The 111,616-nt window shown below is 47.5% G+C and overlaps 3 protein-coding genes, 1 non-coding gene and 1 pseudogene across 10 annotated transcripts; 2 read left to right on the top strand and 3 right to left on the bottom strand.

Moving 5' to 3' along the window:
* Positions 1-6,237: 6,237 nt before the first annotated feature.
* Positions 6,238-32,676, top strand: MYH7B (myosin heavy chain 7B). Of its 3 annotated transcripts, XM_090152351.1 has the most exons (39): positions 6,238-6,252; positions 6,991-7,146; positions 8,324-8,427; positions 9,853-9,996; positions 13,631-13,723; positions 14,468-14,531; positions 14,651-14,749; positions 15,725-15,828; positions 16,042-16,180; positions 16,756-16,874; positions 17,658-17,807; positions 18,141-18,311; positions 18,961-19,140; positions 19,224-19,356; positions 19,832-19,908; positions 21,548-21,635; positions 22,075-22,192; positions 22,784-22,907; positions 23,350-23,486; positions 24,260-24,515; positions 25,056-25,298; positions 25,683-25,859; positions 26,207-26,352; positions 26,904-26,994; positions 27,153-27,542; positions 27,943-28,069; positions 28,535-28,653; positions 28,875-29,071; positions 29,232-29,581; positions 29,969-30,093; positions 30,283-30,398; positions 30,538-30,730; positions 30,830-31,033; positions 31,134-31,259; positions 31,401-31,571; positions 31,788-31,892; positions 32,174-32,269; positions 32,349-32,486; positions 32,565-32,676. In XM_090152351.1, the coding sequence occupies exons 2-39, from the start codon at positions 7,050-7,052 to the stop codon at positions 32,571-32,573; spliced, it is 5,520 nt and encodes a 1,839-aa protein (XP_090008477.1). In that variant the 5' UTR covers positions 6,238-6,252; positions 6,991-7,049; the 3' UTR covers positions 32,574-32,676. The 3 variants fall into 3 exon arrangements, with proteins under 3 accessions (XP_090008477.1, XP_090008478.1, XP_090008479.1); XM_090152352.1 differs by lacking the exons at positions 6,238-6,252; positions 6,991-7,146; positions 8,324-8,427 and adding exons at positions 10,095-10,251; positions 10,353-10,380 and having other exon boundaries at positions 9,862-9,996; XM_090152353.1 differs by lacking the exons at positions 6,238-6,252; positions 6,991-7,146; positions 8,324-8,427; ... (4 more) ...; positions 15,725-15,828; positions 16,042-16,180 and adding an exon at positions 16,265-16,436.
* Positions 32,677-33,020: 344 nt separating this feature from the next.
* On the bottom strand, positions 33,021-64,584 carry TRPC4AP (transient receptor potential cation channel subfamily C member 4 associated protein). Its single transcript, XM_031603119.2, has 19 exons — positions 64,407-64,584; positions 56,236-56,364; positions 55,848-55,964; positions 54,463-54,520; positions 53,303-53,358; positions 51,911-52,039; positions 50,612-50,813; positions 48,372-48,560; positions 46,567-46,709; positions 43,796-43,927; positions 43,232-43,290; positions 40,863-40,964; positions 39,447-39,530; positions 39,012-39,102; positions 38,522-38,662; positions 37,305-37,413; positions 36,996-37,108; positions 36,586-36,792; positions 33,021-35,556 (listed from the first exon to the last, which is right to left on the bottom strand). Exons 1-19 carry the CDS (start codon positions 64,521-64,523, stop codon positions 35,419-35,421), a joined length of 2,316 nt encoding a protein of 771 aa, XP_031458979.1. The 5' UTR covers positions 64,524-64,584; the 3' UTR covers positions 33,021-35,418.
* A 2,525-nt stretch (positions 64,585-67,109) lies between these two features.
* On the bottom strand, positions 67,110-78,240 carry EDEM2 (ER degradation enhancing alpha-mannosidase like protein 2). 5 transcript variants are annotated; one of them, XM_031603117.2, is made up of 11 exons: positions 77,722-77,825; positions 77,536-77,646; positions 77,417-77,456; positions 77,116-77,221; positions 75,402-75,527; positions 74,558-74,769; positions 73,245-73,386; positions 72,800-72,924; positions 71,971-72,115; positions 70,718-70,839; positions 67,118-69,539 (listed from the first exon to the last, which is right to left on the bottom strand). In XM_031603117.2, the coding sequence occupies exons 1-11, from the start codon at positions 77,823-77,825 to the stop codon at positions 69,054-69,056; spliced, it is 1,719 nt and encodes a 572-aa protein (XP_031458977.2). In that variant the 3' UTR covers positions 67,118-69,053. The 5 variants fall into 5 exon arrangements, with proteins under 5 accessions (XP_090008183.1, XP_031458976.2, XP_031458978.2 ...); XM_090152058.1 differs by having other exon boundaries at positions 67,120-69,539; positions 77,728-77,748; XM_090152057.1 differs by lacking the exon at positions 77,417-77,456 and having other exon boundaries at positions 67,110-69,539; positions 77,728-78,240.
* Positions 78,241-104,815: 26,575 nt separating this feature from the next.
* TRNAE-UUC (transfer RNA glutamic acid (anticodon UUC)) lies at positions 104,816-104,887 on the top strand. The gene has a single exon. It is a non-coding gene; the product is annotated as a tRNA-Glu (tRNA).
* A 782-nt stretch (positions 104,888-105,669) lies between these two features.
* Positions 105,670-107,468, bottom strand: LOC149915585 (uncharacterized; annotated as a pseudogene).
* Between the last annotated feature and the right edge of the window lie 4,148 nt (positions 107,469-111,616).

Below are 111,616 nucleotides of genomic sequence, written 5' to 3'. Positions count from 1 at the left end.
CCTGCTCTGGTGGTTGGCAGCCCTGCCCGTGGCAGGAGGCTGGAACTAGATGATCTTTAAGGTCCACGCCAACCTAAGCCATCCTATGAAGAGCACATGCAGATAGCCCATAATCTCTGCTGCAGCGTGAGGGAGCCACAATGCAGCTTGGAGAAGGTTAAATGATAAAAAAAACATGGCAGACATGGTAAGTATTTGGCATGTTCCGTGCAACAAAAGATGAACAACAGCAACTGGGACGTTATCTTTATTTGCTAAAAATAGAGTCCTGCAAAGCTTAAAAGAAAAACGCTTTATGTTTGTAAACCTCTCTTCTGGCTTTATCAGGGCATTCCAAGATGAACTTTGTGGCTTTGGGGTGCTGTGTCTGCTCTCAAAGGCTGCCCAGGGATCAGACAAGTGAAACTCAATACAAATCAGCATCAGCAAGGAGGGTGTAAATGGCTCTGAGCCAATGCTGCTTTTCTTGTTCCCCTCAGTGGAAGGTCCATTCCCAGCAGCCCCACACCAAGCCTGCGATGCTTGCAGCGTGCCCAGGTGCTTGGGATGCAAGCACTGCAGGGTGGGCAGGGAGCGGGCGGCTGTGAGCCGGCCGTGCTGCCGAGGTATGCAGGCATTCGATACGATGCAGCTGCTGGTGCTCACCGACCTGCTGCCTTCCGAGCAGTGCTCGTCCTCTGTGCTCGCTTCCCCTGGTACCCTGTTAAAAAAAAAAATCGCCTTGTTCTGCCTTGCTGCTGTTCCAGCTGCAGAGAAACCAACTCGTGGGGTTTTGGCCGACGCTGTTGTATCTTGAGACGTTTGCATGCCGGTGCTGAAACACATTTTGCAATGGAGTAGTAAGAGGGCCACTGGTTTGACCCTGCAAGCGGGGAGGATGATGTGATGTTCCACACCAGCCAAAGGCAGAACAATAGGGCTATTTTTGTGGATGGAGCTTGCTCCCCAGGGAGCCCAGCCCCCTTGCTGGCCCATCCTGCTGGAAGAAAACAAGGCAGAGCTCCTGCACCCTGGCTTCTCCGTCATAGGAATACCAGCTTGAGCAAGGGCATGAAAGAAATCTATTGTCTCCGAGGCTGCATTTCAATGTGAAATGCTCTGCTAAGGCCAGCAATCTTAAACCCTCCACACGTGTGCCTATTGTTTGAAGTGCAGAACAATTGAGGGGTGCTCTCATGGGCTAAAGATAGCGAGGCAGCTGGTGCTGTCCTTTTCCCTGTAACTGAGAATAAAACAATACCCAAGTATTGTCTGCATGACTGGAGCGATGACATTGGACTCTCTGCCAAGGGAGCATCTAAAAGATCAATGAAACCCGAGTTATTTATAAATGAGTAGTGTCATTTCTTCCCCAAAGTAATTTCACTTCCTTAGCTCTTCCACCAGGCCTTTCTGTGCCATGCAGTGAGGTATAAATAGCACTGAACCGGGCTGCGAGTGATCCACTGGGACCCAGAAAACAAAACCATCACCTTCCACCTGAGGTTGGCTTTGCTGTCACTTTCCAGAGTGGAGCACAAGCTCCAGGATGGGGATGTGCACACGTGCCTCCCAGCAGCTTGCCCTGTACCATGGCCATGGATGCTCATCTCCTTCTTGACCCGCCAGCATGGCCATGTATAGGATCGTGGAATAGAATCACGGAATCACCAAGGTTGGAAATGACCACTAAGATCTAGTCTTACCAATCCACCACACCCTCTAAAGCATGTCCCCAAGTGCCACATCTACCCTTTTCTTGAAAACCTCCAGCTACAGTGACTCCAACACTTCCCTGGGCAGTCTGTTCCAATGCCTCTCAACTCCTTCTTAGTGGACCCACTGACCTATGGCCCCTGCAGCACCAGGATCTGCCCCCTTGGGGTGCTTTCTGGGAGGTTTATTTCACTCCGCAGCCAACAAACAGGTGACAGTTCAGGCTGTGTCCACCTCTGCTGCTGCACCAGGTTGCTCATGGTAGCCCTATAGCCCAAAAAGCCGTGGGACAGGACTTTCCTGGTCCCAGGGAATTTGTAAGGGAAAGCTGCTTTCTGCAAACTGCTGTCCTAGCAGGGTGCATCCAGACTGGAAAACTGGAATTGGGCATGCACATCGATCTGGAGAATTAAATGCTCAGCTTGGATCCCTGGATGGAGCAGCATGCACCAACTGTGGGGGACAGCAGCAGCCCCTCAAAGTGCTGTGGATGTTGAGCAGAAGCTGAGAGGTGTCACCAGACATTTCTGGGGCTTCTGTGACTCAGCCAATATCTGTGAGTGTGTGTTCTCAACGCAGGCCTGGGCAAGACCCTGCCACAGCCTTTTGTGTGGGTCTGGGGCACCAGCAGATGTGAAGAATCTGCTTCCCTAGTCAAGAAGAAGTCCTGCCTGGTCACCACAATCTCCTTCTGCCTTCACCAGGTCACAGCCTGCTTGGCAGCCTGGAGTGAGCCACTTTCTTGCTGTGAGCATCTGACGGGCCACAGTGATGTAGGGAGGTCTGCCACAGCATGGGGACATGCAGGAACATCGCTCCCTTCCAGATGGCAGCCAGTCTTAAGGAAGAGCCAAGCCTACCAGGTCCCGTGAAGAACTCCCATGGTTGTTGCCACTTTGTCTTGAAGTCGTCCCTTGTCATGAGACGAGCTGAGTTTGATCAAGCAAGAGGCTTGCTGACCATGCACAGTAAGGGGGGAAAGAATTAAGCAGTGCTTGAGCATGCAGCAAACAGGAAACTGGGCTGATGGGCTAGGAGAGCAGAGACACAGCTTTCGCGAAGCTAAGAAAACAAATGCTGAGGCCATGCAGCACATCCCAGTGCAGCACGCTCAGTTCTGTTAGCTGTCTTCTCAGCACGGCTCTGATGGAGCTTCCCATGGAACAGTGAGGATGTGTGAGGAGTGGAGCGAGCAGGGACTGAGCAGCTGGGTGCTGTGGGCTCAGCATATGTCCTGTCCCACACCGTGCAGAAATGTGTTGGAAATCACGACCAAGGCAGCTCATGGACCTGATTTCCAACAGCTGCTGTGTGCCAGGACCTGTCCTGCCAGCCAGCTGCAGTTGAGGTGTTACTAAATGTTCAGATGACTGGGGCAAGAGGCTCTTTTCTCTCTTTTTGAAATGCATTGCCAAAACCTCAAGCATCTTCACTGAAGTCAGTTCACACATTCCTGTGATGTTTGCAGCATTCAGTACAACTCTTGCTGCTAAATAGATGCTGGGTCTTTCAGTGGCCATCCATGTGGAGAAGAAAAAAGAACCTCAGAGCTGGGAAAATCAAAGTGAACAAATAAAACTCTCCAGTTCTCCCCATCTCCAGGTGATCTTGCTGTCCGTGCCTGAATGGGAGCTTCCCAGAACTCTGCTTGCAAATTCTGGCCTGATTTATCAAGTCATGTTTCTTCCAGGTACATTCACAGTCCTGATAGTCATTTTGGATATTCATTTCTTGCATGTACTGGAAGCACAGTGCTCAGGCCCTCTTGCTGCCCAAATCTTTTGCCACAGCAAGCAGCAGCAACTTCACATCTGTTCCCAAAGGCTTTTTGGTGAAAAAGTGCTTTGCAGAGCAGGCATTTGCTTTGGAGGGAGCCTTGCAACCCTAGGCTGACCGGAGGGATGCTGTCAGATGGCAGTGCTGGGCTGTCAGCCCCGCCTGTGCGCAGACATTCCCGCTGGATGGAAATATGCCCAAAATAGCCCTTCTGCAGATTGTCTTTATCTAAACAGCCGCCTTTGCACTCCTCTCCTGTGCATTTCAGGGAGCTGATAGTGGTGATATGTTAAGTGTGAAAACCTCTAACAAACTGCCCAACACGGAGAGTAATTCTCCTTCCTGCCTCTTATCAGAGACTGCTAATGGGAAGCATTCCTCCCATGGGGTCAGGGAGCAGCAGGGGGATCACCTGGGGGTGGCTGAGTCCCCCAGCACCCCATGGATCTCTGGGTCCAGAAAGGAGCTGATCTGACTGCAAAACAGTCAACAGTTGGGTGCTGGTGGTGTCCCAGCCCATGGGGAGACATTTATCCAGCCTTCAGGGGCACAGGTGAGGAGCCCCATCCTCATCCGTCATCTTACAGGATTCCAACATGTCAAGCTGAGAGCTACAGAAGGAAAAACAGGGGAGCCTCAATGGCTGGAGAGATGCCCACACTGCTGAAGATGGCTGTGGAGAGCTGTGGGCTGGCCAAGCAGGCTGATAGCCTAAAGCAAATCCTTTCTGCTCCAGATAAAGCTGGGGCTCCTCACTGTGCTGGTGGGGTTTCACCCTGCCGCCCTGCAGAGGATGCTGCTTTGCACCTGTCTCAGCAGGGCACAGCTCAGGCCTGGCCAGCAATGTGAGGATGAGCTTCCTACCACCCTGAAAACCACATCACAAAGGACAGCTCTGAAAACACCCAAACCCACAGGAAGTGCATTTCAGCAGCTGCCAGTGACCATTCCACATTTCCCTTTCTACAGATCTGCTTGGCCTTTGATGGACCCTGCTGGAACATCTTCAAAGAGGGAGAGAAACTAGGGCGAACAGAAGGAACTGCAGAAGGAATCTCCAAAAATAAAATCTCTTTAAAGATAAGGCAGGGAGGGGGTGAGCAGAGCACGGGATGGGTACGTGCCCTGAGAAGAATGTACAAGGCTTGGGCAGCTGGTAGGCCTGGGCCAAGAGCTCATCCCACTGTCGGGGCACTCATGGCAAAGGTACCAAAGGCCTCGGGCCCCTCCAGAGTGTGGGTGGAAACCTGACTCCGAGCCCAGGACAAAGCAGAAGACCACCAGGGTGACCTCAGAGGAACCCTGGTCTACAAACGCCTGCTGCTCTTCCTGACATGGCAACGCTGCCGTCTTGGCAAGGTTTAATGCCTCTTTGACACCGTGGCCAAATGGGATCTCAGGGTCGGTGTTTCCTCGATGGTTTCCACAAGGGAGGTGCAGTAGTCATATCATGGATTCCAGTTTTGCATCAGCTGCTCCCAAATCCTGAGAGAGTCATGGGCTTCTGGCCACCAGCCTGGTGGGAGGGTGCCCACACGGGACATGGTGGTGGGGGCTTGTAGGCAGCTCCACCCGATGGGCTCCAAGTCATCTCATTAGTGCCAAAAGAACATGCCTACAGACTCCTCTCCATTTTAATTCATGGGGAAGACTGGTACCGTGCAAAGCCTTTACATTATACTGTGCAGTCAATGAAAGCGATGCCAATCCCTCCCCTCTGCTGGGGCTCAAGCCACAGGGACAGGTCTGCAGTCCTCCTCCATCACTCCAGAGTCATTAAATGGGTTTGTTTGTCATTTCTGTATCTCCAGGACATGACCGCAGGAGTGGGGAGGCAAGGGACAGTTCAGCACTGATGCTCCCCCTGCTGAGGAGGGGGATAGCAATCAGCTGTCCCCAGCCAGACACCATTCCCATCACTTCTCTAGTTAGACTCACTTCTATCTTCAGAGACTGCCTGCTTCCATGGTGGCAAGGTGGTTTGAGCTAGAGTTCATGGTGGTGCTTTCAGGACAGAGCTGTGCTTTGGGTGGTGATCACAGCATTGCCTGTGGAGACTTTGGAACCAGCCTGGGTAAAATGATATGGAGGAAACTCAGCAGCCCCTCTGTACAGAAGGATTTTTAATCCTTCCTAGACAGGAACCAAGCTCCCTCACTGAGGTGAGTATGCTTTGGGAGCAGGGTTTGGGCATTTAATGATGGGCAGAATCTTCTCAGAATCAGTCCCTGGCAAAACCATTACATTTCACTTATCAGTAAAGCAAATTGTGACTTTTGGTGCTAAATGGGAAGGGTCTGGTGTGGCTGGGTGAGCCAGGCAAACCCTTGGGGAAGAAGGCAAGTGGGTAGGCAGTAGGGGCCAGTCCTGAGCCCCTTGTCCTGGTCCTCCACTCCTGGGCTGTTCAATGAGGAGCGACTGGACCAGTGCTCATCCAGAGGTTCGGGTGTGCTGACCCGGGGAGGCAGAAAGCAAAGCTTTCAGTGCTGCACTCCTTGCTGGTTTGCAGAGCTGCACCGCCTGCAGGGACTGCAGTCCCTCTCTCTGCCTTTGTGCTCGCCTGACAATACAGGAGTAAAAATAACCAGGCTGCATTTGCAGGGAGATAAAAGCGAAGTTTGCCTTTTGTGTCTCTCCGGGCAGTGGGACAGCAGCACCAATGGAGCTGTGTGGACATGACACATGGGAATTTCTGACATATCTTTTCCCACTCTGACCTTGACAGACACAATAAAAAGGGGCTTTGCGGCATGCACACAGCCACTCAGTCCTATCACTAAGGTTAGTAATAAAGAGCATGTCTGTGTGCGCGCTTCTCTTCCGCTACTAACCCTCCTCACCTCCGCAGGGTGGATGTTTCTGCAGGACTGGGACTGACTGTGGGCACAGGGTGGGATGAAGCTGAACCAAGAGCATTTTTCTATAATTTGTGTGCTTTGCCAACATGCCTGCTAGCAGCACTGGTTTTGCTCCTGACAGTGTTGGCATTTCGGCGTCCTGCTGCGGGACGTTGCATTAGATGGATGTTAGAAAGCAATGTTGTAAAAGTGCCTTTCCAAGCAGCTGTCAGCATGGTCCTCTAGAATAGGTCTTCCAAGGGAATCATGCCTCCATTCCTGCTTTTATCATCCTGCAAGATTACTCGGCAGCATGAACGTGGGTCTTTACAGAGGCTTTATGTAGAGCACCAAGGCTGCAGCAGGTCTGTAGAGCTGGAGTAGCTTTTAGCTGGCTTTGTCAAGAAAATGGGTGTCACTAACAACATCTCGCCAAGTCCTAAACACAAGTGTTGATTTTGACACCAATGTGATACAGGCTTGCACAGCAGGGCTGAGAGCAGCAGAATGGAAAACATTCAGTGATTGTGTTGTTATTACAGTTATTATTTGCTGCTATTGTTGCTGTCTTCTCTCACTCTCTAACATCAAGAGCATGTTTGGTGACTGCACGTTGCTGATAGCAGCCCAGCCGTAGGTGCCTTTTCTATGCACTGACTTCTTGCCCCTTCTCTCCTTTCAGCGTTCAGGTGTCTTTCATTCTTCTTTTGTTGTTGGCAAGTCCTCCTCCAGCCAGCCAAGATGTCTATGCTAGACATGAGCGAGTTTGGGGAGGCTGCTGAATACCTCCGGAAAAGCTACACAGAACAGCTGAAGCTTCAGACAATCCCATTTGATGGTAAGCCCCAAGCCCTTGGTCATAGCTCTCAGAGGAGATGTTCCCATCCCTTCCCTGGTTCTGCTCCCTGAGACAATTGCAGGTCCTGCAGAATTGCCCCCAGTACCCCAAAGAACAGGAGGATCTCAGAAGGTTTCCGAGTGTCTCCTTGCTGGCTGAGCAGTGGGAGGAGGTGGCCCATCATCTCCTGTGACCCTGAGGGGTAGGAGACTGGGGGAGATGGGCTGAAGGACTGGTGGTGGCAAACCTCCTCCATCTCTATTGGAAATGTGCAGAACTTGCTCTAAGCCATCCCACTCTGCTCTGTGCCTTCTGACACAGCAAACCAGGGGAGTTTCACTTCTTCTCGCCTTCCTTTTTTATTACAGTTTGCCTGCAAACACATGGAAAACAGCAGACTTCATTCATACACTTGACGCAGGCAAAATAAACAGCTGCCAAACATGGAAAAGGCAAAGAAATTCTCACTCCTATCTCCAAGAGTGTAGGAAGAAATAATCACTGTCCTTCCACATTATCACACTGCATTCACACAGCATTCAGTTGACACTTTAAAATAGTTTTCTACACATCAACATTCCCCTTCCCTTCCCTTCCCTTCCCTTCCCTTCCCTTCCCTTCCCTTCCCTTCCCTTCCCTTCCCTTCCCTTCCCTTCCCTTCCCTTCCCTTCCCTTCCCTTCCCTTCCCTTCCCTTCCCTTCCCTTCCCTTCCCTTCCCTTCCCTTCCCTTCCCTTCCCTTCCCTTCCCTTCCCTTCCCTTCCCTTCTCTTCCCTTCCCTTCCCTTCCCTTCCCTTCCCTTCCCTTCCCTTCCCTTCCCTTCCCTTCCCTTCCCTTCCCTTCCCTTCCCTTCCCTTCCCTTCCCTTCCCTTCCCTTCCCTTCCCTTCCCTTCCCTTCCCTTCCCTTCCCTTCCCTTCCCTTCCCTTCCCTTCCCTTCCCTTCCCTTCCCTTCCCTTCCCTTCCCTTCCCTTCCCTTCCCTTCCCTTCCCTTCCCTTCCCTTCCCTTCCCTTCCCTTCCCTTCCCTTCCCTTCCCTTCTCTTTCCCTCCATTCTTTTTTCTCTCTGCTATTCCCTTCCTTCTCTCTCCGCCCTTTCCCTTCCTTTTCTCTTATCTTCTTTTCTTGTTCCTTCTTCTATTCTTTCCCTTCTTTTCCCTTCCTTCCCTGCCCCCTCCCCAGGGAAGAAGCGTGCTTGGATCCCGGATGAGAAAGAAGCTTACATTGAAGTGGAAATCAAAGAAAGCACCGGTGGCAAAGTCACTGTGGAAACTAAAGATAAGCAAGTAAGCAAAATACCTTTCCTTTTCCAAGGGCCTGCAACTATGTGTGGAGGGGGGATATGTGTGACAGGATCACGTCTGAACCCAGCCAAGCTGTCCCTGAGAACCCATCCCCACTCGGCACTCAGTTGTCCCCCGAGGGCTGCCCATGGGTTTGTCCCTGCACAGTGTCAGCACACTGTAGGCCAAGGACTTCCTGAGCGTGCCAGCCGCTCAGCATCCCCCACCAAATGTTTGCTTTCAAACCTGGGGTACTGAGCCAGGAGGGAGAAGGGGACAGCGGTCAGCTCCAGCACAGCCCATTGCAATGCTGAACCTTGCTAATCTTGGAGGTAAAAATCAGAGGTAAGGACACAGGTCTTGCTTGTTTTAGCCTGGATTTGCAGTAGATTAAGCAGCACTGTTTGGGAAACAAAGAACAGGCAAAGAACAACATCCATTACAAATAGCTGCGAATGAGCTTAATTAATATCTCCTCAGCTATGCAAAGTGCATGGCAACACTGCTGCCATGCAGAGATCTCACTGGTATAAAATGGGGGAAAAGACCCAGGTGCTGACCTGGCAGTAACCGGTAGATGTGGTTGTGTTTGTTTCTCAGCTACATTTCATGGCACCAAGAACTGCTTGTGCCTGCCTAACTTAATTACATCTAATTGCCTTTGAAATGTGCCAAGGTTTTGAAAAGGTTTTTGTCTGAAATTGGAGAGAAAAAAATAATAATTAAAAATTCCTCCTCTGAAAGGTAACTTACTGTGGAGGGGAGCATCAATTTGAAATCTTACTTTGCCTTTTTAAATGCTTTGGTTCAAGATCTTCAGATTCTGCAAACAAAGCAGTTTCCAAACTCTCTTGAAACTGTTTGTGTTAAAATTTGTCATGGATTTGCAAAACCTGAAGCTGTACCTGCTGCCTCTGGATCTCACTTCCAACAGAAGCACTTTCAAGAGACAAACCCCACTCTTGTCCTTCCATCTATTTCCCCTCTTTTAACATCTAACACCTTTCAACACCCTGTGCTTAATGCTCACCTATTAAAAAAAATAATAATCTCGGAAAGATTTTGTTTCAGATGCATTAACAAGCCCATTTGCTAAATCCAGGTCCTTGCATCCAGATATGTAAGGTGATAGTTCCCCAAGGCTGGGATTTGCAGGATTAAATGGATCCAGCTCGAAGTGGTGGGGTATGCACTTCAGCTGCTTGCCCAAATAACCACAGACCTCTCTGATGGGACAGGGGGTGCTGAGCACTATACAGGGGCTGTGCCTGTTCCCCTGTCCCGAGGGTGGCACCTCCAGGAGGGCAGAAAGACCCCATGGGGCAGATGTAGCACCTGCAGGGAAATGTCTCCATAGTGGAGCTGAGACGATGTAGGGCTGGAGGCTGCACAGGGTCTGAGCCCAATGTCACCATGTCACTCTGGCAGACGCGGGTGGTGAAGGAGGAGGAGCTGCAGGCCATGAACCCCCCCAAGTTCGACATGATCGAAGACATGGCCATGCTGACGCATCTCAACGAGGCCTCCGTGCTCTACAACCTCAAGCGTCGCTACTCCCACTGGATGATCTACGTAAGCCTCTGGGGGGTCCCTGCCTTCCTCCCCCTGCCACGAAGGGGGAGGGCTGCCGGGGCTCCCCATCACCTCAGCCACCCCCTTCCCACCCACAGACCTACTCGGGGCTCTTCTGCGTCACCATCAACCCCTACAAATGGCTGCCGGTCTACACTGCGCCCGTGGTGGCGGCCTACAAGGGGAAGCGGCGCTCCGAGGCTCCGCCGCACATCTACTCCATCGCCGACAACGCCTACAACGACATGCTGCGCAGTACGGGCGGGGGCAATGGCGGTGTGTGCGGGGCACAGCCGCCAGCAATGGCGGAGGGCTGGGGGGCAAACCCCACTGACCGCTGCCTCCTTCCCTTGCAGACCGCGAGAACCAGTCCATGCTCATCACGTAAGTCTCTCCCCTCACTTCCCGCCTTTGTTTCGCCCCCCCCGCCGCCATCTTGCTGCCCTCATCCCACCCAGTTGTTGTCAGCCTGTCCCACAGTGCCGGGCTCCCTCACAGCGCAGATGGCGGCTGTGGCCAGAGGAAAATGGCGGCGGTGGCGGGCGGAGGGGCAGCGGGCGACGTGGGAGGGTGTAGGCCAGGTTGATTTCAAGTGACATATAGATAAGGGCTATATAAAGGACTCGAAAGGACCCCAGGCTTCTGCCAAGAGCCATGGACATTTTTAGCAGCGGCCATAGCCTAATTAGGTAATGCAGGGGCCGAGGAGAGATGCTTGGCTCTGGTCCTGCGTGCTGTGCTCCCCGGCTCCCCCCGCTCTTTGTCATCTGGGATTACAATAGGGAGCAACTATCTATAGGGATGAGCTCACTGGGGCCTTCGCAGCCTGCGAGCCACCCAAGCCCCTTGCTTACCCGGCCCTGTGTGGGCACAACCTGGGCAGGATCAGCCATGCCGTGCCGCCCTGGCCACCTCCAAGCAGCCAACAAAGCCGGCTGTGCTGAAACCAGCCAGCACTGAATCCCGGACAGCTGAAGCCCTGGGGCAGGGCTGTGTGCCCACCAGCACAGAGCTCAGCACCGCCTCAGTGTCTGCTGGCACCTCCTGACAGCTGTGCGCAGCCCCATAGCAGAGGGGCTATGATGGCAGGCTTGCTCCGAAGGACGCAGTACAGGTTTTGCTCCTTTCCACACCACATTTGCCCTCCCCTTGAGAACGGCTGCCTAGGATGGCAGGGTGATCGCCCCATCCTTCCCTCGCGCTTCGCCTTACCCTACCTGGCACAGTGAGTGGGGTGGTTGGGCAATGCCGGCAGGTTTGCAGAGTCTCTGTTTGAAGTTTTGCCTGTTCTTTGCCTCATATCCGTGATCTGTGTATTTCTGTTACCCTAAGCGGAGAATCTGGTGCTGGTAAGACTGTAAACACCAAGCGGGTCATTCAGTACTTTGCCATTGTCGCAGCCTTGGGCGACACACCGGGCAAGAAATTAGTAAGACCTTCTTTTGAAAGAAATTCTTGCTGTTTTCTTCCTTTCTTTTTTTATTTTTATTTTTCTCTTTCTTTTTTCTTTTTCTTTTTTTTTTTCCCTCCTTTCTCCCTTCCCCCTTTCTTCTTTTTACTTTTTTTTTTTTTAATTATTATTCTCTCAACTTTTTGCATTTGGAAACGTGTTTTGGTCTGACCCGCCCAGGGCTTGGCTTTTCCCTGACTTTTGAACAAGCAAGGCTTGAAACTATTTTGCTCAGGGGGGAATGGATTTTTTTAAGCATCTGCTCAGTCTGAGCAGCCTGGAACAGGCACTTCAGATGCCCTCTTTATCTTCTCTTCCTTCTTCAACACCCCACAGATCTTCTTAAGGAGCTCAAAAGAAATGGAGCAAAACTGCAATTTCCCACCTTGGCTCTTTTAAGCCTTGCTTTTCGTCCTTTTCTCCTCTTTTTTTTTTTTTCTTTTGTTCATGTTGACCCTTCTCTACCTTGTGCTTTTCTTGCTCTTGTTTTGATTCTTTGGTGCTGGTTATTTTTGAGCTGCTCTTGCAATTGCTTCTTTCTTCTTGATACATTGAGGCTCCAGCCTGCTTTCCCCTTATAGAAGCAAACTGGCTGCTTTAGGTATCAGACAAACAATACTTCAATATTTTCTTTACTCTTACTTGGTTTGGATTTAACTGTTCTTGCTTTTTGATGCATTTCTTCATTTTCTTGAGCTAATCTACTTAACAACTTTTTGGCATATCTTAAAAAGTTTAATCCTCCCATTTTTTCTTGGGCCGTTTTTGGCACTAAATGGCCATGTCCTGCTTTTCTGATCGTGCTTCTTGTGGTTCTTGCCTGGCTTCTTTTCTGGATTTTTAAAGACAATTTTCTTTCCTTTCTTTAGGCAGCTGTTGCCACTAAAACTGGGGTAAGTGTTACAGATTCTTAATCTTTAATGCTGAGGACTGGGTTCTGCTGCAGTGGAGCCATAGCAGTGTGATAGGAAATGCCAGTGCCAACAATCATGGCTCAGCCATTGTAGCAGCTCACATGTATGCCCTTAACTCCCAGCTCTTCTTTTGGAGCACCAAGGGGCTGCATTTAGCTTATACACATGGCCAACTGCATTCCTGCCCCTTTGGGTGGGAAATATTAAAAAGTGAAGCTCAGCCCATTCAGGAAAGCTGTTACTAAGAGTCAAACAGTTGGAGGGCTGAGTGTGTGAGTCTTGTTGTGGCCCATGAGCAGGCAGGGCAATTTTAGATTGGGCTAAACTTAAGAACAACAGATCAAAGGATATCCAAGGGAAAAATGCAGCTTGCTGCTAAAAACCATGATTCACAGCTGCTGCTCCCTGTCTCTTTTGCCCTTTACATGCCTGGAGCTGCAGAGGCAGGGTGCAGCCATGCCCCAGACGTGGTGGTTGGCACCCAGCAGCAGAGCAGTGGGAGCTGTTATGGTGTCAGGGTGTGGGCACTGAAAGGCTCTCATGGAAAGTGCCACTGTTGTCAGACTCCACTGTCCTTCGTGTGGCTTGGCACAAGTCTCTTGCATCTCTCTTCTAATTCTTGTCCTGCTTTGCCTGTGTTACGTGGTGCCTGTCTCTGTCTCTTTGAACTACATGTATGAAACATACTATGAAATATGTGTATGAAGCATGGTTATGGAGCTGTTAATCTTGAGGTTTGCTCCAAAGAGATGCAGAGAGGCCAACAGATCGTGCCAGCTGGGAACCATGACATGTCCCTGTCATGCTGTAGCCCTGCCATGCATTTGGTTGGTGCAGGGAGCTAAGCCTCTTTTCTGCATCTCTTCATTCACAATGCACTGACGCTTGAACTGTCCAAGACCCTGATTTAGTGGAAGGGGAAATGCCTGGCAGAACCTAAAATGTTTTGGACTGTTGTGACAGAGTGTGCTTGCTCTTGGTTTGCATGTTGTAGCAGCCTAGGAAGGGAGCAAAGGACTTCTGGGTGCAGTTTAGACAAGGGGAATCCCAGAGAGAGCATTGCTGCAAAATCCAACTCTTCAGACTCCAAACCCAGCTGCATCGCCTCGTGAGACAAGATGAGACTTCAGGAACAGCAGGCTCTAAACACATCTAATGAGTGCAGCAGGCAGCTGGGCATGGAGCCTCATGCCTCATTTCCCTGTGACACTGATGACAGACCCCCTCTGGCTGAGTGGGAGCTGATGCATTCTTTGGTTTTGTTTTCCAGGGCACCCTCGAAGATCAAATCATTGAGGCTAACCCAGCTATGGAAGCTTTTGGCAATGCCAAAACCATAAGAAATGACAACTCCTCACGTTTTGTAAGTACCTTAGAAAGACACTGCTAATGTGCAGGATATACATAAGCTAAATGCATCATCCATAGCATAATTGCTTTTGTATGGTGTGGGCACAGAAATAGCTCTTCTTCCTAGGAGGGCTGGATGGCCAGGGCCAAACTTCTGCTGGCTAAATTGGTGCAGTGGACACAATGTTGGTCAGAATGAATTGTCCCTATAATGACAGCCTGGAGCTGGAAGGTCTGTTCCAGGACCAGCACTGAGTGGCCAGCAATCAAAGCTCAGAGTTGATAAACATGTGTCTTTGAGGCAGCTGCATCCCTTTTGTAAGCCCAGCCTGGGTCTGCGTTGGGGAATTTTGAGTTGACTGACCACAGGTAGCTTTGATGTCTGTTCCTGTGCCTTGTGGGGGATGGAGGGGCTGAGATGCTCAGTACACGATGGCCAGGAGGCTGTGGGCAGACTCAGTGTCCTACTGCTCTACAGGAATGCTTAGCTTTCAGAGCAGACCTGAGGACAGGGATTTATTTGCTGTGAGCAGTGTTTCTGCTTACCAGTGTTTAAAGCCCCAGGTGATACCGCCTACCTTCTACCAGAGGACTTCACCCTCTTATCTCTCACAGAGCACAGTATCTTGCCTAACATCAGCAGAAACCTAAGAAGTGGGAAATTGCCAGTGATGCTTTAGCTGTATGAGTTTACTAGGAGCTGCCCAGAGTTGTGTGTAGACAAGCCTGGTGTTTACCTCCCTGTAAATGCTTTCAGGGCAAGTTCATCCGCATCCATTTTGGCCCCTCAGGGAAGCTGGCCTCTGCAGACATCGACATCTGTGAGTAACACGTGCCAGCTGCAGGGGGTGGATTTCTTTCTTACTGTTTATGCTGATGGTAGGTCAGCTCCAGGGAAAAGCAAGCCCTCTTGTAACCTCTCTGCCCTGTTTGCTTCTAGATCTCCTGGAAAAATCAAGAGTGATTTTCCAGCAACCCAAGGAGCGAAGCTACCACATCTACTACCAAATCCTCTCTGGGAAGAAACCAGAGCTGCAAGGTAAGGCAGCATAGTCTTTACAGTGTGACAGCTTGAAAATAGCCAGAAAGAGCTCTGTTTGTCCTGCTGTCCACAAGGGCTGAGCAAACCCAGCTCACCATTCAGGTCTGGACCTCAAATGCTTTGATGACTGTGCAGGATTGTAGGATTTTCAGATAATTCAGGGTGGAAAAACCAGTCACTTTGGTCTGAAAACTAAAGGGCTTTCTGCAGCTGCTGGGAGTGGGACAGTGGTCTCTGAGTCTGTCTGCAGGGAGTGCACCTTGCTAAGGTGCCTTGCACAGAAACTCCTTGTTGAGTGATTCTGCACTGACTTCAGCACATGCAGGTGGGACATATACTCATTTTGGAGTAGGGGAAAGTGTTTTGCAGTCCTCTCTGAGCTCCTCCTGCCACCCTAGAGGGATAATTTTCTTTCAGGTGAATTTGCAAACAGCTGCACAGCTCTATTGCTGCAGCAACCCAGGTATAGATATATCCTAAATGTGTTCCCCAATACAGTACCAGCTGACCCTGAATTTGCCCTGGAGCCACTCTTGTGTGCTGGACAGCCCTGCCCTCCAGATGCCAGGTTGCACAGGGTGCTCAAGGAAACCTTTCCACACTGCAGAAAGATGGGTGGCACTGGGGAGGTCAGCCACTTGGCTGCAGGCTCTTGAGCCCTCTGCTGGCTCCAGAACAATACCTTATTAGGCAGGTCTGGATTGCTGCACTGTGCAGTAATCTTATCTGGTGGTCACAAGGACATGGATGGCCACTTCTAAATCAGTCTGCAACAAAGCCATCTCCCTAGATAGCAAGCAGGAGAGGTGGACCCATGGGAAGGCCTGGCGGGGCTTGCAGAGATTGTCCTGCTGGTTGGTGCCATCTAGTTGAGACCAGTATGGCTTTGCCTCTTCATCCGTGTCCAGTGTTTGCCCTTTTGCACCAACTTTGTCACTCTGGCCTCACTGCGTATGTGTCTTCTCACAACAGATATGCTGCTGCTCTCCCTCAATCCCTACGATTACCACTTCTGCTCTCAGGGTGTAACAACTGTGGACAACTTGGATGACGGCGAGGAGCTCATGGCAACAGATGTATGTGCACTTCTTTCATGCCACAGAGCCAGAAGTGCGGGGGTCAGGGGGAGGGTATGGGCATCCTAGGGGAGCTGGACTCACAGTCAGACCAACTAGAACCCTGTCCCACTCAGCCCCAGAATAAGAAAAACACTGGGAGACAACGGGAGCACCCACCCTCACCTCAGGGTGCTGATTTTGTTCTGTCTATGCTACTTTGTCTCTCCTCAGCATGCCATGGACATCTTGGGCTTCAGCAATGATGAGAAATACGGCTCCTATAAAATAGTGGGCGCTATCATGCACTTTGGCAACATGAAGTTCAAGCAGAAGCAGCGGGAAGAGCAGGCAGAGGCTGATGGCACTGAAAGTGAGTTTTAATCTGTGCTGCCAGATTCACCCAACCTGAGCTTGGCATCCAAACTCCTTTGAGGACAGGCTGTGAAAACAGCCCTGGCCTGGTCTGTGAATGTCAAAGATTGTGATCCCGAGCAGCTGCAGTGTTAGGACCTGCTTTGGGTACACAGAGGAATGTTCACCTGGAGGCAGGCCTTGTTGTGGTAACACTCGTGATGGAAGAGTTTGTCTTCATGAGGAATGTCAGTACAGGCTTCAGCTGCTACATGGTAATTAAAAAGACTGTGATCTCGTAGAAATGATTTCTTACAGAGGTGATTTCCTTGCTACAGTCTACTGTAAAGAGACAAAAATTACCTCATCAGTCCAGATTTACTGCATGAGAATCTAAGATCCCAGCCCTCTAAGCTGTAACTTCTGAGACAGGAGGTCCAGCCTGTAAGAACAGCAGAAATTGGAAATCACAATTCAGCCACTGGAGCAGACTCTGAAGCAGTCTAGTTAGCATTGATCAGCAGAATAGCTAGTGATTTTTTCTTTCCCATGGCTTACTTTCTTGTTTCCTAATGTCTTGTTACGGTTTTACAGGTGCTGACAAAGCTGCCTACCTCATGGGGATCAGCTCAGCTGACCTCATCAAGGGATTGCTCCATCCTCGTGTGAAAGTGGGCAATGAATATGTGACCAAAGGTCAGAATGTGGAGCAGGTGGGTGTTTCAGGACACAGGCTTCTATACTCATGCTGGTATGTGACTCCTCTGCAGTCAGACCCTTTGTGCTGTGTTACTTGCTCAGGATGCCTGGTGCTTCAGTTAGGGAGGAGACCACAGATCACCGTGATAGGATGTATCCACACTTACTGGTTCCTGGTAGCTGGGACAGTTGGTTTCAGGGCTGGCAGATAGTTCTGGGTGTTAACCAAGGCTTGAGTTCAGTATCTTTGAAATGTGAGTTGGATCATAGCCAGAAAAGGTTTGGTTTCTATGGGTCTGCTTCAGACAGTCACAGTCCCATGAAAGGTTCAGTTCTGGGCAATAGAAATCTCATCTAAATAAGTGATCTTGTGGGAGACTGTAATGCAGCAAAAATGCATCTGCTCAGCCACATGATGATTGAGTACCCAAACCTCACCTCGATGGTCTCAGCCAATTCTTAAGAAGTAAAATTTAAGAGGACCTCTAATATTGACTGGAGTCCTATCCAGAGGCAGTGAGGCATAGGCTCCTGCCATGCACATCTGAAACTATCACTTTGGACTGAGCATGTATCCCAAGACCTTGGAGGCTGTCTTGGTGCTCATCGGACCAGAGGTGCAGGAACATGCTTGTGAGTGTGTGAAAGCTTATCAGAGAGAATACTGCAACCCTGAACTCCCTGGATCTGTCAGTCTCTCCTATGTGCACTAAGAGGAATGCTCTTCTGCAGCCTAATCCCTGAAAAGCAGTATGATGCATGGTGCTCACAACCTGCTCTCTGGTTTCCTTTGGCAGGTTGTCTATGCTGTGGGAGCCCTGGCTAAAGCCACTTACGATCGTATGTTCAAGTGGCTGGTGACTCGGATCAACAAGACCCTGGACACCAAGCTGGCCAGGCAGTTCTTCATCGGAGTACTGGACATTGCAGGCTTCGAGATCTTTGAGGTGAGTTTTGTAGTCCCCCTGCAAAGGGCTCAGGGGAATGTTGTAACAAAAGAGCTAGGTCCCCTACTGTCTAGCAGCTCTATCTCTCCCAAGAAACTGTTGGTCTTGATAGAACGAGCTCTTGTCTGTATTTATTTGTCTGAAGTAAACAGGCAGCTCCACAGCTGCTGCTCTAACATTGCTGTGGAGGCTCTGAGCTCCTGGCTACCTGTTTTGGTAGCAACCTGCTTGAGCCCAGCAGGGGTTGTTCTTCACACTCAGACAAAGGAGAACAGTGACTCTCTTCATCTCTGGAGCTTTACTTGCTGAAGCAGGTTGGTTTTGTTCTTGCAGTTCAACAGCTTTGAGCAACTGTGCATCAACTTTACCAACGAGAAGTTGCAGCAGTTCTTCAACCACCACATGTTTGTCCTGGAGCAAGAAGAATACAAGAAGGAAGGCATCGAATGGGTCTTCATTGACTTTGGCCTGGACCTACAGGCTTGCATTGACCTGATTGAGAAGGTAAAACATGAACCAGGACGCAAAATTGGTACTTCTGGTAGACAGCTTGTTTGTAAAGACAGGATCAATGAGAAGTGCTCTGCTACCAGAAATAGAATTAGTCTCTCCCCAATCAGTGGCAACTGAACAACTTCATTTTCCCCACATTTGTAGCTCAGAACCTTCAGCTCATTGATTGGACTTTTTTTTTGGACACAAATTTTGTCTTTGTGAAGAATTCTGTTCTTACTCACCAGTGAGCAACAGAACCTGGAGGTGGGGGGAGAGAGTAAAATGGAGGGAACAGAGAATTTTTCCTCTAGAGAATGGTGATCTCATTGATTCTGAGCACCTCTTATAAAAGATTTCCACAATTTCATGGAGGAAACCCACCTGTCAGGATACTGGAGAGGACCACCCCTCTCCTGACAATAGACCACATCTGGACAAGACCAATGTCTTGTAGACCTGGCCAGTCCTACTCTCACTGGGTGGAAGAAGCAGCCTGGTGTACACCCAAGGTAGCAAGGAGAGTTTGCCCCACGGTAGATGTCTTGCACTCCTAGGTCAGGCCTTGCCTCACCTTGCCCAGTAGCACAGAGTCCCCCATTCTGGGATGGCACGTGGCAAGAATTAAATCAGATTTCCTCATGCCACCTTTTCTCTGCAGCCACTGGGAATCCTGTCCATCCTCGAAGAGGAGTGCATGTTCCCAAAAGCCTCCGACATGTCATTTAAAGCTAAGCTCTATGACAACCACCTTGGGAAGTCACCCAACTTCCAGAAACCCCGGCCGGATAAGAAGCGGAAATACGAGGCCCACTTTGAGCTGGTGCACTATGCTGGTGTGGTATGTCTCTGCCTGCTCTCCTACAGCACTCGCACTCCTCTTGCAGGGCTGAGCTTACCTTTGCCTTTCTCCTTTGCCCACAGGTGCCGTACAACATCATTGGGTGGCTGGACAAAAACAAGGACCCCCTGAATGAGACAGTGGTGGCCGTCTTTCAAAAATCCCAAAACAAGCTCCTTGCCTCTCTCTACGAGAACTATGTGGGCTCCAGCTCAGGTGAGGAACAACCTCATCTTTCTTCAAGCTGTACTTTGATCCCTCAACAGCAAAGCCTCATCATACACACATGCAGCTGTAGATGGAACAGTCTGGGCAAAGGGAAGACCCACACCAGCTCTTAAAACCTCTCACCTGGGTGGGTACTCTGGATGTGCAGCACTAGCCTAGGGGCTTTAGGTGGCTATGCAGGGCAGTACTGCTGTCCTGGTAGACCTGCAAGAAGTGACATAGGATGTATGAAGGACTGTGACTGAAGGTGACTGTGGGGGACAACGCAGAGCTGGATGTTGTGGGAGGGGTTTTTGTCAGGCTAAGTCTGTAGCTGGGTGTTACTATCTCTGCTTTACAGAGAGCAGGGTCTGTGGGCATATCACTGACATTTTCAGTGCAGAGGTGCTTGGAGATGCTATGGAGTCCTTCAAAGCAAGCTAACACTTTGCTGATGTACTTAATCCATATTTTAACTCGACAGAGGAACCTCACAAACCAGGGTCCAAGGAGAAACGTAAGAAGGCAGCTTCCTTCCAAACAGTGTCCCAGCTACACAAGGTAAGAGCCAACCCTTCATGTGTGGTCATGAGGGATTTATGTACAGAGCATCCCAGCACCAGTCCCACTACCCTTCCTGAACTCCAGGCTATTTTACACATGAGCTCCTCGGTCTTGAAGGACCACAAGGATTCCAGAGAGTTGTCCTGGCTAGGCAAAAGCTCCTGGCATCTTCTACTTGGCCCTGTGCCTGGCAGAGTCCCAGCCCTGTCCCTGTGCTGCTAGGGAAGGATGTGAGGCTCCAGGCTGGGAGAGCCATGGCTCCCTTTGAGCTGGGGCTTGTGCTGCTTCTGCCCACGTGATGCTTGTGCAGCTCCTTCACCTTTGAGGGAGCGGCAGTTAAGACTTGTAGTGATGTTTAGATAATGTATTACATGAACATCACTTTAAGTCTGTGCTACTTCTCTCCTCATTCCTGTCGGCGGGAAGGACAGCCTTTGGGCAGAAGAAAATGGAGGAGGCTTTAATGGGTCTCTGAGCACGTAGCCCTCTGCTCTCCTGTCCATGGAGAGCTACGTGACAGCTCAGGATAACTCGTGCCCCTGATCCCATGCTCACCATGGCATTTATTTGTCCATCCCAGAGTTCAATCAACTTAAAAACAGCACAAAGAGGTGTCTGTAATCCCAAAGCTGTGGTCTGCTGTGACAGCCGTGTGGTGGCAAAGTGTTCAAAGAGAGTCTTACTATCAGATCCACCCAGAGCTCCAGTAGCCTAGGAGAGGTTCCTGGGGACAAGGTTCCTGAGCAAACTCATTCAGGGAAGCATGTGGTGTTCTTTCTTCTGCACAACTCTCAGTCCCTGGGAAGTGTCTGTGGTGAGAAGTTGCCCCATGGTGGGGCTTGCCAGAGCTGGTCTTGGACAGGCTGAGCCTCTAAGGAAGGAAAGGCAGCCTGGGAAAAAAAAACAAGGATGCAAATGCTTTTCCCACAAGAAAAGGCAAGACTGTGAGTCATCCCAAGATTCAGGGCCTCTGACAATGCCCTACTGTAGGGCCTTGATCCCAGGAGTTCATCTCCACTCTCCTGCCAGGGCATGCTGGTCTCCAAGCAGATATTCACAGAGCATCCCTCATGAGCCAGACCCAACACAAAGCTACTGGAAGGATGGAGAAGGCTCAGGCTGGCCTGGCAGGGCCCTCTGTTACAGCCAGAGGGCATGAGCAGCTCTCTGGGGTACAGGGAAAACCCCTATTGAGATGAGGGCTGCAGTTAGTAGGGATGCCAGCATTGGATTTATAGAGTGCAGGGTTAGGGTTAGAGGGCACGCCTGATTTACACCAGAGGAGCTGTATGCCAGAAATGTGCTCAGTCTTGTGTTTCTGGCTCTTCCCTGTGGCAGAACTTCACTTACAAACACTTGTGAGGCACCTGACTCCTGTCTGGCACAGCAAAACCAGCACATTCTGGTTGGCATGTCTGCCCACTGTGGTTTCTCTGCTGTTGCACCCACCTTGGCAGAAGGCAGTGGTGCTGCTGTGGGCAGCAGCGAAGCAAGAGGAAATTCCCTCCTCCTCCCTCCCCCCACGACCATGGGCAGTGTCTGCTCTCTCCCTGCCTGTGAGAGGAAGGAGCTGGAGAGAAGCACTGTGGGAGCAGAGACATCACCTCATGCCTCATCCCCCATGTCTGCCCTACAGGAGAATCTTAACAAGCTGATGACCAACCTGCGCTCCACTCAGCCCCACTTTGTCCGCTGCATCATCCCCAATGAGACAAAGACCCCAGGTATGCATGGACTGAGACAGCACCCTGGCAGCTCCTTCTGGCAGAGACTCCTTCCCTGCTCCTGTACCCACGTGCTACCCAGTCCTTTTCTCACAGCGGTTCTGCTGCTGCTGAGACCTGGCTCCATTTCTGTGGAAACCACTGAGACCCTTGCCAGTCTCCTCTACCAGTGAAGAAGTTTTGCCAGGCTCCCAGCTGGGCTGTGTGCTGGCAGATGGGCTGCCTTGCACCTGTTTGACATCAGGCATAGATGAATTTTTCAGACTGACTTCTATCCTCTTGGGCCTGGGCTGCAGCATTGATGCTCAGTATAGGCTTACAAAGCAGCTCAACACCTGTGTTCCCAGAACAACCCCCATAGGCTTTTTGCCGAGTTCAGGTCACGCTTCCCCCATCCTTTTGGGCTGAGTGTTTCCTCTGTCCCTACTCTCATCCCTAGGAGCCATGGATGCCTTCCTGGTGCTGCACCAGCTGCGGTGTAACGGTGTCCTTGAAGGTATCCGCATCTGCCGTAAGGGATTTCCCAACAGGATCCTCTACGCAGACTTCAAACAGCGGTAACTCCCTGTTCTCCCCTCCCCAGCATGTGTTCTGGGGAAGCTAAACTCCCAGCTTGTGCAGGGCTGCTCTGAAGCCCACATTATGTGCAGTGTGTGCACAGGTCAGGATAGCTGTGCTGTTGTCTCTGTGGTGTCAAACGTGGATAGTTTTGTGCCAGGCACAATGAGACAGCAGGGATATTGATATTTAAGGTGCTGAATGCAGGATTGATGCAGGTGATTGGTGGCAAGGCACAGGACCTTTGGTCCTGGTTCTGATATCCTGCTCTGGGGATCCTTACCATTCCCCAAGTTGACTCCATCCATCCTGTTGGCCTGGGCCTGAGCCAGGCAGGGTGAGGCCAGTGGCCTCCTCCTGCACAGCCCTCCTCATGTACAGGGACTAAGATATAGCAAGGTTTCCTGGGATCTGCTCTGCAGCAGATCCCAAACTGAAGCCTGGAGCTCCTGGTCCATTTGTGGCTTTAGCATGCGCTGTAGTGATGCACTGCCAGGGGACTGGCACGACTTGGATACAGGGACAATGATGGAGCCACCACCTCTGTGCTGAGCTTTTCTTGAATGCCTTCCCTCTGCTTGTGCTTGCAGCTACCGTATCCTGAACCCAGCAGCCATTCCAGATGACAAGTTTGTGGACAGCAGAAAGGCCACAGAGAAGCTGCTGAGCTCTCTGGAACTGGATCACTCCCAGTACAAATTTGGTCATACCAAGGTGAGACCAGGCAACTGCTGGTCCTTGGGGAGGTGAGCTCATGCTTCCCATCTCTCTGCAATCCCAGCTAGCTGGCATTGCCCAGCCTGCCCTCTCTCTGACTGCAGCTCTGCTGAAGCCCTGTGCTCTGCAGGCTGAGCATGGCCATCATGAGACTGAGGGAAGCAAAAAGAAGGCTAGGAGGAAGCAGGTCTGGGTGCTGCTGCTTGAGCTCACACCACCCGGTGCAGCAACTGGTCCTATTGGGAATATGTGGGGATGGATGCAGGGCATGGAGAGCTGGTGTCCAGCTGTTCCCCTCTCTACAGAGCCTGGGTTCATGCCCTGCTTCTCTGAATACTCCCACTTTGGGCTGCACATAGAGCTCAGGCTTGTCTGACACATCATGTCACCCATGGACTCTCTGTCATGTTTGACTCTGTTGTCACACCTTTGCCTACAGGTGTTTTTCAAGGCTGGTTTGCTGGGCATGCTGGAAGAGATGCGAGATGAACGTCTGGCCAAGATCCTGACCATGCTGCAGGCCAGGATCCGTGGGCACCTCATGCGTATTGAGTATCAGAAGATCATCAGCAGGAGGTAGAGTTGTGGGGGGAGAAAGAGTTTTGTGAGTGCTTCTTTTTTCCTCTGTGCATTTCAGTGGGTTTGGTTTGTGGGGTTTGCCTGTGGCTGACAGAGGATGAGCATGTGTCCTGGTTTCAGCTGGTACAGAGTTGATATTTCCTTCATTGTGTCTGTTATGATATTGTGTTTTCTCTTTAGGAAAGACAATAATGTTGATAACACACTAATATATTAGTTGTTGCTGAGCAGTGCTGTACAGAGCCAAGGGAGAGTGGGTGAATGACTGCTGCTCAGCTACCTGCCAGGTTAAACCACAACAGCATGGAAGGGGTGGAGGCAAACCTACAGGGCCTGGCATAGACTTGACAGGAAGAGTCAGTGCATCTGGGCTGGGAAAGTGTTTGGTTTCCATTGGAAGGATTCAGTGGGTGCAGAAGGAGGAGATCTGAGAGCCACACCACCCATCCCACCAGCGCCACTGCAGTGTGATCATTCATACAACATACAGGTTGCCCAGAGAGGTTGTGGATGCCCCATCCCTGAAGACATTCAAGGCCAGGCTGGATGTGGCTCTGGGCATCTTGGTCTAGTGGTTGGCGAACCTGCACATAGCAGGGGGATTGAAACTAGATGATTTTTGAGGTCCTTTTCAACCCAGGCCATTCTGTGATTGTATGATACTGCTATTTGTCCTGCTGGTGAAGGATGGAGTCATTTCTCTGCTGCAGTTGAGAGTTGGAGGTGGGGTATCTACACACATGACGATCCTTGTGCTTGTATTCCTCCAGGGAAGCCCTCTATACCATCCAGTGGAACATCCGAGCCTTCAATGCTGTTAAGAACTGGTCCTGGATGAAACTGTTCTTCAAGATCAAGCCTTTGCTGAAGTCTGCTCAGACTGAGAAGGAAATGTCCAACTTGAAGGAGGAGTTCCAGAAGCTGAAGGAGGCTCTGGAGAAGTCAGAGGCTAAGAGGAAGGAACTGGAAGAGAAGCAGGTCTCCATGATCCAGGAGAAGAATGACCTGGCTCTCCAGCTGCAGGCAGTGAGTACCTCCCCCTCCCCCTGGCAGCATAGACATAGTGCAGGCTCCATGGGAAGAGGAAGGAGCAGAGAGTGCTAGATCCCTTCTCCAGACTCTTGCAGTTCTGAGACCCACTCATTGCCACATTCCATTGGAGATACAGTGTTAGGCTCAGTGAAAACCTGAAGCTGCATTACAGTCTTGCTGTCTCAAGGCTGCCATGGGAATTCATGGTTCCCTGACTCTGAAAAGGGTGATCTCACATGGAGGTGGAAGTGATGGGAATGTTTGCTGTCCAAGCTCTGGCTGATGTGTGGCAGTTCTGTGCCAAAAAGCGTCAGTTCAGTGTTTCTTGCCTCTGGAAAGAGTTGGTTGCAGTTAGCTCTTTGGCTCTGGTCAATGCTAGACGTTGTCCCTTGGCCCTGCATGGAGCTCCTTTCATTACACCTGATCACTTTGGGTTTGCTCTGTCTTCTACTCCTTGACTTTTGCAAGGACGGTGTGACTGCTGTATACTTTTGTGGCAGTGGATGAGCACCAGCTTTCCTGCATCTTTCTTAGGAGCAAGACAACCTGGCAGATGCAGAGGAACGCTGTGACCTGCTGATCAAGTCCAAGATCCAGCTGGAGGCCAAGGTGAAGGAGCTGACAGAGCGTGTGGAGGACGAGGAGGAGATGAACGCAGACCTCACTGCCAAGAAACGCAAGCTGGAGGATGAGTGTGCAGAGCTGAAGAAAGACATCGATGATCTAGAGATCACACTGGCCAAGGTGGAAAAGGAGAAGCATGCCACGGAGAACAAGGTGACTGACCCTTCCTGAAGGGAACAGCCTAATTGCCAAGATATGTCAGCCACTGAGGGGCATGTAAGGGAATTGTTGGGGACAATACTGCTAATGTGTGGGAGCTGATGCTGAGCAGAGTGCAAAAAGGTGTGGCAGAGAGCAAATCCCCACAGTGTCCTGCCTTACTGCATGGGATTGGCATGGGCAAATGATTCTGTGCAATAGCAAATGTTCTGGGGTTTTGACCAAAGCCAGCTGAGGGAGAAAGGAGTTGGCTGCTGCTGTTGTACTGAGCTGCTGTCGATCACGGATTCCTGCCTTTCATAGGCCAAGCTGCTGTGTTAGCTTTGCATCACCTGTCTTTAAGAAGATGCACTTAATTTCTTTACCTGTCTGATCTAGGTTAAAAACTTGATTGAGGAGATGGCTGCTCTGGATGAGATTATTGCCAAGCTGACGAAAGAGAAGAAAGCACTACAGGAGGCCCATCAGCAGGCCCTGGATGACTTGCAGGCTGAGGAAGATAAGGTCAACACACTGACCAAAGCGAAGGTCAAACTGGAACAGCAAGTGGATGATGTGAGTCGTGGCCAGTGACAGTGAAGTGAGAGTGGTTTGAGTCACACACTTTTGGGAGAGCCCATGGGCTGCCACTGAGTGGGGTCTGGAAAGCGTGGTGATTATTGATTCCTATGCAATAAGGCCAACTGGTGAGCAAGTTCATTGACAAACTGCCCCTGAACCAAGAGGTGGCCCAGAGTACTCCCATGGGGGACAGCCGTGGGCTGAAGGAAAGGAACAGGAGGCCAACTGGGAAACAGCTATGACTCTCAGGGCTGAGTGAAGTTCCCAAGAATGGGCATGGGGGAGGTCAGGCACTACAAGGGCTTCTTTCCCTCCCTAGCCTGTTGTCCTTTGTTCTCCAGCTGGAAAGCTCTCTTGAACAAGAAAAGAAAATCCGCATGGACCTGGAAAGAGCTAAGAGGAAGCTTGAAGGAGACCTGAAGCTGACACAGGAGTCTGTGATGGATCTGGAGAACGACAAACAGCAACTGGAGGAGAAACTCAAAAAGTGAGTGTGCGACATGTGCTGGGCTGTGTACTTTATTTGTCAATTCCTGCTTCTAAACCAGGTAGACACATGCAGGACCTGTTGGAATATGGCTCTGAGTACTGCTGGTGCGATCAGTTCAAGCAAATGGAGGGTTTAGTTTTAATGGGCACTGTGCAGATGTGCTGCAGGGGCTGCACAGACTGACAGATCAGGGAGCTGTAGGACTTCCTTCATACAAACTTGTCTGGCAGGATTCTAATGTGAAGCTGAGACCTCAGCTCCAAGTACAAACTTTACCACCTTGTCACTTCCATCCCCAGCTCTAGTTGGGGAACTGGAGAGCAGGGAACTCACAGGTAAAATCTAAGATCCAGGCCATCTGCTACCTCTCTCAGAGCATCCCATCTGCTGCTCTTCACCTGTTGGGCACTTTCTTATGAGGGTTAGTTTATTTTTCTTCTGGGCCTGGATAATACAATGCAGGGAATACTTTTTCTCCGGCTTCAGGATGTAAAGGGCAGGATAGCATTTGTCTGAGCAGAGCTCAGCTCTGCCTTCTTTCTGTACAGGAAAGACTTTGAAATGAGTCAGCTGAACTCAAGGATTGAGGATCAGCAAGTGACTGAGGCCCAGCTGCAGAAGAAGATCAAGGAGCTCCAGGTATGGTTGGAAATCTTGTTCTCATAGCCCAGCGGTCCCAAATTCCCACCAGATGTAATGTACTGGGGGCGTCTGCATGGGTTGGCCCATTGTGGGGAGCAAAGATGCTGGAACTTGAGACAGTGCTTGGAGCATCTGCCCTATCCTGTCCCTCCTAGGCCCGTATTGAGGAGCTGGAGGAGGAGCTGGAAGCTGAGCGTGCTGCTCGAGCCAAGGTGGAGAAGCAGCGGGCAGAAGTGTCCCGGGAGCTGGAGGAGCTGAGTGAGCGGCTGGAGGAGGCTGGAGGAGCAACGTCTGCACAGCTGGAGATGAACAAAAAGCGGGAGGTGGAATTCCTGAAGCTGAGGAGGGACCTTGAGGAGGCCACGCTGCAGCACGAGTCCACGGCAGCTGCTCTGCGGAAGAAACATGCAGACAGTGTGGCTGAGCTGAGCGAGCAGATCGACAACCTGCAGCGTGTCAAGCAGAAGCTGGAGAAGGAGAAGAGCGAGATGAAGATGGAGGTGGACGACCTGTCATCCAACATCGAATACCTCACCAAGAACAAGGTGGGTGCTCTGCACTGGGCAGCTTCATCTCCTTTGTGAATAGGCAGCTGTGACTCTGTCATCAGTGCAGCTCACTGCACTGCATTCTGCACAGCCCTGTCCGTGCACACTTATCTACTATGTATAGCCTGTCCCTATGTCACTGTGGCAGCACCTGCAGGATGCTTTGCTTGTCCTAATCAAATCAAGGATCTGGGAAGACAGTACTTTTGTGACTTCAGAATGCTACAGTTAGCTTAGTAGAGATGTAAGAGCTCTGCCAGGTTCCTCCTACCTGCACTTTGTGCACCAGGGATTTGCTGCCTTGAGGTCCCAGGGCCGTGCAATCACTGAGTCCCTCTTGGGAGGGTGCTCTTCGGGCAGAGCCTTGTCTCATGTAGGATTTACTTGTTGTATGCAGGCCAATGCTGAAAAGCTGTGCCGCACCTATGAGGACCAACTGAGCGAAGCCAAGTCCAAGGTGGATGAGCTGCAGCGGCAGCTGACTGATGTGAGCACACAGCGGGGCAGGCTGCAGACTGAGAATGGTAGGTGGGGATGTGTGGCTCTTCCTGCACTGGGGCATCTGCTCTGGGGAGCTGTGGTTCAGTTGTGTAGGCTGTCCAGCTCCTCCCAGAGGCAGATATCAGTGGGATCTCCATCCGGAGTAAAGGGGAATGGATGTCCATGGTGTGCCTCTGCTCAGGCCTTGCAGTACTGTTGTATGGTGTGGCAAGGGAGGGGACCTCTGTAGCAAAGCTGTTTTTACAGGTGCTGGGGGGATGTATGGTAATGTATGGTGATCTCAGAGGGTTCTCAGCTGTCACACTTAGCCACTAGCTTCTTGGGGACACCTGCTCATGGGCCACAGCTTGCCTTACTGGGGATACAATTGGCTTCTGGAGTCTCCATGCAACTGAATAAAAACATGCTCACCATAAGATGTGAGTGGGTGCGGGCTCATGCATGGGTGTCCAGCCCCAACACAGCTATTTGGCTCTGTTTGAAACCAGGGGAGCTGAGCCGGCTGCTGGAGGAGAAGGAGTCATTCATCAACCAGCTGAGCCGTGGCAAGACCTCGTTCACACAGACCATTGAGGAACTCAAGAGGCAACTAGAAGAGGAGACCAAGGTGAGACTGCTGGGGCATGGCTGGTCTCTGGGTGGCTCGGAGTGACAGATGACAGTGCAGTGGGCCAGCACAGTACTGAGGAGTTGGGACATAACCTGCATACAGATGTACCAAGGCACCTTTAAGCTACTGAAAAACAAAATTTCTTCCCTGGTAGCATCCCAGCTGGCATTCAGGGGCCTGGGGCCAACTGCTTATCTCATGAGCTGTTCCTTCCTCAGAGCAAGAATGCCCTGGCACATGCATTGCAAGCTTCCCGTCATGACTGCGACCTGCTGCGGGAGCAGTACGAGGAGGAGGTGGAGGCCAAGAGCGAGCTCCAGAGGAACTTGTCCAAGGCCAATGCCGAGGTGGCCCAGTGGAGAACCAAATACGAAACAGATGCTATCCAGAGAACAGAGGAGCTGGAGGAAGCCAAGTGAGTCTCATGCCAGATTACTTGTGGGTGGCAGGTTTCTATTTAAGGATGTGGCCATCCAAAATCCGAGGCTTTTTGGGCAGGCCAAGGCCTTCCCTGCAGATCTGCAGGTGGGCTGGCATTTGGGCCGGAAGCGCTTATTCCTTGCTGCTGTCTGCAGGAAGAAGCTGGCCATTCGGCTGCAGGAAGCAGAGGAGGCTGTGGAGGCTGCCCATGCCAAGTGCTCCTCACTGGAGAAGACCAAGCACCGGCTGCAGACGGAGATTGAGGACCTCTCAGTGGACCTGGAGCGAGCCAACTCTGCCTGTGCTGCCCTAGACAAGAAGCAGCGCAACTTTGACAGGATCCTGGCTGAGTGGAAGCAGAAGTATGAGGAGACTCAGGCCGAGCTGGAGGCATCACAGAAAGAGTCGCGCAGCCTGAGCACGGAGCTCTTCAAGCTCAAGAACGCCTATGAGGAGTCTCTGGACAACCTGGAGACCCTCAAGAGGGAGAACAAGAACTTGCAGGGTAGGACTGGGATCAGGCCTTCCCCTCAGACTGCTGGCAGCCGTGAGCCCTGCTGTCATGGACAGCCCGTAGCTCCCATGTTCTCAGCCGAGGCAGCTGTGTGGCAGGATGGGCATCCATCCAGGCAGGGAGCGCTGTGATCCTTTGACAAGAGGTTCTTTATGGTTCCTCACCTCCCTCCTGTGCCATCTCCCTCCTTTCCTTTGCGCTGGCCACAGGGGAGCACAGCAGGGCCCAGCAGGGGACTTGTGCCCATTCCCCAGGCACAGCCTCAGCACCCAGGGACTGGGGGAACATGGGCTCAGCTTGGGTGGGGTGATGAGTGTGTCCTGCAAGGGGCCGGCACTGCAAACCTGCTCCTGACCAAACACCTTCTGCTCCTGCCAGAGGAAATTGCTGATCTGACTGACCAGATAAGCATGAGCGGCAAAACCATTCATGAATTGGAAAAGCTGAAGAAAGCCCTGGAGAATGAGAAGAGTGATATCCAGGCAGCGCTGGAGGAGGCTGAGGTGAGCCTGTGTTTCTCATGGAAGCTCACAAATGTCTGCTGCTGCACCTGGACTCTCTGCAGCTCTGGGGAGGTGGTGCTGGGGCGACTGGATGCACCCCTGGGTTCTGCTTGTGCGGACTGAGGCCAAGCTAGGGTGGCTGGGGAGGCTTCCCTGGGGGACTTTTCCCAGAGCTGCTGCTGTCTGTAGGGAGCCCTGGAGCATGAGGAGAGCAAGACACTGCGCATCCAGCTAGAGCTGAACCAGATCAAGGCTGATGTGGACAGGAAGCTGGCAGAGAAAGATGAGGAGTTTGAGAACCTGAGGTGCGTGTGGCACGGGGACAGGCTGGGCTGTTGCTGTGGGCTGAGCCAGCATCATGGCCATGAGACAAGCACCTCTGGCTGAGGCTGATCCGGACAGATGCCCCCTGTGAGTGGGGCTGACACATGGTCTCTCCCATAGGCGCAACCACCAGCGTGCCATGGACTCCATGCAGGCCACGCTGGATGCTGAGGCTCGGGCCAAGAATGAGGCTGTCCGACTGAGGAAGAAGATGGAGGGAGACCTGAACGAGATGGAGATCCAGCTGAGCCATGCCAACCGCCAGGCTGCCGAGTTCCAGAAACTGGGCCGCCAGCTGCAGGCCCAGATCAAGGTGGGGGGGATGGGCTGGCTGCTGCCCCTGTGCCACCCCTGGTTCTCCTATCTCTCTCCTCCTCCTTCCTGTCACAATTGACCCCACGTTGCCCGGCAGGACCTGCAAATCGAGCTGGATGACACCCAGCGCCAGAACGATGATCTGAAGGAACAGGCGGCTGCCCTGGAACGCCGCAACAACCTCCTGCTGGCAGAAGTGGAGGAGCTGCGGGCTGCCCTGGAGCAGGCTGAGAGGAGCAGGAAGCTGGCAGAGCAGGAGCTGCTGGAGGCCACCGAAAGGGTCAACCTGCTCCACTCACAGGTGAGGGGCTGCAAACTGGCACCTGGGGCACTGCTGGCACTGGTGAGCCAGGAGCCTGTCAGCACGGCCAGTCCTTGTGGCACTGCCTCTCTGCCTGCAGAACACCGGCCTGATCAACCAAAAGAAGAAGCTGGAGACCGATATCTCCCAGCTGAGCAGTGAGGTGGAGGATGCTGTGCAGGAGTGCCGCAATGCTGAGGAGAAAGCCAAGAAGGCCATCACGGATGTAAGAGGGGGCTGGGGATGGTGCTGAGTGGCTTGGCAAGGGTATGCAGCACGCTGCTGGATGGGTGGGTGAGAGGAGAAGGTCTCAGAGCTCTTCCAGGCAGGGCTGCCTGGTGATGTCTCTGTGCACTTGGCCTTGCAGGCTGCCATGATGGCAGAGGAGCTGAAGAAAGAGCAGGACACGAGCGCACACCTGGAGCGGATGAAGAAGAACATGGAGCAGACCATCAAGGACCTGCAGATGCGCCTGGATGAAGCAGAGCAGATTGCTCTCAAGGGGGGCAAGAAGCAGATCCAGAAGCTGGAGGCCAGGGTGAGGGAATAGGGGCAGAATCTGGTGGTACTGGGCTTTGCAGGGCACTGGAACTGCACAGGGCAGGCCCCAAGGACTTGTAAGCCTGGAACCATCTCCCAGCCTTTGCCTGGAGTGGCTCAGCCTTAGCTGCAGCTGCTCTGAGCTGGGGAAATGGCTGGCGCTGGCTGTCCCTGCCTGGGGTCCCGTGGCTGAGGTGGCCTCTCCTGGCTGCAGGTGCGTGAGCTGGAAGGAGAGCTGGATATGGAGCAGAAGAAGATGGCTGAAGCCCAGAAAGGCATTCGCAAGTACGAGCGGCGGATTAAGGAGCTGAGCTACCAGGTATGGCAGCACCAGGCGCAGCTCCAGCCTCACGCTTCTCCCTATTCTCTGATCCTCATGTAACTCAACACCCCCAGCATCTGCCCTCCTGCTCTCTATTGGTGGCATGGCCTCAGCTGAGGGCTGGGACCTAACAGTGAACAGTGCCAGCTCGTGTGGCATGGAGTCGGTGGATGCAAAGGGCCCCTGGGAACACGGGGCTGCCTTGGACTGGGGCAGCAGGGCTGAGAGGTCTTGCCCAGCACCAGGGCCCTGCTGACTGGGGTGGGGGGCACTTGCAGACGGAGGAAGACCGGAAGAACCTGACCCGGATGCAGGATCTTATCGACAAGCTGCAAAGCAAGGTCAAGAGCTACAAGCGCCAGTTTGAGGAGGCGGTAAGTGCACGTCTGCTCTGCTGCTCTTCTCTGGGGGTACTCAGGTCAGTCCCTCACCCCTGTCCCTACCTCCCCCCAGGAGCAGCAGGCCAACTCCAACCTGGTGAAGTACCGCAAGGTGCAGCACGAGCTGGATGATGCTGAGGAACGAGCTGACATTGCTGAGACGCAGGTCAACAAGCTGCGTGCGCGCACCAAGGAGGTCATCACCTTCAAGGTAAGGCCCAGCCCTGCCGCCCACCCTCTGCAGCCAGAGGAGCAGCTGCACAGCACCAACGCCCTTCTCTTTCACCAGCACGAGTAGGAGGAGCCTGGCTGTCCGCCCTGCCACCTGCTGTACCTTGGAGGCAAATGGCTGCAACAGTCACTGCCAGCTTTGCACTGAGTTAATAAATGTAGCTGTGCCAGGACCGGCTCCTTTGTGTCTGTGCTGGTGTGAGGGCTGCAGCAGTGAGATGCAGAATGAGCTGGGGTCTCTGGGAGCATTTTTCACAGCCACGCAGCAGCAAGAGGCACAGGTCTTTCCTCACCCTGCACCAGTTTGCTCCAGATGGGAAAAAGAGCCCCCTCCTCTGCCCACAGAAGCCCCACGCACACACTGAGCTGGGGCAGACCAGAGCTGAGGGACAGGGCAGGGTGGAGTGCAGAACAGACCTCATCAAACCATCATAAGCACAATCCTGTGCAGCACAGAGAGGTTGACCAGGGCTTTTTGGCAAAAGGACTGCAAAAGAAAAGACATCTCCACTCATTTCTTTAAAATAGATTTCTTTAATAGTTTCCATTTAATACGTTTATTTGCAGTTAGTAAATTGGCATTCACCTGGGCAGCACACACCTCAGCTCTCCGTGGGGATAGTGCAGGCTTCCAGATGTGTTAGTGACCAGGCTCCCAGCTCTGTCCACATCCTTACACCCACTGCAGCCTCTGCCTGGTCCCAATGAGGAGCACTGCCTGGGGCAGCTGATAGAGAAGTGAGCAGCCTCACCTGTACTGGGCTCCAGGCTCCTTGCAAGCAGAGCTGGCCCCTACAGTCCAGCACATGCTGTTGCTGGAGGCTTCCAGCCTGGGCCTCTGCAGCCAGCTCAGCCTGAAGGTGGATGCAGAGCCAAGCTGCCTGCAGCAGGCAATGCCCAAAAAATGCAGGGCAGAGTGGAAATGGCCACCCTCCCCCAGGGGGAGGAAGATTCACCACCTGGGAGCACAGCCAAGGACAGACAGAGCCTGGCCCCTCACTGCTCATTGCATAAATACAGAGATGTAAATGAGACTTTGCAGGTTTATAGCAGCAATCATTGGATACACCAATTAACTAGACTATGGAAAAGGCATCCCTTAACTTAAAAGCCTTTTAATTTGAAGCATTTATTTTAAGTGTACATCTATTACAGTTAAGAAGAAGCAAAGATACACCAAAAACACAAATACCCAAGAACAAAAAAGTACAGATGAGAAAGAAATTAGCTGGGGGAGGGAGGGCACAGGGTGAGGAGAGCAGAGGGGCAGCTGCCAGAGCATCAGCACACTGGAGCTGGGCACAGCCTCCCCAGGGCTCGCCCTGAACAAAGACTGAATGCCCCAGCCTAAGCTCAGCAGCTCTGACCACCCTGCAAGCAAAGCACTGCCTGCTAGATGGAGCAGGACACAGAAGTGGGAGATAAGCAAGGGGTGACTTCAGAGAGCAAGTCCTGCACGTGGGGCTGGAAGCCTCCTCCTCTCAGCCAGGTCCCAACACAGGGACCCCTCAGAGGGGGCTTAATTCTGCTGGCAAGGGATAGAGACTAAACGTCACAGCTCAGGGATGTTCTCACCCCTGGGCCCCAGAGAGGCAACATCAAATTGTCTCCTGTAAGTTAAAAGATTTCTTTAAAAACTCAGATGCATTTTTCAGAAAACAGTTTCCTTTGAGCTGGAGCTGCAAGATGCAATGTTTTGAAGTCAGTGCAGTGATGCAGGATTTCAGACCGTATTTCACTCCTGGGAAGGTGATGTTCTTGGAGCAACACAATGAACACTGGGGAGTTGGCAATCATGAATTCTGACTGCCAAAACCTGCTTTCCCCCTTTCCCAACAGATCCTGCAAAGTTATTTTCAACTAGGAGTGTTTATTCCCAGCACTTAACACGTTCTGATTAAAACAGATCCAGGAAAAACTGACATCTCCACTCAATATTGCACTTCAGATTTATGTGTGTGTCGATATTAAGGACCTAAAGCAGAGACTGACATAGGACTTTCACGCATTGCAGGTTAGCATCAAGAGCAATGGTCCTGAAAAGGATTTTAAAACCAGATTAGTTACCCAAGAAGGGACAAGCCCCAAGTTTAAAAAAATTAGTACATTTTAATGCTAGTGCTCCATGAAAAAGCCAACACCTGTTGCAATTCCACCACTGAAATGTCTCTGTGCTCCGCAGCACTGTGAAATGCCTTCAGGTGGGGAGGATCTGCAGGAAAGAGAGCAGGAGCAGAGGATCTCTCCTAACACAGACAGCGGCTGAACAGATTTAGTACCAAATGATCCAAAAGTAGATGATAAAGAGGTGACTGGAGCAAGGGCTCTCAGGAATTAAAAGCACGCACGCGCACGCACACACACACACTCTGACCAACCCCTGATTCCAAACCAAACAGAAGAGTTGCATCTGGAGGGAGCCCTCTGCATGTGGCTGGTGCATCCAGGTCCCAAGCAGACTGGCTCCTTAGAGCTCACATTTGGAGGGCAATTGCTGTGCTTTTCGACTTACTAATTCTGACAGCCATGAAAAAGACCCATAACTCAATTGGCACACACAGACTATCCTCATCTGTCAGCTCAAAACTCTCTGACCATCCACATTTGATTGGGAGAGAGAGAGAGAGAGAGAGAAAAAGTGTAAAAGAAAAAAAAAAAGGGGGGGGTGTTGTTTTTTGCAGGTGATTCTTTTTATCCCAGAACAACTGGAAAATACATCCCTGAATGTGAACCCAGAGAGCTTTCAAAGTCTCATCCATCAGAGGTCAGAGATAGGGATGGGGTTTGGACAAGGCGGTGACGCTCCGCGGTTCTGAGCCGCACACACACACACACAGCACAGCGTATCCCTGAAAATCCACGGGCTGAGAGGTACCCTCTGAGCGCTGCCCATCAGAAGCCAGAGCGAAGAATTACTCCTCAGAAAAGTCTCTGTCAATGTCCATATATGCCTCGTCGATGTAGCTAACTATGGCACAGGGGGACGTTCGGTCTGGACTGAGCAGTATAGATACAGTCTCTTTCCAGTAGGTAAAACTAATACATGAGCTCTGCGGGAAGAGATGGAGAGCAGTTAGTGTGGTCAGCAAGCATGACGTGCAGCAGGACAGACATCACAACAAAGGCATTCAACAGAAAACTGAAAATTGCTTCCTATCCGGCCCAGCTTCATAGAATCATTTGATTTGGAAGGGACCTCTGAAGGCCATCTGGTCCAACTGCCCTGCAAAAGGGACACCCACACCTCCATCAGTGCTCAGAGTGCCAGCCTGAGCTTGGGTGTCTCCAGTGATGAGACACCCATCCCTCTGGGCAACCTGTGCCAGTGCCTGTGCCTCACTATCCCCATTCTAAAGAATTTCCTTATAACCAGTCTAAACCTCCCCTCTTGTAGTTTGAAGTCATTTCCCCTTGTCCCATCACAACAGACCCCACTCAAGAGTCTGTCCTTTTCTTTCTTACAGCCCCTTTAGATACTGAGAAGTCACTCCCAGGTCTCCCCAGAGCCTTTTCCTCTTCAGGCTGTACAGCTCCAGCTCTCTCAGCCTGTTCTTGTAGGGGAAGCATTCCATTCTTTGGGGCACCCATAACCCTGCAGGGAGCAGCACAGGGTTGGGCAGGCAGGGCTGCCCAGAAGCAGGTCACACTCACAAGCCCCAACTCCTCCTCTGTTGCCCAAATCAGGCACAAAGCAGGTCACTGTGGTGCTGCAGATGAAGCCAGAACTGGCAGAGGGGCTCCCACTTCTGCAACAACCACATACTAGCAGCCCCATTCTACACTAACCACTGTCTGCTATTTACCCACCGGACAACTATATCTGAGTCTATGCACCGAACAGAACCCAAGACACAGCATGTACATGCATGCAAGCACAGCACTCTGAAATACAGTGGCAGACAACTTTGCATCTCCTGTCTGCAGCCCAAGAGACCACAGAAGCATCAACGTAAACCATGGCACGAGCTGCAACACAATGCCTGGCTATGCAGAGCCCAGGATACTCAGCCAGCCCCACTTCTGCCAGGTTGTCAGACACTACTGTAATTGATTCTGGCTACAGTCATAGGTCCACATACATTTTCTAAGCAGGTGCTGTCTTTATCCTTGTTGAGGTAATGCTGTTGCCAGAATCGCAGAAGACTGTGGAAGTTGTTCAGGATGAAGCCTGGATATTTTTCTGTGTATTCCATCTGTTGCAAAGTGCGCAGATAAAATGGTAGCTTTTCTTTCCTTCGGGCCAGCATTAGGATAACTAAACTTGTGTTCAAACAACTGACATTTTCCTAGAAATAAAAACAACACAAAAATTGATATCTTGGTTGTATATGTGTCCTCACAAGGCATGCTCACGGTAAGCACATGGAGGAAGTGCTCCCATTTGTATCAGGAAAGAAGGGACATGGATCTTCTCAAGCAAAGCCAGGTTCCTCCCTGCTCCCAGCCCAGCACCAGTGAGATAACAAGAAAGTTACTGCCAGCTCTTTACCTGTGTAAGTGTCTGTACATGAATAATATTAATGAGACGGAACAGAAAGGACATTCTCATGGACATCTGGGACATGTATGTTAACAGGCGGCACTCTGACAGGACTTCTGCAACTGCAGCAAGAGGAAAAAGACACTCATCAGGTGCTTGAAGTTCAGACACGCTGATCACACACCACAGCAATAAGAGCTAGTGGTTAGGCTGTAGGAACAAACGTGCATGGCAACGTTTCTGTCTGATACTAAAATCTGTGGAAGTCTAGGATTAAAATAATCACCATCACAATCAAGCACATTTCTTATCCTTTACCTTTAGCATCAGACTGATTCTCAAATCGGTCCAGAGACAGCGTGATGCAGCGAACCAGCATGTTGGAGTCAACCAATGAACTGTTGATCTGGTTTAAAAATATCTGGAACTAAAGAGAAATAATTCAGCATTCCATTAAAAAAAACAAACAAACAGAAGTTGTCCTACTTGGGCACACACAGATGAGGTCACACAGAACAGCATTTCATACCCTTTTCAGAATGTGTATGGCCTGCAGGTGTAACAAACTAATTACCTCATCAGTACAGGGGAACTGTGAGCCTAAGCAGGAAGAGCTATAGAGTTGGGCAACAGTAAGCTCATCCACATTCCCAATACTGAATAAATACAGTTCTTGAAGGTTATCAGAGAAACCGCCCTGGGTTCTGAGCACCTGAAGCATGCACACCACCAGCACAGGTATGCACAGATGTGGACAACTTCCTTTCCAAAGGGAGAGCGAGGCTAGGTTTGAATGCCAAAACACATCTGGTTATTTTCTTCTCACACAAACACATATACTCATTATTTGTGTTAACCCTAACAAGAATAAAAGGAGATGTATTTACAAAGCCAGGATTGTACATCTCTGCTTCTATTCCCCAAGATCTGCGAGACCTGACAGCAACCAGAGGAAAATTGAAGTCACATAAGCAAGAATAGGAGGCAACTCAAAACCTACCCAAGAGCTGTGCATAAAAGCACAAAATCACTTTGCAAAAAGAGAGTTGCCCATTCTTGATCTACATGCACAACTCAGTTTTCTACGTAATCACATCAGGTGTGACTTAAAACACCTGCAAGTTCAAATAATATCAAAGGAAACATCTGATAGTGTAAAAAGGCATATAGGTGTTTTTAAGTTGTCTCCATTAAGGATGCATTTATTTTTGTAATCAAGCTCCAATGAAACATCTTTTTTTTTTTTTGGAGCCGACCTGAATGTTTGTAGTAGCAGGTTAATCCAAATGACCATGACTTCACACTAAGTGCTCTATCACCTCTGAGCCCTGACCTTGGCCCTGCCCCATCACGTACCTGTGTATGCAGCAACATGTGGGCTCATGAAGAGATTTTGGCAGCTCGCTGTGTGTTTATAGTGCACTGAGCTCAATGGTCAGACCAAGAGCAGCAAACGAATTGGAGTTTTCAAGCGCTATGTTTGATTATAAGAGGGGGAAGCTGACCTGCTGGTGACAGCTTTTACAAATATTTACCTTCTCATCTGTGTTGATGTACTTGTTGAATCTCTTGAATGCATCAATATTGAATTTCATCAGTTCTCCCAGAAGGTCAAAATAACTCTGAAGCACATCCCGTGATTTGCACTCACTATCAACAATGCAGTAGAGAATATGCTGGGATGGGAGGAAAACGTTATTGTCACAGTTGAGCCCATGTTCTTTGATTTAATCACTAATTTCAAGCACTTTTCTGCAAGTTTAGTTCTTAAATTTGAACTAAAGACAAAAATTCAGGAGTTTCCTACATTAAATGAAATTCCCAGTGATGCAGTCTATAGAGCTGGCCGCCCTGTGCCTGGTTGCCATGAGCAGAACTCACAAACACTTTGCAAAACTTGTTCTGTTGCTACAAAGCAGAGTATTTAATGCTGTATTTTTACCCCCATCTGAATTCTTTATTTTAAATCCTTCTCAATTGCTACAGAGCTATGTTACACAGGCAGCTCGACAAGTAATTCATTACCTCCAGAAGTCCCCTCTTTAGCAGGAACATCTGGTCTGCATAGGAGGTGGTGCCTCGCAAAAAACTTTCAACTGCTCTTGCTTGCCAAAACCTGAGAAATGAAAGAAAAGAAGTTTTAATTTTGGAATAAGGATAGGAATTCTATCACAACTACAATTTAAATTTCCTAACCAGTTTCATTCCAATCTGAAGCTGGAGAGATATCTGTTGATCCTGCAGAAAACCACTGCCTGTACTGGGTATGAGGTCCAATGCAAGCTTTGGCACTCTCTCTCACCTGCACTGCCACTGTTAGCCAAGCACAACAAAGCCACATTATCTTCACAGCTTATGGTTTTTGAGCATTTTCAACTGCATTTTCATGTGAGCTGCATGAAAACAAAACAACCTTCCATTCAACTCAAAACAACACGCTGCAATGTAAAGCCAGCCTACCTGAAGGAGGATTCAGCTGGTTCCTTCTTCATGACCTGAAGCAATCTGGTCAACAAACCTCTCTTCCCATCACAGACAAGGCTTCTAAAACATTGGAAGAAATGACAGTGTGACTGGGAGGGCTGGCAAACATTGCACCATGTACAACACTGAAGTGCTCCAAAAGATTGAGCCCACAGCATTCCATACACATCATGAAAATTCATTAACAGTTCTACCACTGGCATTCTCAATGGCTTTGGTAAACTTCTGCAATACCTGCTACATGACTTACAGATAAATCCTAGAAGAAAAACAAACTCCTTTTCTCTCAACATTTTAACAGTAGGACGGGTCAGAAGTTGGACAAGATGATCTGAGAGGTCTCTTCTAACCTTAATGATCCTAAGACTCTACATGAGGTAGCCTTCTGCATGTACTAATGAAACAATAGAGGCTGAAAAGACTGCAGTACTACTTGGATTAAATAGCATCCTCAGTGGAATATTCACCTACAGGAACTTTGTGCAGAAGCAACTCATGTATCAAGAAAAGCAACACGGAAACAAAATACAAAGGATGGAAAAGAAACTAAGTTTATGCCAGAAACCAAACAATGTTGCACATCTGGCTACACAAACCGTTTTGAAGAGGCAGAGCAGGATGCCTTTCACCATGCTCTTTTACTCAAAACATCCGCAGCAGGCGCATTCATGCATTAACCTGGCCATTCTTACCAGCACCTCTGCTAGAGGATCAAGTCTGCTAACCAAACCCTTGTGGGAAGTGGCTTACCTGGCATTCTAGGAGTACTCTGACAATCAATCCTGTGAGTACATCAAGTTTATATTGTGTTTGTATATCAGAGTTAAATGTAAGACCTCGTTAAACTAAACCAGCAAATCTAACAAATATTCAACTGTAGCACCGGAGACTCTGTAAGCAGTCTAACATATTAATCTAATCTAGCTTACTCTCATTTTTAGCCAGTCTTAAAATACAGAATTCAGGCAGACACCTTCAGAAATGCTTATGCAGCCCACAAATTGATACTGTGTGCACAAACTGCTCCTTAATCTGAAAACTGAGATTTATCAGTAACAGCAATTGAAGCAGCTTAATTCCCAGCTGTGTCTGCAATGCCGGTAGTGAGAAAACCCTAACATGCAGCCAAGTTAAGAACTTTATAAGTTTGGGCTCTGAAATCAAAACCCTCATTTTAAGTTGCTTCTGTTTTTAAAGAGAGCACAAGCACACTAAGTTTGCTAATGATCATAAACACCACACAAAGCTGCTAGGCACTTCCTGCTGAAAAATGTGACTGAAATCAAAGCAAATGTGGTGGATGTCAAACAAAACAGGTGACATCAAATTTCCAGTGTAAGTGCTTGCATAATGCTAGCAGCTGCTGTCCTTGAACCCTCTGTCCCTACTCACCTGTCTGTGTTGACAACTGCATCAACTTCAGGGATGTTGGCTTTATGGGAGATTGCACTCAGCTCATTAAGTTCTTGGCTGTTTAAAAGGAGATATTTGTTCCTAAAACAAGACAATTGGGGAGGAGGGGAGAAAAATGTGATGAATCCATCCAAGTGGCAAGCAAACATGCAATTCTATGGGAAGTAATGCCACAGGTCTCTGAGGGCAGCAGAACAAGGCAATCAGTTTTTACCTCTCAATCTCTCACAGCCTTTCACCCTACTACCCTCCACAACTCACTCCCACCCTAGGCCCACCAGCTGCTGTTTTGTGAGCAGTTTCTCACACAACTTGCAGCACCAAGCAGCTCTGAGATGCCTATTCTGTGGCATTCATCATCGTATGGATGGTTTTACAGATATTTGCTTCCAGATGGCTTTTGAAAATCTCAGCAACAGTTTGATGAATTTCTGCAGACATAAATAGTAAACTTCTTCACAGCTTCCAACAGTTTTTCTCCTCCAAATAATGACTATGCTGCTTATCAGTAATTAGCCTCAATTGGAAAGCAGCAACTGCAGGAGCACTCAGTCTTCCTGGTATTTTAAATACTCTGGAATTATTTAAAGGCTTCATAAAATACAGAGAACAGGAATGCATATTAGAAAAAGGAATTTGCATAAATGCTTTATCAAATAGTGTTTTTTTCTTAATGAAAGCCACTGAGTTTATCTGTGGCAGAGTTGTGCAGAACAAGTCTGACAATGCAGAAATTCCAGCATGTTCTCTACTTCAAATTCATCAGTAACAGATAATAAAGTGGTACTTTCAAGAAACACAGAGGAGTACATGATGCAGCAGTGGGTGTGGGCGTGTGCAAAAGGAACCTATTAATCAAAACACAGCAATTAGAAAGAAAATAAGTTATTAGACCAGAAAGGTGATAGGGATGCCTTCTTGCTTCAAACGCTATCTTCCAGATTAGTGCCCAATGAGACTGCCATGTGAAGCTTCTTTTGATCTGCATCAACAGGTTTCTGTAATGAAAATACAGCCTCTCTCTCCATGCACAAACAGTTCTGCAAGTTCAGTTGATTCGCCATTTTACTGCAGTCAGTATCAGGATATAAATACTTCCTCCCATTGTGTCCTCAGCTAACTCCTCTAAACTGTGATTTCATAGAGTTCAGGCAACTGCTTGTTTAAAAACCCTGACCAGATTCCACACATACCATCTGCTCAAATGCTACAGATGAAAGCAGTTTTCTGCCTAAACAAGTCTGATATCTTTGTAGTAGCTACTTAAGTAACATCATCATCCAGAGAGATTTTATTGGAAAACCTAGAGCGATTCCTCAGCAAACAATGCCTTAATGGAGGATTTGTTCCTCTTAAGTTTAAAAGAAGTTCAACAAATCCCTGGTTTACACAGCTAATATTGCCAAATCAACAAGACTGCCACTTCCAGCACACATATGTAACAAGTTTAATGGTACCAGATAAAACCTACACACAAAATACCATCGCTGGCTGTAAATAAGACCAGCGAGGCAGAAAGTGTAGATGTGCATATTTAGAGCAACATGCCACAAATGCAGAAGTTTGTATGGAACATGAAACCATCTTGTAGGGGTGAACTAGAACAAAAGTACACTGACAGTATGCAAGATGCAATTTTTCAAGTCAAACTAGACCAAAAATTATCTCTAAGAGGAGGAATATTTTTCGGGTAAGTCTAAATTAAAAATGTGAACCATCCCATAACTACTCCAGCAGAACCAAGCTTTCATAAGCATGCCTTCTGAAAGGAAGCAAACAGAAGCTTTTTTCCTATTTCCAGACTAGCTTCCTAATGACTAGCTTACAATTAATTTTCCCCTAACATTTTCTGATCAAATTTAACCAGGTCTTCTCCATTGCTGATATTTAGATAGCAGCGACATCTTCCCAGCATTTTGACAGTGAACATCCTATTTTTCACCCTGATATTTTAACAGACTTATGTTCACTCACAGGGAAAACGTCTGATGTGAGCACGTGCCTCACTATTGAATCTCAAGAAAAAGATAGGAGCAGCACCACAAAAGCTGCAACTTTATTTCTGCAGCCAAAAGTGGTTGCTCATCACATCAATGTTTCAGTTTGTTTCAATATTAAGCAAAATGGGTAAGTTTTAATCATCAGACACACTAAAACCTGCCCACTGGAGAACATGGCCCTAGCCTTTTTATATCAGGAGCTTAAACATGAACATCTAAATAGATGTTTAAGGACAGCACAACGTTCCATTCACACAGAGCCTGCACCATGCCCAGGACACCTGCTGTAACTGCAAGCAGGAAAACAATACCACGGAACCACAATGTACCACAGCTTTTCATACTCACTCATGGTGATCACTAAAGCTCTGAAGAAGCCTCAGGAACTGTATCTTTAAAGTGATATCCTAAAAAGAGTAAAGAAACATCAACAAAACTGCTTCAGTATTTTTGGACATCATTAGTCATTAGGCTGACATGAAACAGCTGAATTGGAAACCTACCCAAATCAAACCCATTTGGACAGCAGAGCAAATGATTTGCATAAATAGGGAAGGCTGTACTTCTCAGGCTTCCCAAAAACAGAATAGAACTGGAGGCTTCCAGCAAGACAATGCATGTAACAGTTAATTCCTTGCTAGAACCATCAGCAATTATTTCAACTTCTCCTAGCTTTGGCCTCCAGGAACATTTCTCACTTTCCAATACAGAAAAGAGAGGAGAAGCCAAACTGCCCTCTGATAAATACTACAATACACCACAGAGTGATGTGAAAACAGTAATGTGCAGCTGAAGAACCAAAAAACTCCAGTCCTACTGTGTTTCACTAAGCTTATTATACAAGCATTCCTTTACTCAATACAGTTTCTCAGATTTGTATGATAAATAACATCAAAATCTGTATTTACTCACTGGGCTACAGTCACAGTTTTGATTGTGTCCATGCAGAACAAGAGCAGATGCTGAATGCTTCCTCCAGATCAGTTTGTCAAACAAATTATTGAGGCCAGGAATAAGTTTGAACTCTGCTATCATTTTGTGAACCTGGAAAAGAAGAGAAGGAAGGATTCACTCACTGCAGCCTCATATACAGATACAACGCAGCATGGAAAACACATCATACTCTGACAACAGAAAAAGGAAATTCTTTGCCAAACAACATATGTGTGTAGTAACACAGGTATTCAGCATGGTGTGCTGTCTGGTGGGCACAGACAGAACACACACACTGGGAAAAAGCTGGGATTTGAATTAATCACTGCTTAGACACTGGGAGATCACTTGCAACCCACTGAGAATACACCCAAATGTAACTTCTGTGTCACAAAACTAAGCTGCATACATTCTGCTGCCAGTCACCCTCTGAGCATCCTTTGCCTTTCTAGTTCACACAGCTGAAGCTGAGGTTGTCCTCTGAAGACAACAGAAAGTATGGATACAATTTTTGTTCACACAATCTATAGAGCAGTTGGCAGCTTTCCATATGATCACACTGCAGTTCAGGCACTTGGGTGTGGGACACCACAATGTATTTGAAACAAACTACAGTTAATCATGTAAACTAATAACTGTGGTATGAACAGCTGTTAAATAACTATAGTCCAAGCTTTGATACTTTTGATGTAAGCAACCTGGATGATGATGAGGAAGAGAAATACAAGGTGAGATCCTCAGCAGCTGGAGGCCTATGACAAGCAGTACCCCTCGATATGTTTTGCAAAAGGAAAAAAAGACAGCAAAGCCCAACAAGCTGTAAGAGTTAAGTGCTCCACACAGCAAAAACCTGTTCAGTTACCTGAACGTTAAGTTACATTGTTCCTGTGATGTGGGATTGTAACTAGCAGTACTTAAGCAGATCATTCCAGCTTTACTTCCTCAAATACCTGAACAAACCAAAAGCATTAAAACCAGTGCTATTTTACAGGTTTTCTTGTCAGCAGCAGCAGAACTAATGGGCTTCCTGCATTCCTTTTGGCAGTAGCCACAAACCCTTCCATTAACCTGGAAATTGCATTCTCACTTCTGGGAACCTCTGCATCACCTCACAGGAAGCAGGCAGCTCCTTCCAACCTCACCCAAACCACTCCAACAGACTGCAAAGCTCAGAGTCCCTCTGTGCTCCCTTATCCAAGGGCATTTTCAAATACCCTGACCAAGTCACAAGCTTCCAGTAGAAGTAGCTCTGAGGAATCTGGACAAAGCATTCCCTGCAGCCTGTCTTTTGGCAGCCAGCATAGCACAGATACAACAGGGTGAGTGCAAGTGTGGGAGCTGTCTGCAAGAGCCTGGGTCCCTGCTGTGGGAGGAGCTTGCTGTGCTTTAACTCAGGAACCTGCTGCTCTCCATGCAGAGTGTAACTGCTCATTCCAAGTGACACCTTCCCAATCTGAAATGCATTTGGTTTACTTTCAGTTTGTTGACCTTTTCCCTGACAGACCTCAGCAGGATAAAGCTCCCAAATGACAGTCACTGCCCCTGAGAACCAAACTCACTATAACTACTCCATCACAGAATCACAAAATTGCAGGGGTTGGAAGGGACCTCTAGAGACCATCAAGTCCAACCCTCCTGCCAAAGCAGGTTCCAGAGATGCCAAGACAATTCTTGTTCGACACTCATTCTTCAAACTCCTTTGACTTCCCCCTGGTGCTGCCCAGCCTCACACAAACTGCTCTGTTGCTTTCTCACCACTAAAACTATTTGGAGTTTCTGCTGCATGCAGTTTGGCTCTTAGCAGAAGTAAAAGAGCTTGTCACAATAGAAGCATGCAAGACATACAATAAATCAAATCCAGTTCTGAACAATCTCCTGAGAAGAAGAAACCACAAGCCAGTTTTACCCCAAGACTTTCCATGAGGGCAGAGGAAGAGTAAGGAGTTTTTCTAGCAAATAAAAACAGGAGTCAGCTTCAAAGCTAGCTACTTCAGCAGCATACTTTCTCTGGTTACTATTATATAGAATTTCTTTCTAATGCAGAGTATCCCTTCGGAGGGTCACAGTGAACAGACAAGTTATTTTGCAGAACTGTACTACAAATACACTTCTACTTTAAATTCAAGATAATATAGTTACAGGATTGTCTATGACAAATATGTGACACCTACAGGGTAGGAGGTTACTAGGAAAGAACAAAATGCACATGATAAGTGTGCTCAAGAAACAGCCCCCAACACAGCTAACTCTTGCTTGATACTACAGCCCTTCAAGGAGATGCAAAAAATCCAAAAACAAACAAACAAACAAAAAAACAAACCAACCTGGATCTTCCCAGTTTTTAGGGCATCCCAATACCCTGCTATTCCAAGCTACTCAGCTAAGCTGAGCAGATTGTCAGTACTGGAAATCTGTGAAACCTGCACCAACAGATTGCTGCTTCTTTCCCTCCTCAGTATGCTTTTGACCTGTTTAAAACCCAAATACAGCCATGCTGTGGTGATAGGTTCTTCAGAAGTTACACAGGATAGGGAACGAATTATTTATTTTTTCATTTCAAATGCAAGAAATGCAAATGGAACATATGAACAGGACTACTATGAAGCACCTAGAACTGACAAAACTGAAGTACATCATCTCAGCTTTATGCCTTGGGCTTTGCCCTTCATGTTTCTGTGTCCATGACCTAATTAATGAGTGCTTCAATCTAAAGGGATAACTTCTGCATGTAACCATCCACAAATACTCACCTGATTCCTTTGTCTCCCCATGAGCAATACACAGAGAACGTACAACACCTCCAGTTTATACATGATCTCGTGCATGATCTTCATAGACTGTGGAAGCTGTGTTCGTGTTGAGGTGTTGGCCAAACCACTTTCATCAGAAGACTCTGAACAAGATGGCAAAGATGTGAGCCTGAGGCAGTTTCAACAGGAAAGGATTTGTTACAGTTATTACTTTTACACTCAAACACAGCAGATGTAAGACCAGCGTGGCTGCATGAATCCTCTTCTCAACTAAAAGCAGTGGCATACAACAAATAACCAATTTAATTTAAATGCAAGGGAAGGGGAAAAAATACAGCTGAAATTTTAGAAGAGATAAAGTCTGACTTTTTAAAATTTAATTTTCCCATACGCTAAATGACACCATATACATCAAAATAAGCAAGATCAACTAATATGAATTAATATACCAATGAATCAGAAAGAACATGAAAGAAAAGGTAATAAAAATAGGGTCAAGAGCATCAGAAATATTTACTATTAATTTACTTGCATTTTGTACCTCAATACCAGTATATATTTAGGACACAGTTAAGCCATTTTCATGCCCTATTATACTACAAAAGGCAGAAACTGGATGCCACAAATTCAAGTGGAAAACACAGAAGTTGTGAGTGACACAGATAAAGTAAATAAGGACAGCGAAACTTGCAGATTGCAGTTCAAAAAGGAAAGAGGTCTTTATAACACTCATAACTAAGCTGCAAACCAGCCTGCTAGAGGACAGTGTGAGTGCTTTTTGAAGCCATGTGAAGAAGCATTCAGTAGACAAGAACATGGAAGAAGGAAACCATGAAAGGCTAAAAAGCACAGACACCACCTTTGACTCATACATCCCTAAGCCACAAGTCAGTGAAGACTGAGACAGTATTCTGGGAAAGTATGTCTAGCTTTGCCTGCTAACTGATGTTGTGGGTCAAGAGCTGCAACTGAGCACGTTTATGCATACCTCAGCAAAATCGCTCTCTGAATCTTATTTCAGACTACACAGCAGCCCCAGTTTGCACCAAAGGCTATGCATAAAGGTAGGTACAAGATGCTATTTGAACATTCACATCCTTCTCTTGTGTATTTCTCAGAACTTTTAATAATTTCTACAGAATTAACAAAGCTGGATCGTGATGAAAGCCTCTAAGGCTGAGCTTTCTAAGCAAGAATGCAAATTTTCAGATACAAAAAACTGGAAATAACTCTGATCTCATTATTTAGTTCTCTGAGTTAAATGAGGCATACCTTGCATTTTTGCAACACTGCAAAAACAAACCAGGCCCTTATTTCATGGCTTTCTCTTAAGGTTGTATTGACACTTCTGAACAGTCCCCTGGAAGAAGCTCCCCCACCAACTGACCCCACCTTGCTGGAACTACTCTTCCTTCTGAAAGAGGGGGTTGCTTGCTTCATGTGAAGCATATGAAATGAGCAAGTTTTAATAAGTTTTAGAGCAAACCCTGGTAAAGTCACTTACCCCACTTATCAGATGTGTTCTTGTCACCGAGGGAGATCAGTTTTTTGGGTATATAGGATTACAAATAAACAGTGTGAAAAGGATATATTTTTTTCCCTTTTCACTAACTTTAGCTCATGAAAACTAAGTCAGTGCTACCTGAGAACAAAATAGGAGTCAGACCTAAATGCTGATATTTCAGTATTTCATGCAAGAAAAACAGAATTGGTACTATTTGAAAGGAAAAGCACCAAATGACAAACACTGAAGATGATAAAATACGCATTAATTAGTGGTGGCTAGAGGAATGCAGGCCAGATACCTGTACTGCTCTGCTCTGCCTCTTCATTTGCCACTCTCATCAATGCATCAAGGACGAGGGCATTGTCCAGCCAGGTGTACCATTCTTCTAGCTCCTGGAGGAAGCTGGAGGTGCCTGTTGTTTCAGACACCTTCCGTGTTGCCAGTTTGCATAATCGTTCAATGAAACCTGGTATATTCAGAAGTGTAGCTGAAAAAGAAAAATCGTTTTGTGATGATTCAAGATCAGAAATGCAACAGTTGTCAAATCCTCTATACCACCAAGTATCAAAACATCTGCATTAGTAATACGAAGGAGTACAGAAAAACGTATTTCCTCTAGTTGAAAAGATCCAAAGATTGAAGACTGACTGCACTCTCCTGTTAAGGACTGGAAGACAGCATTCATACCCTAGGCATAATTCAGCACTGACCTGGTTTATGTAAGACTTATAGTGGATAAAAAGTAGCTCTACCCTACTCTGACTGCTTGTTTCTGGCCAATTCCCTTTTGTCAGCACTGCTGCTTTCCAGCCCACAGAGAGCCAGTATCAAGAAATTAATCTGGCTGAAAAATAAGCAGGAAGAAATAAAGCAGCAGCCCTTAGAAGGGCCAGCTCTTCCTCCCCATTCCTCTGCACGATGCCACCTTTTACCTCCTGCAGTCCTTTGCCTCAGAGCAAACCAAACCAACTCACTTCACTACCTGTCTGGAAAAGGCTTCGTTTTTTATGTATTAGTTTCCTGAGCTAGTTCACCACAGAGCAGAATGGGAAGGGAGCACATGACATCTGCCCCAACTTGGAAGATTACAATCATTGTAGAACTGCACCCTTAGAAAGAGCAATGAGTCCAAGGCCAGAAGTCACTGATCTGTGAAATCTTTGGGGAAGGGCTTGGAAGGTGTTAGGAGGTACATTCTGTCCCAGTGTTTTCAAAGAATTGTAATTGCAGGACCTGTTCATTGCAGACATACGTTTAAGTCTTTGCACTTGCAAATAAAGTAGAAAAACACAAATAATTTAGCCATCAACACTATGCTAAGAGCTGTGATTCTGCCCACTGGTACCATCTTGAAAAGAATAAACTCTCTGATAAAAGTTTTAAAATTGAATATGCTTTATAATCTTAGACACAGTTCTGACTGTGCAAACAAGAAATGGTTAGTTAAACATTTGCTTGGGTAAACTCAGCTCTGCAGGATCCAAGCTTATTGTTCAAATAATTTAAATTAATCTTTGCTCCCACACCAATGTATGTCCACTGCTGTTTACAAGCAAGCTCTGGTGACCACATGGCAGAAGACAATACACTCCTGTAAAGTTTCTCAGCTTCTGCCTGCCATATTACACTCTCCATCTCTCACTCTGTGCTCCAGATCAGGCAGTGGTTACAAACAGAGCTCTATTGCTCATGGCTAACGTGGAATTCAATGAGAGAAGCAGCTCCAAGCCCCCCCAAATCCCTCCCCTCTTTTTTTTTTTTTTTTTTTTTTTTTTTGAGTCCTGAGATGGCCTGACATACGCCTACAGAAATGCCTGCTTCAGAAACTCAAAAGCTTTTCAGTATATGAAGAGCTGAAAATAGCAGACTCCATCTTTGAGGGTATTTTAATTCAAGTTTCTTGCCTGGAAGGTTGAGTATGAATTCAGGACTTGTGCCTCTAAGCAAGGTTTCTGCATCTCTACACAGTAAAATGAGAAAATGGGCACTATGTCCCAGGTTTAAGTTCAGATTGCACCCATAGATCTCAAGGGCTGGTGTGGTAATTGTAGACAATGTGACTAACATCAAACATACTTTCCTTGTTGATAAAGACAGACATCCTGCTCATGACAACGCCAGAGAAAAATCAGAGAAGGGACTACTCTGAAAGCAGCAACAAAGCTTGTAGAGATTCAGTTCAGGAATTAAGGAGGACATGAAATTAATGAGATGCTAAAGGAAAGGTCACGGAAACAACCAAGCAACAGAAAACAAATCCAATTATCTTAAGCCAATTCAGTTGATCAAAGAGGGCTAAAATGACAGAACTCAACTGATCAAATTACTGATCACATACGAAAGTGAAAGCTACAAAGTTTCATTAACTGAAAAGACCATTTCTATTCCCTTTCTTTGAACAGTCTCCTAAAGACAAATGCTTTTTAAGATGCATCACTCTCAGCATCTGCTAAAAACACACTACAGAACTGACATCGAGAAGAGCTAAATTTTAAATGGTTGTCATTTTTCTGCATTTGTTCACAACATAACAATTACCTTGATTAATTTCAGCTCGAGAAGGACCCAAGTTTTTTTTCTGCTGGGCATTTTTTGCAAGAAGTGTGTGCTTGTCATCGCTTCCTGTGTCAAGTTCAGAAATTGTGACAGCAAGGATTCTGCAGAAGTTTGCAAGCTGTTGCTGATCAAAACTGGACACAAGGCTTGCAAGATTGGGAATATCATCCAGTTGTATCATTTCCTGGAAGAGACAACATAATCTGCTGAGTAAATCACACATGCTATTCAATAAGGGAACATATGGCATGGCCTGAAAGTTTCATCTGCAGTTCCTCCCTGGTGAGATTTGTGCATCTCAATGTTAGTAAAAGAGAAGCAAATAGGCGATGACAAGTGAAGAGTTTGAAAACAGCTGTGCATCTGCAATTGGCATCACTTATGTTTATCTATTCCAGAAGGATACAAATGCATCCTTAGTCTTCAAAGAACCCATCCTTTACGCATCTACATTGAATTGTGTCAACTTCTTCAAAATTGTTTAATAAACCACTGGCATTCACAAATTAAGTTTCAAATTTGTTCTCTGCTTCTATCTGCAGTCTCTTGAAGGCTCACAGATTACAACAGACTCCTAGTTTTCTTTTCCCCCCAGTCTTCTTCATTAAAAGATATAGAAATGATGTTGAAACCATTTTCAGCATAAACTTTTACGTTAGGATGAACTAAGATAGTTTCCTTCCTGGGGAAGTACAATATCCTCAACTTCAGTCAAAACAAAAAAGCAAAATCAGCAAGAGCTGCAAGGCTCTGACCCTCTCTACATTAACACATAAGGTACATTTCCTCAGGGTTACACTCCAGATGTTTTATTTGCACTACATCAAGGCACAAAGTTGGAATGACATCAGCAAGTACTTCAGTGCAGGCTCAAAAACCTATTTCATGCAGAAGATCTCAATGCCTTCCCCCACTTCCTCACTGTTCCCCCAGCCTGCAGCAAACAATCTCAGGTAATCTCAGGGACATGCCAAACCCATGGTAAGAGAAAAGCACAAGAAGTCTTCCAGATGTCAGCAGAAATAACAGAAATAATCAATGTGTAATTAGAAGGAAAGGATTATCATCCTGTGCAAGTCATGCAAAACCATTACAAGTAGCCACATACATAATTTGGCTTCTGTCTGAACTGTAATTAAAGATAATGTTGGTGTAAACAGTCATGCTTCAAACAAGCTACAAGAATCAAGAATGCTACCTTAGCGTGTTATTTTCAAAGAAACTGCTGTGTTTCCCCACTGGCCTGAAAAGCCACACAAATATAAGAAAACAGTAACAAACCTTTTTTACTCCCAAGATATCTTCAATGAGCGTTGCAGTTTGTAGGAATGTCTTTTTGTTTGTCATCAGTGTAAACAGGAAGAGCACAAAGTCATTTCTTTCTGCCAATCGCCTCGTGACTCCCTCCGTCTAAAAAGGAGAAGCACAAACAGACCCAGAGTCAGAACCCACCTTGATGAGTCACACATGGCACAGGCACTTACAGAATAGATTTTTAGAGGCTGCGTTACCACATCAGCTGCTCCTGAGACCAGAAAGTACTGTTTATTGTGACCAAAAGTAACTTCCACCCTTGTTTGGAGCTAAAACGGGCTGTGCAAAAACTACAGACTCCAGGATGGGAGGCTTCATCTCAGAACAGAGTTGTTTACTTCCTTAGGCCAAGAGTAAACACTGCATGCCTGGAAACATATCAGAGAGGCTTGCCTCTATTTTCCCATACAAATTATTGTCAGCTCCATTTTATAGTATGCAAAATTCAGCCCTCAAATTCCTCTAAACCGTCAGCATTGCTTTCAGAGCCTGAGCAACCAGAATCCAGTGTCAGCCATAACAAACCTAGCAAAGAACAGAACAGTCATACTAAAGCATGCTAAAGAGTAACTTCTGGGGTCCCCACACACTTCATTACAGTTACTTTTTGTGCTCTCAAACTGCTCAGTTTGCAGAAGTTGCTTTAGCTTTGGTTTAAGAAAAATAAAACTAGTGTAAGTCAAGTGAAGTGCCATTCCTTCTGTTTTCCTTTCAGTACTCAGATACAGAGTACTCAAACTCTCGAGATAAAGCTGCTGTCTTTGGAAGAGTTCCAGCCCAGTAACTACCTTCTTGGTTTGTTTGTTTTTTTTTTCATTAAACAATGCTCCCTAGGTTATGACATAATGAACTGTGTGATTAAGTAAACAATGCTGAGGATGTTTCCTGTAAACATAATGAGAGGCATGCCCTTCTACAGCTGGCAACTGAACTGATTTAGTATATGAAGAAATTGCACAATTGAATTTAAAGTGTTTGTCAGCAGTGTTACTGAACAAGATGCAACATAGCTTGGGTTACACTGTGGGCATCCATTCCCAGTTTCAAATTTTAAGTTTGAATGCATGACATTAAAAAGCTTGACCAGCTTTCTAATGGGAACATGGATACTCAAAGATCTAAACAAGAGAAGCTTGAAAATGTGCCTAAGAAAACAAAATATTTGAATAATCCACAATATAGGGTGGTCGTGTATTTATCAAAAGGAATTGTAATGACAAGTTTCAGAGTAAGTTCAAATTAAGCCTAAAAGCGTCTGTTATCTCATCAAGTATAAAACAATCATATCATATAAAACACAACCAGTGTACTGGTCAGGCTAGAAGAACACTTTTTTTTTTTTCCAGCAGTTGTACTTACACATATACACGTGTTGTACAGTATGCTTAAACAGTCCTTGATGAGGTCATCGCTTACTGCAAAGGAGAAAACAGACATTTGCTAGCTTTATGGTAACAAGGAACACTAACATCCAAAGCAGTGATACGAACAGCAATGAAAAGACCAGACTAAATGCAGGCTTACATCATACCTGCAAATGCTTGGAGAAGAAAAAACAGAGGAAGAATCACTACCTACCCTGTTTGCTTGCTTTCTTCCACAACTACTACTCACCTCTGCCTTGGACTTGCAGACAATAAGATGTACCTGAGGTCTAGTGCACAGCTTAGTCACACAGAAGTAAAAGATAGAGTGTAAGCAAGATTTCAAAAAGGGGAGATGGAAATCAGAAATTAAAAGTCTGTCAACTGAAAAACTGCTGACAGACTATTAATTCCAGTTATTTTTTTCATGTTTAATAAGTGCTTCTTCATGCAGCATCAGGAATCGTTAGAAAAACTTTCAATTTTATTTATTCCAGCATTTCAATATTTAAGATATATTGTCGGTACAGACGTACAAGAGCTGCCTCAAGCTCAAGTCATTTCACCTTTGAAGTTCTCTGCCTGATGGGCATGGCGCATAGCATGACATTTCCTCAGAAGGGTTGTGTGGAACCAACAGAATCACAGACAACATAAACGAAAACACTAAATTCAAGCTGCTCCAGCAGGAAAGCTGCCCTGAAGCCATTGCTCCTCATTAACAAATGCACTTTACAACGTTTTGGAAATTACTAGTCACTATGTCTAGGTTAGGAAAACAGCATACCTTTCATTTGCTTACAATCCATACAAATCCTATTACATAAATAATGTTACTGGATTATTGTTAATATTTGTTATCAGTAACCAGTTAACAGCCACAGTAAGATGAAAAGTTTCTAGTGTTTGTAGATTTTCTGCATTGAGAAAATTTATGCTGATAGCATGAATACTCCTGAGCTACATTTTGCAGCAGTTGAGTATCCTAAATCCCAACATGAATCAGCACTACAGAAAATAAAGACACCAGTGATTCATTTTGGAACAGGAAATCCCTGGCATGGAGAAAAGAGCAACAGAAAAATGGAACAGCTCATGTCTCAAGAAGGGTACACAGCAAGAACGAAGGAATAGGCAGCACAACTATTTACTTACTTTTTTGTTTCTTTTTCTGTGTCATAAGAGTTGGTCTCATGAGAATTTCTACTAAAAGCTGAAACGACAACAGACACAGAATAATGGGAGTAATAACTGGGATACAAATAACCAATTAATTTATCAGTGACAAACCCAAACTTAGTCCCACCTCTGCTGAAATCACTAAGATTCAGCCTCCAGAGTAAAAAAAAAAAAAAACACTGGTGTCAAAATTAACAGAAATAGCTGTGTTCACCCTGAAGAAAGAATAACAGTTTATATTATATAAAACAGTCTTCCTATGGCAAACTATTAAGAATGTGAATCTACAAAGAAAGTAATTTCACATACCAGGTAACATGAAGGACGGGTATCACACATCCCCCAGAACAATGAACTTTTAGCAATTTTCAAATATTTAAGTATTAAAACAGAAGTGCTTTGCAGTCTTGTAGCAACTGCACTTCAACAGGAAGCACCACTATTTCTATTTTAAAAATAAAAAGTATTGTTTTAAGCAGTTTCATATTATGCTCCAAATTTATTGGGTAGCTGAAGAACTTTGTCCTCAGTTGACAAGATGTTAGCAAGTAAGCCAGTGTTGTTTGCAGAACAATACATCCTAAATAGATGTTTTTGAAACAAAGGCACACTGTTGTAATAAGAGTGAATCAGCAAAGAGACTGCAAAAACCAAAAAGTCAGTCCACTGAAAAACACAAGCCAGACATTTCTAATGAAAGTTAAGATCACAGTGGCTGATGACTGTGAATTTGAGTAGACTCAGGTATCTGTGTAACACCAAATTGCAACAAATAGAATAAAAGAAACTGTCAGAACATCTACACATAAACCTAGCAGCCCTTCATTTTTTTTTTCTATAGATGAAATGGTGTGCATTGCATGCCAACAATAAACACAGACCATTCTGCTAACAGAGCACACTTACTGTGCTTAAGAAGTCCTCCCACATATCCTTCAGAGGTAAATGAAATACTCAGTGCTATAGTACTTAATCTTACAACTAGAAATCATTTGAAACCATTTCTTAATATCCTAGAGGTCTCGTAGCTCATTAGGCTACCTGAAGAAAGAATTCAATCTTTTATGTAACATGAAAAGTGTCTCTTCTGCACTGAGGACTCCGTATCTGGACACAGTACTGCAGGTGGGGCCTTACCAGCACAGAGTAGAGGAGTAGAATAGCCATAATTGTAATGGTTAACATCAACACAGTAAAATCATTCTGCAGATTGCATTTAGAAGAGTCTCAAAGATCCCATTTACGGACATATCAATGGCACAACTATTTTGCAGAAATTTTTGGAAAAACAGCCAACAACAACAACAAAAAAAAAAAAAAAAAAAACCACCAGCAAAACAAACCAAATAAATCATGCTTACATCAACTCCTCCAAACAAGTCAAATGTGTATGTATTTGGGAAAGTGGACTCTTGAGCAGCTTTTCTATCTTCTGTCACGAATGCCATGGCTTCCATTGAAAGAAGTGGAGAAATTTCCTGCATGCAAGGGAAAAGAAGAAAAAAAAAAAAGATGATTCATAAAGAAAACTATTCAGCTGCATATACACAACTTCCACAGAACATCCACGTGATCTACCGACTAATCAATTACATGCATTCCTAGCTCTTATCTACATTCAATTCACAGGTACAATCAGAGAAACAGTTCCAAAAATCACAGTTAGTAAGCATATTTAAAGTAAGCCTTTAAAGAAAGTAACAACAAAACAGCACGTGGATTCCAGAAGAACACAGTAGCAGACACTACCTTTAAGATGCTTTGGCACTGGGAGAAATCGCTGTTTGGGTGGCTATGCTCATATAGCTTTTGTAAGAGCAGGGGAATCCCATTCCACTTTGCTTGTTTATCTCTTTCCTTCAACAAGGCCTCTGTGATCTGCAACAAAGGAAGAATGTAATTCCCACATGTCCAATGTGTAATGCTCAGGAAAACAATCCATCCATAATAACAATACAGGAACATCACAGAAAAAGTGTGTGCTGTAGACAGTACCATAGCAAAACGCAGCCCCTGTCTTCAAGCAGGGACTTATCCAGGGCTAGCAGCAAAACTGTACAGATGGTTAACGTATCTGAAGTAGGACGGGCCTGAAAGCAGATGTTATCATTTTGAATACTTACTCCCATCCCATAGTTTTATATTGATCACATTTTTCAGAGGGATCACATTCACCTAGTTCCACAAGTAGACCTCTGACTGACAAATCACTGATGGAGGAAATTGGTGACCTTGACACTATCAAAGATGATATGAGACTGAAGTAGAGAGCACGCAATGAAGACAGACTCCATTCCTTTTCCCATCCAGTGTGTAATGAGTACCTCCTCAGCCAAGTCCCTGAAGCCACTACTGGTCATAGCAATGACCCAAACCACCAGGACTGACAAACATGCTCCTGAGGAATGTATCCACACCACAGTAAAAATTTCTCCTGCAGTCCTGGGCTGGTCATAAATGGCAACCAGCACCTCCACCAGCAGGGGAACAGCACTGTGTTATCACCTGGGAAGAAGGCTGCAATCACCAAGAACATCTCAACATTTGCTGCTGACATTTTTGCCAACAACTCCAGTTTTCCTCCTTCTCAAAACATACAAAAATCCTCAATATTTATCACAATGTTTTACACCTGAAAAAATTAAGCTGATGCAGCACAATGCTGATGAACATTCCACTCAAAGAAGCTGCAGCAAGTGCTGCAAAGCAGGAAGGCTTCCAGGGTGATCCAGAAGATGCTCTAAAGGAGGAATTCCTCTGTGAAGTCCCCAGTCCAGTTAATGCTAGCCAAAATGTAACCCCTCTCCTTAACAGTGCTTCATTAGAGGTTCCTAACAAATCTGCAGTAAAGACTGACTTTTGTACAGAGAGTTATGGCCAACAACGACAAGATGTCCAACCAGCAAGATTTCTGGCAAAATGTTTTACACACCAATCCTCAGGGAGAGCAGGACCATATTTCAGTGCAATGCTAGTGGATTTTCTCTTACCCCAGACCCACACTTGAAGCTGCCCTTCCTCTGTGCAATCACTCCCTGATCCCTGGTTAACTCCACACTTCCTTCCATGCTCATTGTTCCGAGCTGCAGCCAGGAAATCTCCTTCCTTATTGTTTCAGCCCAGGCATCCTTCTCAGCTATACTTCAGAACAATTCCAAAGGGCTGTTCAGTTCCTGATTAGACACAATTATATGCAAATTTACTCCTATTTCTGAGAATTTAACTCTTTTCTCTCTGTGTAAGATGGCATACAACAAATTCAGAAAATTGTCGTGATGAACTCAGACTGGCAGCATCCTTGAGTCCTCCCCCTTCTTACCTTCCCAGATACATAGGGCTTGTTTGTTTTTCCTTAAATCAAATACTCAAATTGGTACTTAAAGAATCTCAAGGCTCTTAAGGGTCTGTTTTTCTTGTTACAAGGAGTGATCAAAGCAGTATGAGCAAGCCTGGCCCATAACGCTGCTCTCTTCAGTTTTCAACTTTTCTCATATTTCCAACTTGGAATAAGAGTCATCAACCAGCATTGCTGGGGAATGACGCAGAGCTCCTTCCATGGAGGCTGTTCCTACAAGAAATGGCAGGGCAAAACCAGAAATTCAAAATGGCTTTGCGTCACTTGGGCTGTGAATAATGGGTCAGCTCCTTTGAAGCCACAGATCCACATCCCTCCCCCTGCAGCACCCAGAGCACAAGGAGCTCTGCCACTGCCCCATCTCAGCGTGGGAGGAGCACACTGCACCCAGCTGCAGGAGGAACCAGATTAATTGCTGGGTAAAGCACAAAGAAACCAGCTATCTAGATCCAGCTGATGGAAAAGATACTGCAGGCAACACTGAGGGCCACGGGCCGCAGCACGAGGTTCCAGGGTGCAGCACAGCACACAGCATCCAGCCCTCAGAGTGGCCAAAAGCCCTTCAGCATAATAAAGCCCAGTCCTGGGCTTAGTGCTGCATTTGTTAACCACACACACGTACTTCTCAGTTTAGGGCAGGATCTCCACTCTCATTTCTGTACTAGCAGCTCTTCCTCTCCCCAGCTGATGTATTTGTGCTAATCTGCAGAAAACTTCCAGACCTGAAATTCTGGAAGACTGTAGTAAATGTTTCCTTGTTCTCATCTTCTTTTAACTGCTTTCCAAGAGAAATTTTTTCTTCTCTTGATTTAAAACCCATCTTTGGTTTCGCTGCAAACTCCAGCTTGTGGTCCCCATTTTACAGTTATGAGGTGACCCTGGCTCTGAGTATTTCCATTGTGGCAGGGCTGTATTTGCCAGCATGAAGATTTTGGATTCTGTGGATGGATTCAAATTCAATTAAATTGGAGTTGTCTTCCTTTGGAACCATTTTGGTTAAGATGTGCATCTCATGATTTCTGTAATAGCAGCAAGTTACCAATTTTCCCTTATAAGTGAAGTCAGTTTTCTCGTTGCTGTCTCTGGGTAGATATCACTGAGCAGCCATCAGGATTAGTGGGGCCCCATTCCCTCTCCAACACACTCCCTCTCATCTAAGCAGAATAAACCTAACCAAACATGGACTCTTCAGAACTCTTCTTCACTTGCTGGACAGCTGCAGAGTATACCTGAGGGATTCCAAAGGAAGGCTATGAGGTTAGACCTTATCTGAACCTGCCAACCATCCAGCCTAGTGGGACTGTCCCAGCCACCTCCTGCTCCAAGATGTGGCAGCCTGGTTCTGCTGGAAGGGCACAGACATTCAGGAGGATTTTGACACTGAGCTGAAATGCAGCATCGAGTCCCTCCAGCACCACAAGGTAGGGCATGCACAGCACTTCTCTTCAGCCTCTCCAAGAGAACTTCAGCCCACCAGTTCCTAGGAGATTACCCAAGCACCTATAGCTACAGTAGGAATACTCTCCTATTATATACAGCAAGAATTATACACAAAGTCAAAGAGACTGCAGACAAATCTACATACTTTTTCTCCTTCTTCCTGTTAGAAATCCTTTTGGGTTTCTTCAGGGCATCCATTAGCAATTTCCAGCATTCAACAACTACTAACAAATCCCTACTCTTTCACCACACCATAAGCAGCCCTGTGCTCCTATCTCCCTGAATGCACACCCTATCAGCCTAGCTCCCCTTTCCCTTCTCCCCAGCACCTGCTGCTGCCGTGTCCACGCAGGACTGCAGTGCTCCACGCACAGCTCCTGCTGCTCTGTGCCAGTGCACACGGTCAGAGCTGCACCACGTGCTGCAACACCTGTTACCTGTCTAAAGCCTCTTGCAGTGATGATTGCTTCGAAGCCTCTGTATGCTTTATTTCACATTTTACCCTTCAGATGTTTCAGTCTTACTCAGCAGTCATTACAGGAAAGTGCTTTCTATGAGGCTGACATCTGAAAAGGCAAAAACAGTTAACTCAGGTGTCCAGGCATCCTTCACACCACTAAGGGTCTCGTTCTGTGACAGATCTTATTATTTGTAGGTTTGGGTTTTTTTTAGTTCCTTTTTTGGCTGTTGCAACTGTGGATTAAGCTAAGGTTGGAAGTCTCTAAAAAAGCAGAATTTCCATTCCCAGGATTTCTCTCAATCCTTTGTGTAAATGCACATTCCCATGTTCAGAAAGCTTAAGAGAAAAAAAATGGGCAAATATTATGGATTTCACAGAACAGATACAAGCACGTGGCCTCTATGTATTTAGAGGGAAACCAAATCCTTTCTATATCCCTTCCGCCAAGCCTTTTAGGCTGCATCTTTATAAAACAGGAAACTAATATTTGTGCAATTAAATATTTAATTTTCCTCCCTACAGTACTAACTTAGGAAGTTGTTTCTGACACGCTGCCAGGAAAATGATTATTCACAATTTTGGGGACCGTCCAGTCATTTCTTCTCTTTATTGCATTTTCCTTCCCAGTCACTACCAAACATTCCTTTGGCCAATTTGTTTCTTTCCTCTTGCTACTTTGCACACCCTACCACCAGGCTAACCCCTGCCCCATCTTTGTTTTCACAAGGCAGCATTACAGACATACAACCTCAGGCCCGTGCAGAAATTCTGGAAAGCGCTTTAGGAAAAAGTGCTGAAGCCTGCAGCTGCCAGTTATCTGTTGGGTCTTTGGCACACAGCTTTGGGTAAGAACATGTCAGAGGCCCCAATGTTTTATTTGTAAAGGCAACTCCCTGCAGGTGGCACGAAGCTGGCAAAAATCCCCACTGCCAGCCTCCCTGCAGCCCCGAGGTGCAGATTACTCTCTCCAACACTACAGCTCCTGCAAAGCCCAGCCCAAGCCTGCCACCTTCCTCCTGACATCCCAAAAGAGGGGACAAGCCTGGAGGCACAGTGACAAGGACAGGCCCTGCTGCAGTTTCCAGCTTGGTGCAGCCATCCCTGTGAACCCCAAAGCGGTGCTCAACTCCATGTCTGCAGGAAGAGCTGTTCTACGAGATCACACCTCACCTATCTCCAAAATCCACAACCCCCTCTGAGAGCAGGATGACTCCAAAGCAGATCTTCAGCAGCAGCAGCTCTTCAGAACCACCACAGGGTTTACTGGATAGGTTACCAGTGTTTATTTTGATGATTTCATGCTCAGAGAAAAAATAAATCAATAAGATTGTAAAATATTAACTTTTCAGTGATCACTCTTGCCTTGGAACTGCCAGTTTCTTAATCCATTTTGAAAGCAAACAACATGTAAAGATAGCTAGGAAAAGGCAGGAGCAAGAAACTATCACATCTGCAACTGTTTTCCTCCCACTCACTTTTAGTCAAGCAAAATAACACTCCCAGAGACTAACGTTGCCACTTTTCAACATCATCTCCAGCATATGACAGAGCTCTGCTCCCTGTTACATAAAAGCCAGAGCAGGCTGTCCAGCACTAGCTGGCTGTGCTTCCTGAAGAGGTGTAAGCCTGCTCAGAGCAATACAATTAGAGCTGCTAGAGTGGATTATATTCACGTGAACGTCCATTTGTCGTCGTTGTCAGGAGGAAACAAAACTGGTTGGAAAACAAAATATTTTCAGAGATTTCATAATGGCAGGAAATGTAAATCTGCATGATAAGGTAGAAAATGTTTTCCTTTCACAGCAAAATAGTTCAAAGTGGATACAGACTACACTGCTAAGCAGAACAGCAGACTGTGAGACAGAGCTGGAAAAATGGTCTCCCTTTTCCACTCGGATTGTTTCAACTAAGCCTTGGCAGTCCTGTGAGCGTGAGACCAGTGCTGACGATCTGCTCTTGGGACTGCACCAGAAGCATGCTAATTTGCCAGCAAATCTCTGGCTAATCCATTATTATACTGCTTCTCTACAAGGATTCACACTGCTGCATGTAAATATCTTCTGCTTTCATGTTGTAGACGTGCTTTTCACAGCCTGCTTGCAGTAGATGAGGTGTTTGATCTCTTTTGGATGGGACGAAGCTTTGCTTTGAGCCTGGTCAGGTGAACCAAAACATTCCCTTGCCCTGATGGAACTGCAACACAAACCCTGCCATGTGTTATTTACAGTGCCCCTGTGCGCAGCACAGCTGTGCCAGGACAGGCACCACAGGCTAGCCAGTTCACAAGTAATATTTTCCTTATAAGATGTGTGTCACTTCTGGAAAGTCAGTCTGCTTCTTGTTTACTGGCACCTGAAAAGCCCCTTTCACTTGCTCAGTACTAGGGCAAACCTTTATATGAGGTTATACAATCTGAAACAGAGACTGGTGCTCACATCCAGGGCAGCAACTGACGCTAGCAATATGGCTACATAGGATATATGAACAGATAATGGCAGTGTTTACTAAACCCTGTTTCATTCATCTAACATCTTAACAATAATGCATACAGGCCAGCTGCCAAGAACACGGTGACTTGTGGTAGGTGAGAGCAGCAGGAACACGTGGCAAAGATCCAGATTGTAGAGGTTCAGCTGGCCTCAGTGTTGCCAGATATTGACATAGCTGTTGTCCAAATTATTTTCATGTCCTTGTAAGATCAGGCCAATGAATTTCCAGACATATGCCTGTCAATGTTATTCCTACCATCTGAAGAACCAGCCCCTGCTTTCCTCATACAAAAAGAGATTTTGGGATCACCTAAAATCAGTATTCAAAGCTTCATTACAAACAAAGCAAGTCTGCTGTTGCCCACAGAAGAATACTAATTGCTTCCCAGAGCCCAGATACTGAAGTAGCACCAATCTTGTGGGAGAACAGGGCTCGGATGGCAGGAACCACAACAAGCAATGGTGTTTCCCAATCTCTCTGAAGTAAGTGCTGGAAAAGAGTTTCTCCACAGGACACCAGATGTGCAGCTCATGCAGCCTGCAACAGCTTCCCTGCAGAGAACAGTAAGGGCATCGTCCTGACTTTTCTTCCAGACCCAAACACAGCAGTTCAGAAGCCTTCTGCTCTCAGGCTTTTCAAAGCAAATGAGCTGAGAACCCCACTCAAGGGCTCCACACTGCTACTGAGTCAAAAGAGGAAAATGGTCTGATAAACACTGATAAAAATAGGACTTAAAGTACCCCAAACTGCCTTGTGCTTCTTTAAAGGCTAGGTTGAACTGTTTTAAATTTAGATCTATAAATAAAAGACTTGCTTCAAGGTAACAGTACAAAGGCACAATTCACAGAGTTGAAAATCATTCAAGAAGTTGTTCCCCCCTCCCTCAGTCTAAGTGATTCAAAAATGCATTCCTACCACATTTGTGAAACACTGGGAGCCCTGCGGCCCAAGCCTGAAATTTCTCAGCTCAGTCACAATGAAATGTATAAAGAAAAACAAACAAAAAAGCAACAAAATCCACCCTGAATTCAGGCCTCGAGAGAAGGAGGACAGAGAAGGAGGACGTAACTGGCAGAAGCCTCCTAGATTTCTCCAAGTTTGGCCATTTGTGGTCGTTTCAAACAACTGCTAACAGCCCTAAATTAAAACATGGTACAACACTGTGCTTCTCAAGCTAAACAGAGCCCAGAGCAGACACAGCAGCCCAGCACTTCATGTTGGTGCACAACATGGTTACAGGTTTATTTGGCTTAAATTGCTATGGGAGCCTAGAGAATAGAGGCGGAGACGCAGGTTGGTGAGACAACACAGCCCGTGCCTGCAGAATGCTTTCCTAAAACAACCCCACTGAAATAGCTGCCTGTAAAACAGAGTAACAGGGTTAAATACAAGCAAGCAGTGTGCTTTCTCTTAAGTATTAACCAAACTGGCATCTGAGCAAGCAGTAGAACCAGGACAGAGCAGCAGTTTAAAATCACCTCCTGCCTCTTCCACCTACCTCACCTACAGCGTTAGGGATGGATGCTGATTTAGATGAGCAAGTATCCTCCCAGTAATTGCTCAGAAGCCTTCTTAATCAAGGAAAACACCCCAATGTCTGAACTAATGAAAATCGCTTAAATCCCATTTTCACCACATTTTAAAACTTAAGATACTGTTAGCTTAACAAAGCGACCACAAAAAGCAAGTTCTTTACGCCACGCTTCTGTTTCCTACCTTTACACCTTTGAAAGAAACACCGACTGTTGTTTGCAATAAGAAACGAGCAGCGCAGAACCCCGGGGCAGCTCGTTAAGAAAGCTGCACGCACACACGCGATAGGCAGCAGCCCGGGTGGAGGAGCTGCTTTCATTCCTCAGTGTTTCCCACCACCACCACCAGCTCCCTCGCAGAACCCGCAGCCCAGCACGGCTCTGCGGCCCTTCCCCACTTAGACGAATGATAAGAGGAGCCCGCAGGCGGCCTGCCCTACCCATACCCCTGCCCCCGCCCCGAGGCCCGGCCGCGGTACGAAGCCGATCCCCGAGCGGCCCAGCAGCCACACGAACGGCTCCCGGCGCTGCCTCAGGGCCGGGCCCCGTGCAGGCCCGTAGCGGCACAGAGCTCCGCCCGCCCCACGGGGCCCGCGGTCGCGCAGCCCGCCCCCCCCCGCACACACGGCCCTCCCGGCGGTACCTGCGCCCCCCGCGTGAGGCCGCGGCCGCTGAGCTGCCCGTGGCGGAGCTGCGCCAGGATGTTGGTGGGGGCTCCGCGCCGCCGGCGGCCGCCAGGCCCAGGGCCTACCGCCGCCATGGCCGCTGCCCCGCTCGGCCCGAGACAAACAGGAAGCGCCCCCTCCCCCGCCGCTTTGTACGGAGCGGCGCGAGGGACCTCCGCAGCGCCCCCTTCCGGGCACGGCGAGCCTTGCGGGAAGAGGCTGAGCGCGGAGCATGCTGGGAAATGTAGTCCGGGGGCGCTGTACGCATGCGCGGTGTTCTGTTCACCTCAGCCTTCTCCATGATGCACAGCCCCATCTCTCAGCCTGTCCTCAAGGCAGAGGTGTTCCATTCCGTGGATCATTTTTTTTGGCCCTTCTCTGGCTGTGCTCCAACAGGTCTACATCTGCCCTGTAATCAGTGGCTTGCAGCCCTCAGAGCATCATCATCATGAGCAGCAGGCAACCATGCCATAAATAACACCAGGGAACCTCCAGGTGCAGCTTAACTCATATACTCAGCCAAGGTAATGGTGCAGATGTCCAAAAGCCTTCCCTGACCATACTGTGCAGCCCTGCTCCCAGTGCCCTGGTCTGTGCAACACCACAAAATTGAGGACAGAGGAACCAGCCCCTCAGTCAGCACAGCAGCCCAATGCCCTGTGAACCTAGCTGAGGTGAGCAATTCAGACACAGAACTAAAATCCACAGTGCAGCACACAAGGATCTTCTCGAATCAAATCTAAGACAAAACAGCAGCTCACAACCATGTGAACAGCACAGACCACAAGACAGACCTTTGTGAAAACCTGCTCTGCCCCTGAAGGAAAAAAAAAAATTGCATTCATACAAACTGCCAAGAAAGTGCAAAACATCACAAATACCTGAGGACTAATAAAGCAAACAAATCAAAGAGGTGTCACCAATTTATGAAGGCAGACACCCAAGAATGAGTTCCTGATTCACATACAGGCAGCAGCTCCTAGAACTTAACCATCACCAGTAGCTACCTTCCTCCCTTGCATGCTACAGCCTCTCAGACTTCTAGAGCTGCTACCTCTTGCCAAGCAGAGCAGTCCAGATGGGGTTCTTGGAGAGACAGCCAGGATTGCAGCACACAAACTGGGTGCCAAAATTGCAACCACTTTAAACACAAACCTCAGTTTATATTCCATTTTAACTTGCCCATGTCGTACAAAGAACAATGGGTTGAAAGGAATAAAGACAAGAGAGATTAACAAGATGCTTAACAAGGCTGCCTAATCAGTGTTGTCTTGAGATCCAGGTGAAGTATTTTAAAGTTTTATAGTATCACATCTTACATTACTAGTCATCACCATGAATAATGATGAAGCATGTGATCACACTTATTTATAGAAACCATGATCTGCTAATGGATGACTTGCTGTTCAGATAAATCGCTGTTCACAGAAAAACCTTTTAAAAAATGCAAACACGGCACTCTTCTCACTTACTCACTCTACTTCATAGGTACAAAATGCTGCTCTCAGTCTGCTTTGTTACTGCTCCCCTGCTTCCCTCCCCCTTGGCTTTTTTTAGCGAAGGTTTTTGCCACTTGGAATTCATGCAGAGATCTGACTCATTTTCCTCTCTCTTATCCTTGCTTACATCCACTAAAAGATATTTGTCAGACCTTTCATCAATCCACAGCTTCTCCAACTACAAACAATAACTTTAGAAATATCTCAAAAAGGTCTGGCCAAAGCTCTGGCCTTTGCAGGCTGCCTACGGTATAGAAAAAAAAAAATAGAGGCAACATCAGCAGCAAGTGCTAAATCTGGTTTCTGTGGCGTTTTTCACAACTCAAATCAAAATTGCAGGTTCCTTCCAGCCTTAGACAGCTGCCAGGAGTCCCAGCAGGCGGGACCTGCCCTCCGAGTTCTGGCCTGCCTCATTTGGAAGCCATCGAAAATTTCTACAACCCCAACACTGTGTTTCATGCTCACCTCATTTTGGATTCCTGACAAAACCCCACATTGTATTAACATGACTAAGTGCTCACCATATTACTCAACTGGAGAACTTGAGTTCTCCCTTCTGCTGGAAGACACTGAAAGAGACCTGCCAGCTCTTCGAGAGACAGATGTTCCTCCATTGTGAGGCTCCTGGGAGGAGAGGCAACAGGAGGTGTCAAAACACTGGAGCAAACCAAGACTAAGGTTGTGTTATTCTGTCCCACAACAGATGAAAATCCATCTAATTACTTTCAGCAGAACAGCTGTGTACAGGTTAGTTCTTTCAGCTCCAGCTGTGCTAAGGTAAAATCTTACCTCCTAATGCTACTACCCCATTTCTGCTACTGGAACTGCAGGTGAGGGCAATAAAATTCTGTGGTTAGCATCCATCCACTATATTAATGGACTGCAACATATCCTGAAGTTGTTCATTTTCATCTAGCTTGTGGGTGGAGCAGTGCTGAAAGAGAAGGACTAAGCACCACGTGTAGCTATTGGAAAACACCTGTATTTTGTTGTTCTGGAACTGGACAGAGAATAGTGTGAGATATGAACTGCTGGAAAAGAAAGGTTGCAATGAGGAACCACTAAGAGTTGGCCTAAGCTCCAACAACGCCTCAGTTTTAGGGTGTTCTGCTCCCAATACCTGACAGCAGCAGTTGCATGCTGTGTTCCTAAAGCAGCAGCTTTTGCCCCAGAGAAATTGAAGAGAGAAGTACACAGCTACAAGTGTCTGTAGAGGTCACTGATGCTTATCAGCCTGTCTGCAGATGGAAGGGCCTCTTAGAACAGTTTATTCACAACTGTAACAGGATTTCCATCATCGGGGTAGAAGTTCAGGCTTCATGTAACTTTATAGCACTGGTGATGGAGACGAGCTCCTCAAAGCAGTGTTCCAACCCCAGCAAAGTCAGGGCCTTGACTCAGTTGCAGTTCAGTATTTTACTAGCCAGTTGGAGGCCAAACAGGATTTATTTGTCCTGTACCTTTAGCTCATTCAAATGAAGAAAGCCAAAGCTTCAATACAACTCACAAAACCACACACTTTGTGCCAGATTGACATCATTGTAACAGACAAAACACAGAGGAGGGAAAAAAAAAAAAGATGCAAAGCCAAACCAGTCATGTCCCCAGGCTGCCAGGGGTGCATTTTAGTCACTTGAGAAACAGCTGTAATATAAACAGCACTGAGGCAGCAATGGCTGCCACACATGGGGAAACACAGAATTCTTCTGGCTGCTTTAAGTACTAATCTTGCAAAAGCTTCCATACAGGCCAGGAGAAACTATTTCATAAGCCATCCACACATCCACTTGAAAATGCCAACTTAGAGCTTCTCTGAGGCAGATTCTGGCTTCTCTGTGCTTGCTCCTGACTGCTCACCACCCAGCAGGCTTGGAGAAAGATCAGCATTTTTTCTGCCCTTTAAAAAATTTTTATTTAAAAATAAAAACCCCTTTGCAACCCTACTGCATTTGCTCTTTTTGCTCGTTGCATCCACCTGTTCAGACACTAATAATGATTTGAGTTTGCCAAGTCAGCCAAACACCATTAACTTTCATGCCTTTCACCTATTGAGACAACAAAGGAAATGCAGCTTCGTTTCCGCTGCAGGAAGGATTACAAGAAACTCTCACTTCCTGTTCCAGGAAGCAGCTTAAGAACTTCCTGCACGACGAGGGAGTTGCATTTCATTCTGAACCAAGTCACCTTCCATCTTCCCCTTATGGGTATTATACGCAGAACTCAGCAGGTCCACCTGGAGGCCAACTTCACTATTAGAACTGGCTGATGTGGAGTTAGACAAGTGAGGCCCCAAGGGGAAGTTTAAAAGAGGAAGGAAATGAGGAAATTTCATAGGAAAACCATAGCAGATTCTGAAGAAGAGTGCACACACTACTGCAGGGTAAATCAAGCCTTTCCTAGTCCACGTTACACCTCAGTTTGCAGATGACATTACCTGGATGCTTACTAAACCAGTTTCAGGTTGGTAGTACTGACTCATGCTGATTCAACACACGCAGGAAGCAAGCAGTTCCCCATGTCACAAGTGCCTTCCTTCCACTGAGCCATCCTTCATGCTTGATAGACATACTAAATCTACAAATCTGAGCCTTCACCTCATGAATCACAAGGTTTTCCTAACAAATCACAGACCTTTCAGGGTAACCACACATTTATAATGAGGCCAGTGGAAAAAAGCAGAGCATATCACAGAGGAGAGATTTGTAGTCTCAGAGCTGCAGCTAGAGCTGGTAATCCAGTGTTTCTTCCTTACAGACAGGGAACCACTTAGGCTCGCTTTTATGAAGCACAGTAAGCTGTGGACTCTGCAAAAGGCTGCAAAACTTCAAAATCACCATGAAATAAACACAGTACCTCTCAACCTGGAGAGGCTTTTCCTTCTGAACACCTGCTTGCTAATCAAGGTAGCAAGGTAACCAACTGTTTTGAGGTTAGCAACTTCATAGTATCAACAGCTAATGTGTGAATCACATTTATGAACCAGCAGCAGCAGAATTTAATGCAAAGTTTTTTTCACTTCATACAATTCACATTGTGAGGTATGACTTTTCCCATTATGAAACTATAAAAATATATTCCCAGAGTCTGGATCAAGTTCAGTAATTTATACTGATAATAAACATATAATCAAGTGTTGTCCAGGAAGACCTGTCCCAGTACAGCAAGTTTAGAGTTAAAAGATTGACTGGGGCAACTCAAAAGGGAGTGTGAGCTCTTCTTAGAGTTTCTTTTCTTTCCACCTAAAGATGCACCCGTGGGGTCTTTTGCACATTCCCCTTCACCACAGTCAGAAGTCTGCTTTAAGGGGAATTTCTTGTTTTTCTGAAGTGAGTAAAACTCCCTCATTAAGTCTTCCACTTCCCACTGCTCTTCTTTCCTCTTCCTACAGCAATGCAGTGCTGCAGGGTCTATGGGATGAGCTTCGGTGTTGAAAATGTACCCTCCAGCATTCAAGATGCATTCGCCATAAGGGGTGATCACAACATCAAAGTCTGATCCGTCGTTGTGAATGAAGTTGTCTGGGTCAAACAGTAGGTACAAGTACTTCACTGTTTCAGCCAAAAAGAAGGATTCCATGCGGTTGTCCAGCCTGTGATCTCTCAAGTCTTTGATCTACAGAAGAAGAGAACCAGTTACATTTATATTAAATTCAAGAACTTAGGGGGGGAAAAAAAAGTAAAACCAGCTTGCAACTCATCTACGTAAAACAGCATAGTATCAATACACCCTGTATTTTAGATGTATACCAACAAATTTTCATCCGTTTTGAATTAATGTAATCTGGTGATTCGAAACAGGAAACTAAGTCAAGAGAAATGTACTTCCTAGAGGGGTAAGGACAATAATCTTCCCATCGTTTACCTAACTAAAAGAACAAAAACTTTACATCTTCAGAAAAGAAAACTTTCAGCTGTTTAATGAGTGGATGAGATCCACTAGGAAACTGACTAAAGGGACAGATGAACTGATCAGAGCTGGCAACTGTTTAATGATGCTCTTTTTTAGAGTTGCAAGAGTGCAGAGCTCACATCCTCGTGTGTAAGAAATGAAACAGGGAAGGATGAAACCAGCATGGCTAAGCAATAATCTGCTGGTCAAATTGAGATGTTATAAGGAAATGTACAGGCAATGGAAGCAGGAACATGTGGCCTGGGAAGAATACAGGGAAGGGAATGTGATGGGATTAGGAAAGCTAAGGCACAGACAGGACTGAAGTTGGCAAGGGATGCAAAATAAAACAAGAAGGGATCCTATAGGGTCACTGGTCAGAACAGAAAGGCCAAGGAGAGTGTACTCTCTCTGATAAGTGAGAAGGGAGAACAGGCTATAACAGATATGGAGAAGGCTGAGCTACTCAGGGTTTTAGCCTCAGTCTTCACTGGCAGTCAGGCTTCCTATGTCTCTCAAATCCCTGAACTTCTGGGTGCTTTTTTCCATTTGTTTTACAACTGTCATGCAGAGGCCCATTCACTTCTACAGAGCATATGAATCCTCCTGCCAATGTGGGACTCCTCATACCTACCAAGATACAGGAAAGCTGAGGAGATTCTGATGCTTTTCTATGTTTTAAGCTCTGCTGTGACAATCAGTTAACAGAATTTGGCCCACTTTTCAGGCTGCAAGGAAAGTTACTCCCAGAAACATGACCAACAGTTCAGCTTTAGAGAAAAACAAGGGGTTTATTTGAAAAAGAAGTCATGCCTTAATAGATGTGATCATTTGACTCAAAGCACATCATCATCTGTAAGGCACTTTCTATCCAAAAGCTGCTATTTAGCAACTGCACTTACAGTTGCAAACCCACAGTCCACCTTGCTGATCTTCTCTATCGACTCCACTGCATCTCTTCCCAGTTCTAAGAGTATGGGATCCCGTGTAGCACGGTACAGATACATTGCACTCTCAATCAGCTCTGCAAAAAAACAAGACCAACCTCAGACCAAAACTAATTAGCACACAGTTGCAAGCACGAAGATTAGCAAACCACGTATATGGCAAAGAGAAGATGCTCTCTGAATTATCAATACTGTTTTAATATGACCGTGTAAGTAGCTTAGCTTGTCTTGTGCTTCCTCTGGCTAAAAACACACAGACTTGCTTCTAGTAAAGATGTGCTACAAAGAAATTCACTGTAATCATGTTCCATCAACTCAGGTAAGACCAAATAGTGCTCCCTTCCACACTGAAGATGAGGAGCAACACAAAAGGATTAAAACTCAGTTGTCAAAATAAGCAAAGATAGATGTTTCTGGAAAGGACTACAAATAAAATTGAACCTCTCAAACATAATCTTTAGAGAAAAAGCTGTAAAGCTTTGGAACACCATGAAAACTGTCAGTGTAGGAACACTGTATGTAGGCAACACGTGCACTTAAAAAAAAGTTTCTGTTGTTGCTGTAATACACACTGAAGTTAACATTGGTGATTTTGGTAGAAGTGTAGGATTTCACCTAAATGCTCAGAGCAAAAGGCAATTTATTACAAAGCTCTACTGACCTAATAACCACGTGTGAAATTTTTGTCAGGAAAAAAAAAAGCCAAACAAAAAGATCTTAATAGGAAAGAGATTGCATTGCAGCATTACAAACAACATTAATCCTCTTATGTGTTGATGTCTACTCATATAACTGGAATTAATTTGATTCAGGAACTCAGCAGAACCAGAGCAGTCTTTCACTTCCTAAATTGAAGGGTATAAGCAGCACACGAACATTTCACATGACTTTAAAGTAAAACCATTCCATGTTAGAGAATCTAACACAGACCTGTCATATCTGACAAAGGGAACCCAATTCAGTAACAGGGCCCCTTCATATAATAACACTACCGTCTGCTTTTGTTAATAGCCTTGCCTTTGTGAATGGCAGAAAGCAAAGCATTTGGCTTTGACAACGGACACCAATGATGAAACTCATGCAGGAACCAAGTCAGAACAAAACTGGGCAGGAGCTTTTAGATGACAGTTACTGCTAACATCTGGTCTGATCTCATCATCAGAGCAAAACCAGAACTTCATGTTCCTTTTTATTTCATTTCTGCTTACCTGGCCTCAGTGGGTATCCTTCTCTCTTGTCCACTGTGTAGCCCTGAGGAATGTTGTAGAACTCAGGAAGCCCACCAAACTGCTTCCAAACAGTGTAATAGTTGAGGAAGGTTCGCATGGCATTATCCACATCCCCAATTAGGCTCTGAGACAGACAAAAGAATTAGCAAATCAATGTCAGAGTGAAGAAGAAACAGTACAAAGGTTGCTTCAGTAACACACCCATAGTCAAAGCAAGGGATGAGCAATGAGTTGCTCAGCAAGTCTAAATGGTATGATAAGCATTTAGGCACGATGCCTTAAGAATAGGTATAACTGAAGAGGCACTAGATACTGCTTTTCTCTTGGATAACATTATTTCAGGTGTGCAGAATTCAAAGTCGCCTTGATTTTCAGTTAACAGAAGGCTGGGTTTCCTTTACAAAAAGATCCAGTTTGTTCCAGTAGGGATAACCAAGTCCCAGACCAAACATAAGTACTGATAAGAAAGCAAATTTTTCAGTGTATCTCTGTGGGAAGCATTCATGAGAAGAATGTATTCATGTGGTAGCAGCAGAAAAACTGTTCTGTTTTTCTTTTAGGTTCCCATCTAGATTATGAGATCACTGCTAGCAGAGTTTGCTACAACAAAACCACCTTCTATGCTTAGTAACTTTTTTTAATTAGACCACAGGTGGAGTCAACATTTACTCTTTCAAAAACTGAAGACTGCTGCAGACATCACCAGAGATTAGAACAGAGCTTTAAACCAGCACAGATGAGGGTTATATCTGTAACTTACATTTTATAGATCAACATCACTGTATGCTACCAATATGACAGCTCTCACCTGCAGGCCTGGCCAGTAAGCCTCCAGGGACTGAAAAACAGGCATGGATACTGTTCCTTTGTACATCTGAACCCAGAGGTACCAGTCATCAAACTTTGTGTAATTTTTGATAGCTTTGTTATATTCTATGTATTAAAAAAAAAAAAGAGCATAGATGAGTAGGTAATAAAACAAATGTTCTTCCTTTTCAGAATGACTGAAGTCCCTGTTTCACCTCAGCTACGTCAAACAAATGAGTTGTGCTTTCCTCCTTGTCAGAACACGCACTGTGATAACTCTTATCACAGACTGTTCCAAAGTATTACAGCAAAGACATTGGGAACAGTCCCAAATGGAACATATTAGCCTTATTCTCCCAAGGGAAACTTTTACAGGTGAAGCCAAGGGCACATTCTTGGGACCCTTCAACACAAGGAAAAACAAACAAAACAACCAACCTGCTTACCTAGGAACATGGACATCAGCTCCTTGTCCTGCAGGAGAATGGCTCCTTTAACAAGGTATTCAAAGTAGGAGTCCACTCCTGCTCCAATGCCAGCATCTTGGGCCACCCATTTGGCAGTTACCACATCAATGTGGTTACCGACCTGGAGGAAGTGTGGGGAGAAGGAAAGAGAGTGTCAGAGTGGAAATGGAGCTCATCTTTTAAACAATAATTAAAACAATTCCCACAACAGCAACATCAGACAAAAAGCCTCTAACCTCCTCTCAGAAAAAGATTCACAGTGACAATATCAGTGAGTGTTTTCTCCAGATGTCTGTCAGCACTAGAGAAGTACAAAGCATAGAAAATCATTACTTGTGGATTTTCTGCTTTCAATACAAAAAACCACAGTCTGAGTATCATGTAACTGGTACTAATCTCTATCTTATGAAAGCATAGAGAAGGATGATGAGGTACAGAGCAGGATGCAAAGAACATCCGGGGCATGAGAGAGCTGCCATGCTAACATTTAAATGGATCCTTCACACCTGGCAGTCTTCAGCCTCCAAAGAGCTGAAGGAGAATTTAAGAACAACTGTAACTAGCTTTGCAAAGACAGGAAAAAAAGTTATTCTGTTTCTCTCCAGTGCACCAGTCAGGTCATCAAATAAAAATAAAAAGACCCCAAAGCAAACAGAAGTGTTTCCAGCAGGAACCAGGCCTGCTGAAGTTCAATGTGGTTTGAGTTTTGGGTAGTTTTGTGTGGAGCCATGAGTTGGACTCGATGATCCTCATCGGATCCCTTCCAACTCAAGATGACCTATGATTCACACAGCATATGAATACATCTATTATACTTCACATACATTCAAAAGCAGCTAGACATTAACTGAAGAAAGATCCATCAGGTGACAGTGAACACAGAGCTGACACTTCTAGCTCTGCAGAGCCCCAGAATGCTAGAGGCTAGAAATACCCTGGTGTTCTTATTTCCTTCCATAGGCCACTGTCACATCATGCCCTGATAGATCTTTCACGTAATGTTGTACAGTTGCTGTTACAAAAGCTGCAGTGCCCAGCAGAAGGCATTTCTGTCTCCCAGCCTCATCTGTTCTGGAGCAAAACAGTGGCATTATGTTGAGTTGCACCACTAAAGCAAAGATGTGCATGCTGCATGTCTTCAGGAACAACATCAAGCACATGACTTTCAGCCCCATTGTTAGCACCGTGGTTATTTATCCAATGCTTTTTCCTTAGTTTATACTTTCAACGCTTAGAATATAGCTTAGAACCCATAAGCTACATGAAAATTCAAAGTCTGTGCCCTCACTCACCAGTCCAATATCTGAGCGGTTTTTCCACAGTGCCTTCAGAGCCTTCCTGGCAACATCCTCAAACACTGGGTCACCAGTAAGGTGGCTTAAAGTGGCAAATTCCACTATAAAAGTACCAATTCCAGCAGTACAGGTAACCGGGGTCTCCCCAGGGTTTACTCCATGCAACAAGTTCACTGTCCCATAGGGCATCCCAGTGGGAGTCTGAAAAGCTGAAACGAAATTTTTGGTTCACATGAAAGCATTCACTGTTACATCTTATCAGATTGATAAGAAGGTGCTCCCTACAATCCCAGGCACGTACAGCAGCAACAAACTGGACTGGAACCACAGAAGCTACTGCAGATCTACTCTCCCCTGTCCAGAGCAGGGCCTGCATCCCTGCACAAACACAGCAGTCACTGAAACGTAACTACAGATACTGGTCAGCAGCACACCAAAACTGAGCTCATGATTGCTCAAGGGTAGCCCAGGGTGCATGCAGAGAAGGAAATGGGGTCATGCTGTCAGAGCACACATCCATAGCTCACAGAGGGGCAGATAAGGCTGCATCGTCTTGTCTTTGCAAGCTGTTGTTTCACAGTCTTTATAGCACTTCTCATGCATATAAAATATTTCCCACAGCAAGCATTTAACAAATGGCTGCATTAAGCACACACAACACTCTTGGCACACATGTGGACAACCTGTGCCCTGAACTTACAAGATGCTTTCCTGCAAACAAAGGAAGGAGCTCAGAGAATGCAGGACTGTATTGTGAGCTCACAAATCAAGCAGTGCCATCTTCCTCCAATGCACCAGTCACCTCAGGAACCACAGCAGCACAAAACAGACAAGTTCTCACCTGGCAGCAGTTTGCGAGCTGCTTCCTCTGCCATCCTCAGGAGAGGTCCAGAGCAGGGCCATCCCACCTCCACCTCAACGCCAGCCTTCTTGGACAGCAAGTGAGCAGAAATGAGGCCACCAACCACTGGAAGGTGCATAGTGAGAATCCCATTAGAAAATGCTGGGACAGAGGGAGAACAAAGTCCCAAACCAGTTGTATTTTATCTTGATGCAGATGAGGAAGAATAGTGAGATGGCACATTATTAAGACCCTAATTCAACGCCTCAGAAAAGTTGTTTGTTCCTTCCTGTTTGCAGTAGGTACCTGGGTATATTTATTCCATTATATTAGGAGCATCAGATCCCAGTTGCCCTCCTGCAGTGCCCTGCAGAAAATCAAAAGGCTACAATTATACTGGCTGTGACGTCCTAAAGAGGAATTGTGTTTCATTTCTTCCAGACAGCTTGATGTCATGTTTCTGTAATACAGCATGCCTTACTGAACTCCTTGCAGAAAAAGGCCTAGGTTAGAGTAAAGAATTGTAGTCTGACTGTCAGAGGCTGTGAGTTTTCAGTTCTTTTCACAGGTTTGTCTGATGTCACATAACAAGCATAAATTACTGAGAAATTACAGTGGTGCAAAAGCTGGCTCAATACTGTTTAATAGGAGAAACAACAAAAGAAGAGCATAACTAACAGCTTTGTTCCCTGTCCTTCTGTCTCATAGCACCAAAGCAGTGAGGTGCTCAATAGGGTACAACATTCCACTCCAATAAAGGCAAACGTCTTTGTAATTTTCAAAGAAAAAAAAAAAAAAAAAGACAAGTTTTATTTTACAGAACCAAAGCAAGAGATTAAGAATCACTGAATGGCCACGGTTGGAAGGGACCTCAAGGATCATGAAGCTCCAACCCCCTGCCACATGCAGGGCCACCAACCTCCACATTCAATACCAGCCCAGGCTGCCCAGGGCCCCATCCAACCTGGCCTTGAACACCTCCAGGGATGGACGGGGCATCCACAGCCTCTCTGGGCAGCTGTTCCAGCACCTCACTGCTCTCTCTGTAAAGAACTTCCCCCTGACATCCAACCTCAATCTCCCCTCCCTCAACTTGAAACCATTTCCCCTTGTCCTGCTGTTCTCTACCCTTTCAAAGAGTTGACTCCCCTCCTGTTTGTAGGCTCCCTTCAGGCACTGAAGGCTGCAATGATTCACCCCGCAGCCTTCTTTTCTCCATGCTGAACAAGCCCAGCTCCCTCAGCCTGTCCTCATAGGGGAGGTGCTCCAGTCCCCTCATCATCTCTGTGGCTCCTCTGGCCCCTCTCCAACAGCTCCCTGTCTCTCTCGCACTGAGGGCTTCAGACCTGCACACAGCACTCCAGATGGGGCCTCACAAGAGCAGAACAGAGGGGGACAATATAATCTTTCTTCCAAAACAGTACATCAAAAAGGAGTGCATTAAATCCACACTGTTTCCGTGGAAGATATGCCTACAGCAAAGCTTAAAACTCGGCACTAGGATACTGAAAGTGACACGTGTAACTCCTGTGCACACTGAGGCAGGAAGCAGAAAGGTGCCCTGCAAAGACAGGAAGGAGGTGGCACTTACTGGAGTTTTTCTGAGTGTTGTGAATGAGTGAGTGAGTGTTACAGCCTCCCCGCGAGGTTATTACCTCTGCCTGCACCCCACAGGCTCTCACAGCACCACAAAGCACAGAAAAACCCACCTCACCTCGGATATTCGTTTCGAAGACGGACGCATTGACGTCGATATCGAAATCCAGCCCTTCCCGCAGCACGGTGACCACGCGCTGGAACTCGGTGACATTTCCCAGGATCTGCAGCGTGACAAGAGCGTGACAGCACGGGAAAACAGGGGCACGAGCCCACGATGGGGGATAATTCGGCTTTTTACACGGATAGATAGCGGTAGGGGAACGGCTTTAAAGGGACAGAGGTGGATTGAGGTTAGATGCGAGTACGAACTCTTTGCTCAGAGGGCGGCGCGGCGCTGGCACACAACCCGCACTCACCAGCAGCGTGTCCAGGGCATCGATCAGCGTCAGCGAGAAGCTGCGGGGAAGCACGGAGCTGAAGCACGGAGCTGATGCCCGGCCGGTCGCCCGGCTCCTCCCCGCCCCTCCGCCCTCACCTGCCCCACGTGTCGTGCCCGTCGCAGGTGAGCGGCCGCAGCTCGTCGTACGGGAACGCGCTCTCCAGGTAGTGCTCGTAGGCGTGGTAGAACATGGCGCGCACCCGCTCCCTGCGGCACACACAGCGCAGCGCTCGCACCCCGCCGATCTCACCCTCACCCAGCCCCTCCCGGCCCCGATCTCACCGGTACGAAGCCACGTCCAGCCCTCGGGCGGCAGCGCCGGGCCCCGCGGGGACCCGCAGCGCGCAGAGCCACAGCACGGAGCACAGCGAGCGCAGCAGCGCCATGGCGGCGCCGCCGCAGCGCATGCGCACGGAGCTCCGCGCCTCCCCGGGCTGGCTTACAGCCGTTCCCCCTTGTCATCGCACCGGGCACGTAGCTGCTCCTCTTCGTGCTTCAAACTCAGTACCGACCCGCAGCAAGCCCTCCCTCTGCACCCGTGGCGCCTGGACGGAGCGGGAGCCAGCAGCGATCGGTTGCAAAGCAACCATCAGAGCTGCAGAGCAGCCATCAGAGCTGCAAAGCAGTCATCAGTGCTGTAATGCAGCCATCAGAGCTGCAAAACAGTCATCAGAGCTGCAGCCATCAGAGCTGTAAAACAGTCATCAGAACTGCAAAGCAGCCATCAGAGCTGCAAAGCAATGCGCTCACAGCAGCGCGAGCACCAAGCCGGCGCCTGCTGTTCAGCAAGACAAGAGGCTGCTGTTAGCGTTCTCCCATCAGCTAAAGCCAAAGAGACGCTGCGCAGCCCCGCCGTGCTGCCCCGCTAGGTGTCAGTGCTCTCCGTGAGGTTCTGGGGCCGTTTATCAGCACGCTGTCTGCTCGCCGTGGCTCGAGGCTGCTGCGGCATCTCGCCGCGTAGCGGGGAGAATGAAAGTGCCGTCGCAGTATATATTGCCGGAGAGAGTTTTATTAAAGTTCATTTTCCAGACTTCAATTGTAACAGCGTTCTGCACCGCTGTCATTTAACCGTACATCGCAATTTCTCTATCAAAGCCAAAGCAGCGAATTCCAAAAGTTGGCTGAGTGCTTCTGAAGGTGAAAGGAAAGCAGGGCAGAACCGCGTCCCTTCCAGTGCTGCCATCAGGTGGGTGAATTCCAGGGCTGCCGCATCGTGGGCACTAATTGAAACCTGGTAATTAGTCACTGTGCATGTGTAAGATATTTTCACTGGGAAAAAAAAAAAACAAAAACAAAAACACCCACAAACATAGGTCCTGGTCATGACAGATTGGAGCAAAATAGCTTACTGTCCCTCCAGCTTGAGTTCTTTACCATGAGAGCGCTGAGGTGCTGGAACAGCTGCCCAGAGGCTGTGGATGCCCCGTCCATCCCTGGAGGTGTTCAAGGCCAGGTTGGATGGAGCCCTGGGCACCTGGTCTGGTATTGAATGTGGAGGTTGGTGGCCCTGCATGTGGCAGGGGGTTGGAGATTTGTGATCCTTGAGGTCCCTTCCAACCCTGGCCATTCTGTGGTTCTGTGATTCAGCTGCAAGGGACAATGAGAGTCAATGCCCAGCCTGCACCGAGGGCAGTGCTGTCACTGCTCCAGGACACTGATGGACCAGGTGTGTTCTAACACTGTGCGCTGTGAAAAGCCACTGCACATGTCATTAAACACACACACAGCTGCTATAGGACAGACATCAACTGGAGGTCTGGGTGGTGTCTGATGTGACCATAGCATGCACCAGACAGATACCAACACAGCATGCATTCCTCAGATCATGCAGTGATATCTGCACTGATGCAAATTGCAGGTGGGGGAGCAGTGCTTTCAGACGGACATAACGCCGTAATATTTTGGCTGCCTCAGAGATAAGTGCTGCTCCACATGTCTGCCTGGCTCCCCGGGCTTTCAGTCTTTATGAAAAGGCCACTGGCAAAATAATACCAAGTTTCACTTGGATGTGAGGGGCAGTGTAATTACAGGGGCGTTGAACACACAGGTTTATGGCATCTTTAGGCTGATGGCTTGTTTACTACTTGCTATTACGGTAAGTAGTGCTGTTGCCCTGCTTGCAATTTTGATGCCCGTTAAGATGGAAACTATGTAAATCAGGATTAGCCATTAATATTTATTATTCATGGTGGGATGTAGGAGTTTGTCTGTTATGAGAAGAAACGTAAACAGGAGTTTTATGAACACTGAAAACTGTTGCTAAGGTGGTTCGCTTGAAATAATTTTCCTTTGCAGCCAAACATCAATTCTTAATTTCAGTGGCATGCAAAGTGGGATGGAAACAATGATTGATTTTTCTACAAGTGCTGTGGGCTGCTGCAGTTGAGATTTCACTATAAAAGACTAGACATTTCCAATTGCTTTTTCTAAGTTCAGAATTGATTTTATTTGTTTAGCACCTGACTAACATAAAAGACATACAGCCGAACAGAAGGCACGGCCTTCCTCTTGGTGCTGTGATATGAAGCCATGCTGCAAAGTCAGAACAAAGCAACTGGGCTGCGAGCTGCATGGCTGTAGCAGGCAAAGCATTTCAGCACTGCACTGCTCTGTGCTTCTGGGCAGGAAAACAGTGCATGCCCCACTGAGACAGCATTTGGAAGTGACAGCAGAGATGAGATGAGCTGCTTCTGCAGCACTCCACTGTGCAGCTTCCCCGAGTTCAACTCACCCTCTTTACATCTCCCCATCCTTTCTTTTTCTTTCACTATCCTAACTAACTTAACTAACAAGTAGTTGCAGAAGCTGTTGATAGGCAACCAGAGAATTAATGCAGTGAGAGCTCCTGTTGCAAACAGGCTCATGCGGGAGCTGTTGTGCTGTGTTCTCAAAGAATTGTGGCTCCATGTAGAATTGAATATTTTATGCAAGCCTGGCTTACTGTTGAGATTTTGACAAGTGAGAAAGCAAAAATAAAATGGAGTTAACATCAATGTGTCTTGTTTTTTAGTGCAGGGATTGATGGCACCCACGTTACACGACATCCATAAAGTCCAAAGCTGCCAACTGGTGTAAATGAGGTTTCATTTTCTTGATCCAAGTGCTAGCATTTTCCCATAGGGATTGTGGCTTTGATATTCTTTTACCAGGAAGATTTAGAGGTGTTTGGATGATTGGTGTCTGTAGAATACAGATTGGCAAAGCAGAAGATGGGCTGCATTTTCTTTCTGCCTCAGTTCGTCATGTTCTGTGGTCAGCCCCTTGGGCCACATGAGCTGAGATGTCTGGGGAGGCACTGCTTCTGCACCTTGTATTTTTCTTGAGGATTCATGCAGAGAGAGAGGAGACAGAGTAAAAAAAGATGGGGCTTGGTACTATAGATGTTCAGTCCTATAGCATGCATGGTGGGAAAGGGTTGAGAAATCCAATTTGGTTCTTGGCTCCAGGTTGACTTAAAAGTTCAAAAAACTTCTTTTTATTTTTCTCTGAGGGAGTAACCCAGCTTTACATTCACGTACTGAACATGGCAAAAAGGAGTTTTTAGCTGGGAAGAAGCAATGAGTTAATCCTCCGGTGTCTGGAAACACAGAGATTGCAGAGACGTTTTATTCCCTAGTTTATGACTGTGTGAAACAAATTCACTGAAACTTGTCACAGAACAAGGGTCTCCTGCTGCTAGGAAAAGGTCAGAACAAAGGTAAGTTTGTTTCTTGAGGCAGGAGACAAGGGCTGTGTGTATGAGCTGGTAACACTGCCAAAGGCTGGGGTGTCAGGGCAGGCAGCAAAGTTTCCTCTCTCACTGGAGTTTTCTTCGTGCTGCCTGGCAAAGCTGTGGATGAAGACAGATGTGATGGGCAGAACCCATCCAGAATTGGCCCCTTCTGCAGCAGAGAGGACAGAGGTTCACTGGCAGTGACTTTTCAGAGCAGGGTTGGTGGATAACCACTCTCTCTGGTTGACCAAAAGGATCTGAATGCAACCTGGCATCACTGCATCCCCAGCTCTTGTCCCCAGGGAGCTCCTGCCCTTCATTCACTGCAGGAAGATTTGGCAGCTGCAATTCATTTTATCTTCCTCTGAAGCACACGAGATTGCTGAGGCATAACACACAAGTGACAGTGCTGCAGTTGATCTTAACATCTCTTTGGAGCTGTGCTTGTGCCCTTGGATGCTGGCAGTGACCATTGGGCTCTTTGTCTTTCTCTAGCAGGCTCTGGCCCATGGGAGCATCACAGCTGTGGTTGGGCCTTTGTGACACTCTGGTCTCCTCTCCCATGGCCTGTTCTGCCACTGGCTGTAAGGAGAGGGATGACCACAGCACTGCAGAGAGCGCAAGCAACCAACCGAGATGTCAACATGGAAATTATTCCTTAAGAAGTCTTGCATTTCTTGTTACAATTATTATGAGTGGTCAGGTAGCTTCTGTGTCACCAGAGGTCTGTATTCCTAGCAGTTCTGCTGCCGTCTGAATCCTCAGGTACCAGTGGGCTGAGGGGTTCCTTCATTTCTTATTTGAAGATGGTATTCATTTTTACTCTTGATGTTTTCTAGAGCCTGATAGAGAAGCTTGAGACAAGTGCTGGCTCTGCACTGAACCATGTGCAAAGCTCCTTTGGGACAGTGAGGTGACATGATGGCAATGGGCTTTGAAAGCCCGTCCTCCAGATGTGAAGATGACAGGCTGGTGGTGTGAAGGGATATGCAGAGCTCTCTGCCATGAGCTTCCAGCTCCACTGAAACAGAAGCAGGTTCCCACTGATGCCAGCACAGCACCTATGACACCTATGGATGGACCTTAGCTCTGGACATGATTGAGCAGAATGTAGAAGCACCAGCTGCCCTCTGAGCTTCTCATCCTCTGTGAACCCAACCATTTTGTTCAGCCACATACAAAGAAGGAGCCAGCAGTGGTACGAGGGGCATCTCAGCCTCTCCTTGGTCATGACATGGGTACCTGCAGCTCAAAGCAGCCAGAGCACACCTCACATCTCACACTTTGCACCCTTCCTGCAGCATTTTTAGCATGCGATGCATTTATAACCAACCAGCCTTTGTTAAGTCCCCATGTCAGCATGTGTTGAATCTGCTTTTCTGTGCCAAACATATCAGTGCTGTGGCTTCGTCTTTCAAGTTTATAGTTGTGATTTCTCAAAAATTGGAAGAGTACCAACAAGCAAATAACGACAACAACATACCAGCCTACTGCAAGAACACACTGCGATTTTGGGACCAGGTTTCTTTGGATGCTGCCAACAGATCTGAACTGAATTTTGCTTATTGTGAGACCTCGTTGTCGGGGCTCACTCCCTGTCTTTTCCTCTTTCTTCTTTTCTTGTGATGTGTCAAAATTTGGTGGAGAATTAGAATTGGTGGGAATTAGAAATGGATTAGGAATTTACCGAACAATACTTGGTTGTTTTAAAGGCTTTTGGAGAATTTCTTCTTGTACCATTCACTCACAAAACGTAGTAAGCTTAGTAAAATGTAGTTAAAATTCAGATGACTAAGCTTGACTGCTTATCTAGATTTAAATCTAGCAAGTCTTTGAGGGCAACATCTTGTGCCAACACGTACTTTCTGAATTCGTACACATGTATACAAATGAAGAGCAGGGGAAAACATGACCTGTCCAAAATTCTGAAAGTTTCCCTTGCTCTCTGAAGAAAACAAAATCCAATGGAAAAAAACCTCTGAGAGGTTTCTTCTGCAGACGAGGGAGGGGTCGATTAACCTTCAGTCAAAGGAAACTCAAACTGCGTTCTGCAAGAGTCCTCAGTAGCCCATGCAGGAGGTAATAACTGATCTCTGTATTGGCTTCGGGACTTTGAAATCAGGAGATGGGCTGCAAAATTACAAGGTTTTAAAGTTTCTAACCTCCTGTTTGTCTCCTTGCTTCAGAGTCTTGAAGGGTCAAATACCAAAACTTTTCCAACTTTCTCTTGCTACCTTCAGTGCCAGAAGCAGAGCATTTTTCTTACTGACAGCTGAGATTTCTAACTCACCCACGTTGGCTGAGATTTTAGGAAACAAAGCCAATCTCCTGGGAGCCGTTGTCCTGAGCTCGGTTCTTCTCGAGATCTCAGATCCAGCTGGCTGCTATTGGGCTGCCACCAGAGCATCGCCATCCTGCAGATCTAGCACTTGTGACTTTTCACACGCTGATGTTACATCCACTGCTCCGTAGCCAAGCTGCAGTGGTGCCCTGGGGTGCAGCGGCCAGCTCATCTCACAACAGCCATCGCCGCCGTGTGCTGCGCGGAAGTGAAGCGAGCAGCGATAGCGATCAGAGCTGCTGGTGCTCCATGCATGCAGGTGCTGAGGAGCTCTTGTTCCGCTCAGCAGCACGGCCGTGATCTCAGCCACCTTCCCGTGTCAGCCTGAAGTGCAAACGTGACTTTTCTTGTGAGAATCGAGGTTTGCCTGCTGCAGCCGAGCACAGCTGGTGGTGAGGATGGGGCTGGGTCTCCTGATGGTGTCACGTCTACCTCCCTCCAGACCTGCCTGGTCTCAGGTGGTCTCCAGCTGCCTACTAGATCCCTGCTCCTTGCTCTTCATGTCGTGAACAAATAGAGCAAAATGCTCGTTTTCTGGAGCAGCCGGTTCAAACCTGGTCATCAGCATCTTTGTAGAGAGTCTCTAAGCACTGCTGGTTTTGTTTCTGGTTTTAACCAGATTTTCTTTCCGGACCAGAGACACTGTTTTCAATGCAAATTACAGAAAACCAAGCGCATGGCTGGGGAAAAAAAAGTCTTTTTCAACAAATCCACACTTTCCAAGACAGAGTAATGTTGTCAAATGCTTCAAAACAGAGTACTTAGGAAATTCCCATTTAGCTCCACCTGGCTTGATGTTACTAAAAGAGAAAGTCTTGACTTTGCACCTTTACTCCACTAAGGGCATGGCTGCTCTCAGTCTTCTCCAACCTTGGCTTGCTCTTTGGCCAGCCATGCCAAAAACCATCCCTGGATGGTGATACTGCAGGCTCTGATGCCATGACCTGCTTTGTTTCTAAACTGTCCAATCAATCACATGTGTTTTCCTGCCTGAACTGGACTTAAGAACAGGTTTAGATAGGTACATCCAATCGGTGGAGCTGCACAAAACGTCACCATCAGAGAGCTGAGAAGGAGGAAGTGAAGAGAAATGAAATGTTTTGTTTGCAGTGAGGCCCTTGTTCCTTCACATGGACTTGAGCTGGGCCATGTCCATAAGCTCTTCTCTGCTGCACAGACCTGTCCTTGCTGTTCATTTCCAAGATTTGATGCAATCTATCACAGGTCTGCTTCTGCTTTGTTCCCATATTGCAATGGCTCATTTGAGGACCAATGACCAACCTGACCAGTGCCCAGTTGGGAAACCCTCACTGACCATAAAGAAATGTCAGAGGGTGAATTTTCATCAAAAGCCATGTGAAGGCTTTTCCTGTTTCCAGTCTTTGTCCTGAGTCTCACTGGACTCAGCCATTTCTGCAAAACTGTGCTGCCACGGACTGACACTGGGAAATTCAGTCATGTATCAAAGCCAATAAATATGAAATTACAAACAAACAAACAACAAAAAAAAACCAATCTGATTTTGGAAAAGGCCACTGAGGACAAAAAGCTTCTGGATCTTGTATAATCCCTCTTGTCTGGGCTGGCAGCAGCATGTGAGCTCTGGATCTTTTAACTACTATTATTAAGGCATCGAAGGTGAAGGTGCCTTACAAAGTCACGATCGTGTAATCATAGAGTTACAGAATCACCAAGGTTGGAAAAGATGTCCAAGATTATTTAGTCCAACCGTCCTCCTACCACCAATATTTTCAATATCTGGGCAGGTTCAGCAAGGCTTTGGAGCCTGGTAAGGGGTGGTCATTTTGCTATGGGAATGTTTTGCTTTCTCTATGCACATGTACCCCAGTTTGACTATATCACAAACCCTTGGAAAAACCACTTTGTGCATACACTAAGCAGGGCACTAGGTAATAATTTAGCAATTAAAAGCTCCAGAACTCCCCTTTGCTCTGGGCAACAGCAGGAGATGGTCTCCCCAGGGTGCTCCTGACCTTTTCCTGGATGCAAGCAGGAGAGCTGGGCTGCAGCAGGGAGGAGGGCATGGGAAAGGGTGGAAGACGAAGATCCACAAACCTGTGGGGAACTGAGACTGGAGCTGGGACATGGCGGGGGTGAGGGAGCTCCAGGGCTGGGAGCAGTGCCATTGAAGTTTTATGGGACACCCAGCTTCCTTGGCAGAGATCTGTGAAGTTTCCAGCCCTGGTACTGAACCACATGGGTATGAGTATAATGACAAAGGAAATAATTATTGTGCAGCATTTTATTCTTGAGAAACCCATCTCTTCACACCCCAGTGCCTGTTTGCAGAGGAGGGCAAGGTTTGAACGTCCAGACTGTGGGAGTGAACCCAGACTGCTGAACATGGGTTCCTGCTGTTTGTGAGAGCGAGAGCTGCAGCAGCCACAGCTCGAGTCCTGCAGACTGAACAAGGTCATCTTGAGGTCAGCACAGGGCAAGAAAATCCTAACCCAAATCCTGTCTGGTGCTCTGACAGCTCTTTGATGTGTAGTTGTACCCTCAAGTCAACCAGCTGCCCATCAAAACCTGATGAGCACCCAAAGACTTTGGCCGTGGCATCATCACTAAACTTGCAGTGGGACAGCAGTTTCAGAGAGCTGATCTGGGCCTGGCCACAGGAGAAGCATCACTGAATATGCATCTATCTCAGCCTGCTGTTAGGTGCTGCAATTGTTCCTTACTGATGGGAAACAAAACACAGCTTTGAAAAAAAATATATGCTGGTGATAGGCTTTGTTTTGCATTTCTTTGTGACAGAAGTGATTAAACTGCTAAATCACAGCTGCTTTTTTTTTCATTTAAAAAAAAAAAAAAAGAAAAGACAAAGCATCTTTAGATCCCTACATCATTTCAAGAGTTGCAGAAAGCTCAAGGTAGATGGAAGTGATTAGATCTATCTTGGTTTTATCGCTGTGCCTCCTACACCCACAGGCTCCTGAGCTGGGTGTATTTGCTGTCTCATGGCCTAATAGCTTCCTGTGTTACTCATAACTTAAACACTGTGGGAGAGATAAGGGATTGGGTTTGGTTTGTTTCCTATAAGGAGAAATGAACATTAATAAATATCTCGTTACCAGAAAGTATCATAGTGAAAGTACAATGCTTTCTCCTCTTCAACAACTGGCTCTTTAATTTTCACCGTGGTCAAAGAACAACATGAAAGCCCTGAAAAATGATCCCAGTCACACCCAGCTGGGTTTTCAATAACTGCAGGATCAGATAGGGCTGAGGGCTGATTGTGGGAGGTTATCAGATAGAAGTAGCTAAATGCTGCAGCTTTTGCTCAAAGTATCTCTCCCAGTGGTGCCCATTGAAGCTGTAAAAAAACTGCAGCACCTGCAATCTCTGGTTCTTCAGAAAGCTCCTGAACCCTTTGGACCATGTGAGCAGCCCTGGTCCATCTGACAGGGAATCCAGAATGTAAGAAAGACAGAAAACTGTTGGAGAGCATCCATGGGAGGTTTATGGAGATGGGGAAGGGTCTGGAGGGTGAAGCATGCGAGGAACGGCTGAGTCCCTGAGTTCGTTCAGCCCTGAGCAGTGGAGGGGAGGTCTCCTCCAACTCGGGATATTCTATGATACTGTGGACTTTTTAACATGTGGGGTTGGAAACACTGTGGGTTATTTGTTACAAATGATTTACAAGGCCCTTCAGAGGGAAATAAATTTCACAAGGGCAGTGCCTTCAGGGAAAATAATATGTACTTGGATGGGTGATCCATCATTCTGCATTAAGCCCAGAAGCTCAGCTGACATTGAAGCATACCTGATAATCTCCTATCTAAATAATTTCCCCCTGAAATCTTCCATCTGTGCAGCTTTGTGCCGTTGATGAGAGAGTAAACTCCTGGGACAGAACTTCTGGTGAAACTGGTCTGGTAACGGCATGGTTGAGGTGGAGAGCTGCCAAATCACACCCCAGGAGACCTCAATCTGCTCTTACTTTCTCCACAGCAGACACTGGTGGTGCTGGATGACCCCAGGGAGCTGCTAAATCAGGCATAGGTCGTAGGTCAGACATCTATTGTGCACTTTCTGGAAATGTAGGTCACTACAGTGCTTTCAAGGAATGCCCACTTGGTCATCTCTTGGCTTACGATCAGTATCAGAGGAAAGCTTGGAGCTTCCAACAGAGCCTTCATGATCTGGTTTGGCCAACAGAAAGTTTCACCCATGCTCTAGGAGACAGTGTTTGTCTTTAGCCTGAGACACTCCAGCAGACTTCTCCAAATCTTTTCTTTGCTTCTCTTGGTCTGCTTTATACTTGTTAGCCATCCTGGCATAAGATTAGGCCAATTTATGGGCTTCCAATTTGTCTTCCACTGGTAATGCTGAAAACTATCAGGAAGACCCCAGCAGTTTCCCCAATAAGATCTTATTTTAACCTTCTGGCTTTACTTCTCTGTGGTCTCATTATTGTGGGTTTCTGGGGGCTGCTTTGCTGTGGGGGTGCTGGCCACACGTAGGCTATCATCCCTGTGCTCTGTGCACTGGGGCAAGACAACTGCAGCTGTGATGGAGAGCAGAGCTAGGAAAGGCTGTCGTGGGTTGGGACATAGGCCCTTTGGGTGTCCTACAGCCCCTCAGCACCCTCCTACCACGTGTTCCTTCAGCCTTGCTGAAGCAGGGACACTCATGGTGGGATATGAAGGATGCACCACGTCCTGTGGGCCAACTTTCCATGTGGTCTGCATGTGGTCGGCTGGCTTGAGAGAGTAATGTGATGATCGTGCAACCGAACTCAAGAAATTAGTCACTAATTATAGCAGCCGCCCACAGTGTCCCCATTAATGCACTATCTGAGCAGGTCACGAACCTCGTGAATCACCTCTGAATCCACATGTAACTCTGGTGAAATAACAGGAAATATAGGCATAACGAGATGTCACCTCAGTGCTGATGATGCTGATAGCATGTACCACACTTGTTCCTTTGCCATGGAAACAGGTTTGGATGGGACTCAACAGTGTGAATGTTCCTCTCCGCTGAGCTTGGGCTGCAGGTTTGCCTTGTGCCTGGCTTGCAGGGCCAGTGGGGGGAAAGTGTGCAGAAAGCTTCCAAGCAGCCGTGAGAGCAGCCCCAGCAGCTGTGCTCAGCCTGCAGGCTCTCAGCTGAGTGAGGAGTCCTTTCTGTCCACCTCACCACGTGGCTGAGATCCAGGACAGAGTGGCAGTCACCTTCCTGGTGTGGCTCACTGACACTGCTTCTGTGCCAACACCCGAGCAGCCAGGGAGCATGGCTGCCAGTAGGCAGCATCACTAGAGCCTCTCAGATGCGGTTATTTTGTTTTCCTCTCTTCTTCTCCCCAGGGGAAAGCTGCAAGCAGAGCAGAGCTCACCAAGGGCAGTTTGGGTGTACCGTGAGAAAGGGGTTCACAGCCCAGGGTGCACGACCCAGCTCAGATGCCTGCATGCAGACTGATGCTCCACTGACTGCTGTCCTACAGGTGATGGGCACAGAGCTGTGCCTGACTCTGTTCTGGGCCAACCCCTCTACCCCCTGTGCCACCTCCTGAGCCCCACTTCCCTCCATCCACAGGGCTGCCTGGCTCCCAGGCTCCCTCCATCCCTGCCAGAGACCTTTCACCCTCTGCTTCCCAGCCTCTCCTTCCTGGCACCCCAAAACGCACTGACTCTCTCATTTCTCCCTTTCTCTGCTTCCTTCAGCCCCATCTCACCTTGCCCACTCCTCCCTGCCCCTCACCCTGTGGCACAGCTCACATGAAATTCAGCAAAACCACTTTGGGAGGGCTGGAGGGATCCGCGAGTTTGCTTTGAATACAGCAGCGTGTTTTGGCTAAAGGGAACAGGAGAACATTTTGAAAATGTCAAAATATTGTGTTTAGGCATTTTTTAAACAAAATGTTTCGCTTGGTAGTTGACAAAGAAATAAAGCATAAAAAAATGTTTCCAAATCTCCAAAGTCAATCTCCCATTTGTGTTCTGAGATGGCACCTGCATGTGCAGGTTCAGAACTGCAGAGGCATGCAGACAGACTTCAGATAATGTCCAGGCACTGCATGGAAGTTTCTTTGGGGGAAGTAAACATGTTTCCACGGGAGTCAAAACATTCTCTGATTTAATTTTGGCTCCGTTTCACTGGGGAAAATATCCAGCAACAACCCTGTCCTTGCAGGGCTTGCACCAAGGACTCCTGCCTGCTTGTATGTTGGCCGCTATGTAGGAGCACTTGTGACAACAGTGGGGCTTATGAACTCATCTCATCTGCTTCTTGGGCTGGAGGGGGAATTGACTGTGGGGCCAGACCCCCTGCTGCATTCCTCCCTCTTTGCAGCTGTGCTCAGTTTTGGCTTCTTCATCCTTCATACAGGATGGGTAAAGGCTCTTCTCTGTGTCCTTTTGCTCCAGCCTGTGCCCTGCTCTGCCCCGCTGGTTTTCCTCAGGTGGTGCTGCAATTTCTTTGGATTTTCTGAGCCTTTCTCATTTTCTAACATGCCTGGCTCCCCAGCCCTTGTCCTTCCCATCTCCTTGAGCACTGCTGATCCCCACAACCAGTCCCTCTTCCCAGCACTGCTCTGGCCTCATCGAGCCCCTTTGAAAAGCATTGGCACTGCACACATCCCATTCTTTTCTAAGGCTGCACTCATGCCAGCTGCCTATTTGTCTTTCCGCCATCTGTCTGTCAGTCCCCCTGCAGAGCTTTTAAATCTGACGACTGATTTCCAGCCAGCTTGTCCAAAGCCTGGGAGGTGAGAAGTCCCCACAAGCACAGGGCTTTGCCACCTGCCCTGGGTTGCAGTCCGTGACAATGTGTGACTTCTGAGCCATGAGGAAGGACGTGGAAAGCTCACAGTGCAGCCTCGTGGGGAAGGTGGGACATAAAGGAGAGACCTCTGCACTGAGGTGAGCAAAGCTCAAGTTTTGGGAACTTTGGCTGCTTGAATTTGTTTCGAGCCCGGTTTAATAATCACCAGACCATAAAGATCCACAGGTGTTTCTCTGCTGTCTCTTGTGGCATTCAGAGTTTTGCAGTGGTTTTGCAGATCACCTTCTGATGTATTGCAGTTTTCCCATGGACCACAGTGATGTGACAGGAGTTCTGAACTCGGCAAAGAGCCTGACTTTCCTATCAATACTCTTAGCCCTTGGAATTCTTGACCAGTTGGCACTGCCCGGTGATGCCCATGTATCTAATATTTCTCTTATAGCTGCAGCTCCTGAAGCTGCAAGTGTGCCAAACATTCCTGTGATTCTGCAGGAATCAGCCCAAATCACCTGAATGTTTTCAGTGTTACAACTTCATACCAAAATTGTTCCCATTTTCACATTCTGCTTTCCAGATTTAACCAAAAGGAGCATGACATACATGGGATTTATGTTATATGTGTGTGTCTTTATAGAAATAAATGGACAAGCACACAGGGCCCCTATGGGTTCTATAGGGGTGCTGGCAGTCCAAGGGATGCTTTAGAGGTCATGAAGTCCTAAAAGGTCCCTATGGATTCTATTGGGTCTGTGGGAATCCCAGGGATGCTATAGGGGCCACAGAGTCCTAAAAGGGCCCTATGGATTCTGTATGAATGCCTGTATCAACGCTATCTGTGCCATTTGTGCTGCCACCCACCCCCGTACTGCTCGTTACATCGCACGGGGTTTGTCTGAGCACCGCTAGAGGCCAGTGTGTGCCTTGAATACTGAGCCCAATGCACTCATTAATAACTGCTGGTTGGGAGGCCGATGTTTCTCACAGGATGAGCTCTTGTTGTGCAGGGGGTGCTGGCAGGGACCCAGGAGGCAGCTGCTCATCACTGGCATGAGGTGGGTCCAGCCTTGGGTCCTATGTAGTCCTGGAAACATTTTGTTGCACTGTTACAGTTTGAACTTGGGCTTCAGCCTGTTTGGGACCCTCTCCTCGCTAGGTGGGATTCCCCTCCTTGCTCAGAAACGGGCATTTTCAGTGGGCTGCTCCAGGGCAGCCAATGACAGAGAAAACCAGGGGTTCCCTTCAGCCCCATGCCAAACCCTGGGTGTATTTTGGTAGGCATAGTGCAAATTGCCTCTCCTTCCTCTTCCAGAGACCTATGGAAGGAAGATGCCCAGCAGCTCCAAGTGAGATGTGCAGACCACCACGCTCCCTGTGCTCCCCCAGCACAGGAGGAAAAGGGTCTGCAATGCTGTGCTCTGGGCCACAAGAACAAGCAGGGAGCACCACTGAGAGGAAGCAGCATCACCTCCCTTCCCACCCCTCAGTCCCAAAGCGCAGCCCTACAGCCCGTCCAATGCAGGCACTGCTGGGTGCCTCAGAGCAGTGCTGGCACACAGGGGTTAAGCAGGACTGTCCTTCATCTGCTGGAATCTGCTGACAGAATTGGCATTGAGTGTTTGTGCACTGCACGATGTTTGGGAAAAAACAAGGCATGAAATATATTTAATCTCTCGTTTTGGAATCGCGTTTCACATCTAAGTTAAATAAAATGTTTCTGAGGTCATTAAAAATCAGAAATAGTACAAAATTTGGGTTTACCATAGTTTCAGAATGAATCAGGTTTCTGAACTTGTTTTAATCTCTGTATAATTGCTTTTCTGTATACGGTAACCTTTAGAAAATGAGTTTAATAATTAGTCATCTCAGACTAGTTAAAGACAACATCCTGCCCTCTATTCAGTTTTATTTTCAACAAAAAACTAATGCCAAAGTAAATTCTTTGCTGGAGGTGGAAACATAGATTCAGGCTCCACGTTCAGCGGGTAAAATACCTTGTGCTAACCTCCCTGAGAGCCTGGAAGTTCAGCAGTGCTGACCTTGACTTCCAGGGGAAATGGCTTTTCCCTCTTCCTCTGCAAGAACTGGAAGTGGAAAACAAGTAGCAGCACTAGCACAGAGCCTGAGAGCAGAGCGAGGAGACGGCTTCACCCTGGGGTGCAACAGGGACCTCTGTCCTGGACCCTCTGCTCCAGGATGAAGGGGTTGGGCAGAGGTCAGGCTCAGTTTCTGCCTCCGCTGGTGCTGTGATCAGTGTCTCTGCACTTGGTGCACAAGCCATGCTCACAGTCCTGGTCCTGCTCCTCAGCACCTTTCTCACCTGCATTAACACAGAACCATAGAATGGCAACCTTTGAGTTGGAAGGAGTCCTAAAGACCTTAAAGCTCATCCAGTTCCTGCCATGGCAAGGACCCAGCAGAGCAGGCTGCCAGGGCCCCACTCATCCTGGCCTCGGGCACCTCTAGGGATGAGGCACCCACACTTCTCTGGGAAGCTGTGCCAGGGCCTCACAGCCCTGCGATTAAAGAATTTCCTCCTAACATCTCCCCTCTTAGTTTAAAGCCACTCCCTCTGGGTCCACAAGCTCTGGGCCAGCAGCTCGGTGCAGCTGTGCCCTGCTGCCCACCTCCAGGACATATCAGGACAGAGGTGCAGGGGCTGCCAGCCTCTGGGAAGTAGGCAGCTTATCAGAGCTCTTTTAAACCTGGGAACAGAGAAAGACACAAACTCTGGCTGGTCAAATCTTTCCCACATCAGCTCGCTCCTGGCGCACCTTTCACATTCAGCTGATCCTTGGGTGCTGGAAAGCTGATGCTTGCCCTATGCTTCACTGCTGTTCAGGGCTGCTGGGCACTTCTGATGCAATTTATGAGAGTTAGATAGAATATGTGGAACCGTAGGTCTGGGACAGCAAGAGAAATACTGCCAGGTACTTCTGTCCATTCACCATCAGCATGAGCTTTTCCTCCTGTGTTGTCCTGTGCTTTATTTAAGTTTTCAACCTGATGCCATTTCCCCAGTGAGATTATTTCAGCAGCTGGTTCCCACTCTAGGGAATGCTTGCTGCTCCTCACTTCACATTTTCCCTTTTCATTTCATGATTCCCAGCTCTAAGCTTGTAGCTGATTGCCATCCCTGATGACAGAGCTGCTGGCTGGATTTGCAGGAGCTTTTGGCATCTGTTGGTCAGCTTGGTCCCACTGAAGTCAGTGGTTTTGGTGGTGCACAAGCTAATGGCAAGTGCTCTGGGCTTGGAGAGACCTTCCTGACCATCCCATTCTCCTTGGAGGGGCAACAGCACCATCCTGCTCACCGTTTTCCTGCAGAATTGGGTTATAAGCTGAGATCTCCAGGTTCCTGATTCCAGCTCTTAACCGCCCACTGAAATGAATGGAAAAAACTCACATCAGGGATGGGATGAGGCTATAATCCCATCAACATGCTGATTTTGGATCAGGGGCGTTCAGCTCCTTGCAGGCAGTGAGCAGCCCCAGCCAGCAGCAAGGGGCTGCTCAAGCATCCCTGCTTCTGCAAGGAGCCCTGCACAGCTCCTGCTGAGACCAGAGCCAATCCAGGAGAATAGGTCCACAGGAACCAGCTGCTTTGCTGCAGAAAGCAGAGGAAGAGGCTCAGCAGGGTGGATGGGTCTCAGGAGTCTTCAGGAGCTGTAGTGCCATGTGTTTGTACAGACCTCAAAGACCAAGTCTTTGCAGAAAATTTAAGGAAAGAAAGCTGATACCTGGAGAGGCAGCAGGAGCTTTCTAGACTTCTTGGTGTGAAAGAGTTTCAAATCCTCAGTGAATGCTGAAGAACAAAACACCCACAGGAAAAGAGGCAAACGCAGCACTTGGTGAACATCACGGCAGGACGGCCATGAAGTTGGGCTGCCTGCTTATCTGGAGGATGCTGTGTAGGGTAAGACCACTGCAGTGACAGATGTCCAATGGTCAGCATGGGCCGCGGCTCCCCACAGCCAAGGGTGAAAGCACTTACCTCCCCGTGCCCATGGAAGCTGAGTTCATGTGTGCTCAGGCACTTGCTGGTTACTTGCACCTAACATTGGTTTGTGTGGTCAGCGATGGGGGTGGATGCACTGGAAGCAGGGGGGAAGAACAGGAATGCCACTGTCCTTGAGCTCATTGCTGTCACTGTGTGCTGGTGTGTTTATATATGGTCAATGGGCTTCTGGGCTGTGGATGGTGTGTGCCATGAGGAGCTCAACAAAGCCAACGCCAACCCATGGGCACGTGCAGCACGCTTGGGAAGTCAGTCTGTGGTGTGCAACATCAGCAGAAGAAGATCCCTTCCCCCCTCCTCTGCTACATCAACATTTGCTTTCATTTTACCGCTGAACAAATGAAGACAACAGCTGTGTTATTTAACAGTGTGCTTTTTACTACCGACAAAGAATGGTCCTTTAAAACATGCAAAATGCTGTGTGCCCCTCCCGTGAAAAGTGGAATTGCAAGTTTGGAACAAATGACCTTAACAAGTGCAGCTGGAGCATTAAAAATATAGGTGGTAGTGAGGGTGGTTTGTCTTGGTTGATCTGACTGATGATGATGGAAAGAATAATTGCATTGACTGAGAAGGAGAGCCATGCGCCTCATATTGCAGTAAAGGCAAATCTTCAGGATTGATGATTATTCAAAGAAGTGATCCAAAATAAAAACCCCATATCTCTACTGCTACTACATTTCTAAAGGTCATTCAGATCCTGCAAAGGTTGCTTTGTACTGAAGACCTTGGATGCAGTAGAACAGAGGTTGCCATACCTGCACTGAGTGAAGGAGATGGATGCCAGGGCCAAATGGGACCTGGGCTGGAAACAGCCCTGTGGGAATCCAGAATGGTGAAACCACAGCAGCACGCCACTTGGCACATGTTCACCCAATATATGTCCCTGTTTTCAGCCTACTGCTTAGGTGTACCTCCTCGCACTGCCTTAACCCCCACATAGCAGTGAGGCCAGGGAAAGGAATAAGCTTGAATATTCATGCTGCTGTGGTATGGAAAGTTGTGCAGAGAATAACTCTGTGACATGAATGACACAACACATCCAACTTTTTGTCTGAAGCACTCAGAAGTGAAGCTTGAGTGTGCAAGGCATTTTGAAACCTAAGTGGGAGTGTTTGCCAAAGCCCAGGTGGCAGGCAGAGGGGAGATGTGGTGCATCTTTGGGGTAAGTTTGATGTAAATGGGCACTTGCAAAGAATCACAGAATCACAGAAACACCAAGGTTGGAAAAGACCTACAAGATCATCCAGTCCAACTATCCACCTATCACCAATGGTTCTCACTAAACAGAAAGAAAAGTGATGGTTGGCCAAAGGCCAAAGGCGAGCGGTGACGTGTGCTAAAAAAGCCATTGCATTGATTGAAATGCATCTAGAAAACATCAGTCTGATGTAGAACATGAGTAATCAGCAGATGCTAACAGCTATTCAACACAGCTCCAAATGTGTGTTTCTGAATGCCCTTCATCAACAAATTGATGAAACGTTCGTGGTTGCAGCGGGTTCAAAGAAGGCTATGGATGAGCTGCTGGGGGAGGCGGCTGCATGTGGGGCTGTGCCTCCAATGGGGTGGTGTGGGGTCCCACAGGTATCCATGGAACCACGAATACCAGGGGAACAAGCGGCACCAGGGGCCCCCAGGGACACACAGGGGCACCACGGCCTCGGTGGTGTCCATCACATGCAGGGTGGTGGCCCTGGGGTTTGGCTGTGAGAGAAATTTAGGAGACAGGTGCACAGCTTGCATACAAGAGGGACCTGCAAAGCGGCCTTTAAAAAATGTAGGTTTTCTGATAAAAGGTTGAGCTTCCTTTGCCTGCCCTTGGTGTCTCCATCCCTGCTCCCTCAATGCTTCTGCTGCTCTGTACTCGATGCACTCACACCATTTCTGCTGATGGAAGCATCCTGGGGACCAGGCAGTCCCTCTGAGCCCTGAACAAAGGGCAGGGTCCCTTCCTTTCTCCCATGCTGGGACCACACAAAGTCCTTGGGAGCTCTTGGTTCCCAGGAAGGGAACTGGGACTCAAGGGGAGCCCCAGCAGCAGGGTCCTGCTCTTGTGCAAAGCTCTGCATTTTGGACCTTCTGACACAGAAATCATTTGGGAGTTTTGTGGCAAGAGCTCTGCCACATACGTGATGCACGTGGCAAGGATCATTGAAAGCAAGGTGCTGAGAAACGAAGCAGTTTCCCCGTGCTTGGTCCCCTCTTTCCTACCACCACCAATTTGTGCAGTGAAGTAAAGGTTTTACTTCCAGAACTGTGCATTTTTAATATTTTATTTATGTAATTTCTTCCGTCTATTAAGATGGATTTTAAATGCATTAACTGCAGCGTAGTTACCTCAGACCTTTGGAGAAAAGGAACTACAATAAAGATTCTTGCCTCTTAATGTTCTGGGTTTCAGGCAAAAATTATGCTGTAAGATAGGAATTCTTAAAAGAGAACCACCATAGTTCCACTGAACAAGAAAATCCAGTTAGAAAGAAAATGTATTGGAAAACATCTATTTGCCCACAAAATAATGTAAAAATAATGAGTCCATATTCCTCTTTGATGTGTGTGGCACATGCTCCTTTAAGGAGAAATTCTGTATTTCAGAGATAGTGTGCATATCGTGGAATGAAACGGTTGTTATGGCAACAACTCTCAAAAGCAAGTACTTAACTGAGAAATGTGTTCCACATAGCCATAGAAAAATGAAAACATGAAAACAGAGACAGGAAGAATGGACAAACAGAAGCAGTATGAGCCGACAAAGACATTTCAAGCGCACAGAAATGCAGAGCTGAACCAGTCTTTGGACACATTTATTTATATTTTAATTTTAAGCCCAAGTTTAAAGATGCATCTGTTCTTGGAAGGCTTAGTATGTCTTTTTATTTCATGTTGATGATTCAATAATTAAAAAGTGCCGTATTGTTTTAGGCCACCCTTCTTGCTATGGAGCCACAGGACGGGATGCAGTGTTTGTTGCTGCTGCATTCAGACAGCCCTGGACATGGGTAGCCTGCACCCCAGGCAGAGCATCCCTGGCATCCCAGCATCCCAGAATCCAACATCCCAGGATCCCCAACATCCCAGCATCCCAGAATTCCAACATCCTCAGCATCCTCAGCATCCCAGCATCCCAGCATCTCTGCATCCCCAGCATCCCTGCATCCCCAGCATCCCAGCATTCCAGCATCTTCACATCCCCTGCATCTCCACCATCCCTAGACTAGGTCACCTACAGAGGCAGAAAGCACCAGGTGTCCTGCTGCTCCTTTTTGCATTTAGAAACAAGCATAATACCATTTGGGGGAGAGAGTGGAAAAGACAGTGTGGGTGGGATCTCTGTTGTCCACCCAGCTTCTCTGCTCCAAGCAGAACCTTTATAAAGACACAGGAGCCAAAAAAGCATCCTGAGAGAAAGGTGGAAAAGCCCAAATCATCAATGGTCCTTGGCATCACTGGTGTCTTCTGCCATCACACTCACACCATCTGGACGATGGACTCTGCTACAGAGAAAACTCTCATGGTCCATCTGGGAAGAAAGTCATTTCTGAGCCCAAGTTTAGCTATGGGTTGAACCCAGAACAAACAAGCTAGGCATAAAATACTGTGGTCTGATCTTGTTTAATTTTGGAATCCTTTTTGGTTCTTCATTTACAGCAGTCTGGACTCCCTGAGCAATGGCAATACCTTCTGACTTCATAGACTCCCAGTTTCATAAGCACACACTTAACTTCTGCTGGAAGAACCCGGTCTGGTCCCAGGCAGCAGCCTGCAGCACTGCTTTCTGGGCTGGCAGCTCCTCGTGGCCTCCCTCTATCTGGACCCACATCCACTTGGTATCCAAGGTCCTTATTCCCAGAATCTCTACGGAAATAATAATTTCCTATCAGTCTGTGTATGCAATATTTTGTTTAAACCCAGATAGATTAGCTCCTCTGCTCCTGACTGTTTTCTTATTACAATGATATTAAATTAGTCTAATGTGATCTACTTCTGATAAAACCTCCCTGTATTTTTTTCTTTCATTCTGTATTTGCCTCCACGTCATCCAAGGTCCACGTCCTAACAAGGTTTTCTAGGACAAATGGGAGGGCCTGAAAACAGAAGACAAAACAGCACAAAAAAAAGAAAAAAAAAGATTAAAAAACCTCTAGCATTTGAACTAACCCAAACTGGTTGTCCTGATTTCTGCGTTGGTGCTCACTGCTCATCTGAGCACTTACAGAGATGACCAAAGCTTAGGCAGCAACTGAGATACAAAAAATAAACCATGGTGAAGCTTGACTTTCTGGGTCTGGATGATGCTGCTGAGCTTTGCTTTGACTCTGTGTTCAGGTTTGCTGCTGGTAGGTGGCAGCTTGGGCTTAATGGCACCAGGGGAGGGCACCTATGGCAGGAGGAGCAGCACAGAATGGAATAAGCTGGGATGGCAGCACCACTCCTCCACCCCTCCCTGACCACATCAGACCACATTTCTGAAGGTGCTGATGTGCTTCAGGTTCACCTCTAGGGCAGGACTCACTGCAAGGCCTTGGCTCCTAGTTACTCATCCCTCTCCCTCTGTGCTTGGTGGGGTGAGGTGGCACCTTCAGAACATGACAGTCCCAAAATGGTGTTTTGGCCTCAGGGGAGGCTGCCATCCTGCTGGAGCACCCGTTCCTCTCCACACGTTCTCTACATCTCATCACTAACCCCAGACTCCATTTGGGTTATGGATGTAGGCTGGCTGGATAAGGATTTATCCCATGCTGCATGGTGGCGATGGAAGAGCAGAATTTTTCAACCTAACCCAACGATGGCAGCTCTGCTGAATCCTCCTTTGTAAATAAGTCACTTACATGTCCCAAAGGCAAAGCAAGAATTTGTAAATGAAAACTTTTTCAGATAAATCTTTTGTAGGATTTACAAACCTTCTGATCGGATTTGTAACTCCAGACACAGATTTGTATACTTGCTGGGAGATTTGAAGGATTTAAAAATCCATCTCTTGACTTGTGGAACAATCTAATGTTTTAGAAACCAGGTAGCTAAACCTAAGACTAAAAGCACACAGCACTTGGGGCTGAAGGTTTAGTGACAGGATTTATACATTAGAACCGAGAGATAATGTAACTCAGGTGTATTAAATCCTGATTTATTAACAAACTCAGAAGTAATGGCTTTACAAATAACTCCCAAGACATTTGAAAGAGCTTAACCCTTAGAGCACTAGCATTTGTCAGCCTGCCACCTCCACGAATGCCAAGCAATGTGTTTAAATATACTGGGGAAAATTCCACAGCTGCACTGTAGTCTCTATCACTGGCATTCCCCTTCCCAAAAGACTTGCAGGGTTTGGAAAAGAGCATCCCTGAGTGCTGGGCACTTCTGGTGTGTTCCCTGGGGGCTTTGTTGCTCCTGGTGTGCTCAGCAGCACCTCTGCCTGCCTGCTGGGACAAAGCATGTCCCTGTGCCACCATTGAGGACGTGGTGATTGAGCCCACAGATCTCTGCCAGGGGCAGCTTTGGTGGGCTGAGATTCACTGGGAGAGGGCTGGGAGCATGTGGGGACCAGGACATGCTGCCTGGGTTATTGAGGGCTGTGGGAATGATGCTGGGCTCTTTCTGGGGATGCTCTCCCTGCACCATCTCTCTCTCCTTGCCAGCAGTCTTCTTTTTTCCCCAGTTACCTCCTACCTGGACTACATGGCTTTGAGCTCCTCGAGGGATGGAGATGGGGGATCTCCATTGGGGACGGTGAAGTAGGATCTCCCCCAGCTATTCAAGCACTCTGTGCTCTCTGTTATCTTTCAATCTCATGGCAACCACCAGAACTGGTTTCTTCCTATTGACAATTAATTCTGCAGCAACGTCACCTCTGCAAAACGTTTTCAAGCATAAAGGCTTTCCCTGCAGAACCAACTCTTCTCCATTCGCTTTTATGCCAAAAGCACCAGCATAACAAAACAGCATTTCCACGGCAGTTGTAATTTTTAGATAGAGAAACCATAATTACCTGGAGGAGTCTGACAGGGCCGCTAATTCCCCTTTTCTCTTCCCTCTGGTGCCCTATTAGCTTTTGTTTAGCATAATTGAGTTCTCACAGCTGGCGTGCCCCAGCCAGCAGCGTGCCTTGGATCTCCCTGGGCACCTGATGAGCTCTGCGGGTATCCGAGCCCTTGTGCACAGAGAGGAGCACTGCATGCTTTCTGCTGGTGAAAGAGCTGGGTGCTGTGCTTGCAAACAAAATGGCCATTCACAACGGCGTGCTCCGTTATGGTGTAAAGTGCACTAGAAAACGATTGTGAAAATAATATCTGCTTCATAATAAGAGAGCCAAGAGCAGCAAGAAGGGCTGGAGTGCTGCGTGCAGGGAGCTGGAATGGAAAAGACACTTGACATCTCTCTTGGGTTCACCTTGCACAAGCAATTAAGCATTTTAAGAAATGTAACTCTTATTCCCTTTGGTGAGCTCTTCTCTCTTCTTTCTATCTGGCTCTTCCTCAAACGGCTGCTCTTTATTTTTGGAATGCTTTTCCCTCCTACTTTGGTCAGGACTTGTCATTTGTGGTGTGGGAGCACCCAGAAGCCAGGCGTGAGGTCACTCACATAAACCCTGCTCTGCCTGGAGCATCTCCCAAGAGGGATTCAATGGACTCAACAGCCCCTGCTTCCATCAGCCTCATGGCTTAGGTGACCAGAAGAAAGGAAAGGGTTAAAACCAGAGTAATTAATATAAAAAGACTGTTCATTATTATAAGACGTCTGTGTATCATTAAATTTTATTTGAGCTTTAATTAGACTCTTTTTTTTTTTTTTCATATAAAAGTCTTTTTTGTGTCAATTAGTTGATTGACTATCATCTGGTTTCTGGGTTAGTGAAACCTGATCCGTTGTGAATGAATTTGTTTATCAGGGAAAAGGGACCAGGGGATGGAAAAAAAATTCAATTAAATGTCAATGTGTGGAGTGACAAGCAGCATTCGATAGGGCTTTTAGTTTAATTGCTTGTATTTCATTAAGAGATTTATTTATCAAGAGAATTCTTCAATTTCAAAAGATCCTGGACAATTTCTTGCTTGCCTCTGGCTTTTCAGGTGCTCCTGTGTTGTTCACAATATATAGGGAACGCTTTTTAATTAGAAAAAGTACTTGTTGAGAAGTCCTAACACTGTCACATCACTGACATGCAGTGAGAGCCTCTTGATGACCAAATTGCTGGGGGCAGGGTGCTGACCCCTGCGTGGTGTGAAAGGCTGTCCTTGAGGCTGCCCTCCCTCGGTTGTTTCCCATGATCATGGTGTTAATCCTGAAAGTTTGGCGTGAGGAGAACCTCATCCATCTCCCAGCCCTGGGAATGTCTTAGAAGATCTGTTTTAAATCTTCTAAATGCTGTACATCCCTTTGGAAAGGATGGTTTCTATTTGCGTTTTATTTGGATTCCAGCTCATCTCTCGCGGTTGACAAATAAAAATGGAACAGCTTTGGGAGGGGACTGGCAGGCAGGCGCCCTGGCAGTGCAGTGTGCTGGTATTGCCTGCAGCATGACACCCTCACACCACAATGAAGTGCTGGGAGCACCGAAGTTTATTTGATAACTGTTTATTTCTAATCCAGCCTGAAAACCGTGAGGACAAAAGCATGCAGTGAAGTCCTCCAGCTACTGCAACTCTTCTTCTTGCGTGGACTTTGTGTTGTGGCCATCAGGGGTCTTTATCCGTGCATCTGTCACTGCACTGAGGACACGGATTCACTGCTGTAGATTGCTGGGAATGGATCCCAGACTGGATGCTCTACTGGATGTAAAGCAGTGGCACCATCAGCTTTTGTGAGAAAGGATATCTTTGTGTGGTATGTAGGTAGTTACCAAACCAAACGATAGCTATAGTGCGTATGGAGGAGAACTGCAGAAAAAGCCTCATGAAGCCAGGTCCTGTGTTCTTCTCGTGCAGAAAATGCTGTGTCACATCGGTAAGCTCACCAAGATCCATTTTAGAGCTGTTTAACTCCATACCCCATGGGAGATTTCCCTTCGAGATGGCTTGGGAGCAAGGAAGCTCTCTCCACGGATTTGCTCAACGCCCAGCAGAAATCCTGGCAGGGCCTCTGGGAGTGTCTGTATAATAAGTAGCTCTAATGAGTACTAATTACACCCAGCACAAGTGGTGCAGTTCTTTTCTGAAGTACATCAGTACAGTTCAGCATTTTCTGCAGTGTCTCTGTTTCGTGCCCCCATTTGTTTGTCAAGTACAGCCAGGACTGGTCTGTTCCCAGAAACTCATTCTTTCTTTTACTCTGCAATGAGAGCTTACTTTCAGATAAGAAGATGGGAGGCAACACATGAAGCAGCTGGCAATTACATCCTCCCCAAACATTTTGTCTGCAACTCTACAACAGCTTCACAACAGCGCATGGGAAGCCTGGGCTGCTGCATGAAGGGCAGGATGTGAGAAATGCTCCAAGCTGTCCTCTGTGGGGAAGCTATCAATTTACAAGTGTGCTGGGAGAGATCCCAGGTTTGGGCAGAGCAGAGGTGACATGGGTAAAGAGTCTGTATTTCACCTGAACCTACTGAAGATGGAAAAGTAAAAACAGACTGGCCTTTCCAGGGAGCCATTGTAGCAGAGGAAGAGGAAAGTCTGGGGTTTTTGGGAATGGTTATGAAGTGTGCTGCTCTTCCCAGCTCTGGGCAAGTGCTCCAGATCATAGAATCATAGAATCATAAAACCATAGAATGACCTGGGTTGAAAAGGACCACAATGCCCATCAGTTCCAACCCCCTGCTATGTGCAGGTCACCAACCAGCAGCCCAGCCTGCCCAGAGCCACATCCAGCCTGGCCTTGAATGCCTGCAGGGATGGGGCATCCACAGCCTCCTTGGGCAACCTGTTCCACTGCCTCACCACTCTCTGTGTGATGAGCCAAGGGAGCATGCTGTGAACATCACACACATCTCATGCTCCTTCACATCTTCAGCTAGGATGGGCGAGGTGAAATTGGCTCCTTTCTGGAGGCTGATGGAAGTAGCTTGCAGTCCTTTGGCCTGGCCCTGCTTGGCATCTCATCCCCTGTGGGCTGTACAACAATGGACCAAGGCAACCACCTCCTGCACCCACCTCAAGGAGTTTCCCCAGTGGCTGTTGGGAGCACATGGACCTGCAAGGTGCTTCTCTGTGCCCATCAGGAGATAGATGTACACAGCCAGGGAGCACGGGTTTTGAGCTAGGCTGGGCAAATCTTGGACCTTGTGGGCACTTGTGTCTTTGTGAATGTATGGACACACTCCATGCAATATTGGCCAGGGGAAGCAGGGGGACTTGTCATTTGTTAACTGAAGTAAAATGAGTTTTATAAAAAAGAAAAAATGGGGAAAACATCCTAACCACATAACAAAAGTGCTCCTCCTCACTTCCCCTGAAGCAGTACTCACTGGGACATGCCCATACCCTGGTGCTGGGAGAGGTCCCTAACCTGGATGCTGTCAGCCACAGGTACCCCTTTGCCTCTTTGGCAGCATTAGTCAAGCTCTTGGGGTTAATATCTAGGGTTTAGCTATTGCTTTTTGATGAAAAATGAAAACATTCAGTTGAGAGAATAAAGGTTCTCCAGTCGTGCCTCCTCGGTGTCCCCAGAGATGTGTGCAGGGTGTTGGTGTTGCTCCATCATCAGCCTGGGCAGTGCTTGCACCCAGCCTGGATCCTGGGACAAATCAAAGGTGAGCAAAGGGAGATATCAGATCTGCCACACACTGTCAGTTTTTGGAGTCTCCCTGGGTGGGGGGAGGAGGGACCATACCCCACACATCCCCTACTGTGTGTCCTCAGCCCATCCTTTGCTCCACAGAAGTCCCTGTGCTGCAGAGTCCATTGGCTTGGCTCCTGCAAGCCTGCAAGCCTGTGGTGGAGACAAGCAATGGAACGTTCTTCTCAACAGGAAGCTATGCAGTGTGCACAGCAGCTCCAGCCCCTCCATAGGCATTTTGTTTTCATCTCTAAGCAGCTGAAGTGTGCGTGCCTATCAGTAAATCTCCATCATCCCAATTGCAGTGTGTTTCCTCAGATAAAGGTGCTGTGTGATGGCAATTATGTTTTCATTTGTTGTGGGAAAACTTAATGCGCAGAGTGGCAGAAATGTTATTCATCCTCTGTTAATTATGAGCTACTTACCGTAGGAAATCATGCAAAAACAACAACAAAAAAAGTGTAATCAAATAAAATAAAGGGGAAGCGTGCCTTCACGCTGGGTGGAATTAGCTCCTGCCACCAATTAACACTGATTTAATGGTGTTAATGACCTCGTGTGCGACCCTGCCTTCAATTGGACAGCAGCGCTGCAGGTGGGCATCTGCCTAATGCAGCCAGCCCTGGGACAGGACTTGCACCAGCTCTGCATGTCCCTGCTGCAAACTGTGCATCTCGGAAACGGAGATACAGGAGGGTCCCAGCATTTTGTTGCGCTTTTGCCCTCCAAGCTGTGTGACGCACCAGGGAAGGAAAAGGAGGGATTGGCTCTGGGGTCTCCGCGGGGTTCAGCAGGGTCAGGTGTGACTGTGGGCTCAGAGCCAGGCAGGGGGGCCACCCAGATGTGCTCCCACATGGTCTAGCGGTTAGGATTTCTGGTTTTCACCCAGGCAGCCCGGGTTCGACTCCCGGTGTGGGAAATTATTTAGCGTGTCGTGTTTTGGGGCTCCATTGGGTGAAATAACATCAAGCTGGACAGGAGTTGGTTGCACAAGGACATGTTTCAATTAGCTGCCACAGATAATTTTTTCTCGCAATCCAGGTGCAACACTGGAAATAGAGCTCAGAGAAAATGTGGGGATGTCCGTTCCTGGAGATGTTTAAAACTAAACCAACAAGGCAGTGAGAAACCTGCTCTAGATAGACTTGTTTGGTGCAGAATGTTGGACTGCACACATGTAGAACACACTGCTGAATCTGATAATTCAAAGATTTCCTTATTTCACAGCTTCATGAGCCATCCAGCATCCATTTCCTTACCACCAGGGCTCCCAGCCCTCTCGCTAATTTGTCCAAGCACTGTGAGATTTCTGAACAGGAAACAGACAAGGTATGAACACATATAAACACACATGCTATAAACACATGACTGATGTTCATGACTCTGCACACAAGACATGTTAAAAGTCACCCCAAAAGGGAACAGATTAGGTTGGGATGGAAGGGAAAGTCCTGGAGGGTGCAAACGAGGGGTGGGAAGAGAGATTGAGGAGACAAGAGGAACAGAGAAGCTGTGCTGCTCCTTCCCCACCAAGACAAGCATCCTTCTTGCTAAGCACTGCCCCTCCACTGCTTGGTGAAAAACACCCAGCAGAGCATTTACTTTGCTAGCACAGCTATCAAACACCAGCACGGTCGCAGTACAGCACTGATCAATGGCAACACCAAATCCATTCCATTGGTGGCTTCCATCATTTATTTGTCACTGCTTGTGAACATGTCCCAGTGAAAGTCCTTGGATGGACTGGGGCAGGCAAATGCCAAAAATAGGAACGCCGCAACAACCGGGCAGCAAACCTCCACCTGTCTGTGCTCTTGTGATGGCATCGCGGAGTCACACTCAGCCCATGACCTCACAATGGCCGGGTGCCTATAAATACCCAGCGGGCCCAGCCCGCATTGAGTCTTGCTGGCGACTCTCGAGGTGTGCGCGTCTTCCTGTGGGAGCACGAGACACTGAGACCTTGCCAGTGCGTGAGACAGCAGTCTTGCGAGTTTATATTGTGAGTGGAGGCGCGGAGACTGCCGACTGCTCTGCAAGAGGCAGCCTCCAGCAAATCCATCCTTGGGGCTCCCACTCCATCCTTGGAGCCCCACAGCGCCAGGGCAGCCGCAGCCATGAGCCGGGAGGCGGCTCCCAACCGGAGGCGCAAGGCGTGGGTCTGGCCGGTGGAGGCCCGCGAGGAGCGGTGCCCCATCTGCCTGGACCACATCGTGGACACCATCCGCGCCCTGCCCTGCAGGCACATCTTCTGCAGGGAGTGCATCCAGCAGTGGGCCGCCAACAGCGCCCACTGCCCCCTGTGCCGCCAGAGAATCTTAAGCAAACAGTGCCTGGACTGGCGCCCCTCGGGTCGCCCCCCGACCCGCCGGCACCCGGGAAGGCTGCAGCGCACCAGGGAGCGGCAGGAGACAAGATCGGCCCACCGCTCCCGCAGCGTCCCAGCACGGCGCAGCCGCTCCAGGTCCCCCCGCCCGCTGGTGCGCAGCTCCTCCTGGCACGGGGAGCCCAACCAGCGCAGCCGCTTCGAGGAGCCACCGCGGGAGGACGAGGACCGCGAATGGCTCAGGCGGGCGGCGCGGGAGCGGCAGATGGGCGCCGGAGAGCACGCGCGGCACCCCGACTTGTGAGCGGGCGGCCCGACCTCAGCCGGGAACGGCACGGGGACGGAAAGAGCGGGCGGGGAGAGGCTGAGGCACCGCACGGCTCTTCCGCCTCAGCTCCGGCCGACCGTCGCTTCCCCGCGCTGCCGGAGAAGACCACCGGCAGCTCGAGCTCATCCTTCCGTCCCCCGCTCATCAGCCTCGGTCAGCCCACGGTGCCCGGCTTTGGGCCGCCGCTACCACCGAGCCGGGCACTGCACAGAGCCCAGCAAACAGCGCCGAGTGCCGGAAGAACACAACACCTCCGCTACGACGACAGCTGGGATGGCCCTCCTGCCACAGAGAGGGCGCGGGGGGAGCTGGGCACTGACAATAAACATCCACACACCCTGAAATGAGCAGTTGTTGCGTCTCTTTCTTTCTGGAAGCTAAACTGTAAGCCTGGAATCCCAGTGCAAAACAGGGACGGGGAACGAGGAAGAGGTCGGCTGGTGAAACTGTTGAATTCCAGAATTCTTTTTCAATAATCGGTGGGTAACAGCTCTTACCCTTGTCAGACCAGTGGACACTGGGCAATAGAGGAGCTTGGATGACTACAGACAAGGACGTGGATGAGATCTGTGGGAAGTATGGGAGGGGACATGGGAGCAAGGATGACTCAGGGTTGCCAAGTCATGGGATGTTCCTAGGGTACGGAAAAGTGCTATGAGCAGTAGTCACAAAATGGGGCCTGGGGTTGGGCTTCTGCCCTTCCACAGAGAATTATTTCACAAAGTGAAATGTGGCAGGCGTTAGCATGGTTTAATTTCCCATGGGACATCTTTTTGCTGGTTCCTCACCCTGGCTGAGCTGCCCAAGCTCTCCTCACCTCACTGATGACCCCGGGGATGGCTCCATCTCTGTGTTGGATTACACTGGAGATTGGTGAGCCAAAATTGGCCCTCAAAAGGGGTGGGAATTACAGAAAACATTTACTTGAGGGGACAAGGGACAGACTGTCAAGGAGGCAATGCTGCGGCACTGCTTCAATGATGGAGCTGCTGGTTTGGGGCTGTGCCCCTGCAGCTAGCACAGCAGTTACAGAGGCCTGGGAAATACTCATGTATGGGGATAGATTTGTCCTGCTGGTATGAAAAGAATGAGCCAACAAGGGTGCAATCTGTACAACTGCTCAGCAACTGATGGGGGCTGTCAGCAATGCATTTTCTGAGCGCTGTAAGCTTAATAGCCTGACAAAATGTAGCAAGAACTTTAATTCCCAAAGCAAGACTTCTTTTCCCAAAAAGTAATAAATAACAACTGCAACATATTTAAAGGAAATTTTACCATAGATCCGTGCCACATTGAATGAGAAACTGAGTCTGAGTTCATGCCAGGAAGTATGGGAGAGATGGGATGCTGCTTACATTTTGCAGCCCTGTAGGTACCTGTGAGCATGAAGGGAGATATCCACCCAACAACCCTGGGGTGTGACAAGACCTGGACTTCTCAGAGTTCACCAGCACCACCGAGCAACTTTCCCTTTGTAACAGAAGTATTTCAAGCTGAGCACCTCAGACCATAGCAGATGACTAAGCAGACCTAAAACTCCACGAGCGTGCTCAAGCCTTGAAATGGACACAAGCTGCAAATCATTCTAATCAAGTTACTCAATAATGATTGGATCCTTGATTACTTGGATCTTTCCAGGAACGGCCAGGAACAAGAAAAGAATTGAGATTCATCATCTCAGCCCTCAGCTGTGAATTTTCTGCTCAGCTCTGCTGCTGATACTGTGAGCAGATGCTTCCTTACTCCGCAGAAACGCAGTGTGTGAAACAGTATTTTAACAGCTTTATCTGATATTTTATATCTCACTGTCAAACATAGCAGTGATTCCACTTCTATTTGGGTAAGTAATCTGAAAAGAAGGCAGCAATAATCTCTCAGGAGAGCCAGGCACGGGACTAATTACTCCAGCTAGAGATTTGTAAAGACACATTTTCAGTGCTGGGATTTTATCATTCCACAGGGTAATTAAAAGACAGCTCTGTCAAAGGAAGTTTTGCATTCTTAAATATTCTTTTTCCTCTATGAAGAATAACCCTTTCCAAGCTCAGCAATGGGATGGCTTTATCCATCAGCAATGAAGCACAGTGCATCCTGCCGACCAACTCCATGCCATGCTCTGCTGTGTGCAGTGGCTGGCAGAGCAGTGGTGGCTTCAGTCACCTCCCAGTGACAGATGTTGGGAAGGAGGGGTGCATCTATAATCTGTATGTGCTTCTCTAACTCATACATGCTCCTATAATCCATATATGCTTCTATAATCTATTTATGCCAGGAAGGTTTAGTTTGAATGTTAGGAAGAAGTTAGCCATTGGAACAGGCTGCCCAGGGTCGTGGTGGTGTCCCCATCCCTGGAGGTATTTAGGAGAGATGTGGCTGTGGCACTGAGGGACATGGTTTAGAGATGGGACATGGTAGGTGTCATGGATGGATGGACAAGGTGATAGTGAAGGTTTTCTCTAACCTTGAGTATTCCATGATTCTGCACATGGTTGTGGATTTGCTTCTCTGAAGCCAACATCCAGGAGGAAATTGCCTGGTCACTTTGCTTGTGGATGCTGATCTGATTGTAAAGTGCTATTACTTGGGATCTTCAAAAAATGGCAAGAGGCAGAATTTCTGCTTGAAGTTTGTTTCTTCAGTGAAGCATCTGCTGAAACCAGGCCAGGAAAACCTGACTGTTGTGGCTTGTGGCTCAGCCACATTTTGAGCTGAGGTTCTCAGCCTGGGATGAGAAAGAGCATCCCTGGCTGCTGCAGGAGATTAGGGCTTGATGTGGGCTGTTGGGCTCCTGTCGATGTGATGCTCTTGGAGTCCTTTGGATGGGTAAGAGCTGGGGTGTGGGGGTGAGCAGGGTGGGCTGCTTACATCCCCCCTAGGTTAATGCAGCACTGAGCTGTCTGCTGAGCACAGGTGGGGGTTTTCCAGGAGACATCACTGAGTAATTTATTCTTTTGGATTACCTTGAAAATCCAAGTGTGGGTGGTGGCCCTGGGTCTCCACAGCCCCCATGATGTGCTTGTGCACAGTGTGATGGCAGTATGGGATGCTCCATGCAGATGAAGGCAGGAGGGAAGTACCTGCACCTCATCTCATTCCCAGCTCATCGTTCCCATCTCCTTTAGTGCCTTTTGATGGACAGGGCGGTGAGCCTGATGTGACACGTGGAACAGGAAAGAAAGAGTATAAAAAGCAGTGGTCTGGCAGAATTAGCATCTCCCTGCAGCCTTTTCCTTGGCATCCTTTGCTTTCTGTCTTTATCTGGGTGTTGCTTAATTGCCTAATCGTTCCATTTATCTGTTTATTTCTAACTTGCCATGAGCATGGAGAGATGTAAATATAGCACGAGGGGATGACTTAAGAAAAGATCCTCTTTGGAGAGATGCATTTCTCCTGTTGCAGCTCCCAAGGTTGGTGCTGATACTGCTACCTCATCCATTCTGATGAGGCTGCCGTGCAAACAGCACTGAGTTACTGCAGTTATTTCCTAATCAGCATTTAGAGACTTTCTCCCCTTTCTAAGAAGACAATTCCTCATCCCCCTCTTTATCTGCTAGAGAGTGCTCTGATCAATGGGAACTTCAGGTGAGGAATGGCCTAATTAAGGAAAATTAGCATCCTATCATATAATACCAGCATCTAATCCTATATTCAGCCTGCTTAAACTATACTCCCCACACATGCCTTGCTGTAAGTCTCTCATGCTATGCCAGCTCCACTCTGTTTTTATCTATACGGAGTTGAGCTCGTACCTGTGACAGGTGCAGAGCGTGTTAAATCTTTTGATCATCACACACACCACTCATCCTCACGTCCTTTAATCTGAGCAAAGAAAATCCTATGCGCTAGCTGTAGGCTTCTTCCAGCTCCCCGAGTTTAAACAGGAGGCCTCGCAGCTCCAGATCAATGGACCTAAATTGTTTGTCTTTAACTTAGGTGGGTTTAAAGGAAAGCTGCTCAGCCCAGCTGTCTGGAGTCCATGGGATGGGAAGGGCTGCTTGCTGTCGGTGAGGGATTGGAGTTATCTGCCTTTGAAACTCAGTTTGGTTTTTACAGCAGGTGAGTAATTAAAGGGGAGGGAAAAATAATCACAGCCCATCACTCGCTGCAGCACTTCCCACATTGTTTCGTTGGCTCTGAATGATGGAATTCTTTATCAGCTCTGAAGGATTTCTCCCATTTGCAAATGAAGCTGGGAATCCTTTTCCCCTCTGGGAACGATTCCCAAATAGTGGGTGAGGAACAGGGGATGCTTGAGGGCTGCTGCTGTGTCTCAGGGGTGTTGTGAGCCATCAGCCCTGCCTGGCACCCAGCCCATTCTGCTTTGCCCTCCAATGCTTTCCAACAGCCCACAGCCCGCAGGCACCACAGTATTGCCAGCAGGACCTGAAAGGATCCCAGAAGGGAGGTGCCATCAGGTAGCACCACATAGTCCTGTGCAGGCACACACCATCTAGAGTGTGGTGTGCCTGCAGAAGTTCCCAGGTCCCCCCCTGGGCAGCTGGAATAGGGGCCCGCTACTTCATCTTATCATTAAGTGAGAAGTTAATTTCAAACAGAAATACACTTCTGGGAGTGGAAAGAAAAAACGCTCACTGTGAGACCGCAAATTCCTCTTCTAGGAGAAATAGGTGCTGTTCCCTTTAATGTTGCCATCAAGGAAAAGAAAAAAAAAAGAAAAAATCCTTCCATGCTATGCAAAATATTACAGAAACCTTTTTTCCATTACAGTGGTCACAGGCCATTTTGCTCTTCACTGGTGACAGGGGACCATTAGAACACAGTCCCTGATGCCTGCATATCATAATGAAAATCATATTTCTTCCTGAACTGGTACATCAATTGTCTTTTTAGTAACCTGGGAAGTGCAGCTGTATGCAAACCAGGGAACGGTCCTTCACTCCTAATCTGCTCTCCTGCAAGATAACTGATAACTTCTTAATGTAACTTTCCAGTCTGGTAAATAAGAAGTAGCTACAACATGATCCTGTGGTTTA

This window comes from Phasianus colchicus, chromosome 17 (genome assembly GCF_987193195.1).
Source record: "Phasianus colchicus chromosome 17, bPhaCol1.hap1.1, whole genome shotgun sequence".
In the NCBI taxonomy this organism is placed as follows: domain Eukaryota; kingdom Metazoa; phylum Chordata; class Aves; order Galliformes; family Phasianidae; genus Phasianus; species Phasianus colchicus.
This window is presented reverse-complemented; position numbering and strand designations above follow the sequence as displayed.

Bases quoted from the DNA above. Each gene is read 5' to 3' on its own strand.
- EDEM2 (XM_031603116.2), bottom strand. From the start codon at position 77,901: ATGACAAGGGGGAACGGCTGTAAGCCAGCCCGGGGAGGCGCGGAGCTC. The intron at 77,222-77,535 runs GTGAGGGCGGAG...GTCACGCTGCAG, and splicing joins GGGCACGACACGTGGGGCAG to ATCCTGGGAAATGTCACCGA. The intron at 70,840-71,970 runs GTAAGCAGAAAT...GTTTTTTTGCAG, and splicing joins AGGATACCCACTGAGGCCAG to AGCTGATTGAGAGTGCAATG.
- TRPC4AP (XM_031603119.2), bottom strand. From the start codon at position 64,523: ATGGCGGCGGTAGGCCCTGGGCCTGGCGGCCGCCGGCGGCGCGGAGCC. The intron at 43,291-43,795 runs GTGAGTAAATAC...TACTCTTTTTAG, and splicing joins AAAACTGTGACTGTAGCCCA to GATATCACTTTAAAGATACA. The intron at 36,793-36,995 runs GTAAAGAGCTGG...TTTTATTTCTAG, and splicing joins ATGTACAGACACTTACACAG to GAAAATGTCAGTTGTTTGAA.
- MYH7B (XM_090152351.1), top strand. From the start codon at position 7,050: ATGTCTATGCTAGACATGAGCGAGTTTGGGGAGGCTGCTGAATACCTC. The intron at 25,860-26,206 runs GTGAGTCGTGGC...TTTGTTCTCCAG, and splicing joins TGGAACAGCAAGTGGATGAT to CTGGAAAGCTCTCTTGAACA. The intron at 26,995-27,152 runs GTATGGTTGGAA...TGTCCCTCCTAG, and splicing joins AGAAGATCAAGGAGCTCCAG to GCCCGTATTGAGGAGCTGGA.